Genomic DNA, 135,534 nt, shown 5'->3' on the forward strand with positions numbered 1-135,534 from the left:
GTTTATTGTTTCCTCATGCACAATTCTCACAGCCTGATAGGATAAATGCCAAGTCGTTGCACATAAATGTCTGTGAAGCAGTTCGCATGTTGGAAAAAGTTGTTTTCACACTCCCTTTCTTTTCCATTCGTCTTCTCACCCTGACAAAAAAAACCCTGACATTCTAGGCAGCTCAAAAATGACTTAAGCTGTCAAAATAAATAAAAGTTTAAACTTCAAAGCAGATTCCTCAAAGCCTAAAGTGGAAAAGAACAGGGTTTGTCACTCAAGATCAAATAAACTCTTCTTCTTGAGGAATTTACAATAGACAGCAGCTGTAGATCTGTCCATTGAGATTTTTGCATTGTACAGTAAAGGAAGGAAAGACAAACGTGAGTGAAAAGCCGAAACAAACAGTTACATTTTCAGTAGTTTTATTGAAAAATGCCTCTTCTGTTTCAGAAATAAATAAGAAAATAAGGCTGTGTGGAATTCACAAAAATGTGCAGTGAAAACATTAGAAATGCAATCCTATAGTCAATAGTCTTGCAACCAAATCCATACTGCATTGATAGAAAACAACAACTATATTCTGACTTAGAAATCCTCAGTAAATATACAACACAATCATGCAATTCCACCTTTGGTAACAAAACAGAGTTTAAAAAAAGAAAGAATTTGGTTTGTTACAATAAATCAGATTATCATTGGGTTTACATTGTTTGTTTTTAGAGTATCTGAAACAGCTTTACATTTACTGACATTTAACAACATGGGTCGTCTGAATGTATTGGGAAAACATACATACTATAGTTCTTTGGACGTACTTTCTGTTGGCTTTCACATGATTAGTGCATTACACATTGGAGTCTGATAAACACTTGCAGTTATATTACACGCAGACACTTAAGGGAGACACTTAGCAAGCACACAGGTTTGTAACATGTAAGTTTGTATTCATCTTGCTAAACTTTTTCATGTCAAAAAACAATAATAATAATATATGTTCAATATAGCCAGGGGTATCAAACCCATCTAAGTACTAGTTTTGCTCTGAGTATCACTTCATGCTCACCTTAAGTGATCATGGAGGTTTTTTATTATTAATAGTACACTTTTCTCTCCTTATAGTTGCTTTGATGCTAGTCTCTCTGTATTGTCTTGTGGTAGTGATCTCTTTCCTCGTTGGTTTCGTGTGTAACCGGGTGACTGTATACTCTCAAACTCTTCAGGTGGCTCCTCAGGTATAGACACTACCTCAGGTTCAGGCGGGTAGTGGTTAGCTAGAAAAATATTTGGGACGGCCAATCAAAAAATAAAAACTACAGAACCTTCGAAACATGCACAATTTAAATTATATTGCACTGTGGACTAAGGAAAAAAATGCCCTGTGTCAAGTTATTGCTTCCTGAAGTACCAGAAGAAAAGCTACATATAAAAAAAAAAAAGGTTCAAAAGGCTGTGCTGACATTTACAATAAAACCCATCAGGATATTGGATAATAGTAAAATAATCACAAAAGACACAATGACAGGAATGCAACATTTAGCACTGATTTGGCCAAAGTACACAAAGAACATGATGATTAAAAATGAAACATGCTTCAGTCTGGACCAGAGCTGTTTTAAGTCACTAAGGCATCGTAAACAGAGGTTATGCTGGAGGTAAGTAAGCAGAGGGTTATGAGGGCACAAGCTCAATACAGATGTTAACTTGATTTTTAGTGAAATGACCTGGTTCATACAATCATTTACAAGGCAAAAAAAAATTAGTTTTATTTACACATATCACCTCTACATCAACACTGCTTTCAGTTATGAAATCCCCCTTTTGTTAGTAGTTGTTTTGGGTGGTATTTGTACATGCTCCTTCCTTTTTGTAGAAATGCTCAGTCTCTGTTTTTTTTGTTTATTTCCCAACGGTCTGTGGTTCAAGATGCAAACAGGCCAGCAGGTTGCCATCACTTGTAGCTGTGAGATGATGTTAGTGCCAGTCCACTCCGTTCAGTTTTTTTTCTATTGTTTTATTTTTTGGCTTTTGTAACGATTGTTTGTTTTAATGTTCAATATTTATGTCCATGGTGATTATCCTTACATGCCCCAAAGCAAATGGGCAGACATCTCAGAAACAGGACTTCAAAGTGTAAGTGGCACAGGTGACTTAGAAAGTTTACTATGCCAAACCTGAAAATAGTTCAAAGAGGGAGTGTGAGTATTTTTTTTTTTTTTATGTGGAATAAAAGTGATTAGCATTGTATTTGATGAAACGTAAAGCAACATACACTACTAGATAGAATGCTTAACATGCCAGTTTTAAAAATTGGACATCAAATGTATGGAGGTATTGAAATATATAGTAGATCCAAATGGTCAAACACCAATCTCTAGATAGCATCTGTACAATTGTAGCCGAGCAATCCTGTCAAGCTTTGGATCTAAGTAGTAGTACATAATAAAGCCACTCTTAGACCCCGTTCACACTGGGGAAATCAATCCAGAGCGGGATTCGGGCCGTACCTGGATATATCTGAACAGTTTTTTTCTAAGTCTGAACAACGCAAATCCAGAGATATCCAGATAGATCTCGGAGATGGATCTAGCCGGATTGGCTGAAATGTGGCTCAGGTCTGAACGCAAATCTGGCTAGTGAATCTCACTAGCGAATCCCGCTAGCGACGTGATACGGTATGTAAACAACCGTCGAACTACGACAGCTTTGCCCCGAGTTTATTTTCGACAGGGCTGCAAAGGAATAAACTGCTTTTTGAACCAAAAAATAAACGCATGACACACACGCAGTCGTACCGCAACCTGAACAGACTCTGTATATAATGGCACCTAGCAGTTTGGAGGACAAACAAGCTGGATTAAGCCGGATTGAGCGTGGGTCTGAATGTATCCAGTTTAAAGGCTATCCGGATTCAATCCCACTCTAGCTGGATTGACTTTCTCCAGTGTGAACAGGGCCTTACTCTTAAAAGTCTCGCAAAAGTCTTGCACTGGAACTAAAAGGTTGACAGATCCAGCTACAGCATCCAAAAAGGGGGTGGGGTCTTTGCAGACAAACAGCTCGTGTTCACAAATCACTCCCTTGGAACACCTACATTCATACCTCCATACATTTTCAATGAAAAGTAGTGCGATGAGCTGCAAACGTAATTAGTCTGCATACACTCTACTGTAGTACCATGCAGGGCCTAGACAGTATTGAGCATACCTGTGTATCCTTGTCCATTGTAAGGAATGCCAACACACTGAGAGGAGTCGCAGTATCCAGGGGGTCCAGGAGGTCCTCTCACCCCGGGAGTACCCTGACGACCTGGAGGGCCACGAGGCCCAGCGGAGCCAGAAGCACCTGGGGCTCCTGTTCTTGACTCTCCTGGTGGCCCTGCAAAAAAAAGAAGATGAGTGAGGCCGGTTTGACGGGGGAGTCTCCAGAGTTCAGGGTTAAAAAAAACCCCACTGACATCATCCTTAAACTTCCTGTGGAAATGGTGGGGGTAACACGGGGCTGCCACTCTGTAATTTGAATTTTTCAACAGCTCAATTAAAAAGTTTGACCAAGAAAAAAAAAGAGAGAGAAATGTAGTCTGGGGCTGTGTGGAGTTACCCCCGGCCCCGTCTGTCTAGACGGCAAAAAACTCAGGATGGAATTTTCCCCCTTCTCTTTTTCTCTCCCTTAAGTGAGCCCATGTGTTATCATTGAAGCCACCAAAGAAAGCTCATTGTACAACAATCAAAATCTACCACACACAAATATAAACACACGCACACACCAAAGTGAGTCATCAGCGTAGACTTCCTCTGCCTGATCTTTACTTGTTTCTCACTTCATTCACAGAAACAGACTTATTAATGTTTCCTGTTGTGGGGTTGAGATCATAGGTTTTCATTCACTGCCCTTGGGAAAGGAAGTCTTCTGAAAGATGAATTTTCTCAGTCATCCAGGTCATTTTCATACTACTTCAGAAGACTTCCAAAGGGTTGGAGCGAGGCAACTGGGATTCAACCCTTTGGAAGTCTTCTGAAGTACTTTATAGCTGAAACATATCAACTTGTTCATACTGACAAGCGTGTATTTCTAGCAGTTGTTTTTAGCACTGCATGTTATTCCCTAAAAGCTGCTTAAACTCCCCAAATTCTCTTCTAATAATGGACATAAATACCTTCCATTTAGCGTATAATATTTCAAATGTGTTTGGAGAAGCTTAACATACACATGACATAAATCCTTACGAAAGGAAAGAATTGGGAATATTTTTGGTGTCTCTCCAAAAAATTTATGCGATGCAGCTGCCAGAACTATGGTGCCTGAGACACATACACTGTAGGTAAGTTTCAGGCTCTGGCTGGAATGTGTCGTTTTAATCAGACCGATGGGAGCACTATTGTGTCCTTGAAAAAAAAAGCCGAAAAGGGTGTCACAGTGAAACTTTCATTGTTTCAGCATTAGGATAAAGCTGTAAAATCAAACAGTGGGAAAACAATGTTCAATAGAAACTCCTGTGCTTTCTGCTGCATTGTGAGTGAGCTGTGGTACCTGGTGGCCCGGTTGCACCTCTTTGTCCTCTGATACCATTTCCTGGAGAGCCTCTCTCTCCCTTCTCTCCTGGCAAACCTGCAAAAACAACAGAGAAAACATCACTAAAGTGAACCTCCATGAAGGAACAACTAAAGGGCCATTACACAAAACAATAGAAGTAACTCTTAATGAAATTATATTTTGCTAAGGGCTAACTCGAAAACATGTGTAGACTACAAAATCTAATGCATTTATGTTGTTTTCACACAGCTGGATCAGCATGACAGGTCTACACAGTTGATTTAATTATTTCATTGCTCGCCCTTTTGCTAATTGTTTCCTTCCCCGCTGCTCCGTAACAACACCAAACATTTAGTAGATGAAGAGAAATAAAGTACCTCTTTCTCCTTGATTTCCAGGTAACCCTGGGTTTCCAGGGAAACCAGTTCGTCCAGGTTGTCCAGGCTCTCCACGGCCTCCAGAGTTGCCAGGGGGGCCGGGAGGGCCGGGTGGTCCTGGTGTGTTGCTACGATATCCTGAAGGAATCTGGTTGAGCAGCACGTCGATTCTGCTCATCTGGCCTGCAAACAACAATAAATAAATAAGACAGATTTGGATCAGAGGTATACATTAAGGGCAATAAAACTCACTGAGCGTTACGAAATGTTTTACTCACTGTTCACAAGCTGCTCACACACTTGTCTGGCAATGGAGCGCATCATGTTCTGGGATGCAAAGTCTCCCTGGAAAGGAAAGGCATTTTCATGAAGAGCAGGCCTCTATAGATTACTATAAAATAGCATACAGTACATACCCTTTCTCCTTTCTCTCCTTTAAGACCAACGGGTCCCTGTTGACAAAAAGAACAATGTCAGAACAATAACCATATCCTTGAACCTTTGGACCACCTATTTGTGCTTATTATTCATATACATACTGGGTTTCCTGGCTCTCCTGGTTTCCCTGGTTTTCCCGTAATTCCGGGTATACCTGGATTTCCAGGGCTTCCCTAAATAATGAAAAAAATAAAATCACAAAAAGCGGTGTTTATTTAAAACAACTGCTCAGTAAGGTTAATTGCAACGTTTAACTCCTGCTCCCTGTTAATGGTTGCATAACAAGCTTCAGGCTGGAATCTATACATTGACATCTGCAGTTAAGGGGTGTGGGGCACTAACACACAGCAGTGTGTATACAGATAGGATGCACACACACAGCAGCCACAAGGCACTGCTAATAGCTCTGGGAACACTCAGGATGGTATAGTGTATGTGAATTCTATACTGGCATGTTGCCTGTTGGCATGATGGATGGATTAAGTAGATTCAGACCTCCCTAAACCACAGAAAAAGAAAATGAGAATGCATGCACCATCCTCGTAACAGTAGGGGAGCCTCAAGACTACAGTCTGCTTTTTATGTGCAGTTCCAGCAGAGTGAAACTGTGGAGCCAGAAGAGTAATTGTTTAAGATATATCAGGAAATAAGGCACACGCTTAAAGGAATATTCTCTACACAACACAAACACATGCACACTCACCATGGGCCCTGGTGGGCCTCTGGGTCCAGATGGTCCCTCCTTTCCTGGTGGCCCCTAAGTAGAATCAACATACACAATCATACATGGGTTACAACACACCTGGGACCCTATATATGCAATACATCAGTGTCATGGTCCTTATTAGATCCAGCCTTGACTTTGTCTTTTTACATTACAAGTAGTGACTCAATTATTGTTGCAGACGCAAGTGAGAACATCGACACCAAAACAAGAGGGAGACCCTCATACAAAACATGTGCTTAAGTAAGTGTTGGTTCAAGTTATAGGCTTTGAACAGTGTTTGTGTGTGTGTGCTCTGTGCTGGCCTGGAGGTCTATCTTACCCGCGCTCCGCCTGGTCCAACGGGGCCCAGAGTACCGCGTGGCCCAGGAGGACCCTGGGAGAAAAAGCAGACACACTTAATCAACTGCTAATGATCAAGAACAGGACATTTATGTTGCTCCCTGATGCCTCCTTCGACATCAAGTTCACTGAAAAAAATCCTGCAGTTACTTTGCCAAAGATAATATATCATCATGCTTTTAAAACTTTAAAAATCTTTGTTGACATATTGATGTCTACTAAACAGTGCTCTGCTAATAAGCTGCGTTGAAGGTAACACTACACAATGAAGCCAGTAAGTACCACAGAATGAGACTTTTTCCAAAGCCTTATTTGCTTATTCAAATGTTAGAATAAGCAGTAGTGATGTTCTCTCCAGTTGAATGGTGGGAGTTGGCTGAATGACATCAGCTGGATGGAAGAACAGATGCTCGGCCAAGAGATGGCTCTGTAATCCCGGCGACATCAAAATTACCCTTCCACCAAAAGGGTTTCCATAAAATCTTAAATGGGTTAGATAACCCTCAGCTCTGCTTATGACTTGTGGTATGAATAATTTAAAGAACCTCAATGAACTTTGAACTCTGGAGGTTAGTGAGATCCTAAATGTGGTTTTGTTTGTCTTTCATTTGTATGCACCAGGTCCCCAGGATACTTCTACTGTACGTCAAAGACGCTTAAACTTGAGGCAAACTTTAAGCCTTTAGCACGTCAAAATCATCTTCAGTTACAAGGCTGGAGAAGAACATGTTCCATTCCCTGTTTCCCCTTTGGTAACATGAACCTTCACTTCATAATAATTTAACTGCATCACTGGCCTTCCACCGTTTGTCAATCAACAGGCTGATTTGAGAGCGTGGGGCTCCCTGAGGATGGCATGGTAAACCTCCCACTCTGAGTGTGGTTTCAATCTAGCCATGTGGACTGCATCCAGGCTCCAGTAGCAACACGCGGCTCTCTGTCTCCTGTTTCCTGCTCATAAACCACAAAATGAGGAGGAGTGCTTACTTGCAAGCCAGCTAGGCCTTGGTCTCCACGATCCCCCTTTGGTCCCGGGCGACCCTGAAGGTAAAAGGAGGAGGAAAAGAGAGGTTTGCAAGTCAGCTTTTGTTTTATCCTTTTAGTCTGTAATTGTGATTGATTACATGTTTTTTTACAAGAACATCTGTAGGTATGAAAATAATAAAGCACTCTGGCTGACTGGTTGCAAGTAGAGGAGAGTGTAATCTGGTCTGACATTAGTTATAAATCCCAGTTACAGAAGGATCTGCAACAAAGACTACACACTACTATGACAGAATACATATATGGGCACTGATCATCTATCATGTACATTAAAATGTTAGTTGTGTGTTTTGTAGTGTAGATGAACTTACAGGTTCTCCAGGTAGAGAGAGTCCGCTGGGACCTTGAGGACCTGGTGGTCCCATTGGGCCTGGGAGACCTGCCTCACCACGTGGACCCATTGAACCCTAACACATACAACAAGATGTTACATAACCATAATAGGACTCTTAACTACACCAGTAGAGACAATAGCACTTTTGGGAAATTAGTATTTAAAGTCGAAGTCAGATTATTTGTCTAATACTTGCTAGCAATTTATAGTAATACTTGTATTGATGTCAAGTTTAACTCACAGTGCTGCCGGTTTCACCTCTATCTCCTCGAGGTCCTTTAGTACCGGGGCCGCCCTGGAAAAGTGAGGCGCCAGAAACATAAGAGTGAGTGTAACAACAGGAGCAGATTCCAAAAGCCCTAAAACCCCAAGCCATTCGAAATCCTCACTGGGACTTAGTGAGGTTACCAAGCACACATATTCCAGACTTCTCCTCGAGACTTCTTTACTGTTGTTTTTCCGACAGGCATTTATCTTTTGACACTTCTTCCCCTTAAGCCCACATTTCTTTGCATGCCACCGGTCTCATCCTCAACTGCTCTTTCCATAAGAAAAAAAACAACACTGCTTAAGGAACATCCCTCCTGCCTGTATGGCAGGCCAATGTGAAGCTACACAGTCACTGTAACACTAGCAGAGAGGAGTATGGCTTTATCATCATCCATTTCAAGACATGTACAGTACGACTTCTGGGAAAATGATTTTCTCAGGTAAAGACACCCAGGGGGGAAAAAGTGAAGACAGAGAAGCATGGGACAAAAGTTAAAGTGTCCTTACAGGAGGGCCAGGAGGCCCCTCGGGGCCGATGCTGTCTTGTGTGCATGTGCACGAGTGGGGAAGGGATGGACACTTGGCCTCATCTCTCTGAAAAGGAAGAAAAAAAAGATGATACAGAGAAATAAGTCTACAGTGCTTCAGTGTATCATTATTAAAGTATGTAAAGTATGTCACACCCTCTTATTACTTAAACCATGTCTTGGCAATGCACTGCTGACAAGGGGTAGAACTGTTGATGTAATTTTATGACAGTACCCCAGGTGAACCACAGCCTTGACTCTGCAGGGAGTGTAAGGGGACGGGACAGAATAGAAACCAAACAAATGTCATGATGGAACAGTGGCTTGGCTGCAATGTGCCGTCCAATCAGAAAAGTCAGTTTGGGGGCTTTAAGTTCAAATGTTCAGTGACAGCTGCAGACCTTATCCAATGTTTTGGAAATAAGACCTTGACATAATGCGTTTAACTGTACAACACAGAAATCATTGATGTGATGTATTAATATCTGATGCAAATTAGAGATGAATTACCTATAATTGTGTAAATATGCATGCATCCGGTATTCTCCATGCTGTATAAAAAATAAATGTGATTTACTGTTGACTCTGTGATTTAAAGGAGCACTTGTTTTCATGTAACTGCTGGCAAAGGTCCGATTAGCACAATTACACAGGAAACAGGGTTCTGTTCAGTGCAGCTGGAGCACTTAGCGTTTAAACAGCAGTCATGTATTTCTCCCAGTCATGATATACATACACTCACGACTGTATAGTATATACAGTCACAGCAGACCTCTTACAGCTAAGTCCAAACAGCTAACACATAATAAGAGCAATGTTCCTGATTCATAGGGAAGAAACGTGGCAACAAACTGCAGCAGTGCATCTACCACAACTGTAAATGACCTTCAGATTTGTTTATGACATGATTCTACAGTGACACTTGTTCTTACTGTGGAGGGCAGGTCGCAGCATCTGTCCCGGCTGATCCAGCTCAAGCTGCAGACAATATCGAACATCTGGAGTTGGAACTACAAAAAAAAAAGAAAGAAAGGAAACTGGTGTTACAAATGGCTTCCATTCACAGATGAACAATAGGACCCTCTGAGATTTAGAAGGACACAGTCTTTCATCCTTCCAGCAGTCACTGGGACTAGTTAAAACTTAATTGCGCATCTACACACAAGAGGTTTTGGATATTCATTCTTTGGAAATTTGTGAGATACTCGTCCAAAAGAAGTTATTAGTTATTTTTTCGCTTACTGTAGCAGACTGCCTCTTTCCACCTCCAGACTTGACCATCTTGCCAAGCACTTCGGAGCCATCCAGAGAGATGTTGTTGGCCTCCTTGATGGGCTTCTCTGCCACCTCTTGGCAGTCCAGGTTGAGTTTGACTTTCTCTGGAGAAATGGTGATGTGGAGCTGGAGGAGGGAGAGGATGGAGAGAGGGCACCATTAACAAAGCATTCCTGGCTACACAGTTGATCTAATTTCAAATGCCACACTGTTACTTGGCACATAAAAAAGACTGTATGCTAGATTTGGCTTTCAGAAGGACCATAGCTGCCCTTTACAAAAATTATAAAATAAATAAAACTGATAGAATTGCAACCATAAGGTTAGGAACGAGCCCACAGAACCTTTTCAAACCCAGTCGGCTGTAGTTTATAAAGACGCTGATACCGTGTTCCATATAATCACTAGAGTTTTAAGTTGTTTAGTCTTTGCAGAGCCATGTTAATCACAGTTTCTGATATCACCCCAGAGTGGTTACTGATTTGGCAAAGGACTGCTGTTTGATGCCTCTACAGATGAACGGAGCATTAAAAAGGAAATATACAATGCTTGGCTTTTCCACACAGCATTAAAGTGGTAGTCTGTGATTGTATAACAACTACAGCATGACAAAGTGCCAGATTCTGAAGTTTCCTGTCCAGAGACCCCAGCTCCACATCTTGAAACAATATCATTTGCGGTGTGCCATCAAAAGTCCTACACTTTCCATACTTTTCCTTGGCAGTTGCAAATTTTCCTCTGCTTAACAGTCAGACAAGCTTTCTTTATGTCAGGAAAAGCAAGCTACCATTTCTTTCTACAACACTACACCAACCACAGGCTGGGCCATAGTTCTTGGCAACCAATCACAAAATTATAGTTGACTTCCTTGGCGACAGAACAAACTATCTGGTGGACCGCAAAGAGAGAGAGAGAGGGGTGTCGTTTATCCCAGGGCCTGGGCATGGATGTAATACACAAGGATGCTCTTAAGGGCTTACCAAAACAACTAATGGTATACTGGGATGGTAATAAGCATGTACACATTACCTCACTGACCAATAAGTAAACTCAATAAAAACACTGGAAAATAGGGTTTTAGCAGAATTTGCTGTCTATAGTGACCACTGCTGCCTCAGATGATGGCACTTCCTGTTAAGTGATCTGGTCTTACTGCAGCAAAGTGTTGACAGATGAACAGCTTTCATTCATCAATTGTTAGCACAGGTTTTCACCACGCTTCTCTGTGTCAACACTACAATCAGAGTGCATATGGTAAGATTTCAGGCTGACACCATCTCCGCTCCAATACAGTATTTCTGTGATTTCTATCAGATTGGGTGTTATTGTTCTTGGCTCTGACCTTACTGTTCATTCACTTCCTAAAACCTTGAATATCTCGCAGCTTAATTTCACAAATGCAGGTGTTAAACTCTCCAAAAAGAACGCAAGGAGGATTAAGAATGCTTTTGCAGAGAATAAAAGACTCAGTGTAGATCATCTATCACGTACAACTAGTGCATGACTGATCATGAAATCCCAGAGTGTGCTGATCCATTTTTATTTATCTTTCCAGGGGGGAAGCTCACATGTCAGACATGTTTTTTGTTTTAAGAAGAAGATAATACATAATTTCCTGCATTTGGTTTTAATGTTGGGTGCAGTCCGAACCCAGGCCAGAGAAAGACACAAATGAAGAGCACAAAGGAAGCAATCAGTGGACCATTTGGCTGAGTGTCCATTAAGACAAGAAAAACACAGAGCAAGCCCCATGTAATGATTTAGCAGACTTTTGCTGATCCTCACTTGCCTCCCCCATATTGTATTTTGCCACAAAACTCAAAAGGAAAGATTAAAAAGTTGGGTTCAATACTACTTAAGCTCCTACAATAAGCTGTATTTTTCAGCATGAAAGCAAAACTACAATGGACTTTTCAGTAGCCACAAGTAGCAAAGTACTTCTGAACACAAGATTAATCACTGTGACTTATGGAAAATGTCTTGATTTTGGTTAACACGAAGGTTTCATCTGCAAAATTCCCACCATTTACCATGTGGGTGGGTATTCCCCAGTAGGCTAGTGAGTAGCTACCATCTGCTGTAGTCATCTCTGAGAGCTTTCCCACATGCTTAACTAGCAGTGGACCACAACCTCTCCAGCCTCCAGTTACTCTTTATTCACTAAAAGTGAAGGGGGAAAAAAGGCAAATACACTATCTGGTACCAACACATAAAGTGAAACTGATGCTGCAGAGAAGATTATTTAGTGGTAAACTACAAAAAATTGGAATTCGCTGAATGAAATTACTGGTTTGATTCTCTCAAATCTGTAAAATATATATTTGTGTTTTGGGCTGGAGGTGTTTACAAAATATCCTTTGTTTGTCTTCACACAGGGCTCTCTCAACATTTGTGTCAAGCCTCATCATTGGTCTCTCTCTTTCACCCCCCCACACACACTGAGGTCACACTTTAATAGCCATGGACAAAGTGTTGGAGAACCACTGACAACATGTAAACATACACACACACCACCACAGCAGTTAGCAGGGGCACTTTACTCAGCAGACCAGCAAATAAGCAGCTAGGTAGACCGCTGCAGTCTCATGGAGCAGCAACTACTGTGCCACAAACTAGCCACTCAGTGCACAGTCAGTCTGCAGTCTCCACAATGTCCACAGATTAAAACACACACACACAAGATCCAGCAGCTGTCCAAGTGGACCAGCGGTGATGTAATTTACATTCATTTCTGACCCAACATTTTCCAGGGTTTCATTCACTCATGAAGTTACCCTCCAATTATGGTGTTGTGTAGATACTAAATGGTCAAACAAAAAAGCCATTTACAGTACACTCTGATGTCTGGGCCAATATATCACTCTGTTCTCTGGATGTGGGCGAACTTTGATGTTGGATAAGACCCTCGTACATTGAAAAGGGTCATTCATTTTGATTAGCTTTAGAAGTAGAGGAAAAAAGCAATTGGTGGATGCTGTCCTTGGGTTCAAACTTAAAAGCAATTGGATGTGACTTGGAGTACACTAGAACCAGCCATTTTTCCCCTGGTGATGAATTTAGTATCTTAAGCCATGAAAATATACTGTCTTCATTGTTCCACCATTCTGTGCTGAAACAGAGCAGTGCATGTTTTATATTTGCTGTTGCCTAGTGTTGGATGCAGAGACATTTGATGTCTCTTTCTACCTTTTTTATTATATACAGTGTAAATGCTGTTTATCACAGCTGTGAGCCTGGTACGTGGGTGAAACCAAAAAAGCGAAAGGGAGTTCAAAGCAATACTACTATGGAGAGTGGAATATTTAATGTTAAAAAGGGGGGTTTGACAGATTGTTTAAAGACTAGTTGATTTTCAGTAATTTTGTCATAGACACCCACTAAGGGTATTATTGCATGGTGTAGATGATGGCATGGATCTGAATACATTGTTCCATTAAGGCAAACATCTGGATCATCCTTTTAAAATAAATATTCCTTGTAATGCTTACACTGTCCAGCCAGTAATGTGAGTGTGTGCTGGTTCCACAACTACAAATTTGCAGTCCACTGGGACTCATGATGTTGTCTTGGACTGGACTTATGATTATGATTATCCTTTCACATGAAGTCTGAGAAACCAACTCAGTCTTCAGGTAGCTTCAGGTATCTTCGTTTCTCAATAAATGTTCGCCAGTTGTGCAATACCTACATGTCTATGGTTTTACTTTCATTTTGTGCTGCTAATTACAACAACAAGTCCACAAAGGTAACAAATCCTTCAAAATCGCCTGAAAAATAAACCAAGCCACTTTTTCTGAGCCTGAGTTGTGAAACATTTGGTTGTGTATATCAGTGTAGCCATTTTTATGTAGGACTGGACTGATAAAAAAATAATTACATAAAGGGTCTAAAGATATGGAGGAGATAAAGGTCAGAGAAGTCTCATAAAATATGCTTTTGAGTGACATTACTGGAAAACTGTATCCAGGAAACTGGCCTGTACTATGACAAAAAATACTTTCTGCTCTATTTTTATGTCTTCAATGTGTCTCCCAACTTTCTGTACCCTTATTGAATAATAATAGAGACCTTATAATCTTTTTCACAGCCTGATCCCCTTTTTAAAACCAACTCAAGCTGAACCCAAATAAAATCGATACAGTGAGAAGCAGACGAGTTTGGAATTCACTTAACGAATAGCAGGACAGCCTGCAGTCTTGATGTGGTTAGACCTCCACGATAACCACAAGAGTTTGTACATTACACCGAGGCATTCATTTCAACCTCTTTTTGAAATTATATTTATAGCCTCTACAACCCATTTATCAAATTAACTGCTCATGGACTAAATAAAGCAAAGTCTAATGTTAAAACATAAAATAGACCAAAGGACCTCTTTGACAGCAGACTGACACTCTTAAGATTGAAGTTTGGGACTTTTTGACATGTAACATAATACAGTTACACGGCACTGACTGTTTAAAAGAACTTCACGTTTAAGGGTAATTCAGCCAGATTAAATGAGGCATGAAATTTACTCTGAGACGTATGAAAGGATGTAAAAACAACCTATGTTAAAGAAAGCAAATAGAATGAAAACAAAAAAGATGACAGTCAGCCCATAACTAACCACAAATGATTCTCAGATTTTCATATTATAACAAAGCATCACAAATATCACTGTGTGTGCTCTTCTCTCAAAGAATCATGCAGTGTGTTTACCTTGTGGAAACTGCCATGGAAAAGCCGCTGCACTTGCGGCTCATTAAACGAAGCTTTCTGGATCTCTCCTCTGGTGTCCTTGTTGTAGAACGTGACTGTTTTGCTGGAAGCTGAAAAGAGAAGAGCGTCTGATGAGTCCCTGACAGCGTAACGAAGCAGTGGCACGCAATAACACTCAACAGACAGGACTATAGAGAACACATGCTTGTAGAGAAGAACAATGGGGATCATAAACGGGAACTATTACATTTCTCTAATTACTTGCATGCATTTGTAACATGTGCGGATGCACACGATGGGATGATGGGAGACTTACGGTTGAGAGTGAGTCCGACCTCGGGGTTGTTGTTTTTGTCAGCGATCTGCCAGATATCGAAAGGTTCGGACGGTGTATCAGGCAGGAGGCGGAAAAGCAGGATGATGGTGTAAGATGGGGGAAGACCCTCTGGATGGATCTCTCTGGTGGAGTTAACAAAATACATCAGAACTCTGCCACCAGTAAACAGAATAATATACAGTACATGTTAAAAATGAATACCAAGACAACCAAATTTTTCCACAATGGTACAGCATCCAGTGTGTCACACAGGCTGCACAACCTGTAAATAATTTCCCTCTGGCCTTGCCTAAATTGTTCACATATTGAAAGTATTTTCTGTCTTTTCCTCCTTAGTTCCAAGTGTTTCCATTTGTGTGCATTAGGTCAATAGCTGCACCCACGCACACTAAATTTGCATCATTATAAACATATTAACAAAATATCCTGAAGAGGTTTGGACACTCCAGGAGTTCTGAAACAATCCAACACCCAATAAAGAGACAAAGATCTTGACCCTGTGTTCTCAGAATGAAATAGATGGGTGGAGGGCCTGGTCAAGGGACCTTTTAATTCTGTGACCAATTTCTTTGTTTCTGCTATAACACCTCATATTCCACATGTTCTACAATAAATAGGGCTGCAGGCTTAGCACCAAAGGTCACTGAGGAAAACTCCTCTGTCTACAGAGGCTATTGAACATCATTATGATTATAATAATGACTGTGGGCTTGGAAGCATTTTGGTGCACAGGCGATAATGTCTGGGAATATGCACAAAGTTTGGCCTCAGCTCTTACTTGGTGGGTTGGGTCAGGAAGGCATCCTTGTGCAGCCTGTAGGCAATGTAGCTGTTGAAGGAGCCAGGCTCCATGGAAATGCCGTTCATGCCAGCGAACGTCCGGTCGGTGATGTTGAAAGCCTCCAGCATTCTAAAGCCTGAAGAAGGAGACACGTTATCACGTTATGTTGTTAGCACAGAAAAAGAAACAGAAAAGCCTCAGTATCGTTGAATAATAGTAAAGTCAACAAACTCTTCAGGGATTAGCTGTGGTGTATAGTAGATTGTGTATGCTTACCAGGTGTGGTGAATCCATTGATGTAGATCAGAGGGCAAGCTGAAACACAACAAGAAGTTGCAAGGAAAAACAGATCAGTGTTTAAAGAATGTGATTCATGTTTCTTTATGTTTCCTCTGGCAGCAGATCAGTACAAATGTATGTCAATGGGTGAGCTTCCTGTTAACTCTGCAGGTGCATTAATCAACCAATATAGGCATAACAAAAGTCAACAATATTGTTTTCCTCTCGGCATGCAGAGAAACTAGTTTATATCATAAGATCATCTCTGGCTTACTAGAAGTAGCTGTTTCACAGATGAATGTAATCAGGTTGTCCTGGATTTTGGCAAAGGCGTCAAAGTCGTCCACCAAAAACACATGTCTCTCACTAGGCTTGCTGGCGATTGTTCTCAGCTCTGTCATGTCCACATCGGCCACTCCAACCACAAACACACTGTAGCCTGCGGGGGTTCAAATACACACACACACGCAGCTTTTAACCACAGGCTGTTCAAATCAGCCACAAACTTTGGATCTGAAGACAAACTCTTCAAAAAGTGTGGGAGAATACAGTGTGTTAAAACAAACATGTCGGTGATTAAAAGTTCCACACATACCAGCATGCTGCAGTTTTTGTGCGCTCTTCTTGACATCATCCTGGGAACGTCCATCTGTGACAACTACCAGCACCTTCGGGACATTCTTCCTCATGCCATTGTCAGAGGTGAATACCTTCTCGTAGACGTGCTTCAGAGCAACACCTGGATGAAGGATGGATGACAGTGACAACAGCAAACATCAGATCAGGTCAGGTCAGATCAGATCAGATCAGATCAGAACTGGTTGGCAAAGATGATTTTGGTCAGCAGCGTACCTATCTTGGTGTTTCCTCCTCTGTAGCGGACAGTCTGCAAAGCTGATAGCACTATGCCTTTGTCGTGATAGGTGTTCAGTTTGAACTCAGTCTTAGCATCATCACTGTACTGCACAAATGAAACCTATTCAAAAGGAGCAAAACAGATTAGAGATTTTTGAAATGTGCAGGAGAAATAAACAGTAAAACCACCACTGAAAGCTGCGCTGACCTGCATGCCACTGGAGCTGATGACATCAAATGCAGCAGTCATGCTTGTGACAAACTGGATGACTTTGTTGAAGCTGTCATCTCCGATACTCCAAGAGCCATCAATGAGGAAGACCAGGTCTGCCTTAGCACCTTTGCACACTGTGGTGAAAAAGACACATTGTTAATGGCTGCAAAAATAAATATTATTTTAGCCGAAGTGGACATTTTAAAGCTCTCCTCACCATCTAGTGCAGGGGGGACGGTGGCTGGAGGAGGAGGGGTAGGAGGCTCAGTTGGCACCTCGGTAGGCTTCACCACTACAACAATAAAAGCATATATGTAACACAATTCAATGGTAGAAGATTTTACCAACAGCTTCAGTTGTAAAGGAGAAGGTTTTCCTACATGTTCTCTCCTTGACGCTGACTCCAGGTCCCTCTAGGTTGGGGGTTTGAGTGTACACAGTGGCATTGTAAAGAGTGTCCGGGGTCAATCCGTCAAAGCAGTAGCTGCTCTCTGAACCCCTGACTGTGATCTCCTGGGCTCCACTCTTAGAGGCTGTGGTTTGCAACAAAAGAAAAGAATCCAGATGTAATGGATTGATTGCGCCGCTCTGATGTGTGATAGAACAAAAGCACTTACGGTCAAAGGGATTGACTTTGAGTCTGTAGGAGGTAGCTGCTCTGTGAGGGGCCCATCGGATGCAGAAAGAGTCATAGCCAACATTGTAGGTGGTCAAGTCGGTCACATTCAGGTACACTAAAAGGAACCATACACCATTATCGAATTAAATCATATTAACAAGCTTCTACCTATCCACTGGATTCAGCTTCGACTTACATGTGGTGCCTTGTCCAATTAAAGGTTCACTGAAGCCTGTGTTGTACTGTGCCAACACCTTCAGGTCATAGGTGGTTCCAGGTTTCAGGTTATGCAATTGGTGAGAGGTCACGTCTCCAACAAACTGCTCCATGGACTCATCAGAGCCTGAAAGGAGACATTGAGTATCACATAACTGCCCGGAAGCAAGCCTACAAGTAGTGCTCTGTGCAGAAATAAGTCAGAGGGAATTAGAAACCATTATGTGAAAACAGATATGCTTTATCCATGTGCCTGTTCGTACCCTCAGGCTGGTAGATAAGCTTGTATCCGGTGACCCTAGAGGGGGCGGGGTCCCAGGACACCCTGAAGCGGGTGTACCACTCATCAGAAACGCGGAGGTTCCTAGGGCCAAGCATGCCCACTGCAGGAAACAAGGCAAGACAGCACAGTTAACACAGGCTAATGGAGGGGCAGTTAGTGTTGCGGTCTATCAACAGGGTGATTACTGTATTCTAGTTTATAATGATATCTGAATTATGAGGTTAATAGATCAACATATCAATAGGATTATAAATTCCACCACATCAAAAAAAATGCATGGAAATAATGAGCTGCCTTAAGGAGTGGAGTGGCATTACGGTATGCAATAATGTTTCTTTTGTTTGAGAAGCAAAATTAAGCAAGACACTGGCAGCACTGCAAGCATGAGAGCTCCCTCAGTGGAGAACAGTCTGTTCATAATTCTCTGGCAAATGTTCTTGATTCTTTTGGCTTTTCTGAAAAGTCAAGAACTGCACTTTTGCTACAACATGCAATGATTAAGAAACCTGATCAATGGATTTTCTGCCCTTTGCTGATTGCACGTGTGTCTACAGTCATATTCTAATACATGTCTGTCCATGCGCTTCCTTGCGTCAGTGAAACAGATATAAACACACACACCTGTGGCTGCATGACAAAAACAGATTGTACCTGTGCGTCCGTCTCCTTCCAGTTCTCCTCCCGGTCCATCAGCATAGATGGCAGTCACTCTGATGTTATAAGGCGTGTCCGGATCCAGGTTCTGCAGGACCACGTTGTTTCTGTTTCCTTGCACGGTAGTCTACAAGACATCAAAACCAGTTAGTGAGCAAGTTTATCACCCATGGCTAGACAGCTGTCACTCTAAAAGGAGTGAACATATAATATGTTGGACCGCTCACATATTCCTCGATAGGGTCTCCTGTTGTCGGGGCATAGGTGATGCGGTACTGCATGACGGGGCCTTCTGCATGTTCCCAGCTAACAGAGAGAGTGGTGGTAGTCGGGTCATATACGCGCATGTTCCTCGGGCCGCTACGGGGCACTGATGGACACATGAAAGAAAAAGTGTGAAGCAGAAATTACTGGAATATCTACAGATACAGATGCATGATAAACACTCCGTGCCTGGAACTTACATGTTTTTCCAGCGTCACTGATAGTAGGTCCTTCTCCATCGCTGTACAGGGCAACAACTCCTACATTGTATGGAGTGTCTGGAATCAGCTGCTGCAGCAGGGCAGTGGTGGTGGTCCCTGGTACCAAAACCTGTGCAAAGGCACCGAAAGACGTTGGGTTTAATAATCAGTTTAAGTGAGGAAACATAATGTATGAGGTACACAGGGTAAAATCAAGAATGTAAGCAACAGTGCGGTGTTGCCAACAATTGACACAGATCCCCCACTCAACACTTTCACAAACACCTTTACCCTCTTTCCTGACAGCTGCTTGTATTATACATTACTTCTAACACCTCCCCTTTTACTTAATAGCCCTTTACTGTCAGCAGTGAGTGAGAGGAAGAGAAATATCCCTTTGATGTCCAGAGGTGTGGTGGTGGTAGAAGTGAGGGCTGACAGCCGGCACTGCTGTTTAACCCTGTCTTCCTCTGTCTCTCTGTCTTTGGATTAGTTAGTAGGGCAAAGTAAGGTCAGAGCTCCTCCAGGGCTGGTGGCCTGGTGATAACCTCTTTAAGAGAGGGATGAAGGCAGAGGGATAAAACTGTGTGCAGAGGCTCTTGATGGACAAAGAGAACCACTGTTTTGGGTATCAAATAGAAGAAAAAAATGCACCATCTCTAGCAACACGCTCCATCAAAGACCAGTGAAGGGAATGTTCTTATAGTGCAATCTTTCTGGCAGATGCTGAAGACAGCTAATGGTGTGTAACGCCAGACGGTACATATCGTGCACAGAGCACTCGTTCTGCCTTAATGAACCTGTGTTTGTCTAAAACTTTAGTATCTAGTTACAGAATGAAAAGAAAAACAAATGTATGTATGCACGCCAGCACTCTCACACTACTCCATTTGGTGACCAGACTAATTGAACAGTATGACACATGGTGAGCAAATGTTGGTCAAAAATGGATAACTGCTGGGGTTTCATGTGCCACCAGGTGCACAGCAAAAGGAGGAGGTTAGTCTACCCTGGAAACTCACCGATTCAGAAGGCCTCGCACCAGTCAGAGGAGCATAGACCACCCTGTACTGCTGGACCGGACCTGTGGCAGCTTCCCAGCGAACGTTCAAAGTGTTGGTTGTGGGGTTGTAAACCTGGATGTTCCTGACAGGGCTCCGCTCCACTGTCGAGTCAGGAATGTTGCATAGTAGGAAGGTGATTGGAGGTGAGAGATGGTAGAGATAAAGAAATGTAAGGTCAGGGTGTGGGGATCAGGGTGAGGGAAGTGATGAAAGCAACGTTTAGCAGAAAGGACAGAGTGATGACAGAGTGGCATTAAAGGCCGGTTGTAGAGTCAGATAGAGAAAGAAAGGGTGAGATCAGAAAGAAGAAAAGAGACTGTTTAGGTCAGGAACTGAGCAGTAAATTATAGGCTATATAAACCATTAAACAGCCATAAAAATATACAACAAATGCACGTATTGTATTGTGCAACTACCTTCATTTTGTCTAAATGAGAGTTGTGAATCTCCTAACTGTCACCCTCTCTTTGTCTCAGCTCACAAAACCTGGTCTAGACTGGTTTAGTGAACATGAGAACATTTCAGTAAAAAAGAGAACAATACTCCCCAGCAACGAATGGAGACACATTGAAAACATTATTTAACAATAGTGCTATCAACAGGACACTTCCTGTCAGTGCCCTAAAGGTTAATGAAAAGGACATAGAAGGTGTATGTGCAACCCTGCGTGAGACTTGCCTTTAAAAACAAACAAAAAAAAAAGCAAAACGGATGCTGCTCCCTATTACAACCCCATAAATGCAAGGAAAAAAAACACTTCCGTACTTTAAAGGTTCGGCAGAACTAGAAAGCTGTTTTTAAGATACAATGGACGCTTACTAATTAGCAATGTAAAGTAAATTATAATAAATAAATAAGGCTAATAGTAAGCAGATTTGTAGATGTATGTTCTGTAAGTGTAAACGTTTGGTTAAAATCCTTCTAAGAAAAAGCCACTTAACATGATGAACGATTGATGCAGGAGGGAAAATAGGGGTAACAGTAGCAGGCTTGGAGCATGACCTTTTGCCAACTGAGTTGAGAGCCATAAAAACTATAATGCTCCCTATTCATTTCTACCCCCCTGTTTCTTTTTCCCAATGGGGTGCCAAATACTCAATATATCCCTTCCCCCATTCACCAGCCCCACCATTATCCTGACCACCAGACTCCATTCCAACCTATAAATGGACAGTATTACGGTAAAGAAAGAGGAGACTCCATTATAACGTTGCCAGCCCAGAGGAATTCCTTCCTGCGCAATCACCCCACAAAATGCTGACTAATTCCCAGAAGAGTGTGGTGAAGAAACTGGAAAATCCATGTTCTTTGATGGAGCTCAAACTGAGCTGATAGAGCTTAATTCTGTCTGTCTGTGTTTCTTCTACGTTACATTTGACATGTAAGGCGTGCCTTTAATGCGTGTCAATCACTTTTTTAACAGATTTTGATTGAGTTGGTTTTGGACAGCAGGTTATGAAAGGATTTGGATGATATGATGAAACACATCAGTCAGAACTGGCTGCCTTTTTGAAGCTTCCTCTCATACAGTAACAGCAAGCCAGCAACAAAGGCCAGTAAGTTCATCCTGGACAGACATGAATGGATTCCAGTCTCAGTGGGAAAACTCCCACCTCTTCTCTTCCCTCCAGTCTGTCTTCACAGGATGTCTTACAAATTTGAGTGTATTTGGGATTATGCGCATGCTTTGCTTACGTGTTTTGCCGTTCTCGGACATGCGCTGCCCCTCTCCAGCAGGATAAACAGGAACCACAGACACCGTGTAGACTGTGTCGGACTGCAGATTCTTCAGCACAGTGTTGTAGGTGCTGCCCGATACCTGCACCTGTACACAGGTATATGACACCACATACATCAGGTTGGGGAATAGGAGGTGGTGGTGACCTCAGTTCACATGTCAGCTGTTTTCCTGCTTACCATCTCTTCATCTCCTCCAGCAGCAGGGACGTAGAAGATCCTATACTGACGCACATTACCCTCAGCAGCCTCCCACTGGACGTTCAGGGTGCTGGTAGTGGGGTCAGTAACCCGCAGGTTCCTAACACCACCCAAAGGCTCTGGTGTAACATAGGAATACACTTAAAATTGCACACATAGGCAACCACTCACAAGGTTGTAACAGCATCTAATAATATTCCTTTTTGCTATGATCATCTTTGACAGACTCTAATATCTGACTTACTGGTCTTTCCAAGGCCATTCAGCTCCCTGCTAACCCCTCCTGCATAGAGCGCCACCACACTGATGGAGTATTCAGTGTCTGGTGTCAGCTTGGGCAGCAGGATTGTGGTCTTCTTCCCTCCAATCTGCGTCTGTAGTCGGAGAGGAATAAATGTCAGTTAAATCAACCCTCTGTGAAGTGTTTGTATTTGATCTGTCAACTAAATGTATCTTTTTTTTGTTGTAAAAACAACCAAAGGAAAAGATCTGTTTTGGATGGAGTAGAGAATCCTCTATGGGTTCCTTGAATTAATAACCTAGTGGAAAGAATTCTACCTGAAAACTATTAGGCTGTCAACATTTCGGAGGAGGAATGTTTTGTGTGTTGTTGGACATGGTAAGTACACAGCACACATGGCCAAGGTAAATCTCCACGCTGATGGCTGAAACAGTCGGATGTCTTGTCATGACGGATGATGAATTTACTACACTGCGTTTGGCTAAAAGCTGTAAGGAGTGGGGGACATGTACTCCTAAGAAGGTGCACCAGCTCTGTCAAAGCCTTCTCCGTATATAAATGGCTGAATCTTTTATCAGTAATAGAAAACAGAGGGGCAGATGTTTTATTGTTTGGCACTGCACTCCTGAACACAAGTGCAAAATGTGTGTCAGGCATTTATGAAAAACACACTTGTTGTCCCAGACGAAACAATTCAAAAATTTCTGGGCTAGCTGTTAAAAAACCTGACAGTAAACCAAGACAGTCTGGCCAATACTTAGGATATTCGCTTCCAATTTTCCATCAACTTTTCTATGTGATATCTCCCAGATAATCAGAACAACTAAATTTCAAGTACAAAAAAGGAGGGAAAATTCCATCTTGTGTTAAAAGGGAAACAAATGGTCAACAAATGACCTAAGTAACATCAAGCTACGTTGGAAAAATGTCAGACAATGTAAATTACAAGGAAAAAAGATACACTTTAGCTGCCTTCTCTGGGATGACAAATGCTCGTTGCCATCTGGGGCTTATTAAAATATGTGAAAAATACAGTGAGCTAATAGCCGGGCTTGTGAGCACAACGCTTTAAACACAATCTGCTGTGTAATATATGACAACTGCGCTCTCTCATTACACTGACCTGGTTGGGGCGAGCGCATTCTGTTTTCCATGTACAAGATGATAATCAGAAGAGCGCTAAAATATATATTTTCTAAAGCATCTGCTTCCTTTTTTTAATGTTAGGTTAGCAGCTATCAAAATGTTTTCTAAGCTCTTTACAACTTCAAATGTTATTTCTCTTAAGCAACTTGTCGACTCCTGTCAATTCCAGCAGCGAAGATGAAATATTGTTGGCTCAAACTGATTTTCCCCTGCAGCTTATCAGTCTGTCATCTTGTGCATAAGCACGGTTTAGCACTCTTCTGTCTTACTTGTGGAAGCAATGAGAAATGTCTGACAGCAAATTGAAAACAAAAATGCAGCTGTCATCCAAAAAGACTTTTTCACATTCAGAAAAGCAGCCAAAAAATGCATGACCAGAGGGAGACAGTCTGCAGTGTCAGGAAATTCTAAGGGGAGGAAAAAAATAAGAAGTCATCTGTCCACATTAATGCTACCATACCCAAACAACAAATTATGAGATTTGACTTAGAATAAACTAAAATATTGCAGCACTGCTGGTACTAGTGTAGCTATACACACATTTCTTGGAGGTAAAGTTGCTTTGGAGGAAGGAAGAAATCCACTGACTGAGTTGAAGCCATTAGCCGCAGTCTGTCTGGCGATTTAAAACTAGACTAAGCTCCAGGAAAGAAGAATATTTTGAGGCCTACACAAAGGTGCATCACCATTACCAACTTTGCCTTTTAAAGCTCAAATGATTAATTAATTGTCTAGTATTGAATCCATTGCTTTCATGACTTACAGTTTGACTTCTGCCTCCAGATGTGGGGACATAGGTGATCTTGTAGTTCTGCACACGGCCGGGAGGAGGATTCCACCTGGCGTTCAGAGTGGTGGTGGTTTCGTTGAACACAACCAAGTCGGTTGGAGGTGCATTTGGTGCTGCAAAGTGCCACATATATTATGATTACAGCCATGTTGATATTTGTTACATATGAAAACAGCAAATTTTCTTTGTAAAATTGTTTTTATCTTTTAAAGAAACAGTCCTTGATATTTCTGTCAGCTCATCTGACGATGTCTTGACTTTGGTTTTCAAGACATCAGCTTATTAATTTGAGACATGCGTTTGTGATTAGCCTAGCAAGGATGGGTAACAAGGACTGTAGCTTTAAATGAGGAAAAGACAATCCGCCTTAGGGGGTTTTGTCTTTTCTAAAGCAGGGATTCTCTTAAAGAGCGGATGGATTTATGATGATGGATAGGCTGATAAATGCATGGATGGATGGATGGAATGATGGATGGATGGATGAACAGATGATGGTTGATAGAACGGGATTCGAAAAAAAAAAAACAAGGATTAAAATCCTTGTTTTGCCACACATGCATGGTGGAAATCCATCCTCAGCCATTTGATATGACTGAGTAAGAACACATACAAGCCTTTGGATGAATGGCATGGGCAAAAGGGCCAAACACACACAGAGACATACAAGACAGACAAACACATAATAAAAAAAACAGGCGTTCACAGCTGCAGCACCATTGGAGAGTTGGATGGGTTAAGCGCCTTGATGATGAAATAACTGTTGTCCAATGAACAACAGGGTTGATGACTGGTTGAAATAATAAAACATGCTTTCATCACTCGAAATAAAAAAAAAGCATCCTTTGGTTTACCGCACATACTTACAGGGACTAACAACAACACCGTTCTTGGACACTACAGAGGCAGAAATAGAAAGGTATAATGGGCATACCTATTGACTGAATATTTCAATCAGCATACTTCCAAAAAGACAAAAAAAAATCAAAAGTTATTCATTGATCAAGCCTTTGGTCAAGATCCAACTGAGATTCTGTCAAGCAATTTGAACAAAAACTGTTAAAGCATTAATTGTTCTGATTCATATTAGCGCTAGGTGTGGCTCTTACATGTCCTCTCAGTGCCCAGCAGATCCTCGCTCTCTGACTCATCCGGGTAGATCGCAGTGACAGACACATCATAAGGCGTGTCTGGCTCCAGGTTCTCCAGGACGTGGGATGTCTCGTCATTGTTCAGAATGGCCTGATGGGTAAAACACAAACACAACAACATGTGGGATGGTGCTTGACTAAACATGTTGCCAATACAAACCAAAGACAAGAGCCATATTGGACAGACAGTAATTGAATTGGTGCTAAAAATCTGTTTTTTAAATGTTCCCACTGACTCCGGAGGTATTTCTTCAGAGCATTGCCAAACAGTTTGGGACTCGTCAAGAAATACCTGCATGATTTATTAATAATGCAAACATCTTGGACAGCTGGTTTTCTCTTACGTATTGGAAGTTGGTCTCTCCCTTCTTAGTCCAGCCAATGCGGTACAGAGCCACATCAGGTGCGCCATGCTCCCAGGTGGCTCTGAAGCTGGTCTGGGTGACTTCTGAGAATCGCAGGTTCTTTGGCGCCGGTACAACATCTATAGAGTACAAGCAGGGGAAATTCATGGTTATCTTGATCTTAAGATTCATGCTAAGTTGAATCAATAAAAAAACACTTCATTCTTACCTGTGATTGCCGATCCCAACATTGTCTGTCCAGGTCCCTCATCATAGATTGGAGTAACGGCTAAAGCATACTCAGTCTGTGAGATTAGGTTCTCCAGTTGTTTGGTTGTCACGCTTCCCCCTACCTCCAGCTGTAGAAAAACAGGCTTATTAAAAACTGACTAAATTTATATATATATATATATTTTTTTAAAAAAGGGATCTTGGTGTTTTTCTCTTCAATCAAATGTTGTACAGTGTTGCAAAACTTTTATTCCATTCTCAGTTTCCAGGAGCACTGGTGAATGCAGCAATGCACACCTAATAAAACTGGTAGGAAACTTGACCAGAAGGTATAAAACTGAGAGAAGCTGGAACAAACAAGACACACAACAAACCGCAAAAAGCAGCCAAACACCTGCAATGCACATGGGAAATAGGTTTAATTGGCAAAATGGAACTCAGGGACTCATTCTCAGTTCCCATGAACAGATGCTATAGGCTCACCTAATCATTTAAATGGCACTTTATATGCCTTTCACAGCATCAAAAATGCTAAAAGCTCCACTGTGTCGAACAGTTTGTGTTTTGAGTGGCACATCTTTACTGCTATCGAATGTATCCGTGAGTCACTTTCACATGTGTCTTTTTACCCTAGGAGATTTGAGGATCACCTCCACCTGATTTACAGCTAAAGGAAGTAGCAAAACGCAGACCACAGAGTTTGCTGCTGAAGCCTGAGAATTCCCATAAGGGGGGGTGTGCAGTTGTAAATTATTCGTACAATCTCTACTACTATAACCAACCTTTAAGCTCTGCAAAATGATGTTCTGATAGTTTCATAATCTTTTCAGTGGACTCCAGAACATTCCCTGATGTCCACCCAACCAGCTGCAGTCTCCATTAGATGGTCTCAAGCCAATATAATAAAGGATCAGTCAGAGAAATATCTATATAAATTCATCGCCCTCAAACCTAATGGCTCAAACAGACAACAGGTACTGCAGTTGGAAGTACAGGATTGGTCAAAACATGGACTGTTAACATCTGACTTTCATGCAGTTTTTCTGGTACCTTGCCTGAAATGTAGGGAGGGAAACAGGGGACTGCATGTATTATATTAATGCCAGGAAAGGTATCATGACTCACTTCCTTAGCCTCTCCATCCTCAGCCTTGTAGGTGATAAGGTACCTACGAACGGCACCAGGAGCAGCATCCCAGATAAGTCTCATGGTGCTGTGGGTGACATCACGAACCCTCAGCTCACCTGCAGGTGGCAGGGGCACTAAAACAAGGGACAAAAGGTTAGTGACACATTATTATCCATGAAGAATAAACAACTTCTTTAAACATGTGCTAGATGAAGCTGCTGCCTACATGTGACTCCCTGCTTGGTCAGCGGTTCACTAGCAGACTCTCCGTGAAGGGCGAAGAGGGAAAGTGTGTAGGCTGTGTTGGGAAGTAACTTCACCAGCTGGACTTGGGTTGTTCCTCCTCCCACTCTGATCTGGAAGGAGACCAAACCAAACAAACAACATAAGGTCAGGGGGGGAGGAAAGCAGATTACAGTGATATAAATTAAGACATGTGCATCAGAACACTGAGAGAAACATTCTGCTTGAAGCACATCTGCTCAATCTGGTATTGACCCACTGGGTTTGACACTTCATGAACAAATGATGATGTTCCCTTGGCAGAGTGAGCTCATGGTTCATCCACCCCTTTGTGACTAACAGAGTTCTCTTTGTATTTTCCCTTTTGCCTCAGTGATGAGGCAAACACTGGTGGCTTTGTAAAATGTTATTCCAATGTGTGACATCTGTATTTTGGCAAAAATTGCTTACAGCAGGTTGAAGCATTCAACCACTTCTAGTGTTTAGCAATGTGTTTGTGTGTGTGTGTGTGAAAGCGTGCAAGTATGCACATTTTTGTCCACCCATAAACCAATGTCGTAAATTTTTCCTTGTCCAACTCTGTCATGTCCACAGCTGATTGGCTGCGTGCCCTTTTGTTCAGACACTGTGTTCTCAGTGTTTCTAGAATCTCTCTTACCTCCTGTTCAACAGTGGGCTGGGTGGCATTGATGGCGCTGTAGAGCAGCATGTAGCCAGTAGCTCCCGCCGCCTCCTCCCACCTCACTCGCATGGTGGTGGTCTGCTCATCATAAATGTCCATTGATCTCACGGCACTCAAAGGCACTGTGTAACCAGAAATTATGTTAAAAACAACACTCATAGTCCAATGCTTTAAAGCCTGTCTACACATTTGCTGTGTGTGTACACACACATATAACAATATAAAGATTTATAATTTCTGTAAGCTCTTTTGTTTTCGTGTTCCTACAACACAAGCAGCGCTTATACCGTTAGAATGCAACACTATTAAATCATTGCTATTTTAGAGCACCAATAAAACAGTAATTAAAAGTAAGGAGTAAAAAGAACTTTAAACTAAGTGCACCCATTAATTGGCCTCGGAATTTGCATCTAATCAGAGTTTACTGCTGCTATCTTTTTGTATCCACGTATGGTTTGTAAACACTAGGACCAAGATACTGTATGTGTAACCTTTGAACATTTTATTAATGGGGACCACACAGTCACAGAGAGCATTAAACGCATGTTATGTAACTGAGCCAAAGAAATTCTGCGACAGTGACTAAAAGGGGAGCCTCTAAGCCAAACAGCCTGCTGAAATTAATACGTGTTCTTTGATGATCACATTTATCAGAGTTTCCTAAAAGCAAGAGAGCCTTTAAATCTTAGAGAATTCAAAGTGCCCTGAGTGTAGACTCACATTTGCAATTAATGATCAAAGATAACTTGGCCTGTATTTTTAGTGTCATAGTGCTGTTTACATAGTTAGGTTTGAATAATTCTCCTGGGCAATTTTTACCATATGTGGATTTTTACAAGTGAAAGAAGTCTAGAGGTACAACTAAAGCAAAGAAAAGTTACTTACATGTGGTCTCGGTTCCTTTTAGGGGCTCGCTGCTCTCCTCACCCATGATGGAGTAGACGTTGACCAGGTACTTGGTCAGAGGGTTGAGACCCTGGAGGACCACTGTGGTTTCAGTACCACTCACGAACACCTAATAACAGAGAGTAAAAAGTAAGTTTGACTATTTTTGTTTTGTGCAATGTTTGCATGGATTGCAAATAATTCATTTAAATTACATGAGTCGATATAGGAGTCTCATATGGTGGAATGGCAATGTAAATTTTCAATTAAAACCATGTGATTTCCTCACGCCACTAAGACACTGAATGAGCTTCAAATTCAAATTCAAATTCATAAACAATAATAAAACCTTGTCCACAATGTTCACTATCGCACAAAACCACAGGAGCTGGACAAAAACAAACATCTCCAGCATGTAATTACATTCAGAAACCCAAAAATGTATGGAGCCAAGAGCCTGCTGGCCAGTACAGCGATCGCTTATGAAGTCATTATGTGCATTCTAAAACCTCTAAACAGAAGAGTTGTGTGTGTTTGTTTCCTTTCCCTGTGTCAGTTTTTAATGTAATTGAACACCAAAACTTCAAGAAGCCAAAACCAACAGAAGGCTGGAAATAGATGTTTTTTGAGTGGAGTTTCCCATTGAACGGTGGACGGGACAGAAAGTGCACTGAAATTCTTCCCTGTGAATGTTTTTTTTTTTTTTTTTTTTTTTTTTTTTTTTGCATTGTAAGGCTAGCATACCTCTAGGGGCCGTCCGGACACAATCATGTACTCCACACGGTACTTTTCCACTGGGCCATCCGGGGCGGTCCAGGTGGCTCGGAAGGACTGGTGAGTCACCTCTGATGTCACCAGATCAGTGGGTGCATCCGGAGCACCACCTGTTTTGATAGTAAGCATAGAAATATGGAAAAACAAAAACATGGAAATATGAAACTGCTGCATTACTTATATGCAGGTTGACTTCCTCATTAAGTAGTTTCATATCTTCTCTGCAAAATGTATGGAGAGAAGAGAAAAAAATAAGATCTGGCAGGAGATAAAAGCATAGCATGTCCCTTTAGTAACATGTCCTAACAGAACATAGAACACAGAACAGTAAGTATTAAAGCTGTAAAGGCACATCCTCCCCAGGAAGTTCCCCTGCAGTGCCCAATAGCAGCTCTTTAATTTGATTAAGGAGCAGATGATTTCCTTTTCCAGGGAGGCAGAGAAAGAGAAAATAAGAGATCTGCAATCATTTACAAGGGTTTGGCTCATACTCCGCATCTAGTGTTTTCCATGGTGGGCTAGACAGGCAACAGTTTGTGGGACTGGGATGCTATACACTATGTTTATACTACTTATCAAATGTCTGGGAATGGAGCAGTTGGTGTAGACTCTGTATAGGATCAAGTTATTATTAGCATTGTTCTGCTTGTTGTTGCTTCCACATACCTCCTCCTTTCACGCTGTTACACAAGTTGTCAGCCACATTGTCCACAATGTCCAACAGGAAGGAGAAATCAGCCACATTGTACATGTGAATTTCATCGGGATCAGTCGCGATGGACCTCAGCTCATTCTCATCTGCATTCTTCACACCTTTATTGAAGAAATCAGCAGTCGTCAGCATGTTTAAGCTTCACAGAGAGTGTGTCTGAGCCAGAGCGAGTGATTGTTCCTCACCAATGGCATAGAGCTCAATGCCCTGATCACGCAAGTTTTGAGAGTTGCCAATGACATCATCCTGGGATTTTCCATCAGTGACCAAAACACCGATCTTTCGAGCTTTGGGTCGCATTCCGACATTCTCTTTGAAATTGTTCTGGAGGAGGTAGTTCAAAGCCAGACCTGCAATGAAGACATCAGAGTGCGTTCAGCACCAGACTGCAACAACAAAATAAGAAATACAGATGAAAGTACCTGTCAGGGTGTTTCCTCCTTTGTAAGGAAGGTTGGCCACAGCATCCAGGAGTGACTCACGAGTTTTATGAGCATCCAAATGCCACTCAGTCTTCGGGTCTCCACTGTACTGAGCAAGCCCTAAAGATATTAGAAAGCTGTTGTTAAACCAACTCATAGCTATGTTTTGGCCATATTTCGAACACTTGCTCTGTGTAGACTCACCAATTTGGACCCTCTCAGGGCCGATTTCAAAGACTCCTACCATTCGAGCAATGAAGGCGCGAATGGTTTTGAAGTTAAGACGTCCAATACTCCAGGAACCATCCACCAGCAGCACAATGTCAGCCTGTGCAGTGGTCTTACACATCACATCTGACAGGGGCAGAAGTTTACGTGTCACAGTGGGGTGGAGGTGAATGTTTAAAATAAGATATAATTCAACAATCAAGCACACATGTAAGAGATGGAAAATAAGAGGGAAAGTGTGAGGGAAAAGAGAAGACAAATTCACTTCAGGACAAAACAAGCTGAAAGAATGCTTAACAAACGTTTCCACAAGCAAAGCATTCACTTTTCATTTTTTTCTGTTAACTTCAATTTTCCAGGTGTTCTAATTATCGTCTTCTTCTCTTTGCAGCATGTTGAGGCAACATTTCACTGTTGTTGTTCTTTTTGGATCCACATGTACATCCCAGGGGGCAGATCAGGAGAAAGTGCCCTTAATGGCTCGAGACACATGAAAGGTTTCCACTGGAGAGATTACTGTGCCCCCCCCCCCACCCCCACCCAAACACACACAGCACAACAACATATTCACATCCTGTCCTCCAAACACCTGTGTGATGACAAGAGAAGGCATCCGATCCCTTGTACCTAAAAATGGGCTGCAGATGTTGCTCTAACTGCCGCTGTCTGCAACTGAAAACAGGTTACATGATGTAGAGAAATCTGCACGAAACATCCTGATTATCCCTAACAGAAAACAAAGGTGACAACTACAAAAAAAAAAAGAAAATGTGACAGACACATATTTTTAGCAGTAGATGATAAAAGTGGGACTCTCCCATCTTTTCTCATTAATCATGTGGAGCTGTCACTGAATCTGCATCTGCCTCCTTTGCAGGCAGCTATAAGTGGTCAAGCTGACCTTTCCAGTCCCTTCCAGCAAACACAACATTTTTTCCTCCTCTCACACTTAGTGCCTGCCATGCTCTGAGTCACTAGGTAGTAAAAAAAGTTTTATAACTGCAAACAGATTATACGTGCATGGCTCATATCTGGCTGTACTTGGACTGGAAATAAAAAGCGGAAGCCCAAAGTGACACAATAAAGAAAGCGAGAAAAGGGCAGACAGATGGAACTGACATTACATCTGTTACTTTGTGTGACAATTAGCTTTGAGGAAAAGGCATTTAGAGAAACTCTTTTACTTTTATGAGGCATGACTTTAAACTGTACTGTTCTAAGCAACTCTTTACTATGTGTTAGAGTCTCCAGTGTTTGTCTTTTGTGGCAGGGAGACATAACATTACTGGAGACACTGCTTTAAAGGTGATGACAGACACATACAGAATGACTCAGTTATTTATGTGCTAGTTTTGGGATCCGGGTTCTGTTCTGTGATCCCTGTGATAATGCTTAGCACAATTTCTAGAAATTAAGCATTGAATTCATGGTAGAATGTTAGGTGACTTTACTTGGTGCCTCAATGGGAATATCGGGAGCATCAGAGTAAGTGGTGTACTCCTCTCCAGCTAATGGCATGCTCTCTCCTCCTTCAAACACACCAAACACACTCACTGAGTATTTGGTACCAGCTCTGTAGACACAAAACACAAACAATTTTACATGATTTACATGCTATACTAGACAATAACTGGTTCACATGATGCTGATGAATAAAATAGAAATCATGCACACCTGAGTTCCTCCAGCACCACAGTGTGATCATAGGGTCCAACCAATAGTTCTCCCAAGTCAATATCATTCTCAGAGGGGTGGAATGTGACTTTGTAGCCCTTAACATCACCAGGAGCAGGGTCCCAGCTTACACGGAAGCTAGTCCTGGTTGGTTCTGATGTAAGGAGGTTTCTCGGTCCTTTATAAGGTGACACTGAAAAGAAGAGAAATGTATAAATTGTGTTGCACATGTTAAATTTAGATGGTTGTGAACGTGGTGAGGAGAATTTAACAAGCAGCATAAAAAGCAGGATGTATAATTTAGTGAATAATCGATCAACGTACGTGTTGTTCCTTCTCCTTGCCTTGCTTTGCCTTCTCCAAATCGGTATACTGGCAGAACAGTTATGTCGTAGGTGGTGATGGGAGTGAGGCGTCTTAGCACAGTGGAGGTATTACCACCTGGCACCTTGGCTGCGAGCTGGCGCCCTCCTACCTGGGGTTTGTAAGTAACGCGGTAGTTGAGTACATTTCCAGGTGCTGGTTGCCATGTTACCCTCATGCTCTTCTCTGTCTCCTCTGAGACAACAATGACTCTGCCAGCAGCTGAGACTGTAAATGAAGGAAAAACAGAACAAAGGTTTAAAAGAGGAGAGATGATGAATGAACGGTCTGAGGGCAAATGTAGACTTTGGGTCTTGTTCAGATGGGAATCTGTGCGAAATGTGTGCTCAAACCACTCGTGTTTCCAATATACCTTTGGAAATATAAGCAGCATGGCTTTCCTGCTGGGAAGTAAACTAAACAGTAACACGCTTGGCTACCTCACAGTCTTTCATCTGTATATCTGCTCAGTTTCCACACGCGTGTGAGTACAAACCTACACAAATATTTCAGATTTCCAGAAGTATACATTAAACAGGCACACATTCACATGATTGATCATGTTTAGTCGGTGGTTTTGTGGGGCTCAGATGTGAGCAGACCCGTAGTTCCCATTTTCCATCATATGTCCATTGAGTGTTTCTTATTTTCAAAGCAGGAAGGGCAAGTGTGAATTGTTAGTGGCTTCAAAACGAGCTGAGGAAAATATTCAGGGCGCTCTACTTCAGAGAGAGGACTTTTATTAACGGAAAATAGCGGCACATCCAAGTTTGCAGTGTGTGGCTCGGCCTTAGGAGACCTGTGCTTTGTGTAGCGCAGAAGGAAAGATAGCAACAGATAGAGGGTGCGAAGTAAAGGAAGAAATGCCTTGTGGTTGTGTTTGGTGTGTATGTCGCCTTTCTAGCTTGCCAGAATCAATAAACACTAATGATGGCTGGAAACATTTTTTCCTTGAGAGCATTCCATTTCTCTAACTGGTAGACAAAATCCCTCCCAACTGGTGCAAGTTTCCGCTCAATGTGTTTTTCTCATCCAAGTACGAGTGCAGTCTAACAAGGGAGAGGCCGGTGTCTATCTGCTCTGCGTCTCACATGAATACCGTGTGCAGGTGTGCTGGTCATTACATCACCTCTACACATAACGTATATATACCATACATGCACTGTCTTTAGGGCGTGTGTGTGTGAAGTTTTCCTATTTAAATAGCTCAGGCAGAAGCCTGACGTATGTGAACGAATTGAACTGTACGTGTTGCTGACAGATCCCTTTGTCTACCAAAATGGCACTTTCAGCTGGATTTCACAGATGACTTTTAAACCTGGGCCATCCGAGGCAGCTGTGCACACACTGGTCCAGATTGCCAGTAATGGAGAGCATGATCTAAACTGTATCTGCAGCTTAACAGACATGTGAAACTTTTACTTTGACTTTAGGTCCTCATCTGATGTGGTCACACCACATCACATCACATCCACTTTTTTTTCTTAAAAAGGTGAAGAGGAAAATAAGAGCGGAGGGAACAAATATCCAGAGTAACTTACCGTCTGTGGTTTCTTCTCCAACCAGTGCTGGGCCCTCTCCATGGCCGTAGACAGCAAATACAGACACCTGATAGCGTGTCTCTGGGGTGAGACCCTCCAGAACTGTGGCAATGGTGTTTCCTCCTATTGTCTTTTCCCCAGTCTCCTCAGAGAAGAGAGATTTCCAGCTGATCCGGTACTGACGAACGTTACCCGGGGCCGCAGCCCAAGACACAGCAAAACTGGTGTCGGTGACATCTTTGGTCACCAGGTCTCTGGGTGAGCCAAGCTCTGTGGTTAGAGTAAAAGGAACAAGTAAAACAGCCAGTGAGTAACAGATATGAAAAGAGAAAAGTACAGTAAGTAATGTTCCAGGTTTACTTTTGTTTATACATACACCTTGCTTTTAAACAAGTTAATAAATATTGGGTCAGTTACTTTAGACAACCAGAACCCAGTGATGGCTTTGTCCGCATGGAGACAATTTGTAATGCAGATATTTGAAATAAGTGACAATCACTTATCTGTCTCCACTTTAACCCCTCAGGATCTGTTTGATAAACCTGATTTTCTCTCCTCTTACTACAAGCCTGTTGGAAAATTTTCTGCAAAACTAATCACAAATCACATATCCTCAGCGCCTCACCCGACAGCACTTTAATTTTCCACTGAAACAGAGGAAACCTTATCCGAAAAAGTGTGTTTGCTACAATTGCAGATGTTGCACTGTAGATTTTTCTTCTCCACTCACTTTTCCTGAGAGACCAGGATGAAAGAATAAAAAGACACCCTGAAATGCAGTGGAGGGATTTTTGCAGCAGTGTTTCGTGATATGCAGCCAGCACAGGCTTGGCTGAGTGGGGCAGCCTTGTTGAGCTGGACTCCGAGCTCTGGCTGCTATATAGGAGATGGATTTACCACAGAAGGATGGGCTAAAACACAACCTCATGATCCTCCTTCAAGCCTGTATTAAGCCAGCAGCTAATGACAATATAATCACAGGCATAGCAGATCCATGCAGCTGGGTGGTCTTACTCAAAACTCATTCATCAAAGCTCACCAAATGAGTTCAATAAAAAACAAAACTGCAAAGAAAAAAGACACACAACACAAATGGATTGCATAATGATTTGGAAATGCAAAGTAACAAGACAGTCACTTTGTCTACCTGTCACCTTATGAGTCCTTCACAGCACCAATACACTGGAACTGAACTGGAAAGTGATCTGAACAGAAATAACATGCTTGCCTGCCAAGTATAAAGACCTGCACCCTGAGAGCAGAGGCCACTTATCAACAGTAATGGCCACGGCCACAAACTAATGAAGAGTTCCAGATTTTGGAGGACCATGAAAACGGTGTGGGCCACTTATAAATACCCAGATCATTCCGTCAAAAGAACTAACTCTGCCAAAGCACAAAAGGCAGCGGGTGAACTTGACTGACTTTTCCGGCTGTGTGTGAACCAAGGGCAAAAAGATCACAAGATAATGACTTCTGCAGACAGTGGCTCTTTTCTTTTCATCAGCAGACTTGCAGACAAGCTAAGGGGAAGGGGCCACTCTAACAAGCAACACACACATACATAAAACATATGGGCCACAGATCCAGAAGCAGCTTCACTGCAAAGCTGTTAATATGCACACTCATATATTCATATTCATATGATGTGTTTATATCTTGCTACATTGCTTACAGTTACAGATATCAAAACAGAATCATGAATACAACACCCATGCCAGACATGTATATTGCATTCCACATATCATATTGTCAGGGGTAAGAGCAGCTCACAAATACACATTAAAGCCTCACCCATGTAACCACATATGACACAAGCGAATATCATCTGAGAGATTTTCTGTAAGGCATGTGCTGACACAACCTTTACAACTGCAGCCAAATGTGCTTAAGATATAAATGACTGCACTTGAGAAAAAACTTCCATGCCAGTGGGCAGGGAATATGCACACAAAACACTACCAACATTTCTTAATTATTTTACACGGCCTGATGCTACTGCTACTGTTTTATCTCAGTCAAAAGGCATCAAAAGACCTGCCTCAGTTTTGCCATCTCAGCACTGGCACCCAAGTTCAGACTTCCCTTTCTTTATTGACTTTTGGTGCACTCAGACATACACATGGGCCACAAAGATGAAGTCTTCAGTGTCTGTCAGCCAAGGTTGTCTGTCCCTGGCCTTCTTTTACCTCAAAGGACCTTTTAGAGTGGTGGAGAAAAACAGCCTCACAGGACCACTAAGAGGGCATCGGTTTAGGAGGAAATCAAACCAAGATGCTACACCTTCAGTCGATATGTGCATGTCTGCAGGAAAAGAACTCATGCCCCACGTGGGGTGTCATGAGAGTAATTAATCATTTAAAAACAGGTACAGATGCCGCTTTGGGTGCAGAACATATGGCCTCTTACATGCTAAGCCTTTTATCCTCCTGTTCCCCGAGGTATTGTTCAAATTTGAGGTATTTATTCCTCTCCTTTTCTCTGTACTTGTTTTTCCCAGGCTGGAGGAAGATGCGCAGACAGTTTTCCCTGAGACCAGACTGCTTGTCCAGCTGTCAAGGTACTGTTAGGTAACATCTTCCACATGCTGAATAACGCTCCCTCTTTTTAAGTAAATAATTTTGCCATGTTTGTGTATAATAGCCACATTTGGGATATTCATCTAAGCATTCCCTGTGACACCTTCTCTGTTCTCCTACTGAGTAATTTCAGGATGTTATAATTTGGTCCAGGCTTCTGTATTGACTACCATTCCTTGTTAGCCACAAGGAAGACCTTTGTGCAAGCCACTCACTTCCAATTCTCGCCTACATGGACTTCACAGAGTGGGTCACTCAAACAGACTGGTACTCAAGACAATGAGATCAGTGTGCAGGCATGCTGACGTCGTGACAGCTTAATAGAGGTGGCTGAAACAAAGTGCTTTGTCATGGATGATTTTCCTGCGGGGGTGTGGGGGCTGATGACAGCACAGATTTGACCTGTGGAAGCCAACTCTGTAATCAAAACCAAGCCCTCTGGTCAATGTGGGAACGGTGGAAAACAGAGGAAACCATAGCAAAGGCCCATTTTACATTGTGCAATGCAACCATTGAGTGCAATAGGTAAAATACAGAAGACAAGGCTACAGCCAGGAATGTAAGGTGGCATTAAGAACTAGGATCTCCACTCTGTAGCTAATGCCAATAAGGGCAGCTTTGATATGGTGTCCAATTCAGGTTGGACATGATTAAAGTCAGCCGTTTTCATGAATAAAACAGTCCTCCTTTTTCCTACTAATGCAAAAGTTACTCTGATCTTTAAGCCCCGCAAAAAAAGAGCTCATAAACTGAACTCAGTCAGGTCTAATTTCATCTCTAACACTTCCTTCAATGACAATTTGGTCCAAACAACAATGCACTTTATCTCAAATACCTAAGGCTCCAGAATAGTCTGGTTAGGGTTCAATCCACAACGTATTGCCTGGTAGAAATCTACTGATTATATAAGTTTTGATGGTTTAACTGCAACAGATGGCACTAGCTTAAAGGATTCATCTCATTCGGCATTACGGCCCTAGAGCTGTACATGCCTACCCCACTTCAAAGCAGATCTGCAACTTCCTACTCTGTCAGAAACCATTAGAAGTCCTGTCTGTGTTGTCTCGTTTATGCAGCCTATATGTTGTCTGACGACTTTTGTTAGATGGCCAGAACGGGTGGCAATAATTTACACAGATTAATACAGAATGACATTTATTACAATATATGTCTAAATTGTCTGACTAACTACTGTAAAACTATAAATAATACATCTCAGACAGGAGGAGAGGTAAATGTATTACCAGACAAGCATATGTGTGTCAGAGTCTGCTCCGAGCCACGCCATATAGGTTTTCTAGGTTTACGAGCATTCCACACCCGTTTCCTTCTCACTGCCTTCATGGGCGGCAAAGCCACCTTAACCTGTAGTCTGTGCCAAAAAAAAGTGCCACATTCCGTCTTTTCCTCACTAGCCACAAACAATATACTCAACCAACCTGGCAAAGTAAAAACACAACTTCCTTCATTCAGATGTAGCTGTGACTGAGAAATGCCAGATGCTGCCTTCTTGCAAGGACTTCAAGAAGGAGGAAAATAAATGGCCTAATTTTAGTTAGAAATACTAAACAACTAAATTCCCCTTATAGTGCTTATCTGAATCTCTGAGGTTCCCTTGGGGGGGGGGAGCAGCTGAACACAATCACACATTTGTCTACTCAGCAGTATCCTCTCATTGAGGCCACAGCCACAAAGCCTGCTTCACATTTCTGTCACATATTGGCTACAGAAACAAATCCTTCCATGCTTCAAAGATTTCAAATTAGTCATCCTTTCTTACCTTCTAAGGTGGTTCCTGTGCCTAGAAGAGGATCGCCCAAACCAGAAGAATACCGAGCGCTGACAAACAGCTCATATTCAGTGGCTGGTAGGAGGTTCTTCAGCACAGCCTGGGTTGTATCTCCTTTGACAGATATCTCCTTCCGCTCACCTCCCTCAGCGGGTTTGAAGGCAATGCGGTACTGTAGGACATTTCCAGGAGCAGCCTGCCATGCCAGTTTCATTGTAGATATTGTCTCATCAAAGACACGGAGGTCACGAGGAGAACCCCGGACTAACAGAAAAAAAAGAATATGTAAGAAAACTAATGACACAGAAACACAAGATTCAAAAATGTTTTACTCACTCACCCTCTTTGGTGGTTCCATCCACCTGCATCTCTTTTCCTATGCCGGATGCATACTCAGCAGACACAGACACCCGGTAGGTGGTGATGGGGAATAGCTCCTGGAGGACTATGGTAGTCTCTGTTCCAATGGTCTGAGCCTCCAGTACCTCTCCTGTGCCACTGACAGGTACATAGGACAAGCGGTATCTGATCACCGAGCCTGGAGCAGCTTGCCACAATACCCTAAAACTGTTTGTTGTCTCCTCTGTAACACGTAGGTTTCGTACACCCCCTTGCTCTGAAAAGAAAAAAAACAAGTATAGGTGCTAAATATTCTTAACCATTTCAGTTGTGCTGTGTCAAATCCAAGGAAATTTCTCACCTTCAAGGGTGGTCTCTTCACCAGTCAGAGGGAAACTGTCTCCTTTTTCGTACTGAGCAAAGACGTTGACCTCATAGGCGGTAAGGGGGAAAAGATGAGGAAGAACAGCTGTGGTGGTATCACCAGGCACCGCCAGGGAAATGTAGTCTCCAGTCACATCTTCAGCCTTGCGGAAACGCACCAGGTAAGACATAACTGCAGCAGCAGGAGCTGTCCAAGTGGTGCGGAAACTTCGGGAGGTGATCTCAGAGAATCTCAAGTCTTGGGGTGGAAGTAGACCTGAAAATGGAAAAAAAAAAACTTGTTGAAAATGGTCGTGTCTAAAAGGCATTGCAAACTGTAAAACTGTGAAATTTATTGGGCTAAACGTGTAACAGCCACAGCTCTATTCTCTCTCTCAAATCTGGAAAATGTTTTTGAATCATAACTTTGCCCAAGTTGAAACGCACTGTTGTTCTAGCAGCTGTAGAGTTTTAAGTGGTAACAAATGTCAGGTAAAGCTTTTTCTTGAAGCACGTATACCATTTTGTGGTCAAGTGAGTTGATTACATTTTGTCTGTGACATGCCTGTTTCATGAAGTATTTATACTGCTCTGTTTAGCTTTATCTGTACTTAACTGGCTTTTCACCATTATATCTAATAGAAATGACCTGGCCAAGACAGTCAAATGGCACAGTGTCTTATAAAATATAGTATGTGGCAGTGTGAAAGTGCTAACACATGGTAATCATCCAGAGGGAAATCATAACTGATGCCAAGAATTATAACGTGGCTGCACTCCAGGTCATAGTTAACAAGTTCTTCCACTCACTTCTCTTTTTGATGTTGAGCAGCTCCTGTTCAATCCTCAGGCAGATGGATTGAGTCAGCTCCTTGGAGATTCTCTGAAAGGCATCAAAGTCTTCCACCTCATAGACATGAGTGTCTGGCGGTGCATTAGCAATGGCCTCCAACTCTGACCTCACTGCATCCTTCACACCGACGGCAAAGATCTCCACATCGGTATTCCTCAGCTTGGTGGCTGCATCCTTGAAAGAGTCAGATGACTTTCCGTCTGTGATCAGGACCATGACACGGGGGACATTCTGCCTTGCTCCACGAGTTTGGATGAAGATCTTCTCCCTGACATACGTCATAGCCTTGCCCGTATTAGTGGAGCCACCACGGTAGGGGAAAGTGCGCACAGCTTTGACAGCAGCATTGATGTCATGGTGGGTGTTAAGGGCGAATTCAGTGTGTGGATCACGACTGTACTGGACCAAGCTAATCTGAACCTTGTTGGGTCCAATGTCAAAGGAGTTGACAAGAACCTCCAAGAAGGCACGGACTTTGGCAAAGTTTTGTAATCCAATACTGTACGAGCCATCAACCAGCAGGACCACATCAGCCTGCACATCCACTCCCAGAGAGCACTCTGAGAAAGACAATAAATCAAGGGTTAGACCATTATTAAAACAAGATAGCATCTCATTCTAAGGCTAAATCAAACGTACCTGTTGACACTTTGACAGGCTGGGTCTTCTCCATTGCTATGACGGGTTCACTAGGAGTCAGACCTTTCAGGGCATACAAGCTGATCTCATACTCAGTCTCAGGGGAAAGGTCACGGACATTGATTGACGTCTGCGTGGGTCCTAAGTACAGCTCTTGGCGTTTCATTCCAGGCAGCATTGGGACAAGTGTGAGCTTGTAGCCTGTGACTTCACCCAAGGATGCGTCCCATGTCACCCTCATTGACTTTGATGCAATTTCTGTGACCTGCAAATTGGTGGCTGGCTCCACCACTGTGGAGAGACAAAACAATTTTTTAGTCTCAAAAAAAAAAAAAAAAAGGAACCAACAATTCATGTATCATTTGACTCACTTTCTTCTCCACTGACCAGCTCACTGAGCTGATCATCAACACCAGAGCACACCTCAGTGATAATCTTTTTCTGCACCTCTTGGATCTGGTCAAAGTTGGGAACATTGTACACATGTTTACTGTGAGGTTTGGAGGCAATCTCCCTAAGCTCATCCTCATCTGCTCCTTTGATACCTATATGGGAAAATATACATCATTAATAACTTATGTATTCTGACTGTGTTGTTTTGATAGACCATTTTAGACTTTTGTTTTTGTTAGAAAAAAAATGTCTTTCAAGTCAAATACGGATGTTACAATAAATGGAAATTCAAATGGATTCCAAGAACAGGCAGACTTTCACATGGGAGAGCATAATTCAACAAATCACTGAATAATAAACCATACCTAGAACAAATATTTCCACTCCAATGTTCCTAAGTCTTTTAGCATACTCCTCCACTGGGTCCTGGGATTTTCCATCTGTGATGATCATGGCTACCTTTGGAAAACCTTTTCTTGATCCAGCTTCTTCAGTGAAGATGTTTTTTAGAAGGTAATCTATGGCATCACCTAAAAACATATGTTTTTTTTAATATTATGCATTTACTTATTACACTAAAATCATTTATACCATGATGAGAACCATACCTGTCATAGTGTTGCCCCCTTTGTATGGCAGAGAGTTGATTGCTTGGAGTAGGTCTCCTCTTCTTGTGTAACGGGTGAGGGGGAACTCTGTGCGGGTGTCTGTGCTGTACTGAACCACAGCCACCCGGGTTTTGTCCTCGCCAATGTCAAAGGCCCCTGCCAAGGCTGCAATAAAGCTGCGGATGTGTTTGAAATTTTCTCTGCCCACACTCCAGGAGCCGTCCACCAGAAAAACCAAATCTGCTATTGCACTGACCGAGCACTCTAAAGGAAAGATGGTAGAGAAATCAGTCAAGAGCAGAACTATTTAAAAATGATGTAACACATTTTGATTGATCCAGTTATTGGAGGGTGTAAAAACAGAAAATGAAGAAGACCACATCCTTTATGTCTGAAATTGATTTATAATCTAAAAAAAGTGCCAAAAAAGGTATGGCAGCAAATAATATTTCACACAGGCCATTTCTTCTGTCTGTCAAAATAAAATTAAATCCTTGACAGTTACTTGGATGGCTGGAAGCTGCATACTGACATCAAAGGAAACATCAGCCAATGCCAAACTCAAGTAGGCTGGTATAGTTATTCCAGCAGACAGAGGCAAAGATGTGGCTTTACAGACTAAACATTCAGCAAAGGTTCCACCACCAATGTTCACTTTTATACTTTTAAATCCACAGGGCTTTAAATCATAGATGAAATTTTCTGGAACATTTAAGATGACTCTATTTGAAGTAATTGCCAGGGTTTATGTGGATGGACTCTAATCCTTATTCCCCCTGGACTCATTGACTCTAAATTCTACTCCTCACATCTCATAAGCTGCATCATTTTCTTGAGAGCATTTTTTTTGTGAGAAACCGCTGACCTACTATTGAAAAATATGTCCAAGGGTCCAGTTGAGCTATCTGGGTGCTTGTGAAGGACTTTCTAAAGGATTAAGTATGAAGACATTTCAGAGTGCCTGGAAGTCCAAATGACCAATCATCAGGCTTCCTGTCGCTTGCTATAGGTCGGGCCCATTGACATGATCTTTAGTGCTTAAAGGGACGGTACTTGCTTCAAGCTGGTAAAATGAATACGTCATTGGTTGACAACCCCCTCCATTTCCCCCTTCACATCATGACACATAACAGAACCTTTGTCTCCTAGCGTCAAGCCTCCCTTTCCCTTTTTTCTTGATGTGCCCACTGGTTTCAATTAAAGGAACCAATGTATGCTTTCCCAGACACTGTCAAAACCCAGCTGCCTACCCAGAGCAAAGAGTAAAATGCATGTCTCACCAAATTACTCCATGAGAAAAAATATATTACGGTGACAGGCATGAAAGAAAAAACATTTATTTTTTAAACTCGAAACACCATCCAGAGGGTGAAAGCCCCATTAGGCTTTGGTTGATAGTACAGTAAACATACTCACTGAGTGCATCTGACTGTGGCTTCCTGACTGGTCCACTGCCGTTACTGGACTGAACTGAAAAGACAGAAAATATTTGGTGAGTTAGTGGTGCACATTGCCACCCTTGGTTCACTGTGTACTTTTTTCTTCACAGCGGAAAAAGGCAAGAAAATCAACACATCATAAAAAGCTGCTCCACAGAATTAAAACCACATATACACAAACACATATCATTGTGCTGCTATAAACAGTCAAGAGTCAGTTAACATTTTCTGCAGATGGATGGAAATAATAACCCTTTTTGATTTACTAGCATTACTATATAATTGAGAAGAAAGGGTTGGCCTGCCATTACCAACTAATAACCTCAAATTGAAGGAGTCCAGCATTTAAGTGAAACACAACAGGAAATGTTTTTGAAGATAATCACATAGAACTTCATAATAAAAAAGTAGACTGTGTATTAAACTACAAACAATAATTATTGAACATTGTGTTCCATCCAAACAAACCCCTTGTACTTACTTGTCAGCTGTCCAAAGATAGGGATGCTCTCGTCTGTCCCTACATATGAATTTATTGACACTGAGTAGTCCAAGTCAGGGGTCAGATTAGTGATTGAAGTTAAAGTGGTACTTGCATCAAGAGTAAAGTCTCTGGCTGGTTCATCTGAGGAGAGAGAATCCTGGCAGTTATAACGGTGTTGGGAGGCAGTGTTTTGTATAGAGTGTAACTGCCTTCATACTCACCTGCATCTGATACCACTTGTATTCTGAAACCCTCTATCCTTGATGAGGGTCTTGCCCAAGACATTTCCACTGTGTTCTCATTTATAATTTTAAATTTCAAGTCTGAAGGTGGTTCCACTGCAAAAAGGAGATGAAATAAAGTTAGATTATGATACATTTAAAGATGTGTATGTGATATGTGATACATGATTCTAATCAGATTAAAGTGAGACAGTGTTTTGAATCAGGCATTCACATTAATCCCAACGACAAACACTTCATGACTGAAGCGGACATATTCGTTGTTGGGTAAGACACACAGGACTGACGTCCATGTTGTGAGGGTGACAGGTGAAAAAAGCGAACACGTGACAACGATGGAAAAATTGTGAGAAGCCATTTTGGAACAAAATGGCACTTGTTTGAGTTGCCCGGCCAAGACGGCCAGCAACTCAAGCACTGGCATACACTTCACATGTGCACAACTCTATCGAAGTGCAAACACTGAGTGAACCATCCAACACATGCTAAGTGCAGTCATTACAACGCATGCCTCAACCTCATACTAAACCACTCTTGTGATGGAGCTGAGCTGAGTATTACAAAAAAAATACAATCATTCTTGTTACTGATTATACAATGGAATCAAGGTTGCCATATTCTGTACTCTTGAGAAAATTGAACACCATATGTTATATATACAATGTATATAAACATATTTCAGAAAACGTAAAGTGGGTTGTTGTTTATTTGGTCAAGATATTTGCACATAAGTGAGTGGCACACATCCATTGCAAACCTTTTAAAAAGAATACACAATTCGTCACCAGAGACTCTTGTGTACTTTTTCACGGACAGTGTAATGCGTGAGAAGGAATGAAAGAACAAGACTTCTGTGAACAATCACATATCTATCACAGAGAAAAGTGTGTACATTAAAAAAATGAATACAAGGAGACATATACACCATGACAAGACCACACGTCTTTACATTGAACTGACTGGGTCACAGCATCATGCATCATGTACATGAGAAAGTTGTTTTGATCCAACAACTTTGATTGACTGGACAGTAGTTTTCCATGTACAGTTGGGACCACACAGACAGAGATGACAAACATATTTTATAATGATATTCTTCATCAGATCGGATTGGATAAAAGTGGAAAAAGCTGTTAATGTGTTAACATTATGGGAGGACATGTTATTTGAAAATTTGAATACCAGCATGCTATTGTTAATGAACGTATTACTTTTGATACATGTGATCTGTAGTTATGTATTAGTAATTACAATATTGATGTGTTATATGCCACTAAAAAGTCTTATTGCATGTTAGTGTTTCAAAAATACTATTAGGAATAATAAAAGATGAGGTATGAATAATGATTTTACAAAATAATGAGATTAGCATAGCCCTTAGTTTTTCCTGGTACCATGGCAAAATGAGAGTGATGTAAGTAAAGGAACATGCGTTAGACTTCAAGTGCCATGGATGGCAAGAATATCATTGTAAAATACACTATGAGGACGAAAGCCATAGCTTGGGACACACTGAATGCACAGGCAGATGACAAACACGAGCCCACCAAAGGCTTAAAAATTGGGATTGGAGGATCACCAACCTGGCATATCAAGCAACTCAAGGAGCCCCGATGGATCGTGTTCCCCTGATTTCTCCACGAGTACCCATCAAAGACGGATACATAGAAGTATGTGTTGGTGTGTGGGTGAGTATCAAAATGATGGATGATGGATTGAAAGAAATGTAGGAAGAAAAGTGTCTCAGATGGGTCTTCAGCTGCATCTGCCGCTCCAACGGTTCGTTCATAGCAAGATGGTGTGAGTGTGTCATTTGTTACAGTTCCTTTCACCATATGTTCTTCAGGTTTTAAAATATACTTGAGGAACAATGGTGGTTTTGTCAAAATAACAATCTGTGGTATGTTATTTGGACCTTGTGGTCGTTTTTGTTATAATATGGATGTGTCTGTCCCATCAGTTCTTAATAAAGGACACCTCTGGCTCCCGGGGGGCCAGAGTCTGGCTACTGTTGTGTTACCTCAGTCTCCAGCAAGCCAGCCAGCAATCCCGACCTGAGCTACTGCCAGCAGGAGGAGAGACCAAGAAGAGGAGGAAAGAACACCGACTCTCCCAAAGAGGCAGGACAGATGCCAAAGTAATTCCACAACATGTGCTGACATTAAACATTACTGCATATTAACTTTCCATATGTCTTGCAACTCAGCATTTTTGCAAATGCCCGCAAAGAAGCCAGAGAAAGGCTCTTTGTCTTTGTGCTGTCTGAGGAATAATTTGCTATTCTCGTATTTCATCTTTCCATTCTGTTAGTGCAGATATGTGAGAGTGGACTCCTCTTACCATGCAGGCGAGCTTTCTGGGAGGAAAAAATCTGAAGGTTTCCATACCATATTTCCATATTCACTATGATTTCGGAATGAGATGTTTGCATATGCAATTACATTGAGTCATTTTATGTCAAAACCACTGCTGCTATTAGAGACCATCAACCATCTATGACATGTAAGTTATTGTGACATGGAATTTAATGTAGAAGCACAAAATCACAGTTAAGAAGCTAAAGTGAGGAAGTTTTCAATCTGCATTATCCTTATTTACTTCTGTTTGTTAGACTTTCTACTCAAAGAAATTACATTAATGCACTGTGGACAGCTACTTTACTTTTTTTTTTACAATTGCTTTAAAGACTACATTAATCACATTGCTATTTTACTTAGGTTTTGTTAACTACATGTAGGCTACTTTTATGATTTTAACTTCCGGCAATATAGCCACTCATTGCAGTGAAATGTACATTTGTGTTTCTACATCCTCTACACAATCATTATCAGGTAAGAATAAAATGTGATCTTACATTCCACTGTTTAATTAGCAAGGCTTTGGCAGCTATCCCATTTTTGCTTTGGAAAATGTGCAGAGGCTTGCCATCATAAAACTGAACAGAGCAACAGCCCTGCTAGAAACATTTATGGGGCAACATTAGCCATGAAATGACTTTTTTTCTGCTCTTAGTGCTGCATGTGCCTTGCCATTGGGTTTAATTAGAAATTGGAAATGAAATAAAGTTTAGTGTGCGGTGTTTCTTTCACTTGCCAAGTCTAAATGAAAAAATTGCTCTTGCACTTTTGGTCTAAATTACAGCCTAAATGGGGATCTGGTTCTGGATTTTACATGAATGCCTGGTAAATAAATCTGACTAAATACGCTACAAATAAGGAATAAAAGTATGACGTTCAGCAAGGAATCAGTCACATAGTCAAATACCATACACACCAAAACATAATGACTTTATTCAGTAATCAACACACACAGTTTTAACGGCTAGTTCCTGTCACATAACTAGAAGAGATAATAAAATGAAAAGAGGAGGAGAAAGAGCAGATAAAGAGACAGGTTGTGTGCAGAGTTGGAGTCAGAGGATTTGATTTACCTTGAGCATCTATGGAGGACAGCAGGGCTGCCAGGAAGGCAGCCGTGGCTAGTGACAGCCCTATCTTCATGTTTGGCCCTAAAGAGTCAGCGGCGCATCAATCAGTCTGAGAACAGAGACAGAGGATGTATTAAATCTGCAGACCCAGCTCACAGTCAGTGTGGTGTGGCTGTAATTACATTCTCATGTTCTGATTTAGATGAGCTGACGATGTCCCTCATCAGTAAAACATATACTCAGTGTACAGAGATTCCCTAAATCATGTTATTTTGATGTGAGGCTAATTATTTGATCGTGACTTTCTATCATAATGAGAAAACCTCCCTTTCAGAATAAGAGCCACACCTTGCAGCTGACGCGTTTACCCTGAGGTAGTAACAAGTTGCAGGTATTAGGAATGAGGGACTAAAAAAACATTAAGCTGGATAGATTTCAATTTGATGGAATTGTATTGGTTTCTTTATATTATTTAAATATGGTATTGACATGTGGGACAATGTGTTGCACTGTTTTCAATGGGCTGCTCTTATAGATGACTGAAATGGTTAAAAAAGAACATACACACAGTATAACTATAGTATTGCAGATCATCCTGTGTATGGTCTTTTAACACGGGCTGTGCGCCCCGCCTGGTGCATAAGAAAGCATACTACAGGCACAGGGACCCAAATGAATCTGATGAACAGACGGACACCAGGAGCTCACCGAATCAGAACCCGGGATTAAACATGAAGCACAGATTATATGCCAGCCCTGCTGCTGATATCATCTACATTTGATTTTACTTTTAAAAGTTTAATTGCATTAAGAGTTCAATTCATTTTCAGTGGTCGAACATATATCTTAACAATTTATACATTCTATATTCAATTTTAAAAGTTATGTTTAGTTTATGATCTAGTTTTCTATCACCTTAAAAGTTAATATAGGAAAAAAAGTGATCGAAGCATAGAGCGGGACAAAACTGCGATAATCTCACAAATTTCATGTGAAAAAAAATTTAACATTCCTAAATATGTGCAAACAAACCAGTTTTATCATAAAGGTAAGTGTACTCACCTATTCAAGTTCCCCCAAAAAACTGAACGGACCAAAAAAGTCAGAGCAGCCTGCTTGAAGCCTCCTCCTCTGGAAAGTAAGAGAGAAATTTCAGGAGCTGCGCCTGGACCCCTCTCTCCTCTCCTTGGCTACTGGAAGCTCCGCCAACAGATGTCCAAGAAGGGAAAGCCTCTCTCTCTCTCTCCAAGTGGGAAGAATCGTTCCACCATCGGCTACTTAATAGAAGGAGGGGGGGCAGTCCCCAACTCTCAATTTACCATCAGATGAGCCTCTTACACAAGCTCTGCCTTCCACTTGATATGTGTCCCCCCGCTAAGGCTGATCCGGGTGTTTGGAAATTACATTTTCCCTGCATTCCTTTGGTCTGGCGATTTAATGAGTTCTCAGTGCCAATGAGTCCTCACAGCGGGGTCTCAGCTGGCCAGACGGCACTGAGAGAGGGGAAGCGTTTTATTTGCGCAACAGGAAGCATTATCTGACTTATTTACTCCGATGTCAACGTAAAGAAAAGTTTAATTTGTTTGGCTTTGTAATCTGAAATCCACTAATCATGATGAAGATTTCACACGACGCTTCCAAAATGCTTAAAGAAAAATAACAACGGTAGGAACATAAGCGCGTCTTTTTAAACCTAACTTCACTTGTGATATGAAGTATTGATGGAAAATTTGTATACTTTGATTTGCAACTTTAAACAAGAGATCCTAACTGATAGGTTTGTGGTGCCCCCTAGTGCTCAAAATAAAGAACCACAGCAGTAGGGAGAAAACCAATTCAGTCTGCCGAAAAACACTTAAGAGAATTTTTTTGTCCAAAATATATAAGATTCTTACAATTCTTGCAGCAAAAAACGAACATATGCAGCAAATTAACAACTCATATTATTTATTATAGATCATGATTTGTACAATCAATAAATACCGATTTCAAACATGAAACACACTGACATTATTGCCAAATCTGCACAACAGAGTGGATGAATTGCATTCAGCATCAAGACAGCTGCTGTGTTACATCCAGGGGAACAATCCTGCTTTACTGCGCCTTTTTGGGCATGGAAGCACTAAGCAGCTCATACACAACATATCCAGTCCCTGTGAAGAGATCAAACAAACACAATACAAGGTAATTATCCAGGCTTCCACTGAGACTGGATGATGCATCACGAAATCAGTAATTTTACTTTCAAAAGGCGTTCCTGTAATAACAGAGGGGTCAAGTCATGACCCCAATGTTGACATCTAAAATGAGTCTGAGTCATCACATTTCAAAAGGGACGCTGACATACCAAACACAGTGAGAGCCATTGTGGCCCTGTAGAGCAAAGCGTCTTTTGACCCGCCCTTCAGATGGACCGGCATACCGTTATCCTCCTGTTCAAGGGGAGAAGAATGAACAAAAGTGGAAAAGATGGCCGACCATAAGGTTTAAATTAATATGCGTTTGGTTCGCTATTTGTAGAATAGAACATAATATGATCACTTATTTTTCTCCAGCAAGGATTTCCTGGCAGAGCAAGTCTTTACTTATGGCATACAGTACATAATGCAGTGAAGCAGTGTTGCTTGGGGATTCAGCAGCAAGGGTAGGCCATTTGCCAACTAATTTGTGGTGCTATGCAAGATCAGCAAAGCCTGCCGCACACTGCAATGTTGATATTGCAATGGATTTTTAATTAGCAGCTGCTAAGCGTAATTAGTTTAACTCCAGCCCCAGCTACAGGAGTAGGTCATTTAAACACTACAGGGGGTGACTCACTGATACTTATCTGTCAGGCTACAAAGAGGAAAATATTATGTCTCCACAGCCTGGAAATAAAATAGAAACTTTAATGTTATCATTACAGCAACATCTCATATATGTCTCTAAAAAGAATAAAACACATCAAACCAGCACACATTTAGCTTTCCTTTAAATCCAAGGTAACCCAACTTCAGATAGGAAAAGAAAGAAAGTCCAGTTTCTGTTTACACCAATACAAAAATATGGTGGAATATCATGTTAAAACATGTTTTCCCTCTTTTGCAGTGATCATCCCTACCTGAAACAGTCGCTGCTTTTCCTTCACAGTGTTATTGACTTGTCTGCGGGCACTGTTGGTGATGGTCCGCCTCAGAATATGCTGAAGACCCTGGTTATAGAAAAACATAACAGAGGGTTTTTTTAACGGTTTAAACAGTTAAACACAACAAACTGTGGTTAATAAAGATCTAATGATCTATGATGAATGTGAATCGATATTCAAAACACATCCATTACTAAATAACACAAACTACTGGGGAGTGACATCAAACTGTATGTAGTGCTGAACCACTTTGAAGCAAGTGTGTGAAATGTTTCTCACTCAAAACGATTGGTTAACTGATGACACCTGCTGGTCGATCCTGCACATTACATTTAAACATATAATTAAAACAGAGGTCATCTCCCTGCTATGGGACAGCCACGGTATTCTGATAAGGAAAGGCTGTATTATTAAAGCATAGCATGTGACCAGGCATCTTTTAATGGGCCATACTTTCATTAGCTTTACATTAACTGTAGAATAGATAAATGAGTTGAAGCTTGACCACATTGTGTGTGGTATAATAATGACGTAGTTAGTAAGTGTACGTGGTAGATCAGTCAAGTCTGTTAAACTAAATCCGTTTACATTTTAAAAGTCGACCGCTGCTTCGTGCATCATTACAAACCAACATCAGTGACTTCTCTCACTTGTAGCTTTAGCTAGCAGGCAGCTAACGTCCTGGCAGGCTGAGCAGGTGTCTTTAAGCAACAAAAACAACGCTTTTTCCTGGAAATAAAGCACGCGTTGCTTTATAATGTGTGTTGGTCTCAGAAACTAGCTTTAAACAGTTTAGCTTGGGACCGTTATTTGGAGCTAGAAACTGAGCTTTAACTTATACTCGTGACGATATTAAAGTAACAACAACAGCTAAAGGACAAAAGTGGAACGTCTGATTACAAAAACAATACGTTACAGTTCACTTACCGTAAGATGTCTGTACATTTTGACGAAAATTAAAGTGAGGTATGAAGTAAACACACGGCACAAGGACAGACTGACAACCTGACTTCCCAGAATCCTTTGGGGCATGCAGCCTCCCAGCTTCCTCCCAAGCGGCAACCACCGGGGCTGAACAATAAAGCCATGCGAAACTGACTTAACCTGCAATACCGCCATTGACCGGCAGGGGCAGGCTCCAACAAGCCTCTGGCTCCATTGACTTGAAAATGAACATTTTCTCTCATAAAATGATTTCTTTTTAAATCAGTGTCCTGTGAATGTGTTTAGTGAGGTGGATATGTGTGCAGTTTAGATTTGTTTTGGTTTCTCTGTGTTTATGTAATGATACATTAGTGCATTGGGAAGGAGAAAACCCATCATCTCTTCCTTCAGCAGAAACTTCACTGCTAGGTATGATGTAACATGCAACACTGTTACTTTTGTCACTTGAGGTAAACACACATCTGTCAGGAAGCTGAACTGTCTCCCTACCCTGCCCCATCTCCTCCCTCTCCCTCTGTCCCCTACACAGGAACTTGGACACTTCAACCTATCAGACATCCACCCTAAAGACAAGATCTACATCAGAGGACCTAAAACTTCAGGAAAGGAAAAAATGGCAGTGCAATGGAAAAAGTACTGTACCCTGAGACCCTGGAACTGAACCAAGGCTTCACAGATTGAGTGGTTCCACGCAGGTTCTGCCTTCAACAGGGTGAAGGAGCTGCAGAGAAGAGGATGGAGAGAAAATGCAGAGGCTTTTCAGGGGGAGAACAGGGTGGTGAGAATACCTCTAACATTTAAATATACTGTAAAACAGAGTAGAATTACTTTTACTTCTGCAATTTTATTCAGATAATGAAGTTTTGCTGCCATCTGGTGGCCATAATTAGGTACTACACGTTGTGCAGGGCAGACCAGCCGGCACTCAACTAAAATGTTTTCTTTTCTGTGTTTCAGGAATAGGAATGGGTTGTGAAATACAAAGTCACACATCTCATTTGCACTGGCTTCTCTCTCGTCCACTTGAAGCAGCAGTAAACCGGGCTGCCCGAAGAATCCCGCTTAGTTAGCTCTGCCACACGCTCCTTTCCCCGGCTCCACCCCCTCTTTCCAAATATGGTCACTTCTGGCTCCCAAATGTCAAGATGGCGACCAGGAAGTAAAGAAAAACGGGAGGTCGCAAACCAATCACTGATGTCATGGCGGTAACGTGCACCCTCATACGTTACAGCTTTTCTTGTTTTGGTCCGTTGTGAGTCGCAACTCCGTCCTCTTTAAGGATTTCTGTTAGAAAATAGAACAGAGAATGAAGTCGGACGTGGAGGACTTGATGCCGAGGCTACTGCCTCTGGAGTGTGGAGCTAGTACGGAGGACCTGGACCTGAATGGACCACCACGAAACCCCCAAGAATACCTCCGACAAGTCCAGTATGTTCACTAAAGCAACTGTATTTTCATTCAGCACACTGTGTGACTGAAACGCGAAGGACTGGTATTATGAGCTGTATCCCTGTGATTGTAGACATGATCTATTTCCTTCCTCGCTTTTGCGGAGCTATTACTTGCTTTAATGATTCTACTCCATCAGGCTGGAGGCATCGTTGTGTCCTGAGGTGGTGGTTGCTCAGATTGACCCCAAGAAACTGAAGAAGAAACAAACAGTTAATGCTTTAGTAAGTAAATATGACTTGGAGAAGAAAATGAATATTCCACAGGAAGTGTATAAAGATGCTGAGCACATAGATTCAACATGTCTCCTGTGTTGCAGGTTGCAGGCTGCCATGCTGCTCCTGTTGGTTTCTCTCCCAGCCTCAGTTGGCAACAGTTTCAAGTCAGTAACTTCTCTGACGTCAGACAGGTATTTTTTTACAGTGTGCAACCCCAGACATTGTTCAGCTTGACAAATACTTTAATGCTTCTTTGCTGTAAAGACTTGTTTCTTTTACTGTTTCAGAGCATAGCAAAGAACCGAAAACACTGGAGCAGCCAGACTCTGGATGACAATGTGCTGATGGTGAGGAGCTGTCACACATCTCAGACGTTTAACAAATACATCTCAAACATTTAAAGAGGACAGGCAGACGTATTTAAAGTTATTTTTTTTAATGTGATGATTTTATATTACAGCCAAAGTTAACAGATGAAGAGGGCTGGAAGAGATTTTGTTTAGGAGAAAAAGTCTACCTGGGCACGTCATCCTGCCACACAGATGCAGAGTTTGAGCCAGCACTGGACTACAGCAAGGTTGTACAAATGTGTAACATTTTATTTGCATTTATACGGTGATCACCTTAAGTATCGATGAATTTTGATGTATTATTTTGACAGATGCATGTCTGTCTGTCTCAGGTGGGGTTTCCTCCCTTTCTAAGCATTGTCAGCAGACTAAACCAGGTAAATGGGCTTCTCTTTAAAACACTGATCAAACTCTAAAGCAGTCAGATTAGTGATTAGTGTTTGTTTTCTGCCACCTCTCTGTGTCTGACAGTCCACAGTGCTGATGGTGTTGGAAATCCTCATCAACTGGTTTGAGGAACGAGAATTTGTTCCACAGTTGGTGAGTTTGGTCAGTTCACATTTTCATACACGGTTAATGTTACAGTCACAGTAATCTGTATTAATGGATTCTGTATGACTGTTGTTCATTACAGGGTCGCTGGTTGTATGCTTTGTTGGCTTGCTTAGAAAAGCCTCTGATCCCTGAAGCACATTCCTCCATCAGACAGCTGGCAAGGAGATGTGCTCAGCTCCGCAGCACGCTGGTAGGCACGCGTACTGTCCTCTGGCCTATTGTGCTGATTTTATTTTTCCATGTTGGCAACAGCTGCAGCCACTTCTGTTATTGTACTATTTTTGTTCAAACTCTCAATTGCACTTGTTTGTATTGATACCTTGATCTGTATATAAATGATTCACAGGACAGTCAAGAAGATCAGAAGCTACCTGCCCTCAACCTGCTCATCTGTCTTGTTGCCAGGTGACATTATTGTACATCCGAAGAAATTCGTTTGAAAGGATTTGGAGCTAGTATTGTGTTTTTTATTGCACTATATATAGTTTAATGCTCACATTTAAATCTTTTTTTTTTATCCTGCAGATATTTTGAGCAGAATGATCTGGCAGACCAGCAGGAGTGAGGAGAAACCTGAACCGATATGAACACTTTACAGGACACGTTCTTAATGCTGCTGATGACTGCGAGCATGGTGCTTCTGCATCATGTCGGGATGAAAAGTTGATTTGTTACTTGAAAAGCGCTGCGCAAATGCAAGTGGACAGCAGCCAAAACAAGAAGTATTTTTTTATTGGTAAAACTGTGAGACGAATAAATTGCAAGCTTCACTTATTAAACTGATTTGTAAGGGAACTGCTTGTGTGAACGCCAAGTCTTTGGGACTGTGAAATGATCTCACGTAGCTCTAGTTTCAAAGTCAATTATTTTCCATGCACCCGAGTTATGAACTATAACAGAAATCCTGACTTTTACTCTCGGGTTCCACTTTTTTCTAGAAAATGACATAACAGCAAAACAAGACTGAAGTTTACTGTTGAAACAAGTAGGTTTTTATTTTACAAAATTAAATGTAAATACCTCAAAATGTGCCACAATTTTCACAACAGCCTGTGTATGTGGTCTTAACCTGCAGACTAAATGATTCAGTATGCACTACATTTGAGCTAAAAGACCAATCAGTTCAATTTAAACAAGAATGCAGCAATTCAAATACCAGAGTTTCACACAAAAAAAAGACTCTGCAAAATGTTCGACTTCAGCTTGTTTAAAAGTCTAGAAACAAAATCATCTGATCCTTTGAGAACAAATAACCACACCTTAGACAATTCCACTAATACCCCACTTTTAATTTGAAGCAGATTATAAGTTGGTAAAAAACAAAACAATATTTGAGCAAATTACAATTGATATCAAACAGTGAAATAACTGATTTGACACAAAAACTTGAACATAAAACTGCTGTATGTGAAATGTGTCATAGCCATCAATACCCAGCCTAGCAATAACACATTCAGTACCACCTTTTCTTTACAGCACTGCAGAGATGTTCTTAAAAACCAAATTTCAGATGTGCTGTGAAGGAAGCTAGATTTAAAAAGACGGGGCTACAATGATCTCTCCTGACCTGCTCAGAAATGAGTAAAATTACAATGTAAAGGATTTCCTCTGGAAGAAACCCCACAGTCGCCAAGAACTGTTTGTTGGCAAATGATGGGGGAGAAAAAAAACTGGAGGAAAATACACTGTTTCATGTTCCATCAATGTTGGTGTTTCGATCTAAAGTGGACTTTGAAAGTGTCTCCAATGTTAAAAAACTCTTCTTTGAATAAGAGGTGCTTATTTAAAAAAAGGTTGTAAAGTAAACTGATGGAGGTTTTCCCCCAAAGAGTTTTTATAGAAGCTAAAGCTAAATTAGCGTCTTTTATCCTTCCTGTCCCTATCTTTATGTTCCCTATCACCTCGGGATGACCTGCCCCTTCCTTCCTCACTCCTCCTCTTCCTCCTCTCCTTGGATCCCTTAGAGTCCCTCCCTCCTCCCTTGTGGTGACTTCTCTCTTCTTTTTTCTTGTCCCTGTCTCTATCTGATGGCACCCTCTTGCGCTTGCCACTGTCTCGGCTGCGACTTCGACTGCTACTGTCAGATGATGAAGATGAGGAGGATGAAGAGGAGGAGGAGGAGCGGCTGGATCCGGAGGAGGAAGACGAGCTCCCACTGGAGGAGGACCCGGAAGAAGAGGAGGAGGAGCTGTTACTCTGGCTGCGGTTTTTCCTCTGCTCCTTTTCCTTCTTCCTCCCTCTGCCTCCATCCTCATCCTCCTTAGCAGGGGTTGTGGTGGGGGCCTCCTGTGAGTCAGGCAATTTTTGTGGGGCCTCTTCTCCTGATTTTTCTTCCACTGCCTGGTTCTCAACCTCAGAATCCTGGACCTTAAACCCAGTGATGGTGGAATCGTTTGCAGGCATGGTTGAGGCTGTCTGAGGTTTGGGGGCTGGAGAGGGCCCTTCATTTTCAGCAGACTGCACTGCTGGTTCCCCTGTAGTGTGGCTGGGCTGTGGCATTTGACTGATGTTTGGTGCTTCCTGGTTGCTTACAGCTGGTTCAGAGGACTGGGTGTCCTGAGTCTTTTCATTACTGAGGTCTGTGGGGTCCTGCTTACCATCTGTTTCTACCTCATCTTCCTTACCCATGTCCTTCTCTGCCACCTGGTCTACCTCCATGTCCTCTGATTCTGGACTTGCCTCTTTGTCTCCCCTGTCCTTCCGCTCTTCATCTTTTTTCTCCTCACTACCCTCCCCAATTAACTCCTTCCTTTCTTGCTCTTTCTTTACCTTCTTCAGTACTTCCTTCTCCCTCTCCTCCCCCCCACCCCTTTCTTCCACCTTTATATCACTCTCCTTCTCCCTTTCCTCCTCCTCCTCATCTTCCTCTTCCTCTTCCTCCTCCATCTCTGCATCAATCTTATTACCTGTCATCTGAACTACCTGCCCTGTTGGCTTACCCTCAGCCGAGTGGTCCGTCCGTGATGTCACTGTGTTTCCATCCTGGTCGCGGTTTATCTGTCGCCGGGGGCGTGACTCCATCTTGCTAAGATGTTCAGCAAATGCTTCACGCCTTTCCTCAAACACAACTATACAGAAGTATCCATACATGAGTTATAAAATACTACATTAAGGGTACTGCTTTCCCAAAGCAGGAATTCTACTTACCATTTAATTTCTTGGTGGAGTCATCGAGGAGTTTCTGTGTAGCGGAGCACATTTTTCCAGGCAGGTAGAAAATATGAGGCTTGGTTTTTGTGCGAATGTATTTCACCAGGTGATTATTGTGGCTTGTCCACTCCTCTTGCTGTGGATGCAACAAAGCATAAACATTTTAAACCAACAACATTTCAAGGACCATCTGAGAGCCAGAATACTGAAGTAATGACAAACAATTTCAATGTTTCACATTATATCTTACCAGTTGAGCTAATTCCACTTTTTGTTCCAGTAGTCTCAACTCCGTCTGTTTGGCTCTCCTCTCTTCAAACAGTTCCCTCTTTTCAGTCTCCACCTTTTTTCTTTCTGCCTCAGCCTGAACCTCAAGCTTCTGCTCAATCTCTGAGCGACGCTTTTGCTGTGATAAAACGGTACAAAAAAATAAGATTTTTTTCTAAATGTCAAGATCTGAGAATTAGGAATCAACTGAAAATGCTTAGAAAAAAACAACACAGGAACACTTTTAGTCAGATATGCAGACATGAAAACGGGTCAGGGGTGAAAAAGGTGAGAAGGGTGCATGAAATATGTGAGCGGGCTAAAATGATCACATATTATATTAAAATTAATTTTGATCGTGTTTGATGAACACAAATTAAATCATTTATCAAATGTACTACATTATGGGCAAACTAGTCAAGTCTGAACATAATGAATGTCTAAGCCAGTTATTTGTCCTCCCATGTCATGCCATAAAAAAATATGGGGGGAGTTTTTTTTCTTCCTTTTTTTAACTTCCTAGATGCCCCTTCCTGCATTCTGGTGATTTTGACAGGTCGTTAAACACCTATTTTACCTACAGTAGTAAACCCTTAGTTTAACAATTCTGTGATTGGTCGGAATTTAGTGGGCGTGGCGAATGTGGTGAAGCGCAAGGGCTTCTTCGGGTGCAGAACACACAGACGGAAGGAGGAAGTACAACGACGGAGGAGAAAGAGAAACACGGCGCACAGAGGAGAGTGTCTGTCCAAAAGGTGGCGATGCTGCATATTAAGGAATTAATCCCAGTATTGATCATGGCGTTACAGTGGCTCAATGCGCACATTAAACACCAGGGGACGGGATGTATTATTGCAGCCAGTCATCCACACAGAATTAAACTCACACAGACCAGAGGTCTGCTACAGTCAGCTATACGAATCTTCCATCTATTGTCAGCTAAAAGAAGAGAGAGGTCCGACTCTGTCCATGTGGCGGTTTATTGAACAAAGATCTTTAACAGTAAAAGGTCTCACTCCTGCGATCATGCACGTTCCAACAAACAAACTCGTGATGAGTGTGACGTCGGCATTATAGATCTTTGCAGCTCCCAAGCAGTCAAGCAGAGTAAATACAGAACGTGACTTTTTAAGCACCTCTGCTTAAAAACATGCCGAGGTCCGGACGCTGTGGCCTTGCCCCCCCCCCCCCCATTTTTGTTAGCATCAGATCTACACGATTCATGTAGGTCACCTATTTTGGCTTCAAAATGGCGAATTTCGCCAAAAGGTTAAGCATTTTCATGTCTGGATATGTGATATGCTCAGCTCTAGGACAAAATTCCCCACCTTTTCTGTAGATGCACTTGCATCCTGCTTGAACTTTTGTAGGGTCCCCATCAGCAGGCCAAACATACGCCGATTTCTAAACCAAAACGACACACATGCATCATACACAATTTCATTGCTCATTTCTACAAAGACTTCTTTTTTACTCGACATTTATCAGCCTACGTTTATACTTATGTCAGCTGTAAATATAAACCAGTGTGTACAGATAGAATTTGCTTACCTCTGTTTGCCCTTCTCATCCATGGTTTGATCTTGAATGAGATCTCGGCGTGTTCTCTCCTTGGAGGTAGCTACTACAGACGACTGCAACGCCGGCTGAAGAAAAGAAAAGTAGAACATCTGATGACTTTGACTCATTAACCAATAAACAAATAGCTTCGCACTGCATTAGTGGACAAATTCACAACAACCAATAAATGAGGAGGAGCACTACAAACACACGAGGCCATACCTTTTTGACATCATCGTCATCCTCAGCGTCGCTGTCGTTGCGTGTGTCTCTCCTGGCCCTCTGGTCCCCTGCCAGCCTGTGTGCACAAACAACAAACAGATAAAACTTACATACCAGTAATGACATGTAATATGGGAAATAAATTAATAATTTTCCTCATATCAGTCCATACGTATAACATCACATAAATCAAATCACTATTTTGCAGTGTAAAATAGGGAAAATAGCTTTAATCCTAGGGCTGGGCTGCATTCACTGTGTATACTTTGGTCAGGCCATGGTGTAAATAGCACTAAAACTGCAGCAGGACATAGGGCAACACTGCGTTCTTTTTAAAATCTCATCTATTCTTAGTCCAAAATCTGCACAAACTGTGTTGGTGTGTATCGAAAGATTCTTAAAAACATGATCTCACCTCAGCAGCGCTCCTTCGATATCTCTCTGCTTGGCAGGGGGGCCACCACTTCCGATGTCTGAGAGACTACGCCTGGAAAAATACGACACAAAATTAAATGACAAAACACACTTTTTACATCGTACACTTTTTAAATCTCAAGATTTGCATAGCTTACATGCCATTTGAGCACCTATATAACCGTTTGATCAACATCACTGGATTGAGGGGACTTGAATGCATATTTACCTTAGCAGGTTGATACCTCTGCCTCTACCTCCTCCCAGGCCTGCTGCCATGGGTCCGCCGAGCCGACGGATCTGGCCCGGTCTGAAATCACAGCGACAAAGACGTTCATTACGATGATTAAACGTTCTCTTATCTCTAACCGTTATTGCGTTTGTTAACAGCAATCATCCCTTTCCAATAATCAAAGCCGCTAGCCATTATCTAACAGGAAGGGAATGAGGTGACACTTGGACGACGCCTACTTGTGGGCCTAAACATACCTGGCAAACTAGGTTAGATATTTCTCTCCGATGTTATGAGAAATTCTCATAATTTCCGGGGTATTTCTCAGTTAAACGTGCGACTACAGAGTTTCAGAAGTTATGTGAGATTATGTAGACTCCGGTGGTTATCACAAAACACAATGAGGTGCTTCTGTTTGCGAGTTAGCCAACTCATGCTAACTTTAGCACACGTCGTTTGCCGTTCAAATGCTAGCAGTTGGTTAGCTTCTATCTAGCAGTACGGCAGAAGCTAAATACTCATTGTGGCTCTTACCTCGATTCATTGGGATCACGTCCTGTAAGTTTGCGAATATTATCGTCCACATGTTTCAAGCTTTCCTTGGCTTTTTCGAGCTGGTCTTGCAAGCTCCGCACCACCACCGCCATCTTGCCTTCAGTTCGCGCGAATCACGTGTTCGCCTTTTATGACGTTCTGTCTTCTTCTTCTCTTCTGAATTAAGACAGTTGGCATGCAATAGCGCCACCTGCTGCTGAAAAACGTTGTTGTCGTGCATTAAAAATCACTACGGTGGCCTTGAAGGTCAAAACACAACAGCATTTCACAAAACACAACAGCGTTTCAGAAAACGGAAAGGGTAGGTACAACACTTCTTGTTTCTGATTGGACAGAACCCGCACTAAAAATAATCTGATGTGTTTGGTTGTTTCGCTGCCAGTCAAGAACTGACGCTTTGTGAAATGCTGTTGTGTTTTCTGAAATGTTGTGTTTTGATCATCAGGGCCACCGTACAAATCACCCATCCACTTGTTTTATTGCCATTTTGTTTGACATTTTTTTCCAATAACAATAAACTATATATCAAAATTATCAGAACAAAAGTTAACAATGTTCAATATAAATACATAAAAGCAAACACGTTCTACTGTCTTGCACTATGCTTAAATGTACACCATGAGTTCTTCACAAAAGTTAACAATACTTTCAATTTCAGATTTCAGAACAGAATTTCAGAACAGAAACCAAACGATAAACCACAGATGATATCCTGGTTCATACATAGCACAGATGCATCGTGCTGTTTTGCTGTTTGTTCTGTCTACCTACCTCACTGGAGGGCTTCCAAGGTCAATATGCATACACAAAAACATCTCATCTAAAATCCTTTCCTCTCTGTTTTCCAACTGTTATTGTTTCAGCTTAATTGTGTAACATAATAATCTTGCAGTCTCATTAGAGACTGTAAGATTTGCCTTGCGCAAACAGGTTCTTAGTTTGAGCCCTTACTTCCTCTGCTGTGTCGGCACAGGAGATATAAATCCATAAATATCCTTTGCAAAATCATTCAAGTGTCTTGGTTGATGCCCCCTTTTTTCAACAAAATCATAATTCAAGTGGAAATTCCACATTTATGGCTTGAATTATTCTTTTAGTTTGTGTCTCATCTTCAGAGACATGATTTAGCCAACAGGTTATCTTGATCTTCAAAGTCCACAGACCAGTAGAAAATCTACTCCTGTCTTCTGGGAAGCTCATATCTATTCAGTTTCATACACATTTATCAGTTTTAGGAAGAAAGAAATGTTCTGATGATAAGCTCACAGAGATCTCTGTTGTAACTGGGAAAATCTCAGGAAGACCAGTCTCCACCTGCTTGTTATCTCTGCTGGGAGGGGAAAAAGAAACAAAACAATGGCAGTCCTAGGCTCAGACAACTTCCCGAGACCTGTGGGAAAGCTCAGCTGTAAAGTAGTCAGATAAGAAAGTGCACACCCTTACATTATTTAAGTTTTCTGTTTAATTTTGTAGCAGTGATGCTTTGAGCAGTTGTGTTTCTTTGTACTCACCTTGGGGTCTGAATTAGGCAAGTTGTATTTTTGAAGATTAACACACCATGATATAGGATGTTCTCCTTAGGCCGCACCCTCCCTCATTACACGATACATCACCTAGTATGCTTAAATCCGATAAGCATTTAAACTTTTACAGCTCGGAGTTAGAAAATAGGAATTAAAAAAAATAATAATTGTGTGACATTGTGTAGTTTTTAGTTCATTCTTACAAACTCCAGAAAGATACAGTGGAGGCAGGAGACATTTTGATGTCTTTATTCACTCACTATAAGAAGAGAAGCATTCATTCAACATTAGTTTGATTGCTGTAAAGTACAAGTGACAAGTACTTAGATTGAGCCCTTACTTTCTCTGTTGTGTCGGCACAGGAGATATAAATCCACAAATATCCTTTGCACAATCATTCAAGTGTCTTGGTTGAGGCTAGGGTTGGGCGATATTGGCAAAAAAATTAATCACAATTAATTGTGGCATTTAGCCGATAACGATTAATTTGACGATTAATTGATGACAATTGCACTTACATGTTTTTGACTCTAAATCACCACATTGTTCTAAAATGATACTGACAAATCATCAGTCAAGTTAACTACTTTATTCTAACAGGTTAAGCTGGTAATTAGTGATAAACCAGCCATGTTTGAAATATTTATTAGTTTCATTGCCGTTGCTAGGCAATTTCGGTGTCATTTTTAACACAGGAGTCTATGAGAGAGCCCTTCACTGAGGGTCATCTGCAAAATGTATCTCCTCCTACAAATTTCAAGCTACAGACTCTATTTTAGTCTTAAAACGCTCATTAGATGCTGCTCTATCAAACTTGTATTCAGAATTTTCAGAGTGGTTTTTGAGGTCTCCTTTGCTGTTACCATGGTGACAGGCTGACATATAGATATCTAGTATCTAGTAGATATCTTCTGGGAAGCTCTGTTTTTATTCAGTTTCATACACATTTATCAGTTTTAGGAAGAAAGAAATATTCTGATGATGAGCTCACAGAGATCTCTGTTGTAACTGTGGGAAAATCTCAGGAAGACCAGTATCCACCTGCTTGTTATCTCTGCTGGGAGGGGAGAAAAGAAACAAAACAATGGCAGTCCTAGGCTCAGACAACTTCCTGAGACCTGTGGGAAAGCTCAGCTGTAAAGTAGTCAAATAAGAAAGTGCACACACTTACAGTATACGTTTTCTGTTTAATTTTGTAGCAGTGATGCTTTGAGTGGTTGTTGTGCGTCTTTGTAATCACATTTTTGGTACTCACTTTGGGGTTTGATTTCCAGCAATACATTGTGTGCACAATTAGGCAAGTAGTATTTTTGAAGATTAACACACCATGATATAGGATGCTCTACTTAGGCCTGGTATGCTTAAATCCAATAAGCATTTAAATTTATACAGCTCAGAGTTGGAAAATATGAATTAAAAAAAAATAATTGTGTGACATTGTGTAGTTTTTAGTTCATTACAAACTCCAGAAAGATACAAAAAAAGACAGTGGAGGCAAGAGACGTTTTAATGTCTTTATTCACTGACTAAAAGAAGAGAAGCATTCATTCAACATTAATTCAAATCAACATTCGGCAGGTTGACCCCTCAAGTGTACGCCATCTGTCAGTTAAGAGGTTTTAAATGGAGGTTTGTAATGCAACCCTACCTTTTTTCCCCACAACAGAACCATGGATCAACAATGTTCTCAACCATAAAATCTGTTCTCTCAGCTGCAAGATTCTTTCTCCACAGACAAACCCCCAAACCACAGCTGGGTTTTAATGATTTTTGTTTTGTTTAATAATTAATAACAATAATTGAGGACATGTTAACCATGTCCTCAATTATTATTATTTTTTTGTTTTAATGGACACAAGTGGGGATTCTTAAGGGTGTAAGACTTGCCTTTCTTGGTTTTAACAAGCATTAATCCAGGCCAATCCTTCAGATAATTATGAAGCCACACCTTGTTCTGTATGCAAGTTAGAATGCCGACTCGTTTTTGTGCAGACAAGATGTGAAAATTTAAGATAAAGTTGATCAAATTTGAAACACACAACACTTGTAGGTGAAGTCTGTGCAGCTGTGTTTTGGGTCAAGTCTGGCTCCCTGCTTACAGAAAGAAGGTAAAACCCAGTGCTATGTGCTCACTTTAACAATCACACAGGAACAATACGCTCAGAATATTCAACATTGAGGATGGTAAAACCATTTCTGCAAAAAACGCACAACAACATAGCTTCTGATTTACAAAGTTTGTGTGATTTATAACATACTTCATGTTCATAAATTGAACCCGGACATGTGTTGCATAAGAGTATACCACGGTAATGCATTGTTGATACCTATACAAATATGCACTGTGTGAGTTTCTATATCTATTTAAATAGTTTATAATTCTTCCTCTATGGTTTTCTACAGACGCAGCCGGGCGCTGTCAGCACTGCTTGTGCCCCTTTGTGGCCACTAGTAAGACTGCTGTTATTGCAAACTGTCCTGATTTTAAACAAATGCACAACATTCGTACCACGATAAATCTGGGGCCGTCTAGCCAGTCTCACAGAGACCAAGAGTGAGCCCGCCGTCACCGCTGCTGTCGCTGGGCTGGCTGACCAGAATCAAAAGATCGTAAAACTAAATGATAAGATTTCATAAATCATCATAAGGCCAAGTATTGTCATTGCAAGTTCTTATTAGTTTACATCTTCATTTCTACTGCTTGACAGTGAGAAAAATATAAAAACTGAAAAAAAAGCAAGTGAGTGTGGATTATATGCATTCCTCTTGCATAGTTGTGAGGCTGGACTGGGCAGCAGGCCTGCCTGCCTGGCTAATTAGAAGGTTTGGGTCTCTAGGCTTCACAAGAAAGACTTTGTTTTCCAGCCAGAAGCATCAGAGCCACAGTAGCTGAGATCTAAATGAAGATAGTTGGCTGACACCGAGCATAAATATCCATCAGTTTCTTGATATAGCCAGGCAATGCATAAATCTCGGTATGCACCAGAGCTACTGACAGAATTTGGCCAGGTTATGCTAACAGTGCCATTTGTTGTTTATCTCCAGAAATAAAGAGTATAGTATTAGATAACCCCCCTTAAACACCACTAATGCCGAGATCCTTATCATAAACCTAAAATAGAAGTGTGGCTAGAAGCCAATAGCTTCACTCTGTCTGCCTATATCTTACCTCACACACACACAACTATCTCTGCAACATGGGACTGATTTAATACCAGTGCAGTGCACATCCAGTGTTTTTTCCTCCAATTTACCAAAGTTGTCAAGGTGGTAATCGGATTTGTCACATTCCTGCATGAGTCCTGTGGTTGTAGCATTTCAATTAAAAAAAAAGTAAAGAAAAAAACAAACAAACAGAAGTCTGTGAGGAGAAAAACCTGTCTCTTAATGTTAATCCCTTCAAAATTCCCTGAATGTCTATGAGGGAAGGTTTTAGGTCCAGAACCATCTTACTTTCTCCCATCGATAGTTATTTTAGGCTTACTTTGTAGAACACTGCAAACATCCTGAGAGTCAACATTACAAACTCTCAAAATTGTGTTGATTCTGAGCAGTGATCAAAGTGTAAATAAACCTAATATCTGATGATCTGCCTGTGGCTCTGTGCCCGTCTTTAGAATGATGCAGATTTGCCACAGTATGCTGCTTTGGTACTAAAATAATGCACACTCACTCATGTCCATGTCAATGGTATTAGTACTGGCTATTATGTATTAGCATGTATGTGATCAACCCAACTCAGGACAGATCCCAGTATATTTACAGATCTGTTCAGTTCAGTTAAAACACAAGGCTTATGGACATAGATGAGTTGGATTAGAGGCCAGCTCTGTGGATTCAATTACTCATCAGGCCACAATGGGCCCTGCTAGTTTCCAGGAATAGTCAATAAATGCACATAAAGATCACACAAAAAAAAATTCAAAGCATAAAAAGGTCAAAAAGGGAGACTGAACTGGCTGCAGCCACTTGAACCCACTGCTGGTAATGGTCTCCTGAATTTCTGACAGCCCATCTTCCATCTAGAGCATTTAAGACCTGCCATTTAAAATAAGGCTCTGCTAGCTGTGTGTCAGTCAGTCTTTCTGTTTACACACAGTGGCATAGTCAAACACAAACCCCTGTCTGCATATGGTGTATAAATGAGGCCAGCCCAGACACCTGTGTATCCATAGTGAACATGTACTGCAGCCACTTCGTGTTCAAAAAATGCAGACTAACTTCCTCTTACTGTATTGTGATCTATACCTGCCAGATTTATTCAACATGCAAAACAAACTTCATGAATAGTTAGTCCTCAAATTTAGCACAGCAAGTGCTTTCATGATTTGTGTACCTGACACGAAAGGCCCCAGAATGGCCTCAGGATGCTGAAGCATGGCATCGCAGAAATACATTATAAACCCAGCTGACCATTAAAAGAGAGTCACAGTCTTAACAAAAACCTTCTAAATGGTATCACACCTGCTATCTGCTCAGACCAGCTGCTGATCTGGTGTGACTCCTCAGCACTAGCTGCATCCCTGACCTCTTCAACAACAGATCTTTCAAAATAAAAAAATATAATTGCATACAGAAGCTAATTTTCATGCGCACATCGTTGCCATGTAGTAAACCGTTACTAGTCAGACGGCCTCCGGTGTGGAATGTCCTGTTCTTAGCAGATCTCTAGCAGCAAATCACTTTACAGCTCCAGAAGCCCAGGACTAAACACATCACATCAATCTTGACCAGGACTATGGGCTCAGGGGCCATACAACACATCAGAGAAGCTGCTATTTATCAGAAAGCACTTTCTGGAAGGATCTGTGGGAGTGTTTAGTCCCTGACTTGTTCTGAGATTGAACCAAACTGTTCCCTCCTCGCCTTTAGTTTTACATTCACTCACTCCTCACAGTGAAACAGGTGACAGACAGGAAAAAGAAAGAAGGAGGAATATGATGGTGGTGTAAGTGGTCTGATCCCAGACCTCTCTGCTTAAGCCTCTGGTCACACTATAAAACTGTGCGGCACTAGACAGGACAGACCTGGATTTGACCTATGACGCCTCAACAACATATATACAGTAGACCCTGAGTGCCATTCAGAGAGAAGAATTTGGCCACATTGTACAAGATGTGAAACAATGCCACAAACCCTCATAAAGTTGGGATAGAGAAGCTTTTAAACAGAGGGCACAGCCATTAATACAAGACTGGCCAAACATTTTCCTAGAGGTCTGTATTCACTCCAACCACACAACAAGACTGTTGACATTTAACCAAATCTGGTGCAGTATGTTCCAACGTATTTGCAAAAACAGAGTCTGAACAAACAACGAGAGAATCTTAGCAGTACAGTGGAAGAAGCAAATAACGGAACTACTAGAGTGAGGTGCGCAGGAGAGAGAAATACTGGACCAGCCTCCAGCCAGTGTGTGTGTATGTGGGCACTTCAGATAGACACGTGTCTGGGTTAAGTTGGTTCCACTGTGGTCTTTGGCATCTTGGGACACACCAAGGAAGGAGAGAAGATCCAGTGACTCCTATTATTTCATGAGTGAGCGAGAGGCCTGAGCTATATTTACTTTTCATCCTCCTCCTTTCTGAAAACCTATTGTACCCTGAGAACGATTTCGGTTCCTGTTTCCTGCTGCAGTAGAAGTGGTAAGCCTACACTGCTGAGAAAGCTCCCTGACCTACCACCCTCAAAAACACAGGCATGCAGAAAATTTATGATGGCTGCACGGCTGACGACTCATTCAAATACACACCTTTCTACCTGATACACATGAACACTTGCGCACAAAACAGAAGCACGCTCTAAGAGGAACTAAAACATGAGCACTTGCAATTCTGCTCCCTAACAATTACAGCAACAAACAACACCTAATACAAAAAAGGAGATCTAAGGTTTGAAAAGCAGTAAGACCCCAGGGACCAAACAGTTTCGCCACTGGTACAAGTTTTATAAAATGCTGCCCTAGGATATTACTTTCCAACTGTGTCCCACATTTTCTTTCCTTTCAATGACAAAACATGAACTCCCTCCACACCACATGCAGTAAAATGTCAGTGTTTGTATCTACAGTTCTGTGGTGTAAACTGTGTGAAAGGAGACTTATTACCAGAACAGAACTCAGTCTGCACTGTGCCAGGGAATATTTCAGTTAAATCAACATTTTATTCTGTTTATAGCAGACTATATATATATAACAACAACCCCTCCTTCTATTCTGCCACAATGGCTACTTTGGACTGCCCAAACAGCAAACTATAACATATAGTGTGGAGCAAATTACATCAAGTGACTTGAGAAGACAGAAGACAGGAAAAGAGGAGGAGGTCGAAATGGAGCCTGTAAAATCAGCTTTTTAAAATCAGTTGGTTAAAAAAAATAATTTCTAAGCTGAGATGACAATATAGTCTGACAATACATTCAACTAAAAACTGCTGTGATTTGCCACCTTTTACTCAACTGAGATCTATACATGCAATACAGATCTAACGGCTCGTAAAAGAGATGAGAAGAAAAACGAAGTAAAGGGTAGAAGGAAGATAAAAACCAACATATTTTGGTCTGAATGTGTTATGTTGGTGTTTCAAACCCCTCTGAGTGTTTGAGTGTACAGCGCTTATACAGCCACAGACAGCCTTTAAAAGAAACTCTTGGTGCCAAAGTGCATTTATCCTGAGATATGAACCAAGGACTAGAGAGATTATCATGGCTAAACCATCTAGGTTCCTTAAAAACCAAGCGTGCATTTGGTAACCACAGGCCCTACACTTGGACCAATTTATTCTGAAGCTAGCAAAGTGCTGGCATACCGCTGGTTCCATATCTGAGGGAAAAAAAAAGGTCGACCTTGTAAACTTTAAACCTTGATATGGACCTTTACAGTGTGCAGTGCCATTGTCTTTACCTCTAAATTCCATGGTGTATACAAATAGGTCTAAGCTGAAGCCATTTGGGAGGGTAACATTTCTGACAGCAGCTAGTTTACCCTGTTAGGTGCCCCATCTAACTTTTAACTCTCCCAACTTGGCTCACGAAATGGCCTAATAAGACACTGATGCACAACAGCTGTCATAACAACTCAGCAGGCATAACACTGGAACATCACATATTACTGGGCCTAGTTTTCAAGCAATCGTATCTGTTGAAGCACAAACTATTTCATCTGGCTTAGGCCTTGAACATGGAATGCTGGCACATCCACAGAGCCTGACAAACATTTACTTCATTAATAAGAACAAAGGCATTCACTCAGAGATTTAATTAAAGTCATGCCTTAGTAAATGAATATCGACGTACAGGCAAAGCCAGACATCATTTCCCCAGAAAACTGACCATCATTTCAGACTTTAATTAGGCCCTGCATGTCCTCTATTGACAGCATAGATTTTCAACTGCTCCACAGCCAGCCTCCTGCAACAGCTACTGGAGATATAAAACACATGCCATGAGCATTATCAACCTTAATCTTTGAAAACAAATGTATGATTAAAGTTTGCTGACCCTCCAGCTAAAGCAGTGTGAGGTTTTTTTTAAAGATGGCAAGATAAAGAACATCTTTAAGAACAATGATCATACTGGTTCCAGAAAACAAGGGGCTGATTCCAAGGCAACTGTGACTCAAGAGGAAAGAAAACAAAACAAAAAACTTCTCACATTAACTGATTGTTTCACACATCCGACACAACATCACCACCACTGTCCTGGTCAAAGTGATGTTACAAACCTACCTGAGACTGACAGAGAAGAACTTTATACCGCATGGCCCAAAACCTTGTTGTGCTGTAGGTGCCATTTATCTATGAGAAAAATAAAGCATTCTTGACTGTCAGTTGAACCTACAATGTTCAATCTTGGTTATTCAGCAGCCCTGGCAAGATATGCCAAATTTCTGCAGCACATACAGATGTACAGCAAGCCTTCAAGCTAGAACAAAAAGCTGACTGACTGGCTGACACAATACGAAATGTGAGTTACATTCAGTGCACCCTTGTCTTAATAATGAAATGTCTACTCCAAAAACAACTCTGCCACTGAGAAATGCTGGTTCCTGCCTACAGTACTGCTGGCATGACTTCAAACCTGGATTTAATATTTGCCAACTTAGCTATGCATACAAAATACTGCTGTTGTTGTTTTAGTGTGGCCTCACCAAGAATTTGGGAGTAGTTGCACAGAAATTTCTCAAAAGAAACATATATGGCATTGTGGAGTGAAAATTCATTCTCTCTCGAAGACGTCTTCAAGCTCAGACCACTTCATATCATGATGCACACCCCTTGCTTTATACTTGATGTCATGGTTCAACATCAGCGGTCAATGTATGAGTTATACGTGGGATACCGATAACAGAAGTGGCATACTTAACATGATCACAAAGGCAAAATATTCACCTTGACTATAGAAAAAGAAAAAGAAAACACAGTTGTGGTGTGTTGTACTGAGACTAGCTGAATATTACAGTTTGGCTCCGAGTATCAGTTGGAAGATGCGACTCCCTATTTAGCTGAGAATGGTGAGGCTTCCCAAAAGTTAACACGTAAGCAGGGTGGGAAGCGTGTTGGCGACAAGCATGTAACAATATTCTCCATTACACCAACGGTAAGGTGCTCAATACCCTTAATAAAAGCTTTTCAAGTGTCACTCACAACGATCACGACTCATGGAGCATGGCTGGTGCTTAAAACTGCATTAAAATTGATTAGCACAGGCCACAAGTCAGCCATTTTACAGTGGAATTTCCCACCCTGCTGGCAAGGCTCACAAACTAGTGGACAAGTGCACAAGGTGCTCGTTCAGAGCAACAGAAGAAGCAGCTATGGTCATCTTATCCAGGAAGTCATTGATCAGTTCATTTGCTAGAGCGCAGCAAACAGATGGACACAAAAGAGAGGTTAAAAAAGAGAAAAAATACTTTTGTATCTAAAGCTAATCGCCTGTTTTCAGACACATATTCCCTCTCATATACTACCGGTCCATCACTCAACCTGCCTGTCTGTCCTGTTCTAGCTGTGAGCAGGATAATAATATATCTGTATTTAAATACACACAAAGCCTATACAGTCAAAGGGAACCACCACGCAGGAAAAACAAGATTATACACATTGCAGGGAGAGATGAAAACAATCAATAAAAAATAAAAATAAAAATGAAAAAGACAAGAAACAAATCAAAGTTGTACTATACAGATGCTCTGGAGGTTATTAAGGTGAAGGAAAGAGCTCTGAATATTTGTGGGCAAGACCAGACCAGACTGGGCCAGGAGGCATTTGAAGCAATAGGATGACCCGTTTCAGCACACACACTAAGATCTGAAATGTCCTATTGGTTGTCAGGTGAGTTGTATTTGTTCAATATTAAGTTGTAATTCCATATTCTTGTTGCAAAATATATTGAACATCAAAAGTTGAATCTGTTTTCCAAGTAACGAGCTAATTAGGTCATCTTAAACAATGCAAGAAAACAGGGGAAATGGTAGAAATTAACTGTGTGCTAAAACCCCACTGAAACACAAAATAAAATAAAAAATAAAATAAAATAAAAACAATCCACTCGTACAAGGTTACAGAATTGCAATGTATAGATTGTTCTTACTTAGGCCTGCTGTTTTTGGCGTGATTCAGTGGACCTGGTGTTGGTTAGTCTGGCCTGGTCTTGACACAATTTAGGCTGTGATGTGTATATTTGCCATCCCTACATGCCCATGCTGAAGATGTGCAGCTCACGGTGGAAGTGCTGTGTGGGTTCAGACAAAATCAGGCTGGAATCCATGCAAGGGTGCCAGACACGACCGAGACCCAGAGAAACCTCCTTCACCAGGTTATGGACTGGGTCGCCCTCCATGTACACAGACTGGTCTGGGTCAAAGTCGATGCTCTCCTCAGAGACGGTTAGGACACAAAGGCTGGAGCCACGAAGTCTGGAGATGGCCACCAGGTTATGGGACCATACAGTGTAACCTACGATGGCAGAAAAAATGTTTTTTTGGCCAATATTTGCTTTCACAAGCCTGAAGCAACTTATACAGTACATAACCACTAGTACTACAACAGAAAACACACAGAAAGCTAGCTTATATCTTAAAACTGACAAGCTGAACTCACCATGTATCACCAGTGCAGCTAGCTGAGTACATCTCCATGCTAGGAGGACCAATGGGTCTTCATTGCGATTGATGCTGAGGTCAGGGAAGTTGGGTCCATCCCTCAGGAGAAGGAAGTGAGTCAGTGTTTTGTTGTACTGCTGAGAGATGAGCTCCAGTGTAGCGTCTGTCACCAGCGTGCTATAACTATCGAGGTGAAGGCGCTCCAGAGGAAGGCTTGGCTTTAGGACCCTGAGAAGTTCAGAGCTGTCGACCTCCAGGGCCATGATGTACACTCGAAGGTTGGCACTCACACGAACCTGGGGAGGAGAGATGCACCACCCTTAACAATAGTTATGCAACTAATCTTTTGCATTACTACTACTACACCCCACTGCAACCTCTTGAATAATTACCAGAGACACATTTTTGAACCAACAATAAAGGGAATGACAGAATCTCTTACCAATGCCTTCCAATCATCCTCCGTAGCTGTCCCTTCTAGTGGTTTAAACTCCAGGGCAGCACCACTTAGCAGCAGGGACAGGCGATGAAGTGGAGTTCGACGCGGAGATGCCAGCAGACCACAAAGCTCAGATGTCAGGTCAGAAAAATCCAGAGCCAGAGAATGAAGGTTAGAGAGACGATCCAACTCTGATGGTAAAATGAGAGGACCTGTGGAGAAGTCACAGAGGTGGAAAGTTGCACAAATGTACAAAAACAGTGCTAGCCTTGTGATATTTTTTAGTGAAAACACTGCTCATCTGTGACAAAAGCATTCAATATACCAGGCTAATACATACCTAGCTGGTGGTCCAGTAAACTGAGATGCTGCAGGGTCTCAGCTGAGGGATTTGATAAGCAGGCTAAGGAGCAGGGAGTAACCAGACCAAGCATGAAGCTACAGGACAACCATTTGAGCTGCCTGCTGTTGGATAACAACTCCATGAACAACTGCTGGATTCTGTTGATAGCAGGGAGCAAGTGCAATGAGAAAAATTAGCCTAATTTCATTTTAGCTGAATAACTGCAGCAGCCTTCAAATTGAATTTAACACACCGAGACTCATTCATCCCTGTTCAAATGTAAAATTCTAGAAAACAGGCTGTAGGTGGGAGGAAAGAAAAACAGAATAAAAAAAATCCAGCTAATCTGACCCACAATCCTCTGTGCAGTGGTGTGCCGCTCAGTCACATGACTGAATATGGCTAAATACGGCATTAAAGACTGCAACTGACACGAGCAAGGGTGACTGCAATGTGACTGCAATGTCTGTCCCAAATGTATGCATATCACATGCATACTTTATGCTACTCTAAAGGACAGGTGCAGAACGAGTTAAAAATAAGAACCTATAAAACACAGAGGGGAATGGTAAAACACGCAAATACTGGTTAACTGTTGGATGTCAAATTGTCTTTTTAATTTTACAAATGAACTATTATATTCTCAAAAAACAAATATCACACCCTTTCAAATTAAACAAATGGTCCCAACAGTGCCACTTTGCAAATAATACTGTACCAACATATCTTATGGACAGAAAATAACCACCAACAATTTATATTATTCTAAAGAAAACTTATTTCAAGCTTTGGTGCTTAGGCTTACTCGTTGATTTTTTTGTCCCCCTGATGGATCTGGTGCAGGTTTGAGCTGTCCGACAGTCCCTCTTGCTGAAGAATGAATGTGTCTCCAAACAGACTCAGCTTCTGCAGATTTCTGGAGAGGAAGTTAGAGACAGTGTTAGAAAGAAAGCAAAACACATTCACTGACATTTTTCACATCTTGTTAATGATGTAACATTACTGCTGGTCAGGTCATATGTCTGTCTGTGTTAAGAGTAAAATATGGCCACAGAGGAAGGTGGGTTCACTATTGACTTTGTTCTGTCAACATTTGTTTGAGGCATTCATGCAGTAAGATGAGTGTAATGTATCTGGTTCTGTCCTACATAACATGCAAGAAATGCTTCAGAATCTTCAACAGAAGCAAATTTTCCTAACGAACAGTTTACAATAAGGTATCACAGAAACTGCTGCCATTTTCAACAGTCTATTTTAGCCCTGGTTATGTATATTGATTATGTATGTATATGGTTATGAGCTGCCTTCTGTTGTGCACAGAATTACAGCTGCACTGCTGTCTAAAGCCCTTCTACCCAAAATAGAAAGGCAAAAACCAAGCAATGGCTGCCAATATATGCTTTCAAAAATTGGTAAGGTAAGAACAGAGGTCACAACGCACTCAATTACATTCTTCCAAGTGGGCTGGCTCACTTTTGACACTGAGGTTTGGAGGTTGCTGTGGGAAAAGATCAGTATTCGCATGCAGGCCACAGTGCAACACGTGACAAAGACATAGGTGTACATATGGTTTGCTGCACCCACTTCCTGCATATCAGCTGAAAGTTAAGCTACAAAGTCTCATGTGCAACTACTTAATGCCCTTAAGAGGGAACATAGGGGTTGATTATTCTTGTTTTGAATACAACAGTAGGTTTTAATCTTTACATTTACTTACAGGAAAACTGAATTTTCAACACTTGATAACATGAAAAGTCATAAATGGCAGCACATGTTTGGTATCAGTGGCAAAACTTGATGGCATCTAAAGACTCTAAACAACTGTTGTTTTGTTCTGTCTGGCACCACTCAAACATAAAACTTTAGGTACTTTAGGTAGTAACTATCTGAGATACTTTTCAAATCTTGTCATCATCACTTATGGATTTGTCCAATTGCCCAATGTAAGAATTCATGTTGAAATGTGAGTGGAACACTGCTTGATAGAAAACACTCAAACAACAGAAATGGTTTCGGCCCACTCAGCAGGAAGACATGAGGTGCTAGCTTTAGATGGGTGCTATTTGTATACTACAAAGCAATGTAGAGAAGAATGGAGAATGTAGGAGCAGCTGTAATGCTCAATTCAGAAGATTTTTTTTTTTAAATAGAATAGTAATTTCCACAGCAGGCATGATGAAGTGGCAACATTTTATTCCTGCTACTCGTGGGGGACAGTATTCTCTATTGAGTATGCAACAACTTTTAGAGCTAAATATTACTCCCCATACGCTGGATATGTGTGTGTCAGTGCTGATATCAGCAGGTCTCAGCCAACAAAGCTTTCTCTAGCCACCACCAGTGCTGCATTGTATCTGCTGGTATGGACAATCCAATGCAACATGTAAAACAGAACTGGCAACAAAAGAAACGCAGACGAGCGGCTGAACTGGCATTGACACTAAAGTATGCTTCACACAAACGCATCACTGTTTTATGTTGGTAACTGTTAAACTAAGCGTTTATGTACCATTAAATCATTAATGTCTTCCGATGTGTGACGTTGGCTGCTAGCTCCACTGCAAAGACACGACATGATTACGTAACTCCTAATGCCAGGGTTTGTTTATAGCTAACTAAGCTAGCTACTTGCTAGCTCACTGCGACGCAACACTATAACATTTTAACAAAAGGAGAATGTGTCATGCGAATTCTTAGTTCCGAAATAAAACAATAAAATAATACATTTTTGGAGCATGTATATGTTTACCTGTTGTTTCGTATGCTGGTGAACACACACAACACCTGGTCCAAGTAGGTAGCCATGGCGTCTCTCCATCGCTCGGACAGTTGCGGGTCGCTTTCGGAACCGGGAGGTTGGTCCATCCTAGTGGACGACGGATCGTTGTTCAGATGGCTAAGATTTCCTTCTACCGGTGCTAGTTCCAGGTGCAGCTCCCGAACGAAAGAACCAAACTTCCGCATGAGGAACTCCAGTTTCGGGGTCTCGTCGATGCTAGAACCGCTGCCGTTACAACTACCTCCTATCCGCAGTTTGAGCTCGGTCCACAACGCGGGGTAGAAGAGACACTCCCTCCATCGTGAACAGACGGCCGAGGCCCGGAGCTTGTCTCGGTCGGACAGAAAGGAGAATATATGGACGATAAGCTCGCTGGGTAAAGCCATGGCTCCGACACCCCCGCACAGAGCCATGGCGAGTTAAGAAAGCTGATGTCAGGAAACCACCCAGATATAAAAGAAATAGTGCAACCGATCTTAAAAGGGTGCTGCAACAGCGAATATCAGCGACGCTTCGTCCTCTCGGTGAAAACAAACCGTTTTTCAGCTTTGCCTTCAATACTATTGGAGCGAACCATTCTTTTCAATACACGGGCAACAAAAATCTCTCAACAATATAATAAACGCAATTACCTGTGACGTGATGATAGTCATTATTTGTGTTTAGTGACATTACAAATGTATGTACTGAAGCACATGAAGGATTTAGTAATATATTCTCCAGGATTTGGGTAATTTGCGACTGCATCACCTCATTGAATGGTTTCGTCCGGAGGTGCTGTTATTTTTGCCATACTGCCGTACCCCGCGGGAGGGCGGTGTTTTTTTGGCAGTTTAAAAAAAAAGCAACACGTGATTATTATTTTGGAGGTGGTTTCCATCCAGGCACACCCCCCTCCAGCGGCCGCCCATCTCCAAACTGCAGAGAGGGAGCCAAACGCCACACAATGACACGATGAACGAGAGTAAAATAAGGGTGTGATTGACTAGAGGCCGTTAAAAACATGAATACATATATATGAAAAATATAATTGAAATATATATATGTTTGATATTTCACATGATACATACCATCGAAAATGTGATCATTAATTCGTGATAAACTAATAGTTTCTGTATGAGAGAAAAAAATCCAAGGAATTATCCTTAACTCCAACAAATATTCAACAACATAGATCTATTATCTGCCCCCCAATTTTACTTAAGCTGTGGCATTGACACCAGATCTCCTGAGAAGCAGCTCCTCACTGTGGAAAGCTGTAGAAACGACAGGAGAATTTCCAAAGCCAGCTAGAACAAAAACTGTCAAAGTCCTACTTCACCTGGATTTGATGTCACATCAGGAGGGCTTAATACAGACAAGCTAAAGAAGATGTACTTATCTGTGCTGCAGTCTGCACTTAGTGGGTTTAGAGGCTTTTCCTAGCCTGTGTATAGTCTGTGGCCTGAGCAGGCTCTACTTCAGAGAAACCTGCGTGAGCTCAGCAGCAGTCTTGAACTGATTGACATACTTCAAAAACAAAATCCTAGAGAAAACAGAGCCTGTCCAAACAGCTTATCAACTGCAAAAAGAAGGTGGGCCCTTTTGGCCTGACACTGGACACTGGACCTTTTTCTCCAGAGGATGTGTCTGTTGGCAGGTGGGGAGGAAGTTGGGAGTCAGCAGGAAGGCAGTGAAGAAAGGAGGATGAAAAAGGATGCTGTTCTCACACACACCGGGAGTTCAGACAGGAGTTTGATTTGCCTGAAGGCCTGAACCCTGAAGATATCACTTGCTACCTGGACCCAGATGGGAATCTTAACATCGAGGCAGCCAAAACTCAGTGCAGAGATCATGCTAAGAGAGAGAGAGCAAGCTAATTATCAAGGGGAACCTGAAGGAGATAACACAGCAGTGTGTATATTCACACACATGTGATAACCATGGACTGATATAATTGCTATTCTTGTGTACATTTATTGTGTGTAAGAATTTGTTCAATTTTTTTTTTTTTTGGGGGGGGGGGGGGGGGGGGGGGGTACTTAACTTGCATGATGACTATTGGATTTTATCCCTCATCATATTGATAGCCATGTTGCAACTGCTAGGAAAAAATAAAATCCCTTTCACAAACTCACAAAATGTGTCAAACTGCATTAAGTAGGGAACATGTTTTTCAGATGAGGTTCTTGTTATGTGCATTACAAAGCTGGGGAACACAGGACCCTGGGAAATTTGGAATGCTCATCAGATTTGTACTGAAGTGTCCTCGAGCAACACACTTAATCTCACTCGCTAGCTGATCTTGCACCCTAACCAGAGGGGGAAACACACTTTCATCCTTCAGAAATTAAAGTACATCACATCAGATGAGGCATAATGTTGTTGAATACCAATGAGCATCAGGGACGTGCCAAAACTATGAATCTCCTCCTTCTCAATAGTGAGATAATGTGTTGTATTTACACCTGCAGAGTCTGACGGCAGTTGCTTCGCCTCTCATGTTGATAACATAATGAAGCTTCACACTTTAGTCTGTGGGACAGATAAGTGCTTTCCCTGGTGTTATGTGCTTGAAAAAGGCACGCTGAAAGGATATCTAACACAGCCAAGTGTGCATGGGGGAAATCAAGTGACAGCAGAGGCAACAACAAAAACAAAACTGTGTGTTTGCCAGTGGGCATCTTTACCACTTTTGTTGCAGCTTGCTAATCAATAGCATCCATGCTGCTCTGATTGCTTGCAGAATTGCTGTTTACTTTCTCTCTGCTATAGCATGTTCAATACTTTTAATCCAGTATTTTAGTATCTGTGTAAATCATATATTTAATCCTTTAAGAATCTCACATCCTTTTAGTGCTGAATCACCTGCTCTTTTTTAGCCCCCTGCAGCTCCACGACAATGCACTGGGTGGTGGTAGAGATCCACATGTCTGATGCAGCATATAGATGCCACAGTGAAGGAAAAGCATAATAAAACAACAAGAGAAGAGCAAGAGAATCACAAACAAATACAATCTGAACTAATATGTTCTGTTTCAAACAGTGCCTGGTTATATTTTTTGCATGTTTATCATCTTGTACTCAAGGTAGAAATTGCATATCACAGAATCCACATCTGAAGGTCCACAGGGAGAAAGAGAAGAGCAATGCACACAAGAAAAAAAGATTCAATTCAGTAGAAGTAATCATTATTATGTTTGTGGTGATCCACACATACAAAAATAATCCAGACCCAGTTTATGTTTTCTTTTTTCTGAGTGAAATCATAGGGTTAGATTTTGCTATGTGTGACTACGGAAATGGAAAAAGTGTGATGCTGTGTTAAGATAACCAAGTGCTTTTTGCCAGATTAAATGGTCCCTGTTTAAGAGGATAAGACATTGTGTCTTAAATGGAGTTTTGTTGTACTTTTCACCGAGTACTGACATACATTGCATTATGGATGGTCTACTTATTACAGTCAAAAACTATGAAGGGACACCAGCTACATAGGAGGGAATGGCTCAACCAATCTGAAGCTGCTGCTACTCCCAAATGTTGGACACGAGGTTTAACATCTTAAATCATGGAGGATGTATATGAACTTCAGGCAGATGACTGAGGCTGCAGCTCAGGATAAAGAAGGAGGAAAACGCTTGGAGAGTGTGAAAGAAGATTTCAAAGGATACAAGAGAGCACCTATTAAGGGCTCTGCAGACCGCAGAGGGGGAGATGATAATTCTCAACGAGAGAACTGGCAGCTCCTTCACTTGGCTGGCTGCAGGAAGAACTCAAAGATGGAGGACTTGGTGGAGAGGGTTGACAAGCTGCTGGCCATCAAGCCGAGTGTGCTGTTGAAGCTCTTTATACAGGCAAAAAAACAAGGACCAAAAACTCAGTAAAGAGGGTGGCTGGCAGCAGGCAGCAGCCCTCAATATAAGGCCAATTACATGGCACGTTAATGGCCCTGCCAATAAAACAGATTGTTACAGATATTTTTCCAAAATTGACATTTGAGAGAAAAAAAACATGTGGCAAGGCACGGGAAGGGAAGGAGGAATCCTGCATCTTATGACAGGTTTGCAGGAAATGAATTCTATCCTACTGAGCTGCAGTGAATGATGTGTATGGCACACATACATAGTGCCAGCTGATCACAGTAAGGCTGCTTTCCTGAGGACGACTGAATTATTACTTGAGTCAATAACATACAGAGCTGTGGGAAAATGCATCAATATAACAGGATTTGTGCTCAGGATAAGAAATCTCTCAGACTTAAAGCCAGAGGAAAACACAGAAAAATATTCCTTACATGTTCTTTATGAGGTTGTGGTAGAAAACATGAAAGATCCAGACAATCCCTTCAATGCGAGGATGTTCCGTTAGGATGGAATCAGTCAGAAAATGTAAAGCTGTTTTCCTTTTGTTAGCTTAAAATGGTTTCAAACTTCAATTTGCATTCGTATTTTTATGTGCTTAGAAGCATGGGTAACATCATCCCTTGATATATTTGTTGCAAAAATGACAAACATCCCTCAATCATCAACAGTCATTTGCCAAGAATTGCAGCCAATTTTAGTCTCATGAATATATTTTTGGCAATTCGATGCCATTACATTGGACCTTTGACACAGCATTTACTGATTACACAAAATAATCACAAAAATAATGATTTAACTGTAGCTCCTCTATTCCCTTAGTGGAGAAGTGGCTTTTAAAATTAAAACAATGGCTTCAAATTACAGCATCCTTTAAAAAAAGGACAACACTAACAAATACTGTGAGTGTAAATTGAACCCATCTGTTTTCAGTGTATTACCCATGAGAAGTGATTTACAAAATTGCTTTAAACACTCATGGTGGCATAGCATTGCTGTAGTGATATGATTTGCAATTGACGTGGGGATTTACTTCCCAGCAGCAGTGTAATGTGTTAAATGGGCGTGCATGTTTGTGGTTGGGTGGCAAGGGAGGTTGTTACTGAGATGTCTGGTATGGGTTCTATCTGAATAAATAAAATATATATATTAAAAAAATAAAATAAATGCTCAGTAAAAGATTCTTCACACAACTGTCTGAAGAACAGAACTGCAGCTGCTTGTTACATTTTTCTACACTGCTGTTTACATCCCTATATAGCTGTGGTCACTTTCCCCATGTTATCATTATACATTAATCTGATGCATTGACTCTGGTGTGAACAAGAACATCACATTAGCCTTTCAAATGTCATTTGACTGAAATATGAGTGTGACACAGACCAAAGACATCTAAACAAATCTAAACTGTATCACAGGGTCACAAGGTGCACACCTAAATCTGACTTGAGCACGGAAGGAGCACTGCATGCTAACATGCAAACCATACATGTCGAGGGCGTAGTTTTAGCATGGAGTCCCAACCATTGTCCAGCGATTACTAAATTGGCCCCACCAATATTTTGATCCCCTCAAAAAAAAAAATAGCTCCTTATTTCTGGTCATGTGATGTGATGTTTCTGTCTTTTCAAACCTAAAGCAGAGTCAAAGCTGTTCTGCTCCAATATTTGTGGTTGATGTTGGCACATGGATGGAAGCCGTCATCATTTAGCGTGGAAGAATCAGCATCATTGGTAAGACAATACAAACAATTACAGTGTGAAAATGCTCAGAGAGAGCGCACATGATAGTGTGAAATGAAGAGCGCCGCTGAAAACACAATACACACAGCTGGACTGTGGAAAATATCCAAAAGCGGCAGAGAAACAAATACCCCATTTGGAGAAGGCGTAGAAAGAGGGTTAGGCCAGAATTAGATGTGTGATCTCTGTTCTCATTAGCATCAGCTCTGTGAAAGCAATAAAAGAAACCAGACATCATTAGTGAATCCAGAAATAAATAAATAAATACAAATCCTGTCTGTCTGGGCCAGCTTCAGCCCTTCAGAATAAACCCTGTGTTGTGTACACTGTGGCAGTATGAGCATCCTGTTGGATGTCTCAAATGAAAAAAAAATTAAACTAATTTCCTTTATGAGAACATAAAGTTTCTCTGCACGCTGTCAACACAGCAACAGCAGAACAAGCATCTGTAAGAATGTCACCCACATCCTGCCTTTTTTAGCCTTTGGGGAAGAGTTGTTAGTTGTGTTTGGAAAACAAGGGTGAATTATCAATTTAAAGGATTTGAATGTGCTGAAGGAAACTCAATTTAGGTGAGATATCAAATGGTTTTGTGAAGTATGAAGTGTATCTGTGACAGCTTTTCTTTTCATTACAAAGTTTTATACTGCACATGTCCTATATTTCTGTTCTGTACAACTAATCTAACAAGACAAGGAATGCACATATACACAATACTCATTTAATCTAATAAGAACTGACAGTATTTTCCACAATAATACTTGTAAATAACACACAGTGGTGTCGATTGTCCTTTGTAGATGGCAACACCCACACTCCCAGCATTTGTTTTATCCATGATACATAGCATAGCATGGATAAAACAAAGGTATGCTACTGGTATATTGTTGTTGACATACTATGAGCATACCACAGGACACTATTTATTTGGCCCAGAAAGCCCTCATTGGAGCCCCAAGGACCAAACCTGCACAGGCTAACCCACACAGGGGCCAGGTGGGATTAGCGTGGTGATCAGATGAGCTTGATTTTAAAGGACCCTGGTAATGGGATGTAAGAACCTTCTTCACTGTCCACAGTGCTGAGCCTGACATTTGCTCCAGTAATCTCTGGCAGAAGAAGGTCTCTGAAATAGAGAAAGGGGAACATGAAAGTGATCATTTATGAGAAAGGTAAAGTAATAGCACAGCAAATATCACTGTGGTGGATAAGTCATCTAATTGACAGTGTGAGGGAGAAAGAGATGAAACACTGCCAAATGTTTCAGCATCTTATCAGAGGGGATTAGCTGTGAATGTGCCATTAGAGGCAGGCCTGTGTGAGTGGCACACCGCCACACCACAATCACACAATCACTGTAGTAAGCAGAAACTATACATTCGACAATAGCACATAGATGCAATGATTTTTACTTCATTGGCATGTTAGCATGTTAATGTGGTGTGCAGACGGATGGATGTATTTGAGGCTGCAAGAGTAACACACTCCTTCAAAAACAGTGCCTATATGGCTCATTCATTGACAAAAGCCCACAAAAAGTAGCCTAGCTCAAAAATTGCTTGTGTTGTACTACCATGTTAGAGATCATCTCCTTATTTAAGACTGTGCTCAAAGTCATAAATGTGTGAGTCTCTCTCTGTCTCCGTTTTTCTCTCTGTTCAAAGATCAAGTGGCCCTGGTGTGTAGGTGTTCAGAATCTCCTCCATTCATCATGCCCATAGCCAGATCTCAGCAATATGAGTGCTAGCAGACTAAATCCATTCATTCAGGCAATTTGACGCTGAAATAAAGCAGTTATATGAGGAGTTTTTTTCATTGGCTGTGGGATAGATTGAATATATGTGAAAAATATGTCTCAAAACTAAACCAGTTTATTGTATGAATGCTGCATAGCACTTTTCTGCAAGTTGTCTGTGTCTGTCTATTGTCTGTGAAGAAGCTAACAACCAACCCTGGCTTCACAGAGTTTTACTACATTGGTACACAGCTGTACACCTGTTTTATTTGTCTTATTAAACTGTATTTTGTTCATTTTTTCTCTCCCCATTGTGCCAAATTCCCCAGAGTAGCAAAACAAAAAAAATAACAAAACAACAACAAAATAAATAAAAGAGAGAAAAAGCCAACAGAACAGAAGCCAGTACAATATGTAACACAGTCTGCAGTTCTTCAACCCTTGATGCCCTTTTGTCATTAAGGATTCAACAGCAAAGTGAGGAAAGAAAACCTATAGCTGCCTGGAAGTATGTCAAGTTTGGGTAATGGTGAAATTACACTTTGTCAACAAACTCTGCTCTTCTGTGAGAAAGGAAGAGTTTTAAAAGTACACACACCCATCAACACACACCCATCATCAAGCAGTGCTAATTCAGCACACCACATAAGAACAGAGAAGGTTTAAATAAGGCGCCACGTGTTTCCTCAATGAGATGCATAGAAATCAATCAGCAGAGAAATCAGTAGACGTGGGCTGTCATTGAGATCAGCTGCTCAGACTAAGCTTTTAGGCTGAGCTAGACTTGAATTATGAGCTAACATGGTAAAATTTGCATTGTTGCCGCCATCTTCAGCTGCCTAAGTTAATTGCCCTTTTAATTGAACTCCTTTGATTTGATTGAACCCTTGCCAATGTGTTTTTCTTTTTATGTGTTTTTCTTTTTTTGTTTGTTTTTCTTTTATTTATTTATTTGATCACAGCACCCCCCCTCCCGTGTGCCAATAATTGAGGTTAAGTAAAAAATTCAATTAAATTAAAACACAATTAACTTTACTCATCTGTGTTTTTATTGTTAAATTTCATATGAACCATATACATGGCACCACTTATGTAGAAACAGTTGAATTTATGATCACTTAACTAATAACATGTTTACACCCTAAACTATGGGTGAAACATTACAAAAAAACACACGGAGGAGTAAAACCTTGACACGTTTTTTTATTTGTTTTTAAAAGCTGTTGGCAAACAGACCTCTGTTACAGAGCTCCCCCAGAGTTATACAGGCTGCAGTAAATTTTATGACATCATAAAAATAATCTAAATGAGAAATGACAGCGTGGAAAGATTGGCACTAAAAGAACAGATGTTTTCATGCAGTGCTAAAAAAAGCAAAGGTGTGCATTCATGAAGGCGGCTAACAATAACATTTAAATACATTGTTCTGCATCTGTTAGATGAATTTGTCTCCCTGACTACTGATCTACTGTTACAAGATATAAAGTGACACCTCTGCCGTGCACAGCAACACACAAATGGTTCTTTCTGTCAGTAGATGCACGTTGACATGTTGACTTGTTAGTCGAAGTCAAGATATCAGGGCACTGAACAATCTCTTTATTACTTGTGTTGTTCACTGTATTGATCATCAATCACATTCTGTGCTTGTGACATTAAATATCACTGCCATAAAGATCTGAGATCATTAAAGTACATATGTAAAACCACGTAACAAATCATGCTTCATGTTAATATTTCGTTCTCTCACTGACCCTTTGCCACCTCAATGTTTTGTTCTTATGCTATATTCCTAGGGTTAGAATTACCTAGTAGAAAGCTAGAGACAAGACAAAATACTAAAGCAATTTTCCATTCACTTGTCACAAAACAAAACAACAGAGTGCGAAACAAATTATCTTCTAGGTCCACATGGGCACAAAGCTGTTCAGCACCGCTGAATGAAACACAGAAGACGTTTTCAGATTAAAGCCACATATATCAACAACAACAAAATCCAGGATCAAGAAGACAAAAGGTGAAAAAAAGCAACACTTCCTTTCAGCAGTGTTGAAGCTCAGTTCAGCTGCTGAGCAGCTCTTACGGTGGGCAAACCTTTTTACCATCTCCACTTTCTGAAGTACAGCAAACGCTGAATCAGCAGGTTTCCACAGAAGAACCGGTTCCAGTTCAAAGTGTAAAAAAGTCTCCCTGAGCCTCAGAAGCAGGATTTGTGATGATTTTCAGTGAGCTGAGCATGTGTCAGCAAAAAAATCCCTGTCCAATAGGCCCTTGTGGATGCGTGATAATAACAGATACACTCTTCTGGCACAGAGCGTCTAACTCCGACATCAACTTTCTTTAGTTACTGAGATGGTGGTAGTTTGACATCAGAGTGAGGCTCTGGGGAAGGAATCAACTCAACAAAAAGTGAGGTGAACAGAGCTGTCAACCAGTTTATTGTGTGAAAACTGTGGCTCTATACCTAGAGATGATGGTGTGACATTTCACCCGCATTGCTGGTGCTGTGTGAGATGAGGAGATGAGGTGACTCATCAGCTCTGTTGTTGTGACAGTTAGTTTTTAGGCAAGTTGCAGCAGAAGCGTCTGTATTCATCCTGATCTAAACCAGCAAGGTTCTGTGACAAGAATATCTAGCAGGTCAGTGCCACGATGGCAGCAAATTGTTTTTTTTTTTATCTCTCTCTCTCTCTCTCTCTCTCTCCCTCTCTCTCTCTCTCTCTCTCTCTCTATATATATATATATATATATATATATATATATATATTACGCCATATATACTCAGTGGTTTGCTGGTGTCCACTGCCAATAAAGTGAGCTGGACAAACACACACACACAGAACTGTCAAGTCACATAACAGTTTTAATCATTTGGCTTATGACTGTCTGGGACAGCTGCAGTGTGTGCAGTCCTGAGATGATTGTGTCTGTGTGTGTGTGTGTGTGTGTGCCTGCCCCAGCTGTAAAGTAAGACCAGACAGATGAAATGAAATTCAAGTCTTTAAGACAGATGGAGAGAGATGAAAGTGATGATAGGAGGACACAGTGAACATTTGATGACTGAGGCTCAGATGGGAACAAATGCTTCTGGAAAAAAACAAAACATTTCTCACATCAGGAATTTATGTCCAGGAACATTTTCAAGTGTGGTAATGTCAATTCATGAATCATAAACTGATTTCCTGGTACAGTTTAAAAAAAAAAAAACACTTTCACAAGTTGAGTGAAATCTTCATAGGTTTGTGGATGGGGAAAATAAAAAGAAAGAGGAAGGAAAGGAAGGACAACTTGCCAAAAATAAGTGGAACAAGGGTATAATAGGATAAAAGACAGAGGAACCTGCCTTATGAACAAGAATGACGTCAAACTCAGCATGAAGCCTCTGTGTGTGCCAAATACTTCAAGCAACCTGAGAGGAGAGACTGCTGCCGAAGCATCACGATGGCATGAATCAATAAAGCTTTGGTTCCAACTTTCAACTTTATTTAAGGTCGACATGTATCAAGACAAAATATCTCAACCTGTTTTACAGGTGGTGCATAACAAAAGAGTTGTCATTAAAGAGATGCGTACTCTGATCTCAACACCTCACATCTCATCTGTGATCTTTTCCTCACTTGCTTCCAACGAACTACTTCCTCATCTACAGAATTCTTTTTTGTTTTGTTTTAATAACAGACCTTTAGCCAGCTTGCTGCCACATGGGGACATTGACACTGCAGCTACATATAAACATGTGGTTTAGCTGTAGAATCCAAGCCTTTATTTGCAACTGCACATGATGATCAATCACAAAGGATGCACTTTTCTCCACCAGCTGAGCCTCACAAAGACCACAAACAGCACAGAACTGCCGGCCTAATAATTGTCACTGTGTGGGCAGTACAAAAGATGCAGGTTTTTCCTTGTGTCCTTCTTTTTTTTTCTTTTGTCTTTCTGTGTTGACAGCTTCTGCTTGATTAAATAACCGTTCAACTGTTCATGAGATAAATTAGATCAATTACGCTTGTATGGTGGTCGAATCAGGGATGGGCACTATCTTGGGTTGTGTCTGCCATTTCTAAAATTTATGTTGCCTCACAGCATGAAGGTTCCAGGTTTGCCTAACAGTAGGTCGGAACTGTTCAAGAATGACTCTCTCCAGGGTCTTCATGATGTGTGATGTCAGCTCTACCTGTCGGTATAGACTAAGGCACTACTGGGCTGCAGCGTCTTCGGCACAGACACTACACAGGACGTCCTCCAAGGCACAGGGACCCTCTGGAGACTCAGGCTCGTGCTGAAGACCTGGGGAAGCACTCCACAGAGCTGGGCAGCAATAGCTTTAAGAACCTGAGGGCTATCAGGGTACTATCAGGTCCTGCAGCCTTGCTGGTGGGGAGTTTGTCATCACAGCTATTGGCTGAAATTTGTAAAAATGGTTTTCCCAGCGGCCGCGAAACCCCAAAGGGATGTTTCAGCTGGAAGACCACACACTGAAACCTCTGGAGATTGTCTTTTTTGGTATTTAATCTTCTCCTCTCTGTCTCTCCACCTGTATGTCTATCTTTAAGTCTTCTGTCTTTTCTCTGCTATTTTCCTTGTTGTGAAACGACTAAGGTGGAGCAAAGGTTACAAAATACCTGGAGAATGGTGGTGGAGCAATAATGTATGTGTGTGTGTATGTTTGTGTGTGTTCCTGTTCTCCAGGGACTGTAGAAACTTACTGAAAAATACCTGCAACTGCCCTCTGCCTCCTTTTATTCCAGGGAACACACTAAAAGACACACCTATACATGAACATACACAATCAAATCCTCATATTTATCTCCTTGTAGATACTGTATGTCTAAGTTTTAATCAGCCCAACTTTCAACTTTTAATCAAGATTTCATTTAGCATCGATCCTGCCTGAGGAGGATATCAGGAAATATATGGCAACAAATTTAGCTTCTAAAGATCAGCATATTTTCTAGTTAAAGATGGGCATGTTGTAAATTATTTATGTAGTTCATTTATTTATTTTAAAAAACAGTGGTCAGGTTTTTTTTGTTCTGTATTTTTTTTTTTTGGATATTCACACAAACCAAACAAAACTTTGCAGAACAGGTAACATACAAGATTAGTGGCTCAAGAATTGTTCCCTGTGGAATGCCAGTAGTTCAATTTATATTCTGCAGAGGATTAAACCATTATCAATGGTACTACGTTTGTGAATTTAATACCTTCTTGACATTATTGCAGAATGTTACAGCTTGAGAAGAAAATTAACTAAAAATGTGCACACAGTAGTAGAGACAATGAAATGCCAACATTTAAACATTTAAGGTCAATTGATACTTTAAAAAGGAATTCCTGGAAACAAGATAAGCAGAAGCTTAATATGCTGGGGAGGACTCGCTCACTGCTGAAAAATGGCTGCTGCAAGCCAACTTTTATCAAGATATAAGTATCACAAGAAAGTTTTGAATAAAAAAAATAAATTTGAAATGAGTTTGATGGATGGGGTTGACATTTGGATGCCTTCTCAGTGGTACATTTACCAAAAAAATGAGAGTTTCTCACAGGACAAACTCATTATTGTCCTCCATTCAAGCATATAAATAGTGCTAGGAGGTTAGTGCAAAATATTCAGGACAATCGCTGCCTACAAGAGGATCCCAACTCTCTGCTCTTTTTTTATATACACTGCATAGACAACAAATAATTTTGACCTAGGAACCATGTGGAAAAAATTAAAAGCCATGTTAGTACAAGGGGTGAAAATTGATTAATTGCCTCATTGGTGCAAATCAATAGGGTGAACATAAATGGAACACCATGATACAACTGTAAAACATTAGAGAAACCCAACCAATTTCAAGCTCTGATGCTGCCTGAGGAAAACCTTGAAATGTGCTAATTATCCTGCATTAGTATTAAGCTTATCATTGTGTTCTGTAATGACTATTTATGTGGCTTATTGATTTGTTCCAGCTAAGCACCTAATCAGTTTTCAACACTTGTATTGAAGTATTTTCAATGTTTTCATGGAAAATAAAAATCTATTACATGATGCTTTCTCTCATCTTTGTTCAGCAGCAGTGATCACAAAGAAATTTTTTAGCATGTAATCAAACCATTGGTTTAATCACTGCTGCTGTCCACTTCAATGTGAGACAAGTCATAAAGCAGCAGCACGATGAACAAGTCTCCAGATCTCCACCAGGGAACCTCAAATCTGGATGTTTCCCAACATGTGACATAAAAAAACTGAAAAAAATAACCATTTTAACTACTTTTTTTTTTGTTTTTTTTTTTAGAAAACTCTAATCACTTTCTGTCTAATTTTACAGTAATAATATAATTTTTCTGTAAATAAATGAGGCTACAGGCTGGTGCACACACACAGCAAGATGAGGTGTGTCCCAGGTGTGAAACACACGCTTCATTCCCACAATTTGCTGGAGAACCCCACCAGCACAGATGGGCATGCTGGGCTTCAGCCACGATGCAGTGAACGCCACGGCACAGCAGCTCCTAATGTTCTGTTTAATCCGTCCCCTTTGTCGTCCAGGGACTGAACATTAACTAGCAGAATGCTGGCCAGAGGAGGTTTGTGGTTTCTCTGTTGAGTTTGACTCTTTGGCATGCTCTCCTCTCTTTGTTTTCATCGTTACATGCAAGTTTGCATGCAAGCAAACAAAAGACGTAAGGGAAGATCATCATCATCATCACCATCAATGACGTCAAAGGTCAACCCAAAGTGCAGCCTGCCTAAAAAAAAATATCAACCATGGGGGAATAAAAACATCTTATTCAGACTATTTCAGGATTTCTAAAACACTGAGTTTACTGCGGCGTCATCTTGAGGGGCTTTATTTCACTACATGAAAACCTGCACGTTAATTGGTCTCTCGTCTAACTCCTCCTCCCTCTTTTTTCACTTGTAAAGGTCATAACAGTCTCTGCCTCAGCTTAACAGTCTCTTAACAGAAATTGCTGGGCCTGTTTGCAAGAGGGACTGCATTAACCACAATATATACACACACACGCATTCACACACACTGAATGGAGAATGACTCAGACGCAGTTATCCATGGAAATGGAACCATTAAATATTCACTCCACAGATGGATTTAACTATAGCCCGACTGACCTCTGCAGTGCAGGAAGATGTAGGTTTGGGGATTGGGATGTGTGTAGAGCACGGAGTGACTTTGGGATTAGTGCTTTGGTAATTAATTTAGTCCAAAAGCAAGAACACCATGGCAACAGTATGTGTGAGCATTAATGGAGACTTACAGTATGAGCCATCAGTCATGGATTAACTGCTAAAGAAGCTATATTGACTTTACAGTCTCATACACATCTACTGGAGCCATTTAGGTCAGTGTACTCTTAAATTTAAATTTATTAGATGAGTGAGGCCAATAGTGTGAATATAAAATGTTGTCATCACATTGTGTGTGTGTGTGAGGCTTTCTCACCATTCATTCAGATTTTGTACAGTTATGTCCAGAACTGCGTGACACTGTTATAAATACAAATATTCACTTCTGTTTTGACATTAAAATAAGATAGCAATAATCCAATCTATCCGAACCGATATAGATGGATCCACTGCCTCTACAGAGCCCAAAGCTGGGGCTCTCCCCTTTAATACTGGACTCTCTGAGGAGGTTCGTAGTGTGCTACAGTTGTTCTCTGCTGATTTCCCTAAATTAACTTCAACAGATGAGTTAGGTGGACTTAGAAGCTGTCAAGATGGAGACAACTGAAAGTTTGTGCTGTAAAATAAAAAAAAAACACTTTCATCATTTGAAGACTGCTATTAGACACAATCCAGTCAGCATTTATGTGTCCTGACACTGGTATTGAAAGTTACAGCCTGGGATTTAGTGGAGGTCTAGAATAGCTCCATGGAGAGGCTCAAGGATTATTATAGTATCTCAGCAGGTAGCTTTGTTAGAACTTATTGTGGTGGAAAGTTTATGTGAGCTGTCTATAGAAGAGGCTGCCGGAAGGGCAGGGTATAGTGATCCAGACAAAAAAGAAAGTGTCATTTGGAAAACATTCAAACAAAGTGTTCTGAACAATTAGACCACTGGCTTTGAAGAACAGCTCAATGTGCAGAGACTCTGAGGTAATATCTGTCCTTCTTGTTCATTAACCCTGCTCCTTGCCACTGCAGTGACAATATATATATATAATAAAATATAAAATCCACTTAAAATCTTTTCTTCTTTTTGTAATACAATAGAACCCATTCCTGTGTGTCTTTTGTCTACTTCACTCCCTATGTATGCATTCTACAACTTGCACATCATTAGCATGCAGAAGGGATATCAAAGAAAGTTAGACACTTCTGACAGTAGAATAGTTGCGCATGCAAATACAGTTGCAGGATGAAGACACAGGGGGCACTGTTGATCTGCACAAAGCCCTGTGCATGTAAGTTTGCAGCGGTCTCTCTCCTCACAATGGCTGCAGCTTCCCTTCCTCAGTGCAAGGAAATAATGATTCAACCCTCTCCACTGTTCTCATTCCCTCTGCAAAAACACACTCTGCCTCTCCTTACCGTTCTCTCATGCACACACACACACATTTTGATCTAAACTTACACAGTCAAGTGTGAATATTTTCAATAAAGATAATGTCTTTCACCTTGTGTGTTGATAATGTTGTCTGGTGACATTGAATCTTCTCTTTCTGAATATTTGTGCACTGTGTGATCTTTTAACCCTGGAATCACGTCCTTATAAATATCAGATACAATAAGAGTTCAGCTGTGACTCTTTCTTTTGTTGAGTAGCTGCTGCACCTCAGACCTTGGGATTCTTTTATAATATTAAAATACTTATAAGAGGCAATTTTGGCTCTGCACAAACATTTAAGGACAATCTCACCCTGACATGTTTGGCTGCGTGTTTAGGTATTACCTTCTTAAACCCTACAGTGTGAGCCATGGCCTTATATGTTGCTGTTTGGTTGTTCTTTGTTGTCTAAGAGCGAGTGATTCACCCATGTACTCCAGATCCTTTAACCATGCTACCAAATGTCAAAGAGTCTTTTTTTTGTATAAGGAAATGCACTGCACATGCAGGTCAGTTCAGGACCAGCCCATGTGCACTAGCAGGACACAAGCTACAGTAATTTTCAGGGCATTAAATGTGGCGCCACCTCACAGCATGAAGGTTCCTGTTTTAAATCTGACCAGGACTTTTTTCTGTGGAGCTTCCGTGTTCATACCAAAGATTTGCATGTTAGGTTACCTGGGGACTCTGAATTGGCCATAGATGTGAGTGGGATTGTGAAGTCTCATCTCTGTGTTAGTTTTAAGATCGACCGGCGACCTGTGTTTATATGCATCGTGTGGCCATACACGTTAATATACTAGGATAGGGGTCCCCAACCATAGTAACTAAGAAAATGGCAGAACAGCTTGACGACAGTTTTAAAATATTGTTTTAACCCAAAAATAATATTTTCCCAAATCTTACCACTTACATACATGTTACATATCATAAAAAGCTACAAATTGATGTTTAAGTACTTCCAAAAAAAGAGCTACACATTGGACATTCTTACCTGCACACAGCTGGCCAATCACAGCAGGAACTGGGTTTGAATGTCAGTTCGCAAGCTTTTAAATATGACTGGTATGCTCAAGCACAGATCACCCTAATCTGACATCTGAAAGGCGCAGCGGTGCGTGGACTTCTGAAGCTATCCAAATATCTGACAAGCAGACAGTGAACATCTCTGCCATTAAATCCAGTCAGATGTGTATATTAGCTGCAGAGGTTCACCACTTTATAATGTTAATAAAACTGTATGAATCAGTCTCTTTGTTGTGCCGTGGCTCTTGTGATGGGTAAAGGTAAAGTAAATCCATATTAAAAAAAAAGTTTGATTTCTATCGAGCCTGAGAAGATGGTTGCCTTACAAGTTCAACTCAGGGGTAAAAAAAAAACTTGCTAGAAGAACCAATACTTGTCCATTTTGGAGGTGAAATGGAAAAATGTAATGTGCTCTGAGACCTTAACTCACCAGCCAGATAGAGCAATAACTGACAAATTACTTTTTTGGGAACGAGCCTATACTCATGTTCAAAAAGTCCTCATTGAGGCTGATGGCACTTTAAGAAAACCACTCAAAGCAAAGATGTAAGCTTCCAAGGCTTGAGAGAGCATCAGTTGACTGAATGATGCTCACAAGAGTGTCTCAACACAATATTGTCATTTGTTAGTCAAAATGTAGTCTTTTTTTTCTCCTTCTCTGAGTTTTTTTATTTGGTAATTCCAGTGTTTGGTGCTTATACTCACTTGAGCTTTAAAAGCACACAAGAGCACCATCAAGGGCAGACAGGCAGAATCTTAATAGACTGTTTTCCTTCATATATTTCCAATATAGCTTTAAATAGGTTTAAGGAAAGTAGCACAGTTCTTCTCTCATCTCTCGGATATAAATCAAGCTAGGCTCTTGCTAACATTCCACTGCTATATAACAATTCACCTATATTTCTTTGTTCACCACTTGCATGTGGTTTGATCTGCAGTTAGAGCACATTTGAAATAGTTACCTTTCCGCTGTCAACATCAGTAGAAGCATCAGTTTCTGTGTGGAGGGGGAGATGAGAGTTCAGGAACGTCTGTCGAGGCCTGTTTGTTCTATTGCTCTATTTTGGGAATCACAGTCATACCTGTGTTAGATACAGTGAGACAGATGGAGCACTTAGTCAAAGCACTTTAGCTCCATAGCCCCAAGTCCATTATGGCCCACCGCTACTGTGTTTCTGAGCTCTGAAAAAGCAGATCTGTTGTTTTAATAATAAACTGTTCATATCCTTCAAAGGACAAGGATCAAACAGAAACACATTACAGTCATGCAAATAGTGACAACAATAACATAAATTAATTCAGTTTACAAAGTGTGGAGCTTCACTTATACAGCTCAATGTAGACACAATGACCTAATTAGACATAGACAGCCCATCTAATGAGGCTCACTTGTAATGAAGATTTAAACATAAATGACACACACACACTATAAAAGTGCGCAAATAGCCCTGCTTAAGTTGCATTATCAACATGCTCCCATACATGAACAACCTAATAAATAGACAGCCTGTGACTCCTGAATCTAACCAATGAGGGGTTACAGTCTGTTGCATATCAATAGCTCTCTGTAATTTAAGTGTAGTTCCTGAGCTGAGCATCACTTAACTTTACTAGAGACTGAAACTACCTGGTTTAGTGAGTAATAAATCACGATTTAGTCTCAAACAGACTTATTCAAAGGCCTGTGTGAAATGTTTTACCATTTTCTTTTCTGCTATTACAAAGGCATAGAGGATAGCAGCCGATCCTCACTTATAATATAACATGACACTGATAAATCAGTCTTTGAAGATGGAACATATGAATGTATTTCTTTGTGTTTTAAAATGATCTTTACTTAACCTTTTACCCTGTTTCATTACCTGTCATTTGTAATGCAATATCCAGCTATGATTAAAAACTAAAGTTAACCATGGGCAAACAAGTTGACAGCCTGTGAAAGCAAAAAACACACAGTATCAAGGGACTCAAACCTCGCAAAAGTCCTGTGTTGCATGTCTCTTCACCGCCCCCCCATTCACCTTCATACTTGGACAATTGCAGCTTTATTGATCCCATGTTAAGGTGGAGTTGGGCAATACTATCACATGTTCTGTTAATATAATGTATTGGGCAATCTGAATGTCCTATTAGCAGAAACATAACCATTTGTCATATCTGGCAGGTACAGTATTGACCAAATGTGCCTTTTTTTCTTATTTTGTGAGGACATGGGAGGATTGATGTATTCACTTTTATTTCTGAGAGCTGAAAACACATTATATTCTCATACATCAAAGTCTTATTAGTTTTCTCTTAATTATACTTGTTCCACCCACTAAGACAGGTCTTTAGAAACAGAAAAATCTACTCTTGTGTAGGAAAAAATTCAGTCATACATAGCCTATGTAATGAAACAACCCAATGTCTACTGCAGCCTGCCCCTTACAGGTATTTGTCAAACACACTTGATGACGGCACACACAGATGACAGGCAAATCGTCGTTTCCTACTGGATCCCCTGCTTGATAAGTAACACGCCTGCCTTCAGGCACCAAATGTGTCTGAAACAAAGCGCAGAAGTCTCATTACATGTGACCCTGGATATGTGTGTGGAGGCCAGGTGTCATATCCAATCCCAGCTTCAGGATGATGGGCAGACAGGAAGTGGGAAAGAGAGAGACAGGAAGCAGACCCCAGAGGCACAAATTCAAACCTCGCCTCAGGCTACTCTGTGTCTGTTTTACCATTCTCTTACTCTACAGGTGCTTCCAAGTGACAGCAATAAAACCCCTGAGTAGTATAAATGATTGATTTTCACCACAGGAGCCAGGTCCAAGCACCTGACATTATTTTATCATCAAACAAACAATAATTACATACAAGGAGATAGTAATTTATCATAACATGATTAATTTCCGAATGACCCCATTTACCCTGTTAGAATGACAACAAGTAATCATGTGACCGTGTGCATTTACTACAGTAGCTATATCATCTGATGACAACACTGAGACAGAGACTGGTTCACCCGAAGGATAAGACTCCCAGGGAGAAACACAGCAATGTCATATATGCAGTTCAGTGCAGTGAGGAATGCTCTGATCTGTACATCGGAGAAACTAAACAACCACTCCACAGAAGAATGGCTCAGCACAGGAGAGCCACCTCCTCAGGACAAGACTCAGCTGTTCACCTCCACCTCAAAGAGGAAGGGCACTCCTTTGAGGACAACAATGTCCACATCCTAGACAGAGAGGAAAGATGGTTTGAAAGAGGAGTCAAAGAAGCCATTTATGTTAAGCTGGAAAAACCTTCCCTTATCAGAGATGGAGGCCTCAGACATCATCTTTCTACCACATACAATGCAGCTTCCATCCATTCCCAGGAAGTTTAACTACAAGTCACATGCTCACAGCAAGAACAAAGGGCTGTCAACCAGTCCCTATAGTCGTTAGCCAGTCATTAGACACACCTGGCACAGTCAGCCAGATCATCACAGGTAATCATGGAAACATTTAGTGCTATTGTTTGTAAGTTTTACCTAGACCCACCCACTGAGGTCTGCAACCACATATAAACCATGTTTCCCCACCAAACAGTTAGAACTGATGAAGCTGGTTGGATGAGCAGAGAAACGTCTTTAGGAAAACTCTACAAGTCCAGACACCTTGCTTCAATCTTCTCTACGTATAATGACCTGGATGACTGAGAATCTTCATCAATATTTTGATGGAATATCAGTTTATAACAGTGTGAATGGCCCCTCCTCTATAAGCTGAGCAGGTCCACAGTGCTCACACCAGGACCTTGGAACTCTAACTATAAGATATATAAATGGTATAAAAAAGGGACACAAGGCAATGTGGTGTTTGTTGATGTTGGATTGTTGAGGCTCCCACTGTAACAAGTAGCCTATCTATGTCAGTGGCATTGCATCTCTCAAACATAGGTGAGCCCAAGATCATTTTCCATTAGGCCACATTATCCCACTTGATTGAATACGGCATAAAAGTTCAACTAGCATGCAGGATAGGTTGGGTTTTCACTCTCTAAATTAATATTCGATACACAGATGTTTGTACTGTGCTTCAATTGGTAAATATGAAGAAGAGATTTACAGTGTTTAGTGCAGTTCCCCTGCGTCCAATAATTTTTAATGCAGACATGCAACCATAATTAGACAACCTCTATTACTTGAACAGGACTATATGTGTGTGCATAGCTGGTTATGTATTATTCTGTATAGTATGTGCATGTGTGTGTGAATGATTTTCTTAGGCTATCAAATCAGTTCATTATGCCCATTTAATATATTCACCAGCAGCAACCTAGCAGGTAACAAATACAATTAGCTCACATTATAGAAGGTAATATGATAGATTGTGTGTATTATTATGCATTAATACATACAGATAGGCATGAGCTGCAGCACCTACAGGAATACACTCATAGCTCTCTTGCTGAGCATGACATTATTAATCCCAGTGCAGGGCCATTTGTACAGAAAGCGTACACTAAATGGCATGATCTACACACACCCAGAGCATACTATAAACAGGAGGTTTTACAGCGTGCAGTGGTGGGTATGACACGTAAAAAGATGCAAGCTGGAGTGGATCAGTCATGGGTGTCATCTATTTCATAGCACAGCTGCTGTGGCATTCCCTGTTTCTTAGAGATTCTGGGGAGAGATTTGTCTTCTTTAGAGAAGTGTTGATATTGCCTCTAATATTGTCCTCTGCATCAGCAACATCAATATCAGCAGTGGTACAGTGGAGAGATGAACAGAGAAATGGAGAGAGATGATGACAAACCTGATACAATATTGAAGCACTCGGCAAAGACTTTTTTTTATTGCTGTGAAGACTAATGCCAATGCCAGAATGAGGCATGCACACACATGCATCCTCAAATTATACTATCAGGGTTAGCATGGAGACAGGCCATACAGTATTATATTATGTGGGACACCCTAAGTTAGTGTACAGGCACTGGAAGGACAGTAACATCCATTTATTTCTGTCTCTATCACATGCGCAAATGACTAAAAAACGTGCGCACCAGCAGACAGGACGTTGTTGAACACAGACAGTGACATATGGCCTTATCTAGCATGCAGGCTGCCCCAGGTCACGATAGATTTAATCTTCTGAGCGCTGCATCAGTTATCTTGCCTGTCTTATGTCCTGCGACCTGGGATTGTCTTATCCAGAGGTAAAACACAGCAGATCAGCCCCGATAGCTGCAGGAATTATACTGTCAGTAATCTGCACATGATCTCAAAGCTACTGGAGAACGGCACATCGTAAAAACTAGGTCTAATCTGGTGGAAAAAAGAACAATGCAGCACCTGTGTGCGTTATCTGGCTTCACTGTTGCCTGTAAAATACAGAAGACATGATGTTATTACCATCAAGGTTGGTGGCTTGATTTTCCCAGCAGTCTCTAAGCTGAAGAAATATTAGGCATAACAATATTTCAAACCTTTCACATGTTCAATTTTACAAGGAAATTGTGAAAAATACTGGGGGACATAAAGATCAAAACAGATTTCCAGACCTCTGAAGCCTGTTCCTAATCTTTAATTGAGGCTATAGAGGCTATAGGCTACATTAGCTAGTGCTAGCACACACTCAAATTTGTCATTGTAGATAAGGTTTTTAAGAAGAAAAAACAAAAAGCTATACAAATGACAATCTATTGAGTGATCTCTGGGCCCTCAAAACTCACTTATGACTCACTTAAGCATTATACACTGCTGTTGTGCGGTTGTGGTACCTATAGCAACAATCATCAGATGTGGAATCTCAAGTGTAACATCAGAAACACATTTGCTGCCAAATTTCCCTCCTAAAACAATAAAACTATTGAATTAAATTGAGGCAAATTGAATTAATTTACATTTTCTCCGCATTTACAGCCACATTCCACAATGCTGAGGTTAATACATTACCCAGTAATAACATTAAAGACTTCCTCAGGGATGATTGGCCTTGTTTTTATTTCTGTGTGTTATATTTTCTTGTTGATGCGTGAGGGGATGTTTCAACGCATAACTGTATATTCTGTGCTAAGAAGACCCTTCGAGAGAGAAAGTACTGGGCCCCGTCCTCAGATGAACCATCTCAGAAGTTCCCTGTTATCAGTCACACTTCTGTAAACTTCTAGCTCCGAGGTGGGGAAAAAAAACCCCAAAACAAAACATAACAAAACAAATATAAAAAAAACACACATATAACAAGAAATTCAGTAAATTCACAAGCAAACCCAAAGCGGCATATAGCTCAGCTTGTGTGTCCCTTTCTTTGTGTGCAGCTCTGTTTTCTCCTTCATCACCCACCATCCCCACAACCACCACCATCATCACAACCAACACTACCTCTCCTTCTGTTTCCATCCTACCATCCCTCCCCCTTCTCTGTCTGGATCACTCAATCCTTCTCTTTCTACTCTCTCCCTTCCATCTCGCTCTCCAGTGAATGCCTCTGTAATTCCTATTCTTATCTACTCGTCGGTGTGAGGATGAGAGCTTCTTTACTTATGTGCTCCTGCTCTCCACAGGGAGGAAGAGACAGAGAAAACATTTTAAAAAAACTAAAATTACATGCAGGGAAGCAGCAGAAGGAGAGGAAAAGGGGGGTGAGAGGGAAAGGAGGAAACATTTTTAAACTAGTACTAAAGAGCAGGTTGAGTATGAGGTTGATAGAGAGAAGCAGATTAAAATTAAACAAATTATTCTAAGGTTGTTCATTTCATGTTGAGCTAATCCTGTCTCGAGTGTGTGTTGTGTGTCTCTTGGCTCTGCCCAGAATCCCTTCCTTCCAGGCCTCGGTGACGGGAAGGAGGCTTTTTAAAGAAACTGGATGCTCATGCAGACATACACACACTCCAAAATACACACACTCTGGCACTCTTATATGCACACATGTGCACTCCTATCCGTGCACGTAACTTTCAGTTCTGGCAGCATGCTCAAACATGCACATTGACAGTCTTTCTCACTCTTCCTCACACACACACACACACACACACATGCACAGAGTGGTGTGTGAGTTCAGCCTCACCCTCCAGAGGCTGTCACACAGAGACTGCTCATTAAAAGATTTCATTAGGTTTCAATCAGGCCATAAGTAGGCCAGCTACACTATTACAGAGTGAACATTTGACTGAGACATGACTGCAGGAGACATGATATAATCAATGAATCAGTCTGTGAGTGTGTGTGTGTGTGTGAGAGAGATAGACATTATTACAGAATGATTTAACTGAAATATGACTGCAGGAGAAACTGAACAGAACAACATTAAATTGAATCACTGCTGAAATGTTTTCTCTCTGCTGCTGAAAGTTTAATGTGGGGTTTGTCCTCGGTGACTTTCCTCAGCAGCGGCTTCTTAGATAACATCCGAGTCTCATCCAGTGTGGCCCCAAAGCTGGAAGGACTGAGGAAACATACCCAAGTCAACCTCCTCAGGCACCAGACGGGAAGATCACAAATAGTTGCCTAACATAACTACAGGCAGATAGATGAGTAATCCAGATTGGGAGCTGGCTCGCTCTCTGTTGTGAAATTAGGGAATTTGTAAAGAATGATCAATTCTGATCAAATTTGTTGAGAAGGGAAGGCTTAGATGTTCATCCAGGGAAAAGGAAGAACCACAAATAGGCTTTTGCTTTTGTTTGTGTTTTTCCACAGATGTAACATCATTCTTACATTTACTACTCTCCCTGCCTTTGCAATCCCTGGACTCATTCTGCTCTTGGATTTATTTTATATTAGACTATGCGACTGTAAAATACGTGTATAATACAAAACATTATATATCATGCAGTTCCAAAAGCAATAAAACAGTGACACGGGCATCAAATAATAAATAGAAGCATCATAATTTTCCCACACACAGATTTGAAAATAATAAATATTCAGGTAGTTTTCTAACAAAATAATACTATTTATCTACCGTACCATGACACATTTTATAGGGTCAATATGAGAAATTATGTACACACAAACAGAAAGACTGAAAAGAATGCAAGGAGACAGACTTTAGGCCTTCATAGTATAAGAATGGCATGCAGCTGCTCAGGTTACACAAGCTTGTATTGGGGAGTAATGTCTTACAAAACATTTCAAACTCACTGAAAAACAAAAAGCAGAATAATAGAGTGGAATAGAGTCAGCATTCATTGTAGGTTTCCTTTAGACTATGTGATTCATTCACTCCCTCCCCACACTGGATCTTCGGCCTTCTCATACACCTGAAGTATTCAATAGAAACCCTTTTCACATCACATGTGGGTACAATCATTATCTGTAAAAGGTCCATCTGTCTAAGAAAGTCACACAAAACACAAATAATATAAATACAAGGCAAAAAACACTATTTGGAAGTGAGGCAGCAGCAACTGCCTATACCAGACAGGCTATATTAACCATTGTTACTGTTATTGGATTATACAAGGACCAGAAGGCAGGATGCCAGATGAGCACTGTCCCAAACAAAGAAAAAACACCACAATATTCCACCAGTGTCTGAAAACAACTCTTCAAAATGCCTTGGGGCGTAAATATTCCCACTGAATCGATTTCTGCTCAGTCCCATCACCTTAAAGAATGAATAAATACAGATAGGAAATACATTTAAAAACACAATATTCCACCAAATCACCTTACGCACCAAATGCCCAGAGGGCCTGAATATCAATGCCTGAAACCCCTTTTGCTGTTGTTTCAGCCTGTGGCACTAGGAGGAAGGAACACACACGTAGAGATGGAGGTGCACATAAATAACCCACAGGGACGCCTAGTAGAAACTCTGTAGTAATAGAAGGTGACAGTATTTGGAAAAGGCGAACACAGGCAAACTGGGTTATCACTGATATATACCACAAGAGAGGTAGATATAGCAGCAAAAGGAGTGAAGAACATAGTTGGAGTAAGGAAAAAAAAATAGGACGGGGGACTAAAGGATCAGAAACAGAACAGACAAGAAGGTAAGAAAGAAGGTATAAGACAGGATGAGAAGGTAAACATAGAGAAGAAATGAGACAAAATGGGATACTGAGACAATGGAAAGAGCAAATATGATAACCTTCATGTACAAATTATCACCTGCACATTGCCATGGCAACCAGGAGGCACTGGTTTATGTCACAGTGATGCAAATGATTGCGTGTGTCAGTGTGTACTGCTATGTGTTCAGGTGTTTGAACAGGTTTTTTCATCAGTGTAATCAATCTTAGATTTAGTGTGTGTGCGTGCGTGCGTGTAAGATGTGAATTAACATTGCAATCAGTGAGACTTTATCGATGGATCAGTTGAGAAACAAATCAACACAGACAGATTAGCACAAGATAATCTACAAATGCTTCAATACAAGTCTGTAAACACTCACTAAACCACACACACACATGCACACACGCACGCATAAATTCAAATAAATTTGTTTAGCATCAAGTGTTTGGTGGCATTTCACTGGCATTTAGGAGAACTGTAAATGGTGAAAGGCTTTCCACCCGAGGTGACTGCTGCATTTTTGATGCTGCACCTTTGAACCGCTCTGTCTTAAAGCTGACATGTAACATCGAGCCAAACGTCAAACGCCCCGCTAACACTTGTCAGTCTGATGTCATCTGTGTGTTCAAAGATCTCTGATGTGATGGGAAAGCTACACTGCAGGGCCCAGTGGTCCTGTAAAGGATTATTCACACTTGCCCGCTATGATCCATAGCTCGGCGGTGCTGTGGATTCAGCTGAAGTGTCTTTGGGTAAGTGTAATGTGTTTTTCAATAGCAGAAATGAGGCACTTATCATCAGCCTTTGGATAATTTACAGGATAAAAATGGGATATTTTTCCAATATTTTAACTGCTAATGGCATAAAAAAATGTAGTCGTAGTAAAATTTCTCCTATTATCTAAGCAGCTGACTTGGTGATGGAGATGGGCAAAAAAACAGTTTGGCATGGGTTTCTTCCTATCCATGCATGGATACTAGTGTCTTGACAGACTTCTTAGCATCAGGTCATGATGTTCTGATTACCCACAGCAAGCCTAGATGATGAATTCTATGCAGCAGATCATCAACATCAACACACATTTTGATTCCTCTTTTCTCCCCTGCAGACATTGTCAGTATCTTTCTCCCCACAAACATCAGCAGCACTAGTTCTTCTGGACAAAAATTCAATAAAAGGTGAAAAAATGTGCTCAGCATGCCACCTCCTGAATTTATTCTGTAGCTCATTTTATTGCAAAAGTGTGATAGAATACAGAGAAAGCTTTTTAGACCCAGTGCTAATAATTATTAGTGGCCTGTATGAGGAATAATACTTAGCTAATTGGTAACCTATACTGCTCGCAGCATAAAAAGGTGATAAAAGAGTTGAGAGCAATAATAAAATTGGCCCTTTTAATATTGCTTATTATCTCTGGACTTGTTCACATTTCGATATGAAACATAACAAGAGAGGAATGCTGAGGCGATCTTCAAAGAAATTAACAAATAAGGCATCACATTTTTATTTTTTTAAAGCTAAAATCCAAAATGTTACCAGATTGACTGTAAATGCCAAACAGGATAATAATGGAAGAGTACAGCTCCACAGAATGTCACTTTTTGAATTATGGGTTCATCAAATGACTCTAATGCAGCTTTTTTCCTGAGAGGAACAATTGACATTTTACATTTCACTCTGCTGGATTTCTTCAATGGACATTTTTCCACATGTTGGGGGAAAAATAAAAAAAAAAATTGAAAAATTCTGTGCTGGCTGGTTTGTATTGGATAGTGCGCCTCACTGAAAACTGTGGATGCTAAAGCCTGCACGTGCTATATGATTAATGAGACGCTTAAATGTTCAGAAAGTAATATTCCCCCAAAGGGAGACCTTGACATTTTCAGTTTATTCAGTTGTTTTTCTTCATTACTCACTTGTCACCTTTAGTTGTATTTGTTTTCCACTCACCATGCCTTTCTGTTTTTATCATCCCAGATGGTGACTGGCTCCTGATACATAATATCAATAGATATCCATGAAGATCAATGCAACCCTTAATTTGTCCACTAGAGGGAGTTTGCTTAAAAAAACTCATTTAAGGTGTCTTTAATTTTCATTAAACTATGTCACCAACTTATTGGCTTATTATATAATGTTTGAAGTGACTCTATTCTATTCTAAACTATCACTAAATAGTGTGTGTGTGTGTGTGACCACAGTGTCTGCAAGTTTTAAGTAAAAATATGAATTCATGTTTGCTTACCCCTCTGGCTAAATGGTGTGTTTGCAGTGAGCTGCTTTACTGCTATAATCGTCTTTTCAGAATACATTTTTTGCATAGAAATATTGACTGTGCTCCTGCCGTGTCTCCAGCACTGAGAGCTGCTCATGTAATCTCATTACTCTCATTAATTGTTTATGAGGTCAATTCACTAATATATTAAACCAAGACAGAGGTTTACAAACAGGCTGGTAATTATGAAAATATGATTAGGAACACCTGCTGTTGATGCTGTAATGTCTGACATGGACGGGGACATCAGGGATTAGAGTTTGACTTTTGCACGGACAGGAGAACGCACAAATTATGAATATGCAAGCGTGCAAACAGACAGACTACTGTGGATAGGAGGTGTGTATCTGAGGTCATGAAGGCAGAGTGTCTCTGCAGGTAGCTGAATAAACTGCACCTGCTTTACCTCACACAGGAAAGAAAGCATCCACTTCCTGGCTTCTTTTGTTATTTAGTTAAATGTAGAACCAGTAACATGAAGACTCACATGTAACCACGAGGATAACCTGTGCATAACCATCAATCATAACCCTGGAAGTTTGTGTTAAATAGGAGCATTTGGTGTTAGCTGCAGCTTGGTCCAAAGTGGCAGTCCGCCCTCTGAGGGATTAGGAAAGGGCAGATGACACCGGAGGTGGTGCAGCCACAAAATGAGGTGTGACTAAGGAAACTCAAAGGAGCACAGGGAGTTACGAAGCTACCTGCCATATTTGAAATTAAGTTCCGTCCTTTCCGCCAAGAATTCTGCATCATTGGAGTCCTAGCAGACATGGTAGGGTGCTCCTTTTATATATATATAAGAGGTGCTTTTTTACTTATCTGGCTATATGTTTATGCTAGCTTAGCATTAAGAGTTAAAACAACTAGGCATTTTTGTGGCCTGAGTATTGCACAGGATATGAGTCCAAATGTTAGGAGTGTTTATGTTCTATTACTTTTGATTATTTGTTCTAAAATTAGTATTTTAGGATATGTATACATATCAAAACATTCAAAGTTTTCAGGTCTTCAACAGGTCAAAGGTCTTCAACATAGGATATAGGTTTCTGGTTTTTAAAGAAAAAAAGTAACTTAGCTGAGCAAAATAGTTCAACTAAAAGCCGCAGGCAACTGACTGCAACAAAAAAAATAAAATAAAAGAGAGCTTGAGAGACTTTCTGGTTTTGTGTTAATTAAAAGTTGTGTGAAAGAAGCATAGAAAGGCCCTGAAAACAAAAGCTAACTCATCATTTACTCATCACTTTCAGTCTTTCTTCTTTCAAGCACTGTCTGATCCAGGAACCCCCCTCCAGTCTCTCCTTCTCACTTCATCTCCTCCCGTGCTCTTCCCCTCCTCCCATCATCCATCCGTCTTTGTAACCCGTCCCTCTGTAGATATTTTGACCTTTCAAACAGCTGCTCTACCTCTTCCACATGCGCACATGCACATGCAGCCTGTGGCTTGGCATTATCTCGCTGGCATTAGAGAAACAGCTTTGGGTGTCTATGACCTCATGCCATGCTGTTGACATTTTGAGCTTTTGAAAGCGTTCACACACACATTTCTGCCCCCCCCCCCTCCCGTTTACTCACACGCTGTCTTTCTGTCTCTTTTTCACACATCAAAAAATCCACACAAAATAGGACACGTGCGCACACCGTCATGCATGTGTGCGCCACATGGGTACATCAGACCCATCCATTCATGCACGCTGTAAGAAAAATATCCTGTTTACTAGATTAACTTCACTGTTTTCACACATGCTGCAGATCTCCCCTCAGTTTGCAGGTGGCAACATGAGCTCATTTTTAAAACACTGCCATTCAGTGTAATTAACTCACACCGCCACTACCTGAACTCAATTAACACACACTATTCTCAAGGTACAAATGCTAAAAAAAGAAAAAAGTCCAGTTTTTGTGTACAGAAGAGAGAAGACAGCTATGTTAAATACACTATCCTACATTTCCCATACTGCAGTGTGTTCTATTAACTTTTCTGTTAATGGTGGGCTGGTAAAATGGCATACCAAGATAACCCTGATGATGTCATCAGACTCTTAAGATCTATTACATGTGTTCTTTTATTGGTCCTGTGGGGTCTTTAGGAGAGGTGACCCTTACCACACTGATAACAAAAAGACCCCAATTAATTATCTATGACAGGAATAACATGTTGCTTAGCAACCCATGTTTCCTGTGTGTGGAAGCAGAATTTAACCTCACTTAATGAAAGAGACCATGCTTGAAGTCCCTGGACGCCATGGAAGGAATGTTAAATGTGCTGCCACCAACCACCAGGAATTCTTCTACCGCATGTGCCACCATTAACCTCTGAGAAGAGCAGGGTTGCATTGTTATTTGAAGGAAGATACTCCCCCCGCCAGAACTGCAGCACTGCTGTGCAGCTGGTTCGATCCCAGGCTCCAATACTGAAGGCAACAGCAGAGAATTGTCTGCATTGCATGGTAGTGGAAGGGATGCCAGAGGAATACATGAGCAGGAGAAACCTTGTGCAGACTACAGAGGAAGCTCTTGGGCAAGGTCATCTTTATCTCCTCATGGATCAACCTTTAATTTCTCATTTTACATGCTTAACACATAGTTTCTGTGACTTTGACTTTGACTGAAACATCAGGATTAGTTTTCCTTTGAAGTTATTTTATTGCCTACATATTTAAAATACAAATTAGAGCAGCCTAATACAAATGTGTTGTACCTGTACTATTGTTCTTTTTTCACTCCTTCAGTGGTGAAGATGTTCTTGTATCAAAGCTTTTTCACATTCATCAAATTTCCCCAGCAGGCCTGCTGTGAAAGTATTCTGAGGATCAAAAAGACTCTTCTCTTCAAAAGGACATACTCAAATTGTTAACTGCCAAAACACTCATGCACTCCAGCCGTCATTATGCTGATTCTTCCAACACCTGACGTCACACCTGTCCACCAGATGCCCTCATACATGTTATGTTATACAGTTCAAAGGTCATTCCCTAAGAACAAACCTTTCAACGTGAACCTGCACCCATTGGCTGTGCAGAGTAATAATTTAAAAACACTCAAATAATGGCCATATCACACCACTTAGAAATCTGTTGCAGACTGCAACACTAGCTCACATCACAACCTGAACTCAATTAACATACTATTCTCAAGGCACCAACACTAATAAGCTAAATTATTCCACACCTGACAAAAACTGTCAGATCTGTTTATTGTAGTTTGGAGTAAGGTGCCATTGGTGTTCATCAGATATTTATATTATTTGGCCCAGGTGTGTTGCCTGTTTTACTCTCTGGGGGTATTCACTCATTTTATACTGCAGTGTCAACAAGTTTGTCATTGTGTATACTATATGGGGATACTGGTGTGACTGTTGTACTGGTTTATGTGAAATGCATTACAACCTGACCACCGGTTGCCATCTATACTACACTCAACAAAAATATAAACGCAACACTTTTGTTTTTGCTCCCATGTTTCATGAGATGGACTTGAAGATCTAAACTTCATTCCAGATACACAATATTACCATTCCTATCAAACATTGTTCACAAATCTGTCTAAATGTGTGATAGTGAGCACTTCTGCTTTGCTGAGATAATCCATCCCACCTCACAGGTGTGCCACATCAAGATGCTGATCTGACATCATGATTAGTGCACAGGTGTACCTCAAACTGCCCACAATAAAAGGCCACCCTGAAATGTGCAGTTTTGTCTCACAGCAAAATGCCACAGATGCCACAAGCATTGAGGGAGCGTGCAATTGGCATGCTGACAGCAGGAATATCAACCAGATCTGTTGCTCGTGCATTGAATGTTCATTTCTCCACCATAAGCCGTCTCCAAAGGCGTTTCAGAGAATATGGCAGTACATCCAACCGGCCTCACAACCGCAGACCACGAGTAACCACACCAGCCCAGGACCTCCACATCCAGCAGGTTCACCTCCGAGATCGTCTGAGACCAGCCACTCAGACAGCTGCTGAAACAATTGGTTTGCATAACCAAACAATTTCTGCACAAACTGTCAGAAACCGTCTTAGGGAAGCTCAACTGCATGCTCGTCGTCCTCATCGGGGTCTTAACCTGACTCCAGATCGTCGCCGTAACAGACTTGAGTGGGCAAATGCTCACATTCGATGGCGTCTAGCACGTTGGAGAGGTGTTCTCTTCACGGATGAATCTCGGTTTACATTGTTCAGGGCAGATGGCAGACAGCGTGTGTGGCGTCGTGTGGGTGAGTGCTTTGCTGATGTCAATGTTGTGGATCGAGTGGCCCATGGTTAGGGATGTCCCGATCCGATCACGCGATCGGAAATCGGGCCCGATTACGTGATTTCAGACTCGATCGGAATCGGACATTACCTCCCGATCAGGACTCGGATATATTTTTTAGGGCTGTCAAAGTTAACGCTTTCTGTGCAGGGTGGCTCTGTGTCTTGTAGCGCAGAGGTACGACAGTTGCTTTTGGTGCAAGAGGTTCTGGGTTCGAGATCTTGATGTGCTGCGTGTGTGAAATCTCCAAGTGTGGACACACACACACATACGTGTTTTCATGAATTATCAGGACGTATGACAAAAATGTGAAAAATGGGTACACGCCTTTCCAAAGGTCCTAGAGGTGTGGGAGTCACACTGGGTTGCTTAACACAGTTCCAGGAGCAGTTCCATCTATTGGGACTTTGGCTAGGGCTTACTTTTGTCCAAACATGACTTTTATAGTATATATGAGGTCCTTGCTGGGTTTACATGACATTTGAGGACAATATCAAAACACACTTATATATTTCATGTTCAAGTGATTTATGAAGCCCTTACACACTAAATTTGGGTTTACATGACTTTTGAGGACAATATCAAAACACACATATATTTCATGTTCAAGTGATTTATGAAGCCCTTACACACTAAATTTGGGTTTACATGACTTTTGAGGACAATATCAAAACACACATATATTTCATGTTCAAGTGATTTATGAAGCCCTCACACACTAAATTTTCAAGTATACATGACTTACAGTGGGGAAAAAAAGTATTTAGTCAGCCACCAATTGTGCAAGTTCTCCCACTTAAAAAGATGAGAGAGGCCTGTAATTTTCATCATATGTATACCTGAACTATGAGAGACAAAATAAGAAAAGAAAATGTAGAAAATCACATTGTAGGATTTTTAATGAATTAATTGGTAAATTCCTCAGTAAAAGAAGTATTTGGTCACCTACAAACAAGCAAGATTTCTGGCTCTCACAGACCTGTAACTTTTTCTTTAAGAGGCTCCTCTGTCCTCCACTCGTTACCTGTATTAATGGCATCTGTTTGGAGTCGTTATCAGTATAAAAGACACCTGTCCACAACCTCAAACAGTCACACTCCAAACTCCACTATGGCCAAGACCAAAGAGCGGTCAAAGGACACCAGAAACAAAATTGTAGACCTGCACCAGGCTGGGAAGACTGAATCTGCAATAGGTAAGCAGCTTGGTGTGAAGAAATCAACTGTGGGAGCAATTATTAGAAAATGGAAGACATACAAGACCACTGATAATCTCCCTCGATCTGGGGCTCCACGCAAGATCTCACCCCGTGGGGTCAAAATGATCACCAGAACTGTGAGCAAAAATCCCAGAACCACACGGGGGGACCTAGTGAATGACCTCTGGAGAGCTGGGACCAAAGTAACAAAAGCTACCATCAGTAACACACTGCGCCGCCAGGGACTCAAATCCTGCAGTGCCAGACGTGTCCCCCTGCTTAAACCAGTACATATCCAGGCCCATTTGAAGTTTGCTAGAGAGCATTTGGATGATCCAGAAGAGGATTGGGAGAATGTCATATGGTCAGATGAAACCAAAATAGAACTTTTTGGTAAAAACTCAACTTGTCGTGTTTGGAGGAGAAAGAATGCTGAGTTGCATCCGAAGAACACCATACCTACTGTGAAGCATGGGGGTGGAAACATCATGCTTTGGGGCTGTTTTTCTGCAAAGGGACCTGGACGACTGATCCGTGTAAATGAAAGAATGAATGGGGCCATGTATCGTGAGATTTTGAGTGAAAACCTCCTTCCATCAGCAAGGGCATTGAAGATGAAACGTGGCTGGGTCTTTCAACATGACAATGATCCCAAACACACCGCCCGGGCAACAAAGGAGTGGCTTCATAAGAAGCATTTCAAGGTCCTGGAGTGGCCTAGCCAGTCTCCAGATCTCAACCCCATAGAAAATCTTTGGAGGGAGTTGAAAGTCTGTGTTACCCAGCGTCAGCCCCAAAACATTACGGCTCTAGAGGAGATCTGCATGGAGGAATGGGCCAAAATACCAGCAAAAGTGTGTGAAAACCTTGTGAAGACTTACAGAAAACGTTTGACCTCTGTCATTGCCAACAAAGGGTATATAACAAAGTATTGAGATGACATTTTGTTATTGACCAAATACTTATTTTCCACCATAATTTGCAAATAAATTCTTTAAAAATCCTACAATGTGATTTTCTGGATTTTTGTTTCTCATTTTGTCTCTCATAGTTGAGGTATACCTGTGATGAAAATTACAGGGCTCTCTCATCTTTTTAAATAGGAGAACTTGCACAATTGGTGGCTGACTAAATACTTTTTTTCCCCACTGTATAAAGACTAGGTAAGAAAAGGGTCAGTACTTTCAACTTAACACCTGGCTGCACAACTACCTAACAGATCTAATGTCTACCTGTTAGACAGTCGCAAGCACTCTGCAACAGGACCTGTTCATGGGTTATACACTTTTTAAAAATTTAAAAATTCCCTTTTAAACAGCACCATTGCAGTGTCTTATGTCACTGCAGCAATCTTATACATCTCTGTAAATATTAGATATTTATTTTTAATATGAAAGCCATACATTTTCCAATAAAATTTCTGTCTTTAATGTTGTCTTTTAGATGACTGAAATCAGTTGAATCATATTCCTTGTATTGAGCATGAATGGCCAATAAAACAGATGCTAATCGCTAATTTGATTTAAGAACTTTGGAGTAAATTTGTGTCAAAATAAAAACATGGAACAGTCTGCCTTTCACACATGTTTAATGGCAACATTTGTAACTTTCGGCCTCTTCCATGAAACATTCCTTTGAACTTGTCTTGTGATAAAAAACAATGCAGTGGTTTGAAAACCTAACAGCAACAAGACATTGCTTAAGCATTTTATACTTTACCTACTAAACATCTGTCTACATTTATTACAGTTTGCATTTGGAGGTTTTTTATATGTTACCATTTCTTGGTTGAGTGCCACTGATATCCATGTTATCCAGGGTAGATGACGAGGTAGAACTGCTGTCAATCTTGCCCAAGGTGTCTGAGTCAAGTGCAAGCCTCGAGGCCCTACAAGTCTCAGTTCTTGGACCTTTCATCGTAACAATAAATTGATGAAATTATTTTGCATCACATGTAGCTTCAATTTCAGACAACATGAATAACAGAAATATGGACTGTTTTGCAATACATTTTGTTGGATTCCTTCTAAAATTGCTAAATAATTTTGCATATGTTATATTGTGGTTCTTCTGTGTTGTGATAAAACAATACAACCAGATTTTATATGAGTAAGGTTACCTGAGTTGAGTTTGAGATTTTCTTGAGGTTTTTTGAGTTTGAGATTTTCCCATAGTCCTGTGGTTGTTCTGAAGGCTCAGACTGCATCTCAATGTTTGGTGTCTGCAACAATACACAACAATAACATGTCAGAACTTTTCTATATCCAATGTAGATCCAATCTAGTAGAAATATCCTTTGAAAATAATGAACATCAGGCTCTGGGCTTCTTATGCCAGGCTCTACAGAGTATTACCATTATCTGCTCACCATCAATATGAGGACATTGTAACACACACACAGTCTAGTCGCTGGGTTCGACCATATGAGGACATTAAATGAAACACACAAGTGTTTCACAGCCTAAAACAATATGAGGACATGACGGCTGAAGCACAGTAAAGTCCATGTTTCTGACACCTAGCTGATTCTGTTGATGTCAAACAAAGCTCCAAACCACACACTGAACCAAGGAGATCTATAATCCCACACATCAAATCAGCCATGTTGATTAGCAAAAGATTCAATGGGCAAAAACCTAAAATTCAGTGACATTTCGGATCAACTTGATCCCGTAAGGGCATACTAGAGATAGCAAATGGTGCACTAACTTTTTCTGCCAATAAATGTAGAGGTAGAGCCCATTAATATTGATGTTGTGAACATTTTACACCAACAAATTCAGTAAAATGGAATTGTTTTATGTTCCTGACTTCCATCTGAAGCCAACTGAGTAAATATTTCATTCCAAAAAGAAACTAGAAGTATGTGATCACCTGCTGGAAGGATGCAGTGGAGTTCCCAGAGTCCTCTGGTTGTTCTGAAGGCTCAGGCTGCATCTCAATGTTTGGTGTCTGCAACAATACACAACAATAACATGTCAGAACTTTTCTATATCCAATGTAGATCCAATCTAGTAGATATATCCTTTGAAAATAATGAACATCAGGCTCTGGGCTTCTTATGCCAGGCTCTACAGAGTATTACCATTATCTGCTCACCATCAATATGAGGACATTGTAACACACACACAGTCTACAGTCGCTGGGTTCGACCATATGAGGACATTACATGAAACACACAAGTGTTTCACAGCCTAAAACAATATGAGGACATGACGGCTGAAGCACAGTAAAGTCCATGTTTCTGACACCTAGCTGATTCTGTTGATGTCAAACAAAGCTCCAAACCACACACTGAACCAAAGAGATCTATGATCCCACACATCAAATCAGCCATGTTGATTAGCAAAAGATTCAATGGGCAAAAACCTAAAATTCAGTGACATTTCGGATCAACTTGATCCCGTAAGGGCATACTAGAGATAGCAAATGGTGCACTAACTTTTTCTGCCAATAAATGTAGAGGTAGAGCCCATTAATATTGATGTTGTGAACATTTTACACCAACAAATTCAGTAAAATGGAATTGTTTTATGTTCCTGACTTCCATCTGAAGCCAACTGAGTAAATATTTCATTCCAAAAAGAAACTAGAATTATGTGATCACCTGCTGGAAGGATGCAGTGGAGTTCCCAGAGTCCTCTGGTTGTTCTGAAGGCTCAGGCTGCATCTCAATGTTTGGTGTCTGCAACAATACACAACAATAACATGTCAGAACTTTTCTATATCCAATGTAGATCCAATCCTCATAGTGAAGGTGTGTTATCATAAAAATGTCCTGATATGTCACGAATACAAGAGCACACACACACACACACACTCACACACACTGACACACACACACAGACACACACACACAGACACACCAACACACACACCGACACACACACTGACACACACTGACACACACACTGACACACTCACTGACACACACTAACACACACACTAACACACACACACACACACACACTGACACACACACTGACACACACTGACACACACACTGACACATATACTAACACACACACTGACACACAATGACACACACTGACACACACACTGACACACACACTGACACACACACACTCTTAACCTCCTGTGTTTCGTGTCGCTGGTGTGCTGTGATGTTTTACCCATGATGCTGCTGGGTTTGTGGCTTTCAGGGCTGCAGTCAGACGTTCAGTGATTGGCTGCAGGAGAACTCCCTGACCATCATCGCCATGGACGTCGCCCTGCTGTTACTGCAGGTAGTAACACTGCACTGCCTGCAGAGGGCGCAAACACGCCTTTGTCACAGTCTGAGGGTTTGTATGTGTCTTCACTGAGTCACCAGCAGATCACTTTGAGGTGTCAGCACTTCCTGTCTGCTTCTGATTGGATGGTTTTGAATCAACATGGCGGCCTGTTTGTGGTTATATGACATAAATATTTATTAAGGGTGAAGAAGAAGGAAGATCAGCGCAGCCCTGTATCTGTTAGTAGATGAGGTACTGAGGTAGGTACCAGGGACCAAGCAGCACAAACTGCAGTTCCTCCAGTGTCCACTAGAGGCTGTCTCATACAGTGAGTCTGGACGGTAACTTATGTTACTCTAGCTCCATCACACTGAGTGTTTCCGCCTCTCTGCAGGTGGCGCTGTTCGTCATGGCGGTGTATCTGTACCGTGCATTTGGAGAAGGCCGCGCTCTGAAACGGACCGATCTGCTGGCTGGCAGAGACCACGCCCCCACCGATGACCTGGGGGAGCCGAACTACGCCTACCATGACCAGGATGGAGCTTACATAGACCCCCATCACATGCCTTATCACCACGACGACCATGGCCAGGTGTCTGTGGACCAAGTGCAGAGCTACTAACCTGCTACAAACATTATAGGCTCAGGTTCTGGTTCAGGAAACATGAGCCTCCAACCAGCCTGCGGTCTTTTACCCTCTGTTATCTAACAGACAGCTTCTCAGAATACTCACACACATCTTAGAGCAGGCACAGGCACAATCATACTTCACAGTAACATATCATGGATGAGATCATCGGAGTGACATCACATATATGTCCATAGTAAGACATATGGACAGACTGTCTCCACAAAGTCCAGCGGGCCATGCTGCTGACACAGGTTCCTTCGAGAATTCTTCCAACACAGCCTGTGTTCAGAGGGAAACCAGAGTAAGATGAAGCGTTTAGACAGAAGACTTCTGGTCCATGATTCATTTAAACATCAGAATCAGAATCATACCATGTAAGTGAAGGGGGTTCACATTACTAGGAATTTGCCTTAGTGATTGGTGCATACAAAGAACATATAACAATTAACATGCAATAAGATAAAAACTAAGATAAAATTAAGTAAATAAACTAAAGTGTGCAAGTAGTGCAAGATGGAGTAAACAGTGCAAATAGTCGTCATTGTGCAGTGACTATACTAAAGTGACCTTCTGAAGACAGTGCAGAGCAGTGCATTAATTACAGTTTAACAGTCCAACAGCAGAGGGGAAGAAGCTGTTCTTGTGGCGTGAGGTTCTGGTCCGAATGGACCAGAGGGGTCCTGCCTGAGGGGAGTGGCTCAAAGAGTCCGTGTCCAGGGTGAGAAGGGTCAGCTGTGATCCGACCTGCATGCCTCAGAGTCCTGGAGACGTACAGGTCCTCAATAGATGGCAGGCTGCAGCCGATCACCTTCTCAGCAGAGCGCACCACACGCTGCAGTCTGTGCCTGTCCCTGGCAGTGGCCCCTGCGTACCACACTGTGATGGAGGAGGTGAGGATGGACTCAATGATGGCCGTGTAGAACTGAACCATCATCCTGGCTGGCACCTTGAGTTTCCTCAGCTGCCGCAGGAAGTACATCCTCTGCTGGGCCTTTTTGATGAGGGAGCTGATGGTGAGCTCCCACTTGAGGTCCTGGGTGATGGTGGTACCCAGGAAGCGGAAAGAGTCCACTGTGGAGATGGGGGTGTCTGTCAGGGTGAGGGGGGGTGATGGAGCTGGCACTTTCCGAAGGTCTACTGTCATCTCCACTGTCTTCTGGGCATTCAGCTCCAGGTTGTTGTCAGCACACCAGGACACCAGACGGTCCACCTCCATCCTGTAGGCAGACTCATCCCCGTCTGAGATGAGTCCAATGAGGGTGGTGTCGTCAGCAAACTTAATCAGCTTGACAGACTGGAGGTGCAGCAGTTGGTGTACAGGGAGAAGAGCAGAGGGGAAAGTACACAGCCTTGGGGGGTACCGGTGCTGATGGTCCTTGTTTCCGAGACATTCGCCCCCAGCCTCACATGCTGTCTCCTGTCTGTCAGGAGGTCAGTGATCCACCGGCAGATGGAGTCTGGAACATGCAGCAGGGACAGCTTGTCTTGGAGGAGAGCTGGGCGGATTGTGTTGAAAGCAGAGCTGAAGTCCACAAACAGGATCCTAGCATAGGTTCCCGGGGAGTCCAGATGCTGCAGGATGTAGTGAAGAGCCAGGTTGAGTTTAGCTGTGAACCAGGGTTTGTCATTGTTATAACTCACCCTGGTGCGTGTTGGCACAATACTGTCCTCACAGTACTGTATATATGACGTCACAGTGTCTGTATACTCATCAAGACTATCAGTGGCAGCCCTGAACACCTCCCAGTCCGTTGTCTCAAAACAGGAGCGAAGCTCCTCCACAGCCTGGCTGGTCCACTTTTTAGATGTCCTCACCACAGGTTTGGAGAGCTTCAGCCTCTGTCTGTACGCAGGAATCAGATGGACCATCACGTGGTCAGATAGTCCAAGAGCAGCACGGGGCACTGCGCGATATGCCTCGCTTATCGTGGTGTAACAGTGATCCAGTGTGTTCTCCTCTCTGGTCGGGCATTTGATCAGCTGTTTGTACTTCGGGAGTTCTTTGCTCAGGTTTCCTTTATTAAAGTCACCAAGGACAATAATTAAGGAGTCCGGATATGTTTGCTCCAAACACAGGATCTGATCCGCGAGTGCACGCTGAGCCTCGTGCACGTCTGCACCGGGCGAGATGTAAACAGCGGCCAGAATGAATGAAGCAAACTCACGTGGAGAGTAAAATGGCTTACAGTGAATGAATAAGTATTCCAGAGCAGGAGAGCAGTGCTGGGAGATCACAGTCACATCAGTACACCAACCACTGTTGATATAGAAACAGACACCTCCACCTTTGGTTTTACCGGAGAGTTCCCTGTGGCGATCCGCTCGGAGGAGTTGGAATCCCTCCAGCTGCAGCGCGCAGTCCGGTATCTGTTCACAAAGCCAGGTCTCCGTGAAGCACAACACACAAGATGAAGAAAAGTCCCTGTTCCTTCCCATCAACAGTGTCAGCTCGTCCATTTTGTTGCTAAGTGAGCGGACGTTAGAGAGAAAAATCCCAGGTAACGGTGTGCGCGTCCCACGTCTCCGGAGGCGCACCAGCTCTCTTCCCTCTGCGCCGGCGTCTCACCTTTTTAACTAAAACGTGTAGTAATTCGGCAGCAGATGCTAAAAAAACTGGTGATAAGTCCACAGGTATGGTAAATCTGATGTTCATGAGCTCTTCTCTGGTGTAAGAGCATGCAGACACACAGTTTGTGCACAAAAACAAACAAAACAGAGCGCACCAAAACACCAGGGCGTCCGTACCCGGCGCCATCTTGATTGATTGATTGAGAACCTGAACATGAACAATATATCATAAGATTACATGAGGTTTATGTATTGTTTTGAAAGGGGGCGTGGCCTTTTGAAAATATGACAGCACGAATTGTGATGCCTTTGAAAGTCACCCTCATGTCATGAAGTGTCCCCCTGAATGTTTATCGGGCGCCCCTGACTACAGAGAGACAGTTTCCGGATTCAGGACAAGTTCCAGGACTTTCAGGATTTTATTCAGAAGAAGACGCAGAAAGAATCTGAAGGCTGATGTGAAGGATTCTCTGAGTTGCTGGAGAATCTGCGCTCTGAACTTCATTTGCTGAAACACAGGTAAGAACTTAGAAAGGTGAAGCTCTTGGCCCGGATTCATTCCGCACGGAGAGCGCGGCGCGGCGCTGTGCGCATGTTCTGTCAGATTAAAGCTGCTTCTCTACTTTTCAAACGGAATCTCTGCTCGTACATGTACATCTGCGTCTGTTTGCACCGACTACATCGAGCAGACAGGAAGTCAGTCACCAGAATAAAACTCGCTGATTTCACAACGCTACCGGCGGAGAAACAGCCACAGACATGTACGAGCAGAGATTCCACGCTGCGGTATAAACCGGGGTCATAAGTAGAAAAAGTGCTGCAGCTGAAGCGCTGCTTTACTGCTGATGTGAAGGATTGATCTGAACTGATGGAGAATCAGAGCGGTTCAGAGCTGTGCGTGCCTCTGTGTGTCAGCCTGTCACCATGGTAACAGCAGAGGAGACCTCAAACACCACTCCAACTTTGAGAGCCTGGCGCGTGGAGACGATCCGGAATTAGAAACTTCTGAATACAAGTTTGATAGAGCAGCATGTGATGAGCGTTTTAAGACTGAACTGGAGTCTGTAGGAGCAGATACATTTGGCACATGAGCCTCGTTGAAGGGCTCCTAGAGACTCCCATGTTAGAAATGATGCAGAAACTGCTTAATATTTGGAAAACTAATTTTTTGAAAAAAACTATAAGTTGAGCAGGAACGTGCTCTGTGAGATGAACACGGTGAAAGTTGAATGGCTGATTTTTAGAGGGTGTTTTTACATTGGAAATGCATTAGGAGGGGACAGAGAGAGCGGATACAGGTAAACATTCCGGTTGCCATGGATATTCAAAGATCAACCTTTGACCTTTGAAAATCCATGGCAACCTGATCAAAGGCAGGTCCTACTCAGACCGTTGTAGGAGTGAGAGCGCAGCTCAGAGCTTTAGTTGTTGTTCGACTCTGCGCAATAAAGGTGTTTGTGAACAGTTTCAGACACAGCAGGATATTTTGGGGAGTTCCGTGGAAACGAACCTGCCTGAAGTGCAAAGCAATAGGCGTCCTAACAGAGAATAATCTCAAGCTGATTACAGAAGGATCAGAGAGGAAGAAGGAGACACAGCTGCAGAGGAGGCTAACATCTCAGCAACAGGTTTCTTCATACAGTCAGATTCGTGGTGAGTACCAACAGTAGAGAGCGATAAGTGCAACTTCATCGTGTTTATTCACAGAGAGAAGGGAGAGAGAGTCGTGCGCATTTACGCACATGCTGTGTGTGTGTGTCTGTGCGTATTGGGGCAAACTCCATTCTGTGTGATAGAGAGACCAGAGAGTGTAAACCCAGGGACTGTAGAGACGGTGGAGCTCTCTGTGACGTTACATTGATGTTAGACTCAACTTAATATTTGAAAAACTATATTTTTTAAAAAAAACCTGAAGGTGAGCTTGAACGTGCTCTGTGAGATGAACACGGTGAAAGTTGAATGGCTGATTTTTAGAGGGTGTTTCTACATTGGAAATGCATTAGGAGGGGACAGAGAGAGCGGATACAGTTTATAAACATTCAGGTTGCCATGGATACAGGAAGGCAGGGCCGTTACCATGGGGACAGGCTGACACACAGGAAGCATACAAAGCAGCCATGTTTGTAGTCTTTGTCAGACTTTAAGCATTGTATCTGTCATATTGATCGTCCTTCAGCTGTGTGCTACTTTTCCACATTCACATCACGCAGCCTGAGCTTCTTATGACTTTAATTAGTTTGATTGCCATTGCTAGGCTATCAAACTATTGTTCTTCACCCTCTTTAGTCTGATTGCAGAGCAAACTTGTATTCTTATATGTTGATGAAGCTTCTCAGTCATCCAGGTCATCATTCGTAGAGCAGGTTGAAGCGAGGCGTCTGGACTTGTAGAGTTTTCTTGAAGACGTTTCTCTGCTCATCCAAGCAGCTTCATCAGTTCTGTTTGGTGGGAAACATGGTTTATCAATACAACAAACAAACAATAGCACTAAATGTTTCCATGGTTACCTGTGATGGTGTGGCTGACTGGGCCAGGTGTGTCTAACGACTATGAGACTACCGGAGGTGGACTGGTGGACAGCCCTTTGTTCTTGCTGTGAGTCTGTGCAGACCTCCTGGGATGGATGGAAGCTGCTGTCTGTGGTAGAAAGATGATGTCTGAGGCCTCCACCTCTGTTAAGGGAAGGTTCTTCCAGCTTCACATAGATGCTTCCTGACTCCTCTTTAGACCATCTGTCCTCTCTGTCTAGGATGTGGACATTGTTGTCCTCAAAGGAGTGTCCTCTGTCTCTGAGGTGGAGGTGAACAGCTGAGTCTTGTCCTGAGGAGGTGGCTCTCCTGTGCTGAGCCATTCTTCTGTGGAGTGGTTGTTTAGTTTCTCCAATGTACAGATCAGAGCATTCCTCACTGCACTGGACTGCATATATCACATTGCTGTGTTTCTCCCTGGGAGTCTGATCCTTCAGGTGAACCAGTCTCTGTCTCAGTGTTGTCATGGGTTTGAAATGGACCGGGATGTGATGGTTGTTGAAGATCCTGCGGAGTTTCTCTGATACTCCTGACACATATGGAATGGAGATGTTCTTTCTCCGCCGGTTGTTGTCCTTCTTGTTGTTGGGGGTCTTGTTTTTGTGGCTTTGATGAGTCCAGGTAGCCACAGGTCTGCAGGGCCTTCCTGATGTGGTGTTGCTCCTTCTTCTTCCCCTCTGAGCTGGTGGCTACAGTTTGTGCTCTGTGCTGCAGGGTCCTGATGACTCCCAGTTTGTGTTCCAGTGGGTGGTGTGAACCAAACAGCAGGTCCTGGTCCCGTGTGTGTGGGTTTCCTGTACACTCCCACACTGAGGCTCCTGTCCTCCTCAATATGTACTGTGCATTATTATATTTTCTTCCGTACAGTTTCTGCGGTTCTATCCTACTGTCACGTCTGCACCTTTTATCTAACAGGGATAACTTTGCCACCAGTTCTAAGGAAAACTTCTCAAAACCTATTTTCTAACTCGCCGCCATTTCCACATCTTTTACAGGATCAACATGAAATTGCAGACATTTGTAGAGCAAGCACTTGTGATACTCACGGTTTTTACATTTTTTGTCTGAGTGCTTTGGTTTGGACACACCAAGCAGCTGTTCAGAGGGTGCAACCCCCATTAAATTACATGATCTGCCCTGAGAGGAGTAACAGGAGGCTGACACACCTCTCTCTCCAACATTAATTAGCCTAATTAGGCAGGCAGAGCGGTTACCATGGTGACTGACAAGAAGCATACAAAGCAGCCATGTTTGTAGTCTTTATCAGACTTTAAGCATTATATCTTTCATATTAGTATTCGGCTACTTCTTTATCCATCATTACACATGATATCTGCCATATTCATTGCTATGGAGCTGTTTGCTACATGTCCACATCGCATATACTGTGTTGTAGAGCAACATCTCGTGATTCTGACTGTGTCCATATTTTATGTCTGAAGGCTTCAGTTTGAACAAAAAGAGAGGTTGTTTAGAGGGTGTTTTTACATTGGAAACGCATTAGGAGGGGGGCAGAGAGAGCTGCAGTTGGGGGCAGTTGATAAACATTCAGGTTGCCATGGATACAGGCAGGTGGGCAGGGCTGTTACCATGGTGACAGGCTGACACATTTTTTCAATAAAGGTGTTTCAAAGACAGACACAGCAGGATATTTTGGGGAGCTCTGTGGAAACAAACCTGCCTGAAGTGCAAAGCAATAGGCGTCCTAACGGAGAATAATCTCAAGCTGATTACTGGACTAAACACAGAACAGAAGGATTTAGAGAGGAAGAAGGAGACACAGCTGCAGAGGAGGCTAACATCTCAGCAACAGGTTTCTTCATACAGTCAGATTCGTGGTGAGTACCAACAGTAGTGAGCGATAAGTGCAACTTCATCGCGTTTATTCAAAGAGAGAGAGGGAGAGAGAGTCGTGCGCATTTACGCACATGCCGTGTGTGTGTGTGTGTGCATATTGGGGCGAACTCCATTCTGTGTGATAGAGAGACCAGAGAGTGTAAACCCAGGGACTGTAGAGATGGTGGAGCTCTCTGTGACGTTACATTGATGTTAGACTCAACTTAAAGAAAACGCTGGGAGGAAGCTGTTGTCTACTCAAAGTTACAGTAGATGGTTTTATTTGGCTGATGATCTGTTGTTTGCCATATCTGCGATGGACATGAGGAGAAGGGTTACAGGCTGGAACTAGAAAAGGGCTTTTCCTGAAGAAAATGCAAGTTTGATTGCTGCAGCTGAATTGTTGCTTTGAATGCTGATGTGAAGGATTGCTCTGAATTGCTGGAGAATCAGAGGAATCGCCTAGCAACGGCAATCAAACTAATTAAAAACCAGCCTGTGAATACACCATATGAAAGGTCTGAGGCTGGAATAATACCATAAACTTATAAGAAGCTCAGGCTGCGTGATGTGAATGTGGAAAAGTAGTATACAGCTGAAGGACGATCAATATGACAGATACAATGCTTAAAGTCTGATAAAGACTACAAACATGGCTGCTTTGTGTGCTTCCTGTGTGTCAGCCTGTCACCATGGTAACAGCCTTGCCTGCCTGCCTGTATCCTGGCACCTGAATGGTTATCAACTGTATAGCTCTCTCTGTCCCCCTCCTAATGCATTTCCAATGTTTCCATGCAGGGTGTGTCGTGTCCCCACAGGGTATACCCCGCCTCTCACCTCCTCCGCCTCCAGCCCCCCTGTGACCCTGCACTGCAGGACAAGAGGGTTAACAGAAGATGGATGGATGGAAACTGCTGTTTTTGTCCAAACCGAAGCCTTCAGACAGAAAACACGAAGAGAAGCCTGAGAAGAAAGAGCGCCAAGAACGAGACAAGCGCCAGAAGAAAGAGCGCCAAGAACGAGAGGAAAGAGAGAAGAAAGAGCGCCAAGAACGAGAGAAGCGTGACAAGAAAGAGCGCCAAGAACGAGACAAGCGTGACAAGAAAGAGCGCCAAGAACAAGACAAGCGCGAGAAGAAAGGACAAACGTTTATTGTGGAATCAGTTGGCTTGATCACTAGACCGGAAAAAGCCAATGGGACCGTCCTCACAAAAGAAAACGAAAACCTCAGAAAGGCTGCCGAAGAACTTACCCAGTGTGAGGAGCTGGCCAACGAGGTCTGCACTCTGAGGAGTGACCTACAGAAGGCCAACAAGACCATCCAGGAAAAAGACAGTGAGATAAACCAACTGTCAGAGGACAGGTCCTCCTTAGAAGATCAGCTGAAACGTGAGCAGGAAGCAAGAGAAAGCGTTCAGATAGACCTTGATGAGGTCGAGAAACGTAAAAGCGATTTTCATTCAGAGGTGGTTCGTCAGGTGAATTTAATCACTGACCTGTCTGTTGAATACATTGATGTCTGCAACCAACTGGCCAAGAGCAAGGCCAAGGTCGGACAGTTGGAGAAAAAGGACCTGGAGTTTGAGCAAACACTGAAATGTTTACACCAGTCTCTGACGCAGCAGCAAAAGGAGACTCTAGAGTTAGGGGTAAAGTGTGAACAGCTCACAACAGAAAACGAAAACCTCAGAAAGGCTGCCGAAGAACTTACCCAGTGTTCTTCCAAGTGTGAGGAGCTGGCCAACGAGGTCTGCACTCTGAGGAGTGACCTACAGAAGGCCAACAAGACCTTCCAGGAAAAAGACAGTGAGATAAACCAGCTGTCAGAGGACAGGTCCTCCTTTGAAGATCAGCTGAAACGTGAGCAGGAAGCAAGAGAAAGCGTTCAGATATACATTGATGAGCTCGAGAAACGTAACAGTGAACTTCATTCAGAGGTGGTTCGTCAGGCGAATGTCATCACTGACCTGTCTGTTGATAACGATTATGTCTGCAACCAACTGGCCAAGAGCAAGGCCAAGGTCGGACAGTTGGAGAAAAAGGACCTGGAGTTTGAGCAAACACTGAAATGTTTATACCAGTCTCAGACGCAGCGGCAAAAGGAGACTCTAGAGTTAGGGGTAAAGTGTGAACAGCTCACAACAGAAAACGAAAACCTCAGAAAGGCTGCCGAAGAACGTACCCAGTGTTCTTCCAAGTGTGAGGAGCTGGCCAACGAGGTCTGCACTCTGAGGAGTGACCTACAGAAGGCCAACAAGACCTTCCAGGAAAAAGACAGTGAGATAAACCAGCTGTCAGAGGACAGGTCCTCCTTTGAAGATCAGCTGAAACGTGAGCAGGAAGCAAGAGAAAGCGTTCAGGTATACATTGATGAGCTCGAGAAACGTAACAGTGAACTTCATTCAGAGGTGGTTCGTCAGGCGAATGTCATCACTGACCTGTCTGTTGATAACGATTATGTCTGCAACCAACTGGCCAAGAGCAAGGCCAAGGTCGAACAGTTGGAGGGACAGCTGGAATTTCAGCAAACACGGAAAAGTTTACGCCAGTCTCGGACGCAGCAGCAAAAGCAGACTCTAGAGTTATGGGTAAAGTGTGAACAGCTCACAACAGAAAACGAAAACCTCAGAAAGGCTGCCGAAGAACATACCCAGTGTTCTTCCAAGTGTGAGGAGCTGGCCAACGAGGTCTGCACTCTGAGGAGTGACCTACAGAAGGCCAATAAGACCATCCAGAAAAAAGACAGGATGATAAACCAACTGTCAGAGGACAGGTCCTCCTTTGAAGATCAGCTGAAACGTGAGCAGGAAGCAAAAGAACCAGAGGAGCTCAAGCAATGTGACAGCGACCTGATTGCTGAGAGCAAGGATCCCTGCAACCAACTGTCCAAGAGCAAGGCCAAGAGCAAGGCCAAGTTCAGACCGTTGGACCGCAAACAGCAGGTAAACATCTCTGAGCCAGCATGGAAAGATTCACAGGAACCACCGAAGAGAGAATGTGTTGCAGAGACACCAGAAAAGATCAAGGCCAAGGATACACAGGAATCACAAGAACCACCAAAGGAAGAATGTGTCGCAGAGACACCAGAAAAGAGCAAGGCTGAGCGAGAAAGTTCAAAATACCAGGACAGCCAGGACTACCAGGGCGGCCGGGACTACAAGAAGAGTGTTGACCACCAGGACGGCCGGGAGAGTGTAGACCACCAGGCTGACCGGGACTACAAGGAGAGTGTAGATCACCAGGACAGCCGGGACAACAAGGAGAGTGTAGAGGCTGACCAACACAGCCTGGGCAACCCGAAGAGTAGGGATAGTTGTGGAAAGGAGACAGGCAACAGACAGAAAGGAAGAAAGAAGAAAAAGAAGAAGAAGACAGGCAAAAGACACTGAAGTAGACCTAAGTCTCTGAATTGACCCTGTTTTCTGACAGAATCGTGCTTTAGTTGTGCTGATGTGGCTGTGATCTCCCAGCACTGTTCTCCTGCTCTGGAATACTTCTTCATTCACTGTGAGCCGCTCCACTCTCCATGTGTTTGCTTCATTCTTTCAGTTCCACTCTTTCATATCAGGGTCTATGTTTGCAGCTACAGTCCCCACTCATGTTCTGTTCTGGTCATTGTGGGTCTGTCATGTCAGTTTATAGCCATACTGTTAGTTCACATTGTTCACCTTGGCTTTTACCACTTTTATGCAGGTTTTATCTTGTTTCCTGTACTTTGATTATTTTACTTTGATGTTATTCATACATGACTGACTCCTGTCTGCAGCACTTTGTTGTTTTTTAAATGTGCTTTATAAATAAACTTGACTTGACCTTGTTTACTTGACCTGATCTTTTTGTTACTCACTTTCAAATTTACAGAACCAAACCATTCAAGAACACATCTTCATTTGTACAAAGTGAGATGTTAAAATATGTGTTTGTAAAAAAATACAAAGTGTTATACTTACAGTACAGTGTCATAGATTTCTTTCTGGAAACACTGTAACAACCATTTGAATGTGCAGGCTGCACCATGCTTGTGTACGGCTTTTAATAGTTGCAGTGTCAATGAGTGTGTTAATGGGAGGCGCTTACAAAGGTGCACAAACAGCTGCCAAGTTATTGTTATTCACAAGTGAAGTTATCATCTTAAACACACATGTTTGACTATGACTGTATTATTTATTTATGATATACTTCCAATATATATATATATTGCCATTTATTCATTGTTTGATATGCTTATTTAAATATACTGAAGCTCTAACCCCAGATCAAATACTGCAACTCAAACTCCACACCAAAAGGGGGCGCTACATGTTACTACACTACGTTTGTGCAGAAGACGAAGAAGAAATCAAACGCACGGAGGAAACGGTTCGGAGCCTGTGGAGGAACAGAGGGAGGTGGAGACGTCACGGAACTTGTTGAATTAGTATCGCAAGCCATTCATGTCACATTTCGCCAGCACTTAAAACGTTGTTTTTTACGTCATACACATTGACAGTAAAAACTATGGACAGAGCTTTGTGACGTCACCCTTTTGTTTCTGAAGAGCCGTTCTGAGGCTCGGTGGGAGGTTCCAGGACGTTGATGACCGCCGCCATGTTGGCAGCATCACGTCCGCCAAAACTCCAAATATGGACAAAAAGGGGGGGGCACGAGTGGGGTTTAGGGGGGCGGGCGATCGTGGAAGCAGGAAACTCACGTTGTGATAAGTCAACTGTCTGTCACTCAAGCGGCAACGCCCATAATTATTGCGTAATTTTAAGTCAGAATACAACTGAAACCAGTGAGTTGTAAAAAAATTCACCCCCCCTACAACTGACACTAGAAGAGAACCTATCATCTGAGACCAGAGCGGTTTTGGTACCAGGCTGTAAACATGTTGTTTTCTGCTGTGAAGTCGGCCATTTTAACATGGGAGTCTATGGGAAATGACTCGCTGCTGGAGCCAGCCCCCAGTGGTTGCAGCGTGAACTACAGGTTTTGACACTTCCGCATGGGCTTCAGGTCTGAGCCCCGAAGGCTGCCACTTGGTCATACGCCATACGGCGTTTTCTAACGTTCTAATGATCTCCGCCCCATAACTTGCTCAGCCACTAGTTCCCTCTTTATCAGCAGAGAAGAAGGACGGACCGCGCTGATCCAGCACCGACCTCCTTTGCTAATGTGGATCCATTCAAGATTCAAGATCCAAGACGTTCATTGTCAAATGCACAGCAGAGGTCACGCAGAGCACTGACCCTCTGACTGTGCCAGCTCCCTTCACATGACTTTGTCCACAACATAACTAAGATCAAAGAAAACAGAGCAAGAATCAACACAAATAAGAATAAACCAAGAAATCCAATAAGCAAAATGAGCTGATGTGCAGGTCTGTGTACAGAGGGTGAAGTGCTGTCAGTGTTGAAGGTTCATGTGTTGTTGTCAGAGCTCGGACATTCAGAGCGTGCAGATATCTTTGTAAAAAACACACATGTGCAGGTACTGATGTTAAAAAGTACTTCAGTAAAAGTACAGAATACTCTCCCCAAAAAGTACTCAGAGTACTAGTTACTTTCAAGGGTTGACGTAATGATTTATCATCATCCATCTTCTAGCGCTGGTCCGGGGGCTGGAGTTCTGCTCGGCGGTCTGGAGCACCGTGTTTCTGGTGAGTCCATCTTCACTTCCTTCAATAAGCTCAGAGGCCTTTTTCATCCAGGACGTCCGAGGAAAGATTCCTCTGGATGAATCAGCAGAATCCTTCTGATCATCACTGATACATGTACACACACACACTGACACACACACACACACGCACGCGCACGCACGCACACACACACACACACACACACACACACACACACACACACACACACACACACACACACACACACACACGCACACACACACACACACACACGGGTTTTGCCGCAACGACTGCCTTTATAGAAAGTATCGGATCGGGACTCGGTATCGGCAGATACTCAAAATCAAATGACTCAGACTCGGACTCGAGGGCAAAAAAACCTGATCGGGACATCCCTACCCATGGTGGTGGTGGGGTCATGGTATGGGCAGGCATCTGTTATGGAACACAGGTGCATTTTATTGATGGCATTTTGAATGCACAGAGATACCGTGATGAGATCCTGAGGCCCATTGTTGTGCCATACATCCATGAACATCACCTCATGTTTCAGCAAGATAATGCACGGCCCCATGTTGCAAGGATCTGTACACAATTCTTGGAAGCTGAAAATGTCCCAGTTCTTGCATGGCCAGTATACTCACCGGACATGTCACCCATTGAACATGTTTGGGATGTGCTTGACCGGCGTATACGACAGCGTGCACCAGTTCCCACTAATATCCAGCAACTTCGCACAGCCATTGAAGAGGAGTGGACCAACATTCCACAGGCCACAATAGACAATCTGATAAACTCTATGCGAAGAAGATGTGTTGCACTGCATGAGGCAAATGGTGGTCACACCAGATACTGACTGGTTCTGAGTCCCCAGACTGCCAATAAAGCAGAAACAAAATGCACATTTCAGGGTGGCCTTTTATTGTGGGCAGTTTAAGGTACACCTGTGCACTAATCATGATGTCAGATCAGCATCTTGATGTGGCACACCTGTGAGGTGGGATGGATTATCTCAGCAAAGCAGAAGTGCTCACTATCACACATTTAGACAGATTTGTGAACAATGTTTGAGAGGAATGGTAATATGGTGTATCTGGAATGAAGTTTAGATCTTCAAGTCCATCTCATGAAACATGGGAGCAAAAACAAAAGTGTTGCGTTTATATTTTTGTTGAGTGTATATTAATCACCTGCTTTCCATACCCCCACCAGCTTTCCAGTGCAGTTGTTGATGTGGACTTCTACCTATCCTCCCTTTGTGTGTATATCTAGAGACCTGGGTCTCAAACAATACATATGTGTTGGGCTCAGAAATGATGGCAGTGTAGGCTTTGTGTCTCAGGCTGTCATCTGCCACATTCTGCCATTAGCCTGGAGTAAAACTGAATGATGCGTTCATGTGTGTATGATTTTCTGTGAGCATGTGTAGCTCTACAGAAGGGATGATGTCTGTTAGGATTACTATTGTTTTGGCGTAGACTCAGTTTGCAGTGTTACTGTAAGCACTCTACACACGCAGTGACCAGCAGCAACAAAGACTACCTTTAACATCACAGACAGCTGTCTGCTAAAACGACCAATCAGCCTGCAGCGTTGAGGCCAGACAGGCCAATTGTATGACAAAGACAGAGTCAGAAGGAAGAACTATTAGAGCATGTCCATAGGGATAAAAGCCAATCAGAATCGATATAACTATCCAACTAGCCAATGGCTTGACAGTTAATTATGAAACACTGGCAGCCAGCTGGACATTGATTTCACCTCCAACTCATTTTCCTCTAAATGCCGATTTTATTCCCAACGCTTAGATTTGATTCATTTTGGACAATGAATTGCCAAGAGAAACACAGTAAACATGCTTAATTAATCAGATGTGGACTTTGGAAACCAACTATAGTGCAGTAATCACATTTGTTTGTTAAATGGGCCAAGGGATTTGCCTCGGACTAAAAGCTTTTCACACTAGCTCAAATAAATGAAGCGTTTACTTTTCCCCAAGGTAAAGTTTTTTTTTTAATTTAGATATTTTCTACTGTAACTAAGGGCTGTTGTAACAAACTGTACAAAACGGATGTATAATTTATTTGCACAAAAAAATCGTAGTAGTTTGTTTAAAAGTGACTGTGCAGAGTTTGTGCGCGCACATTTATAGAGATTTTGTACATGTTACTGCAAGAGATGTAGATACTATTCATGTCCCATCATCATGTCCTTTGAGACTGTGTGACTTTACTCCTTTGGAATACATATCCATGGCAGATTCAATAATATCTATGTCCATTCTTGTTTCATTGGCTACATAAATAATAGTCAGAGTTAAGTTCCTCAAAAGGTTTTTTTTTTCATCATCAACACTCCTGTATGTTAATGTTAGGATGCTGCTAATGAATAATAAAGTTGAGTAATGGTACCGTTTTTTTTTTTTTTTTTTAAATCAACCACTTTATCTTTTTTTTTGAAATAACTGTTTGTGTTTTTGTTTCTCTGCCTCCTTTTGAAGACTTTCTTTTTCAGAGTGGTGTGGGCATGGTTTGCTGTTGGCTGAGGTTAGTGCACCTGTTTGTCATCTAGACTCCTCAGACTTTTTAAGCTGGCTCAGGACAATGGTTCGATGGATTGTCCTGCCACATATGGTAACTTTGGCACCGCAAGTTTAGGAAAACCTATGCATGTTGAATCTTTCTAACTTTCTTGTGACACTTGTTTTGTATTTTCATCTTCAGGATACAAACCTGTTTAAGACCGCTCCACTCCCTGCCAGGGCAAGCCAACCACTCCACTCCACTCCACTCCACCTTACCTCAAGGACGGACTGTGATATTTTAATTTCCTCTGTTAAAGACTGTTGATTAAAAATTCACCTAAAACCGCCAACCGCCTGCAGTCTGCTTTTGGGTCCTCTAAAACCTTTAATCAAACATTGTTTAGTACAAATACTAGATGCCATGTACAGTCACTTATGGATGCTGGCAATATAGGGTTAAGTTAAAGTTTTTAAGTAAGAAACTTGTCCGTGCACTTTGATTTCAACCATTTCCAAGCAGGGATCTTCATAAAAAGTAAGAAACTTGCCATATTGAGCCTAGTGAATAAGTGAGATTGAACACTCTCATGGGGTAGGTTTAGACATGGGAGACATTAATTTTGCTGACCTCAGTGACTTCCACCCTACAGAAAGAAGTCAAATACTAGATTCTTCCTCAGGAGATAAGGGTCTAATTGAAAACCAGATGGATCCTTTGACCTTTCAAGTTAATTATACATTGACGCTGTAGATTATTCTCTCACCGTCTGGGCCTTGAATCTGAAGCTGGGTGGTGAGGAAATTAAATTGGGCCACAGAATTATTCTGGGGATGGCTTTGACAGGGGGAAGTTTCATTTTGTATTAAAGCATTGAAATATTCCTCTGCTAGGAAATCATCCTATAAACTATGCAGGTCTACAGTAAATAGGTGATCACAACCCAAAATAACTGAAATCGTTTTGCATATTTTAGAGCAAAATATAATACACATTATCTGTGTTAACCCATACAGCTTAATAATGATGTATTAAAGTCATTCATACGTTATTTTTGAGGTAAGAGCAAAAGTACAACTTTAAATTAACCCTTCGCCAACTCACACACTTTTCTCAGGTCACAACCATGCAATGGGGAAAGATTAAACACATTTACATCCACTACAAGAGACACCCTCTTGGGAAGTCAGAGGTTAATTTTTCCACTATAAACCACCACCCTAACAGCAGCTGCTTAAGTAGCAGCAGCATTACTCATTTTCTTCCTGAACTGAGGATTTTCTCCAGAGAGACCAACTTCATTACTTTCATTGTGCGAGTGCTGTTCCATAAGCAGGGGATAAAGCACAGACTGCTTCAGCTTATTTCCATAGCTTCCTTAGAATTGATCACTTTTCTTATTGACCTCTGCAGTTTAATTGTACATGCCAATGTAATAATATTTGTTGGTAGTGTAAGGTCTGGCACATTATAATTCAAAGGTCATTTAGGTGAAGCAAAATAATAATAATAATAAAAATCAGTATATTCATAAAAGTAGAAGAGATTCATGAGGGACCTTTGTGTTCTGTGTGCAGCATGAATAATCACAGTGTGAGCTGTCAGATTATAAAGGGTGCTTTATTGAGTTGTTGTGGGGTATGATTGATGATCTTCTCTGAAAGGTTAGCTGATTGATCAGGTGATGAGCTGTCAGACAAGTGGCTTTAACCCAGCAGTGGTTCACACCCATTGGTGAGACTGTTGTAAATATAGTAGTATAATAACACAATTATAGTCTTTCTTAGATCCATCTGCATGGAAGCCATATGTTACAGCACAATTACAGACATCTTGAATGTCACTAAACTACTTAGTTAGGCTTAAAAAAAAGATGCTGATGCTGCAGGACAACACAACAACAACAAAAACCCACAACATAATAATATCACTCCAGCTGCTTGTTGTTCTTTGGCAACTCTATCATATAAAGACACCGAAAAAATAATTAAACAACAGGCTGCTGAATTTTTATTAATTACTCTTATAAATATGCAGGCAGCAGTGTGTATAAAGCCTTTGCCACGTCCATCTGTCATATTTCCAATTCACTGAGGTAACACTGCTGTGAGATTCTCTGGTGACTAAAATCCCATTTTCTCTCTAATGCCGCCATTTTTCTCCTCAGCCCTCCTCACTGCTCCTCCTCCTCCTCTTGCCCCCCCCCCCCGCCCCCCAACACTTAAACAGCAGGAAGGTATTCATCCAGCAAGCTTTTAAATGACGGCCAGAGAATGTTAAACACATCTTGCAGCAGTCTTCTGCTCCCACTTTCCCCTTTTTCATATTGCGCTGATTGACACCGGAAAGTCTCTCTCGTGGCTTTGTCGTGTCGTTTCTCCTCCCTCTCTTCCTCCTCTTCCTCTTCTTCTCAGTCTCCTTTATTTCTTGTTATTTACACAGACGACTCTCCCATCTCCTCCCCTGCTTTCTCTACATCCTTCCATCCTTCCTCCTTATTTCTGGTGATTGACACTTGAAAAGCCATAGCTGTTTAAAGAGTTTTTTTTCACTCCCTCAACACACTAAAGGGCTCTCTAAGTAATAAAAATAAATGTAATGTGTGTGTCGGGCACACACACACAGACACAGAGTGAGAGAGAAACAGGCAGACATTGACAGCTGTAAAAAGAGCAGAGGAAACTGAAAATGTAAATTATTCTAGAGCAAGAATTGTTCAGAAAAACTCCTATTGAAGTCTCTTGGAGAGGTTTTGTTCTCATAATAAGAAGGCTGTTGTGAATCACAGGTACATGATGAGGTTTTCAAAATGTGAATTAAAGGGAGACTCACACCAAATGATTTCATTTAAAATTCTGCAGGCGTCTGTAATGGTAGAGGATAACAAATGCAGCAGGTCATATAAATAAGTGCTAAAAAAACTATTTCGTTTCTCATTCTTTTCTGACAAATAAGCAGATAAGCAAGTGTCTCTTTATTTCCCCGCCTTTTCTCTCCTTGTAATACATCTTTCAAACAGGGGAAAAAAGCTTTTATTTGCCGCCTGTCTCTCGGCCTGTCACATTCTAATCCTTATCCACTCCCACTCCTGTCAGTTTTACCTCCGTCGACGTACAAGGAAAGATGACAGCACTACTTTCATTACACAAAGAATCAACATGTTTCTGAGCCGCCAGCTGAAAATCTCAGTCACAAGTTTTCCCAACTTTTTACTGCAGCACAGACTCGCTGCATGTCTCCAACACTTAGCCTGCAAGTGCCATGCTATTTGACGTGTCAGTCAACATCTAAGTACCTCCAAATTTAACAAGACAGGCTGCGTCATTAATGGAGAGGTGTAGAAAATCGTGTGAGAAGGCATGTGCATTTTTTTCATTATGCCCGAGGTGTTCAAAAGGTCCTGTCTCGTCATGATGGGCTCACTCTGAAATTCCATGAGACTTATTGTTTGCTTTCTGGCAGCCATATTGTGAAAGTTGTTGCTCAACTGTTTTTTTTAGTAACCTATGGCCCAAACCTTTGTGTCTCTGAATGTACCATGTTATGCTGTCAGCAATAGCAAAAAAAAAAACAAAAAAACAACCCCTCTAACCTTGATCTCTAAATTGCAAGTCTGATTTGATTGTACTGTATATCCCTATCTCTACCTCCTCCTTAACTTTTCTTTTTCTGAATGAATAATGTCCTCGCCTCTCCTTCCTCATTTTGTCCTTCTGTGTAAATTATGTCATCTATTCATTCTCTTCTTTTCTCCCTGCAAATCTGTGCTACCTCTCTATGAATTATGCCCTTATCTCTTCTCCTTCCATATTTCAGCTGCTCCTGTCTGAATTATGTCATTTATTCCACTTTTTTCTCTCTATATATCTCTCTTCTTCCTCTTGTGTGAATTATGTCCTTACCCCCCCTTTTTATTCTTTCTTTTAAATCTGTGAATGATGTCCCATCTCTCCTTCCTCCTCATCGCTTCTTCTGCCTCATCTCTTTGTCCATTGTGCCTTTCTTTCTGTGTTAATAATATAAATGATCTTTCTCATGTTTTTCTCATGGTTTGTTTGAATGATGACCTTATCTCTTCCTTCTGTATGTATATGTTTTTTTCCTTAGCGTGAACGTTATGCATTTTTAATGCTGCTGCTGACGAGGTGTAAGATTTAATTTCTTTATGTGATGAAGGAAAGTAATACTCACTGTAAATTGGTTCAACCTAAACTTGACCAAATCCTTCTTCTTAATGTTGGGTTTCCGTAAAGATGACAGGATCATTTATATCATTTGTGGGATCAGATTTACTGTAATGACATCTCACCATCAGTGGCTCCAGGCAATATCAGCGGAGCAGCAACTAAATCAGGGTCAATAGAAAATACTCTGTTAAATTAAGGTTAGTGAAAGGGCATTTTTATATTCAATCTACTCTCTAATATTCACAGTTAAGAAACGTTCAGCTCATTTTCATGGAGTAAAAGTGCTGGGGTTGCATTCAAGAGGTGCTCTTGTAACAATAGGGGTCATTTTTCATCTCCACACCATCTTCATATGATTTTCATAACCTACATATACCAGGTTAGAGTCATAGAAAGGCTGTGTGGATGTGGTAGAACTGATGTTCAGAGGTTTTTATTATAATAGTCAGTCAATAACAGCTTTTATTTTTCACATTTTCCCAAATCGTTTAAGAAATGTATTCCTAAAATATTGCCCTATAGTGACAAGAAATCAAAAACAATGTATACATAAGAGTGTATTAAAATCCATGTTACACAGTGGAGATCATCAGTCTCCTCTGGACCCAAGAGACACACTGAAGCAAGCCGAACAGACAATGTTCACTGAGGCAGAAACTGAGGTAACGCTCAATGCTACAAGGGGGTAAAACAACATATAGCCAATTCAGTGAAAGAAGCAATTGCACTTCGTGCTCACACAAAGCTGACACAAAGCAGGTGAATGCTGTTATTTCCTTCCAGGAAATAGAGCAAGAAGTGAAAGGGAAACAAAGATTTGTCATCTTGACCAGTTTGACCAAAAATTGGTACCTAAGTATAAAAATAACCTTTTGGACGCATGAATACTGATACCACTGAGCTGAACTGGAACATGAAGGTAAGAAGGAAACATGCATTTCTCTGTAGATTTTCTCTCTAATTTCTCTCTAACCAATGCTGTGATGTGAAGGCTTATTTGTCTCCCACAGACAGCCGTAGATTTCAGATCTCCTCCATAAAACACATGTGAACACATTTACTGCTAATGGACATTATATCAAAAACTCCATTTCTTCTGCCTGCAGCAACATAATCCAGCTCCTGCTTTGTCAGTGCTAATAGAATTTTCCATCAAGCCCTGATGGATGATATGCTATAGAAGCTTAGGGTGACTTGATGTGGGCCATGTTTTTTTCTTAGTAGGTGGATAGGAAACCAGAAGCTTAAAGGTGGTTATTTAAAGCTATGCCTTGTCCATGTTTATTATAGCAACCATGACCTCAAGGTTATTCAATAATCCCTGTCCTTTCCTGCCAGGCGGCTCAACCACACAACTCTGCGAATAAATACTAACAAAGTTTCTGTATGTTGGGCTTTGCCAATACAATACCACAAGGCCGGAATGCATTATTGAATGAATAATGAATGAATAATTTTTATTTTTGGTTTTTTATTAGGCTATTCTGCTGTTGACAACCTGTTGTATTGTGTTGGATGGTTGTACTTTTTTCAGAAGAAGTTCAGAATTCAGTGTTAATCTGGGAAATCAGTTTCTTGAAACATGCACCGTT

General features: G+C 41.6%; 5 protein-coding genes across 12 annotated transcripts; 1 reads left to right on the forward strand and 4 right to left on the reverse strand.

Annotated features, from left to right (window-relative positions):
* Positions 1-396: 396 nt before the first annotated feature.
* col12a1a (collagen, type XII, alpha 1a) lies at positions 397-49,277 on the reverse strand. Of its 4 annotated transcripts, none has more exons than XM_028394768.1 (66): positions 49,027-49,275; positions 47,968-48,073; positions 44,517-44,633; positions 44,293-44,436; positions 43,789-43,842; positions 42,373-42,636; positions 42,130-42,294; positions 41,743-41,916; positions 41,372-41,662; positions 40,690-41,292; positions 39,878-40,156; positions 39,518-39,793; positions 39,169-39,441; positions 34,810-35,079; positions 33,230-33,496; positions 32,906-33,098; positions 32,683-32,804; positions 31,208-31,357; positions 31,004-31,123; positions 30,767-30,931; positions 30,536-30,682; positions 29,840-29,979; positions 29,096-29,225; positions 28,187-28,332; positions 27,512-27,641; positions 27,283-27,419; positions 26,156-26,285; positions 25,927-26,066; positions 25,541-25,673; positions 25,299-25,328; positions 24,408-24,547; positions 22,502-22,631; positions 22,237-22,376; positions 22,015-22,144; positions 20,278-20,420; positions 19,256-19,385; positions 19,019-19,161; positions 18,789-18,918; positions 18,118-18,237; positions 17,835-17,981; positions 17,637-17,753; positions 17,400-17,552; positions 17,237-17,311; positions 17,014-17,153; positions 16,803-16,926; positions 16,546-16,689; positions 16,225-16,389; positions 15,948-15,986; positions 15,669-15,807; positions 14,870-15,012; positions 14,554-14,663; positions 9,820-9,978; positions 9,510-9,587; positions 8,558-8,644; positions 8,022-8,075; positions 7,758-7,853; positions 7,390-7,443; positions 6,383-6,436; positions 6,040-6,093; positions 5,438-5,509; positions 5,315-5,350; positions 5,177-5,243; positions 4,899-5,081; positions 4,519-4,596; positions 3,196-3,366; positions 397-1,262 (listed from the first exon to the last, which is right to left on the reverse strand). In XM_028394768.1, exons 2-66 carry the CDS (start codon positions 48,035-48,037, stop codon positions 1,105-1,107), a joined length of 9,363 nt encoding a protein of 3,120 aa, XP_028250569.1. In that variant the 5' UTR covers positions 48,038-48,073; positions 49,027-49,275; the 3' UTR covers positions 397-1,104. The 4 variants fall into 4 exon arrangements, with proteins under 4 accessions (XP_028250569.1, XP_028250570.1, XP_028250572.1 ...); XM_028394770.1 differs by having other exon boundaries at positions 1,126-2,162; positions 49,027-49,277; XM_028394769.1 differs by lacking the exon at positions 25,299-25,328.
* A 617-nt stretch (positions 49,278-49,894) lies between these two features.
* Positions 49,895-52,161, reverse strand: LOC114427509 (cytochrome c oxidase subunit 7A2, mitochondrial-like). Its single transcript, XM_028395608.1, has 4 exons — positions 52,019-52,161; positions 51,068-51,157; positions 50,315-50,399; positions 49,895-50,120 (listed from the first exon to the last, which is right to left on the reverse strand). Exons 1-4 carry the CDS (start codon positions 52,121-52,123, stop codon positions 50,062-50,064), a joined length of 339 nt encoding a protein of 112 aa, XP_028251409.1. The 5' UTR covers positions 52,124-52,161; the 3' UTR covers positions 49,895-50,061.
* A 1,019-nt stretch (positions 52,162-53,180) lies between these two features.
* gemin2 (gem (nuclear organelle) associated protein 2) lies at positions 53,181-55,403 on the forward strand. 5 transcript variants are annotated; one of them, XM_028395625.1, is made up of 10 exons: positions 53,181-53,464; positions 53,625-53,709; positions 53,805-53,894; positions 53,991-54,050; positions 54,164-54,280; positions 54,365-54,430; positions 54,525-54,602; positions 54,688-54,798; positions 54,955-55,013; positions 55,134-55,403. In XM_028395625.1, exons 1-10 carry the CDS (start codon positions 53,343-53,345, stop codon positions 55,171-55,173), a joined length of 828 nt encoding a protein of 275 aa, XP_028251426.1. In that variant the 5' UTR covers positions 53,181-53,342; the 3' UTR covers positions 55,174-55,403. The 5 variants fall into 5 exon arrangements, with proteins under 5 accessions (XP_028251426.1, XP_028251427.1, XP_028251428.1 ...); XM_028395626.1 differs by having other exon boundaries at positions 54,525-54,593; XM_028395627.1 differs by having other exon boundaries at positions 54,386-54,430.
* A 473-nt stretch (positions 55,404-55,876) lies between these two features.
* Positions 55,877-61,147, reverse strand: pnn (pinin, desmosome associated protein). Its single transcript, XM_028396192.1, has 9 exons — positions 60,988-61,147; positions 60,451-60,531; positions 60,223-60,294; positions 59,808-59,883; positions 59,577-59,671; positions 59,354-59,429; positions 58,009-58,164; positions 57,756-57,894; positions 55,877-57,676 (listed from the first exon to the last, which is right to left on the reverse strand). The coding sequence occupies exons 1-9, from the start codon at positions 61,098-61,100 to the stop codon at positions 56,463-56,465; spliced, it is 2,022 nt and encodes a 673-aa protein (XP_028251993.1). The 5' UTR covers positions 61,101-61,147; the 3' UTR covers positions 55,877-56,462.
* Positions 61,148-64,031: 2,884 nt separating this feature from the next.
* Positions 64,032-76,738, reverse strand: fbxo33 (F-box protein 33). The gene is made up of 6 exons (XM_028394843.1): positions 76,162-76,738; positions 74,218-74,328; positions 73,410-73,570; positions 73,073-73,281; positions 72,629-72,926; positions 64,032-72,484 (listed from the first exon to the last, which is right to left on the reverse strand). Exons 1-6 carry the CDS (start codon positions 76,602-76,604, stop codon positions 72,219-72,221), a joined length of 1,488 nt encoding a protein of 495 aa, XP_028250644.1. The 5' UTR covers positions 76,605-76,738; the 3' UTR covers positions 64,032-72,218.
* Between the last annotated feature and the right edge of the window lie 58,796 nt (positions 76,739-135,534).

The sequence above is a fragment of the Parambassis ranga genome, chromosome 22 (genome assembly GCF_900634625.1).
Source record: "Parambassis ranga chromosome 22, fParRan2.1, whole genome shotgun sequence".
NCBI lineage: Eukaryota > Metazoa > Chordata > Actinopteri > Ambassidae > Parambassis > Parambassis ranga.

What these genes read in the sequence shown, in the direction of transcription:
- pnn (XM_028396192.1), bottom strand. Translation starts at nt 61,100, where the DNA reads ATGGCGGTGGTGGTGCGGAGCTTGCAAGACCAGCTCGAAAAAGCCAAG. An exon ending in AGAGGTATCAACCTGCTAAG is followed by an intron (nt 60,295 to 60,450) that starts GTAAATATGCAT and finishes GTATTTTTCCAG; the next exon opens with GCGTAGTCTCTCAGACATCG. An exon ending in ATCGAAGGAGCGCTGCTGAG is followed by an intron (nt 59,884 to 60,222) that starts GTGAGATCATGT and finishes TTGTGCACACAG; the next exon opens with GCTGGCAGGGGACCAGAGGG.
- gemin2 (XM_028395625.1), top strand. Translation starts at nt 53,343, where the DNA reads ATGAAGTCGGACGTGGAGGACTTGATGCCGAGGCTACTGCCTCTGGAG. An exon ending in ACTTCTCTGACGTCAGACAG is followed by an intron (nt 53,895 to 53,990) that starts GTATTTTTTTAC and finishes TTACTGTTTCAG; the next exon opens with AGCATAGCAAAGAACCGAAA. An exon ending in CAGCACTGGACTACAGCAAG is followed by an intron (nt 54,281 to 54,364) that starts GTTGTACAAATG and finishes TTATTTTGACAG; the next exon opens with ATGCATGTCTGTCTGTCTCA.
- fbxo33 (XM_028394843.1), bottom strand. Translation starts at nt 76,604, where the DNA reads ATGGCTCTGTGCGGGGGTGTCGGAGCCATGGCTTTACCCAGCGAGCTT. An exon ending in AGGATGATTGGAAGGCATTG is followed by an intron (nt 72,927 to 73,072) that starts GTAAGAGATTCT and finishes TCTCCTCCCCAG; the next exon opens with GTTCGTGTGAGTGCCAACCT. An exon ending in AGCTGCACTGGTGATACATG is followed by an intron (nt 72,485 to 72,628) that starts GTGAGTTCAGCT and finishes CTGCCATCGTAG; the next exon opens with GTTACACTGTATGGTCCCAT.
- LOC114427509 (XM_028395608.1), bottom strand. Translation starts at nt 52,123, where the DNA reads ATGCCCCAAAGGATTCTGGGAAGTCAGGTTGTCAGTCTGTCCTTGTGC. An exon ending in AAAAGCAGCGACTGTTTCAG is followed by an intron (nt 50,400 to 51,067) that starts GTAGGGATGATC and finishes CCCCTTGAACAG; the next exon opens with GAGGATAACGGTATGCCGGT. An exon ending in AATGGCTCTCACTGTGTTTG is followed by an intron (nt 50,121 to 50,314) that starts GTATGTCAGCGT and finishes ATCTCTTCACAG; the next exon opens with GGACTGGATATGTTGTGTAT.
- col12a1a (XM_028394768.1), bottom strand. Translation starts at nt 48,037, where the DNA reads ATGAAGATAGGGCTGTCACTAGCCACGGCTGCCTTCCTGGCAGCCCTG. An exon ending in CTGGAGGCAGAAGTCAAACT is followed by an intron (nt 22,632 to 24,407) that starts GTAAGTCATGAA and finishes CTCCGACTACAG; the next exon opens with ACGCAGATTGGAGGGAAGAA. An exon ending in GGAAGGAGACGGACGCACAG is followed by an intron (nt 18,238 to 18,788) that starts GTACAATCTGTT and finishes TGTTTCCTGCAG; the next exon opens with TGGGCATGCTTGGCCCTAGG.